Here is a 137,125-nt window from a genome sequence, read left to right on the forward strand (position 1 = left end):
GGAAGTGTTAAGCCTTCTAGTTCCGTGGAGGTGCTGTCTGGAGGAGAGTCAAGTCACCGAGCTTATTTGCCTGCATTTCAGCAGCTGCTGCTGTGGCCTGCTGAGACCATTTCCTCCTGTGTGTTTATGACCAGGGTCACCTGGAAATGCCCTCCAAAAGTACAGTCCTGATCTCTTTTGGATTTAGGGTCAAATTAAAGCAGAATGGTGAAGTTATTTTAAATGCATTTCACTGATCCTTGCAACAAGATCTCAGAATATGGTTTGGTTTGGGGCAGCCTTAGATCCTGGTGGAGCTTTACTGACAGCTTTGCTGCAGCTTCCTGTTTTCCTCCGACTATCCTATGGGGTTGGAAATCACTCCTGCAGTTGACACACGATGATAGTGAATCGTAGCAGCAAAGTTTGAAGCAGCTAAGCGACGGGTCTTTCACCAGCGAACGTCCGAGATAGCAGCTATTCCCGGCAGTAGCTTTAGTCAGTAAGCTGCTGCTGATCCTTTCCTCACAGTCGGGGGCAAAGGTTCCTCTCTTTTCACCGGCTTGTGCGCTGATATATTATCTTATATTCACAAATTTAGAATTTAAAACAAAGGTAATTTGTGTCTTATTTATCTAAGCCAAGTCGCTAATATAGAAACTGATCGCTAATGTTTTGTCTTTATGTATTTCTAAGGGTCAATGAATGAATAAAACAGTAGCTTTATTCTATTACAGAGCCACTAGTCGACCAGGAGAGTTATCCCACCCCCATTATTTCTAAATGGCAGAGGCTACACTGACGGTAGGTTCCTTATGTAACACATTTTTGTGGTGTTACGCAGCCCTTTATATAGCAGTTGCGGCACAAATACCAAACCGGTGCTTCGGTAAACCTCCCTGCAGGCATCACCTCAAGTGGCCCTGTAGTTTTGGGTTAAAAATAATGTCTAAAAGCTGGGCACTTTTTTCTTCCGTCCCCCATGGCAGCATGCACGCCCTAACCTATTCAAAGCCATATTTAAATAAAACTTTTGTTAGCAGTGAGCAGTCGGAGGCACAGGAGTGAAAGTGCCCACTCCATTCACGGCCTTCCTGGTTAATAGGATAAGGACAGGAGCAGGTGAGAAGCGCTATGAGAGGGCTTCCGTTAATCCTGGTGGGCTGAAACAGAAAGTGATATATCAACCTGACCAAGGCGTTTCACCTGTGTTCTTAATGCATTTCACTTCTCAGATTTCGCTAAATGATCAGGTGGCAGCACCAGGTGTGGTGAGGAAAATCATCAACATTTTTTATTATTTTGTTGACGGCTTCATGCTGTGCAGGTTCAGTGTTGACAATACAGGGATTTACACGACGCCCGTATGTGAACATGCTGATGAGTTCCGCAGACTCACCGACACAGATTGATGACAAAGGTAGAAAGACAGAGTCGTTTCCTGTCAGCAAGGTGAACGAAGAACGACCAAATGATGTGAGTTTTTGGCGAAAAAGGCTTTTCGACACCCTGAATATCTGCTGCAATCTGAATTAAAAAATTCGTTGTTGTTCCGTTTTGTTGAAGAAAATCGAACAAAAATTTTCTCACAGTTCTGTTTTCAACAGTCTTTGTCAAAGTCAACATATAACAGAGAATATGCGCAAAACTGAACAAAAACGAAGTAATCCATCACGTCATCATCAAATTGACATTTAGTTGTCGTGACATTGTCACACAGTAAAATGCATGGAGTGTCTGAAAACATGTTTTCCCACGACTGTATTGGGGTCTATCGACCCGATGATGACAAGTGTAATATTTATATTCACTTGATGGAAAAATTGTTCAGGTTTTGGGCAATTTATATGAACAAATACCTGGAAAATCCAAATAGGAACCAGAGCACTGACAATCTTGACCTGTTTTGATAGTTTTTCATGAACAGACTTGGGTAGCATAAGTAGCTAGGAGGATTCTTTTGAGTTTTGAGGTTGTGCATATTGACATATTTGTCATGGCTGTCGGTGGGATCAGAGCCAGTTGCTAAAATGTTGCAGGCTGACAGAAGACTTGGGATATCGAGAGTAGATTTAACAAGGTTTATTAACAATTACGCAAGAATATAAAAGACGAACAGGAACGCTGAACCAAGAGCACTGACACCAGAACATGGAACGGGAAATACACTCCAGAGCTGGGGAAAAACCTGAAACAGAAAAGAGGTGAATTATAATCTTAACTTACGGGGACAACACAAACGCACTAGGAAATGAACAGGACGAAGTGCTCTGTGGTGGAATTAAACACACACAGGAGGAATAACTATGACGAGAGGGAAAACGAAGGGTGAGTTAAACAAAGAACAAACAAAAACAAAAAAGCAGAATACGGAGCGAAGAGAACCAACTAAGGAGGCGGCAGAAAGAAGATCAAGCAAGCGCGGAATTTAGAAATATATAACAGGAGAACGAGAGAACAGAGGGTCGAGAGGGAGTTTACCGTGAGGACGTGAAGCAACCATCTGGCAGCACAGACTGGAACCCAGGTGTAGAAATCAGTGGAGTCAGATCAGCGGAATGGGATCCAGCTGCGCTGCTGAGAAGCTGAAAAGAGAGAAGGAATAGGAAGCAAGAACCAGGAACACAGGAAATAACAAAATAGAAGCACAAGAGAAACGAAACATGACAATATTGCCAAATACTGTTATTGATCATAACAGCAACACGGCTTCAACCAAAAATTCATACTGGTGCTTCTTCAGTTGAAAACATTTTTATCTTAACTCTGCTGTCTTCATGTTAGGTAACTCAGTGAACTAACAAAGGCAAAGACAAAGCAGCCTGCTCCACTATTGAGGAGAAACTATTCCCGAATCATCGGTGGAATCATTTGATCATTTGCTACACAGGGAGAGAAAAGTGGGGAGAATGATTTTGGTGAGGTCAGACACGGGGTTGAAGAGAGGAAGAGTGAGCTGGGAGGGGAGAATAAGGAACGAGGGAGGAGCCCTAGATCAGCAGCCTCAAACCTTGCCACACCACCGCGGCTCCTGAACCAGACTCACGGAGGATTTTCCTGTGGGACTAATCACAGAGGATCTGTTATTTGATGTCCATCTTCTGGAGAGTTTTCTAAAGAACTGAGGCACATGATTGCTGTTTGGATCAGCTCATCTTAAACTGGAGATTTCCAAGTGTGGTGAGTTTATCTTTTCCACGGATGCATGTATATGTGTGTGATGCTCTGGGTGTCAGGGTGTTGAAGTGACTGTCATATCGCTGTGCATCATGCAGGTCGGTTTAAAACTGAAATGGTTTTAATTTAAAAAAGAAAAGGACCGAGGATAGAAAAGAAAGAGACATTGGTGTTTGCATTTAAACCAAAGTTTCACTTGTCTTTTCCATTTGTCTGAAAACAATTGAATCACATTTGCTGCGGAACCTCATGATTTCTGTTTAACCTTTCGATTTGATGCTGCAGCATCAGTGTGCAGGGTCTCAGGCTAATCTAAGTATATCTTCTCAGGGATTAAATAGCCTCCTAATGAGCTTTCGCTAATTCAGAGATCTCACCATAGGTTCTCAGCACAAAGTCAAGGGGCCACTTCAGCAGAGTCAGACCATTTATAGCTCATTTAGGCAGCAAGAGGAAATCAATTCAGCCACAGTAAATAACACATTTCAAAGAAGGCTTGTGCAACCTTTACTCACGTTGCAGGGGAAAAAGAAGGATAAAAAAAAAAATCATCAGCGGCAAAAGTAAATAATGAATGTCAAATTTTAAAGAAAGCTGGTGCAACCTTTACTCACGTTGCAGGGGAAAAAATGACACTAAATCACACAAGGAGGATTAAAAAAATGTAGTCGCCTAAAATACACTGAAACTGTACATGAGGCCACACTTTTACGGCTCATTGGATGCGATATAATAATTAGAAATAACTCATTCATGACCCTTGACACACTTTATTTATGTATTAGTTTGTGATGCTTAGTGAGTTTCTGTTTAGTCACTCGACATCCATTTGATTTTAAAGCATGATTTTTTTATTTGTCATCTCTATGAGTGAATGTGAATGCAATGCTGTTACTTAAAATAATGTCAACAAATAATCGAGGACAAAATGTTTTTGCTTCAATATCGTCTGATAAAGAGTCACATGTTAATGCTGCTTTTTCATTTAATTTCAGGGTGTAATATGGGGAAACCTTTTAATGGACTTGATCCTGGAATCAGACTTTTGGGCCTCTATAGTGTTTAGACTGGGGAGCAGCATGCAAACAAAGCGGTGAACCCCTGTGGCCTGTCAAGCCCCCCCCTCTACCCCCCTTCAGCCTAAAAGCACCACCGACACAGGATTCTGCTGGAATCTGTTCTCTATGCCTGAGAGCTAGCGCCATGGATTTCCTGTTCTCCAACCGAAGTCACCGCAACATGGCTTCCGCCACCTCCACCCCTCCTCTTGGCCTTCACAACAGCTGCAACAGGCACCGCTTCCAGTGTGCCAGGAAAAAGCTGCGTCCGGGACGGATCCTCGGCTTCATCATCAGCCTGGTGGCGGTCTGCGTAGTCTGTACATGGAGTGCCTTGTCTCTTGTGTCCACCATGGTGGACAGGGAGTCTGCGGTGGAGGGCTCGGCAGAAGCAGCAGTGCCACAGAGAACTCTTTTGCATCACCACAACGTCTCAGGTGCTGAGGAAAACCCAAAGGCGGCCAAGCAAATTCACGAGATCGAGATGAACCACGGAGACTATCCGACAGACTACTTCAGTGTGGAGGAGAGGCGTCAGGGCTACGTGCTCCTGCATATGTTCGGCATGTTGTACATGTTCATAGCCTTAGCCATCGTCTGTGATGAGTTCTTTGTCCCTGCACTCACCGTCATCACAGAGAAGCTGGAGATCTCTGATGACGTGGCAGGAGCCACCTTCATGGCAGCAGGTGGCTCTGCCCCGGAGCTCTTCACCTCTGTCATCGGAGTCTTCATCTCCCACAGCAACGTGGGCATCGGTACCATTGTAGGCTCAGCTGTCTTCAACATCCTGTTTGTGATCGGGATGTGCGCACTGTTCTCCAAAGAGGTGCTGAACCTCACCTGGTGGCCTCTGTTTAGAGACGTCTCCTTCTACATCGTGGGCTTGCTCATGCTCATCTACTTCTTCCTGGATAATCAAATCACGACTGCAGAGAGTCTTGGTCTGCTGATGTGCTACACGTGCTACGTCACCTTCATGAAGTTCAACGCTAAGGTGGAGTTACTCATCAAAAGCAGGCTGGGAGGCAACCGAGTGGACGACCTGGAGAAGGCCCCAAAGGTATAACATGCACAAACCAGTATCATCCGTCCATCCTGTCTCAAGTGTCTGTCCGTCCTTCATCTCTGTCCTGTGTTCTCGTATTTGTGTGGATTCATGTTCTGCAAAGCAAAGACAGATGACCTTTGTAGCACGCAACCAAGGCCACAGTGGAGAATCTAGTGTTGCACAGCAACAACCAAACAGGCTACAAAGCTTGCACCAAACCTGGAGCCATGTCTGGACCACATGAGTCAAACACAGGCCCAGGGGCCCTCTCTGGCCCCCAGAGTGATTTTATGTGGCCCACATCAAAGCGCGCTACAAACGTATCATTTTCTAAGCATGTTGACATCATAACCTACAAAGATATGCGTTCAAGACCAACTTGCAAGTACAGAATCTGAATATAAAGAATTAATCACTTAGAAAAAACTTTAAAAAATAATGCAGGTAAAAGGGGGATTTATTGAAGCAGATTAATGTTTGTGGCAATGGAGGATGAGTTTTGAAGCTACAGTGTTAGCGTTAAAATTAGCCTTCAGTAATTACAATGGACACAGATAATGGATTGTATTGAAACAAATTGTTTCCCAACAATGAATGCCATTTACAGATCACTCCATAACTGTTGATCTTGTTCGGGCCCCAACTTGATCAGTGTGGGCCCTTGTGTGATCTAGTTCAACACCCCTGGTTTGGAGAAAAGCTATTGTTGTTGTACAAAAATAACAAAAGCGTTCCTACTTTAAATGGTGTATACCCTCCAACCAGGCCATTCTACTTGGTTATATTAAGGCAACGGTGTCAAACACAATCACTCAAGGGCCAAAATGTAAAACTAAGAATTGTGCGAGTCTCTGTATGATTGTTCACACTCTCTGTGTATGACCTTTCTTTACTTAAACACTTCACAGGTAGGGGTCATTCATCTTGTAGGGCCTTGTCCTGTCATGTTTTGGCTCCTGTCACTCTTTAAATGTTGCACTACAATGACACAGATTTTGTGAGTGGGCAAGACAGAAAATCTATCCTCCTGCTGCGCTGAAAAAAAAAGAAAACAGCTGGGAAGCCACAGCTGAAACTGTAATTTCACCATGCAAACTGACACAATGATTGTCTCACAGTCAAATGGAGACACGCTCCAGTTGCTAGGGAGCAACCTGATTAGAAGAGAACCACTTCAAAATCATAACAAGCTTTAAGTCCTGATTGAGCTTGCGATGGTCAACCAATTCACGAATGATGCGATGAGGATTTATTAATAAACGGTGAGACTGGGTGGAGTCCAAGCGCGACGTCCTAGAAACACCTAACAATGAACTGTATTGAAAATGTTTGGACTGAAATCTTCCTGAGGTCTGCACTTGGTGTATAAGTTAGGTTTTGAGAAACACAGCCCAGTTATATATCATTTTGTTAAGATGTTTCCTCTTTATTTCTCATATTTCATGACAACAATATCAAGTCATCGCGATGGCGTGTTTGCTACAGAAGCAGAATCAGCTGCTTGGCAATGGCGACAGAAACAGCCAAAACTTTCTAAACCAGTGTTTCAGAGACCTAGAACTTTTTTTTACCCAACGTTTGGCTCTTCTGAGCACATGTTAGATAACCATTAAACCCTGACGTCAAGTCAGAATACTGGGAAAAACCAAACCTTTGATGTCACTGAGTCTGTTCACATATTAATGTTGACAATGGCAATGCAAATATTGGACAGTAGCTACTTGGTGAGGCTCCAAACACTGTTTATGACTGACATGAAAGATCACAGCGCTCTATTTTGGTTCTTGATATTTTCTCCTGATTCTTTTGTAACTCATCACATCTCCGTGTTACGAAGCCATAGTCAGCAGTGTCCGATCTCCAGGCTTCCACAGGCTCCGTCTGACATGCGTTGCCCTTCAGGAAGTCAGCTGTGCCTTAGGCCGCCACACCTCAGTGCAAAAACGGCTTTGCCCTTTTTGTTGTCGGGCACTTGATGTCCAGCTTCCTTGTCCTCATGTGTCAGTAGCGGTTAAATAATCCGTTAGGTTAATTCTTCGCAATCTTGTTAGGATGGCTAAAATTAGTCGCACACTCCCGGGGGAGCGGGAATCAGAAGATGACGGAGAGCAATGACCACGAGCTGAAGCCATTCTTTTGATTAGTTTCTTCTTCATATGGACATATTTCAAGTGTTTTTTGGGTGTTTTTATTTAAAATATTCTCCGGTGTTGGAGTGAGAGATGCAACTTTCCAGTGCTTGACACCAATCCTCCCTGATCCCCCAGGCAACTTCTTACCTGGAGTGACGGCAGCAAGCCTGCAGCACAGCTTCCTTTCCTCTGCTTATTCAATTCAAATAAAAAAAACATTTGTCACATTTACATCATCACCTTCTCAGGTGAATAAGCATTTTATCTGATCACACATTGCACCAGTTGGCAGACAAGTAGAGCAGTTTTGAGCCAACCATTTCATCGCTGATCATTTTCCACACAATTCCATGTTTTCTGCAACAGTTTTCCTCCACGGTGACCTCTTACCGGTCGCTGCAACACTTCACACGCAGACTCAAAAATTAGCCTGCCAAAAGTAGAACGCTGGGATTGCTAATCCCAGCTAAATCCCAAGACTGCTGCAGTGAGGTGCGCACTGGTGCAGAGAGAAGATGCTCTGTGACTGTTATAGCCAGGAAATTGTGCAATGAAACAAATAAATATGTCACACCAATGTGGGGAAAAAAGAAAATACTGTGCAGAAAATCATGTGTTGGACATAAATACAGGTAAATGTTAATGGTAATCTAGATAGCATGGCATTGGATTGGTTCTATTATATGTATTTTTTAAATGCACAGTACCAGTGAAATTCATGATGTAGTACTCCAGAATCACCATATTCTAAGCTCCAGAAAGTTTCATCTATCAAAAGCTACATGTCTCCCCATGGTTTATAGCTGCCTCAGTTGCAGTTTTAAGGAACAAAGTTATCGCCCAGTCAGCATTTTGTTTTTTTTTTATTTGTAACAGTATTCTCAATGGTCATACTCCCACTGCAAGGACTTATAGAAGACTTGTGGGCCCCCTATGAAATATATCTGATGAGTTGTACTGTATAGTTGCACCTCCAGTGTGTGGAAATGATGGGTAAAATTATTGATAGCTGCATTGCATTTTTTTATGTTAATGGATACGCTTGACAAAATGCAAAAGCCCAGTCCACCTTTTTGTCTTGCAGAACTTGGAAATGTGTCTGGTAGTAGCATAACTGTATAATAGAGTGAGGCTCTAGAGAAAGCCTTTTTCAGATAGGGAAGGTAAAGGAGTCTACAGTCTTGAAATGGTGCCACAGCCTTATTTTATTTTAAAAAAAATCAGTAACTTACAACCTGCACTGCAGGAGTTGGAGGAAATGCAACTTAACAATTTGTAATAAATGTAATATGTAAATGTAATAAATACATTTATTTGCATGAATCCAAATTCAAAACTCCATTGATGAAAAAAATAAATAAATAAAGAGAGACTGTATTTCCAAAAAAGGCTAAGATACTTGCTACATCATGTTGTATTATTATTCATAATCAACGCATCATCTGTTTGATTTCCAAGAGAAATACACATTTTCACTGGAGCCGGAAAAACCCTATCAAACAATGAAAATTGACAAAATTGACTTAAAACAATGTGGAAGAGTTTGAGACTTCTGTCTCTAAATGGTGGTGTGATGTGTTGTGGGTTCTGTGACTGAAGATCTTGACTGTTATAAAACATAAATTTGATGTCAAACTTATAGGGAATATTGCTAAATAATCATTCATTATGTTGTAGGAACCCCCTAGTTTAGTCTTTAGTTATCATACCACAAGATACTGTTGATGAAAAGTCAAGTCAATGGCACCATTACATTCCCTCTGAGCTGTACATGCTTGGCCAACCTCACACAGAATGCACTTCAGATCTTAGAACAACATGCTCCAGCAAGCTATCGGACCGGACACCTGCTTGAATTTTTCAATATATGACGGGAAATAAGAGGAAGACACAAAGCCTGTTAGCTGGTTTGAGCTGTCATGACAACGGCAGGTGTCTTGTCACAGTTAAGCTAAAAAGATTAACTTCTCAACTCTGAGGGTTTCTTTCATAACAAGATGTCCGCAGCGAAGCAACCCTCAGGCGGTGTTTGATGTCAGCTACCCTCACCTTCTGTTCCCAAAAGAAGACTTTCATAACCGTTGATGTTTCAATAAATCATTCTTATTCATGCTTTTTTTTTATCCAACAGATGAACTCACCTGGAGATGAAAACAAACTAATGGTGGGTTCAGTTCTGACTGAATTTCTATACCTTGACAGTAAATATGTTGCTGATGTCAGACGTAAACATCCGTGTGCACTTTCCCAGGCCAAACCGAGGCTGCAGAGAGAAGGCAGCTGTGCCTCTCTACACAACTCCCTGATGAGGAACAGCATCTTTCAGCTCATGATTCACACACTGGACCCGCTGAGCGGTGAAGGTAGGATGCCGAAAATAATGAAGAATTTTCCTGTCATGTGGTTTCAAGTGAGCTTCAGACGATGTGGCAATGGATGATTTCTGGTGAAGGATGTTAAAGTTAAAGTCAAGCAAAGTTTTAAAAGCAGGAATACATGAAGCTATTTGTTTCTCCTCATGCTACAGGGCAGTTTAAAGAGAAGGCATCCATCCTGCACAAAATGGCAAAGAAGAAGTGTAAGGAAGATGCTATCACCGCCAACGGTGTTGGTAAGATTCTGAAAAATACAAGTTATAAAACAAAGTATCAGCATTTATTTCTGGACAGGTGTGAGTTAATTTACTGATGCATTACTGATTTTTTTTTTTATCTTTATTTAATTATTTTGTGAAATGATCTCATCATGACTTTGACTTGACAGTTTTTTGAGGTGTCATATCTAAGAGTGGCTATATTCCCATAAGGATTGAGCAGATAACTGTAGAAAGATTTCATCAACGCAAGATACAAATTGTTATTATTGTTATTATTTTTAGTTATAGTTAGCTCGTAAATTGGTAAATAGCTGGTAAATAATTTCAGTTATTCATAGCCTCTTGCACTTTTTCATCTCGAAGGTTCAGAAGTGTTTTGTTTTCATTTCTTCAGCGGACAAAAAGATCCCCAACAGTTCCAATGTCGCTGTCGAAGTCACCCCTCCCATGAACGGCATCATCGAAGGGGACGAGGTGAGTGAACTCCCGAGTGGAAGATGAGTCATTTAAAATGACAAGTCATTCCTTGCTCATGACTGTAAGACCAATTCATGACTTGGCATTGACTGGGGTCTCGGGTGGGAGAAGGAGGATATTGGATCAGAGATGTTGAAAGAGATCTTCACTCTGGAGATCAGTAAACCTAAAACTTTATTCCAGATCTGAAAACAGGAGAGCAGTGTGATGTCTTTTGTCACAATAGAAAAAAAAAACCCCGGAAGTCCTTTTGTTTCGCATCGTCGTAGCTAAACACCAGCGAAATGGTTTTTGACGTCCTACTCTGCGTGTGTTGTTGACTGGGCCTCTGATTTCTGGCATCGAGAGAATGTCTGGTGAAGTCTCATGTGACTTTGTCTCAGATGGGTATGGAGGACGAGGAGGAGGAGGGCGAGGACCAGCCTCTTAGTCTGGCGTGGCCTGACACTACCAGGAAACAGATCACCTACCTTGTCATCCTCCCCATCATTCTTCCTCTATGGATCACTCTGCCGGACGTCAGGAGAGAGGTACCATCTGAGAAGCTCGGATACATCACCAGGATGAAGCACAGGCATCTAAATATTTGTTCATTTTTCAGACCTCAGAACGGTTCTTCCCGATCACTTTCCTTGGCTCCATCAGCTGGATCGCTTTCTTCTCCTACCTGATGGTGTGGTGGGCTCACCAGGTATCTAAAGATGGAGAACTACCCTGAGATGAGGCCATTTTTGTTGACATAGAAATCTACTTGCACTTCATGTGAACACACTTGGAACCTGAAAGTAAACAAGGCCTAGGCCTTCTCTACATGTATTAACTGGATTGTAAATAATCTGACATTTGAAATGAATTGAGTCGTCACCAAGTTACTGGTTGTGCAATTTGACTCTGCTTGGATCTGCTCCTGCTGCCAGTTCCCATCAGCAGGCAATAGTCAGGGTGTTAAATATGTGACTACAGAAGCTAATCCAAGTTAATCTGCTAATCTGATCCACTGCCAAGACACTCGTAATACTCTATTTCAGTGCTGGACATGCAGCCATGAAGCATGCACCAGTGAATACAAGACTCCCAGCAGGGTTCATTGTTCTCACATGTTGTTCAGCTCTTTATTGTGTAGCCCAGTCACGTGTAAGCATTAGCACTGCTAGCTTGTGCTAACAGCATTCATAAAGAAAACGGGTGAACCAAACAGTACTAGTTAAAAACTTTTTTTCCTTTTTGGTGGTTGGGGAGTCTCCAAGATCCAGTGATTCATCCAAAATTCTTCTCAGGTTGGAGAAACCTTCTGGATCACAGAGGAGATCATGGGCCTGACTATCCTGGCAGCTGGAACCTCCATCCCCGACTTGATCACCAGTGTGATTGTAGCACGAAAAGGCCTCGGTGACATGGCAGTGTCCAGCTCTGTGGGCTCCAACATCTTTGATATCACTGTGGGGTACGTTTGTTCACACACACGCACAGGTTTAGCTCAAATTGAGCCTTAAATCTTACGGTACGGCAAAAGGGCCCCACAGAATTGGTCCTCATTAGAACAGATATGCTTAAACTCACACACACATGCTCACGTATGGTCTCTTTCCCTAACTCCAGCTTGCCGTTCCCCTGGCTCCTCTACAACATCATCAATGACTTCAAGTCGGTAGAGGTGAGCAGCAACGGCCTTTTCTGCGCCATCGTGCTCCTCTTCCTCATGCTGCTCTTCGTCATCATATCCATCGGAGCCTGCAAGTGGAGAATGAGCAAGTTTCTGGGCTTTTCGATGTTCCTGCTCTACTTTGTTTTCCTCATCGTCAGCGTCATGCTGGAGGACAAAATAATCATCTGCCCTGTCTCCATATGAGGCAGATTGTTTTTGAAGGTGGGGAAATACTCCTCCAGCATTTTTCACTGCCCTTCCAAAGACAGTCTTTGACTTGTCACTTTCTCAAGTAGCAGATAAACTGAAATCTACCAACCACATATAATGGAAACACACATTCAGGTTGGATGCAGAACTGCTGATTTCAGTGGACCATTGTGTTTCAATTCTGGCCTTTTGCCACCACTTTTTTTCTTCTTTCTTCTTAAACCATGTGACTCCACAGAGAAGGCCCGTTGAACAGACCCGTTGAGGACAAAGCAGAAGAGATTGTGTGGTGTCACAGAAGCATCTCATCCATGTAAGCAGTCCATTTGTGTGGCAGGGACTTTTGTGTTTTTCTCATGTGTCATGGGACCTGACGCTTGTTGATGATAAACATTTCGGTGTTAGAGATTAGATTTATGGACTTGAACTGTGTCCATATCACTACTTGTATGTGTGTCATTCCAAGATTTGGGTTGTAAATGTGAACCCATCACTGACCTTATATGGAGGCGGTCCCCTGAAAAGCTGCTCAGTTGGTTTCAGGTAGAAGACTGGTGTGCATGAGACCCCGATCATCATGAGCTACCTGAGTGAGGAACAGGCTTTTGGCTAGGGGGGCGTCTGGGCGTCTGCAAAACGTGAAAAAATGGATGCCCAATTCACAACCGTATTTTAGCAGCCAGATGTCGCCATAATCTGGCAGCCAAGCTACGGTCAAGAATCGGGCGTCCATTTCTTCATGTTTTGCAGACGCCCAGGCGCCCCCTAGCTAAATGCCTGGCGAGGAGCACCCCCCCGAATTGGGACATGGACACTTCTAGGATGGTATTATGATGTTGTGTGCTTATTATAAATAGTAGTTTGCACACAATCAATGCTAATTTCCATTTGAATGCCCAAACTATGTGGCTGACTTTGCAGATCCAAGGTCAGGTCTTGATGTATGAATGGAGGATTCCACAAACAAAATTGGTTCTCGGGAAAGAACGAAGCTAGACAAGCATTTTGTGAACCAGATCATCTGTACTGTATACCTGCATAGTGTCTGCTCCCATGTTTGACCAGGACTGCCCCAGTTCAGCATTCAGTATCGGAAGCAAATGTGTTGTAAGGATGTTCAATTCTCAAAGGAACAAAGAGATTAAAACCCCAACATGTTTTGCTCCTGTTCAACTTGCAGTTTCAGCTGGTGAGAAAGTAGAGCCCCGCTGTAGTTTCCCAGCTCCTGATAGCATTAGTGCAGGCTTATGTTTGCATTTGGGATCTTTAGATCACGGTGATAAAGAAGACATGAATGCTCATATGAAAGTGAATTGATGGTACAGTACTATTACCCCCCCTTTCCCACTGATGTACACATCTTGCTCTCCCATTCACTGAGGAGTCCATTTCAATGATATACGAGATTTTTATTTTTGTTTTTTTCTTTGTACATTGTTGTTGTTCCATCAGTGCTCGTAATGTTTTATCATGATGGAGAAATGATCAATAAAGACACTGTAGATTCCTCTATCACATCTTCTTCCTCTGCTTTTTTCTACTCTACTCTGATGTACTTTTCAGCCGGTGAAATCAGGTGCAAAGTGACATGGCTCTGGTCATTGTGCTGCCTTGTTAGATTGTGGTCACCAACTTGAATAAATGCTTATTGCAATGTGCTGATGAATGCAAGACTGTTGTGCTGCGATGTGATGTTGACAGGAGTTTTCGGGGCTGAAGCAAGGACTGACATGTTTTGAGGCGGATGGTCATAATGTTATGATTGAAATGGTCACTGTCATGTGAAGGCGCTCTGCAAATGTTTTGTTTCTGTATATTCCCTGAATATCTATGAAGCATCAGGTTTTCACGCATTATCATATTTTAAGAAATCCTGACTCAGCAATATTATTTTGCTGTTCTTCTTGGCCACAATCTGTTCCAGAAGGCCGTTCGAGAAGCGAATTGTTTGAAATCTGAATCGATTTTTCCCATTACAATGAATGGAAAAAGAAACAATGCGTTCCAAGCCTTAAAATAGTCTTTTGTAGGAGTGAATGGAGAGTGTCTGCTGCAGGTGCGCTGTTCCTCTATGTGTGTGGCCGCTGCATGTGGGAGGGGTTGCTGAGTGAGTGACGTCTCTCCAGAAGTGAAGAGGTGCCCGGTGCGTGTCCAGCTCTGAATGTGCGCTTCTGTGCAGTTTGGCTGTGACACAGTCATAAACCAAGTAACGCTCTGTCCCAGACTCGCCTCATCCCTGTCCCAGCTCCAGCCCACAACAGGACATCAAACCCTGGAGTGAGCGCTCCAGCCTCGGAGGTGTGGAGAGCGAGCACCTCCCCTGTGACACTCTACCACGGTCCAGTGTGGAGACAGGAAAGGTTTTACACCTCAATATGAAGAAAAAACAGTCAGTAAATGTAGCTAACGGGACACGTCTGCATACAGAGGCTGCGTTATACACAATAACAGAGCGCGTCGTGGGTCAGCTGATCGGTCCACGCACGTTATGTTTTTTCCAGCTTTTTTTGGGGGCATTCGAATTCTGGATTTTTGTTCGAAATCCGAAGCAAAAAAAATCTCTAAATTTTTGTTTGAACCCCGATTTGTTTGAAAACCAAGGTACCACTGTATACTGTAAAAAAAAAAATCTGTTAATTTTTGCTGGGTTTGGTCTGACGTGGCAGGTGGGTTGACTGCATGTCTCACCCAGAACAACTTCATAAAAAGCCATACTTCCCAGGGTGCATTGCTCAGAAGATCTGCAGTGTCATCGGTCAGATTTGTTGTGCTTGAGTGTGACACAAGCCTCTTATAGCATCAGGACTGGACGGCTGCCACCACTGGTGTGATGCAACAGGGATTCACAGGACACTGAAGACATCTGAATGGAAGGACACGCTCACCTGTGTTTGGATCTACTGTCCAACTCCAGCAAAAGTCTTTGGACAGGTCGTTCTAAATAACTTTCAGGCAAAATGATGAAAGACTGAACAAAAACAAAACACAGCACAGCAATAAATGATCCAAATAAAATATATACTTCTTATCTCCACCTCAGTGAAATAAATGCATTGCATTTACCTCTAGAATTAATGCTTTACCTCCTATTTTAAAGAACTCATGATTCGCCATGACCGGACTCGTGTAGTGCTCTTCCTAACCACCAGGAGTGATAAAGATACGTGTGGCAACGAACGAAGAAGAGCTTCCGGAAACACTCAGCTGTCACTTGTGTAACGACAACAACACAAGACGCGTTGGAGGTTGTCGCTGCACGATGGGCCCGCTAGAGTCAGACACGGCTGATCCTGGTGCACCAGAGCCTGAGGAGAACCCCAAGCCCGAGCTCTCTGCCGCCATGCGGGCTAAAATCGAAAGAAACCGACAGCAGGCGTTGATGCTCCGCCAAGCCCGGCTCGCGAGTCGCCCTCTGTCCGCCCTGCAGGGCGCCACCACTGCAAAAATATCCAAGACCATTGATTCTGGAGCCGGGTTCTTCATTGACGAGGAGGACGGTGACGAAGAGCAGCAGACCAAACCGGTGGTGCACCAGCCGGGTACGTGTGGAGAGAGACGCACGTACTCCTGTCGTCACTCCTCCAGTTGTTGATGTCGAGTCCTGTGTGTTTCACAGCTCCGGTCATAGAGCCAGACTACCTGGTGTGTGATGACTGTCAGAAACCTTTCATGGACTCCTACCTAAGTAACAGCTTTGACCTCTCTGTTTGTGACAAGTGCAGGTAATACAGAAATGTAGAAGGGAAAGCAGATCTAGCAGATGTGGGTCGCAAACATGATTTGCCAAACTACATTAGTTTGTGTTTCTCTCTCAACCTCTCTCTTTCGATTTTCTTGAACTACTTGGAAAGTGTCGATCTACATGCTTTTTCCTGTTGATCTCCAGAGACAATGTTGAAAAACACAAGCTGATCTCCCGAACTGAAGCCAAACAGAGTTACCTTCTGAAGGACTGCGACCTGGACAAGAGGGAACCTCCCCTCAGGTTCATACTGAGGAAAAACCCACACAACTCTCGGTGGGGGGACATGAAGCTCTATCTCAAACTGCAGGTAGTTGCTGAATGCATAAACTAAGTAGCTTGTTTTCTGTATGTTTCAAATTAGACTGCCACTTGATAAAGGGATGTGTATTAACTATTGTATTCCAGGTGGAGAAGAGGAGCATGGAGGTTTGGGGTTCGGAGGAAGCTCTGGAGGAAGCCAAGGAGACGAGAGAGGAGAACAGAGAAGTGCAGAAGCAAAAACGCTTCAATAAGAAAGTTAAAGGTTTGTTCCCTTTTTAATGTCCAATTGGTTAACAATCATTTCTAGAGCTGAATGTATTACTCAAGTAACTGTTGTGTGGCTTTGTGTCATTGTATGGAAGGCAAAACATGTGAAGTAAATCAACTCATATGAAGCATGTTTATTGTTCTAAAATCCTAATCCCATATTTGACAGCAGTGGATGAGACTGTTTTAGTAACACATTTGATGTGATGTTTATTGGGTCCAAGTGACAATATCAATCATAACTTGAGAATTTTTCATTCACAGATTATGTACTTATTTTGCTCTCGATGTGAGAACCTGTCACCTGTTCTGCAGTTTCCTTAGAACAATGTTTCATATTTTTTTAGTTGTCCGAATAATTGATGGAATACTCGACTACTAAAATAATCCATTACTGCAGTCCTAACTGTAGCTACTTTTGTGCTCCACATGCGTTTGTCAGAGTTACGCAAGACCGTGAGGAGCAGTCTGTGGACAAAAAACACCAGCGCTCACCAACATCAATACGGAGCAGAGGAAGTGGTGGACCCAGATGAGGACCTGTACAAGAAAACCTGCAGCACCTGTGGACATGAACTCACTTATGAGAAGATGTAGATGCCTGCCTCCAGTTTTTCCCCCCCACACTGACCAGAAACAAATGCAGTTTGTATTTATCAAACATGCTGCAGTGGAGAGCAGCAAAGATCCTTGTCCTCCACAGAACTGCCTTCAACTTTATGGACCGGAATGATGTGTATGAAATCCTTGTACATGTAACTGACTAGATTCTACACTTGTGTAATGAGATCAGACCAATCTCATCCAAAGCAATAAGTATTACGGGACCATATCAGACGATTCTCCTTGCATCAGGAAATGATCTTGTCCAAAGTCAGAACTCAGGGCTGTTTTTCATATTGCATTGTCATATGTACTGTTGCTCACCAGCAGCTGGATAATATAAAATAGATCATGTTTAAATAAAAGCTTTTTGTCACATTAGCGCTTAACCACTTCCTTCCAGTCATGTTATCCAGAAAATAAGATTCTAAAACCCTGAAACCGTTTCCTGTGTGAAGCAGGTTGTGCCATTCCTAACCAGTTAAGGTACAGTACAAGTGAGGCGTGCTATGAAACTTCTGTGATGCTGCCATTGGCAGGGAGTAGTTACTTCAGTTTGTGAAACTTGTTAGGAACCATTCCCTTTGAAACTATGGGCTAATTGAAATTAAAATTTCATAGTTCAGTTGCACTTCATTTACATGAGTCAAAATGCAGCTTGAGTGTCCAGTCTGATGCTTGACAGCTTTGCTAAACTCCATCTGAATCTTAGCCAGTTAAATTAAGAACCAAAAGTACATTACAAGTCAGGTTACCCCACATGTCTGAAAAGAGAATATTCATAATTGTGAAAAATTATTTATTGTTGAAATTTATTTTGAAAAACATGTTAAAATTGAAACGTTTGATTCTGAGGAGTCTTGAACACAAAGGCATCTTTAGTCGCTTCGACCTCAAGACAGTCGGCATTGTCCTGCAACAAAGTTGGAAGATTGAAATGCCAATAAGCGACTGGTTCGCTTCTCATATTACTCACATCACTGAAATATTTTTCAATGAGGTTGTGTGCTGCCTGGTACACCAGCTCATTGTCATGGTTCTGAAGCAACTCGATGCGATCCAGTCCTCCGAGCTCTTCAACAAGCAGGCTCAGTTTTTCGATCTCGCCCAGCTTCTCTGCCGCCTGGAGGGAAAAGGCAGCGATAAATAAACGCCCCATTAAAGTTCAATGTTGGAATCTCACCAGGAACATGTTATTGATGGCATCCAGGATCACCAGGATGACCTTGGCATCCTTCACCTGCAGCAGGTTGATTATAGCCTCCAGGGCACCAGACTGGACCAACTGCACCACCTGCTCAACAGTGCCACCGCTGGTGAAGTTCGTCACTGCCCACACTGCTTCCCTCTGAGTCTTGAAATCTCCCTGCAGACACGCATGAGATGTTCACTCAGAGTACACATTTAACCATGATCACTTTGAACTGAAGCTTGTAGCTACATTTCTCAGCAGTTCCACCAGCGGGGGGAGCAGGCCACACGTGATGAGCTGCTGGATCTGTTTACATGGACCAGCAGCGATGTTGGACAGAGCCCAGGCTGCTTCCTTCTGGACGGTGGCCTTTTTGTGCCTCATCAGCTGCGGAAGAATGTTGAGGACGCCCGCGTCGATGGCTGTTTGGGTCTGCAGGTCAGAGCCACTTACGATGTTTCCGATAGAACGCAGAGCTGGAGTCTGAGGGCCGATTTAGAGACCGGTTAAAACTACACTCTTGCTTACTTTATTGTTCTTAGATCAACTTTCACACATGGTTTGCTTCCCTGGCTGCACATCGCTCACTCTGCAGAACCAGTCACTGACAATAGTTTAAATAAAAAAATCCTTCAGAGCGGATGTTACCGTGACACTGAGCTCCTTGTGGGTCATGAGCTCCACCAGTCGAGGAACTATCCCAGTCCTGACCACAATCTCGATGCGGTCATTATCCCCATCAGTGAGGTAGGAGATGGCCCAGCAGGCGTCAGACAGGACATGCTTGTCAGTCAAGTGAAGCAGCTGGATCAATGATGGAAGCAGCTGAAGGGTAAAGCCAAACTCATTAGTCTATAATCTTTGAAAGCACAGCTGAAGTGACGCTCCTTAATTCACCTGCTGGACTGCGGACAGTGGAGGGAATGGGTTCTTGTACCTGCACAGGTTGGACAACGTCCACGTCAGGTTCCTCAGATAACCAATCTAAAAGGGAGAAAAAAAAAAACCAAATCATTCAATCTTAAGAGCCTAACCTTCGCTTCATTGATGGAAAATTGTTTTGAGGTTAGATTTAAATCAGGTGTCTGACTTTACGTTAAACACTCAGACCTGTAGCCAAACTCACCGGTGTCTCTGGGGAGATTCGGGCCAATAAAGCCGGGATGACGTTACAGTCGATCAGGACGTCTCTGTACACTGGACCATCACCTGTCAGGGAATGACAAACATTTGTGTGTGTGTGTGTGTGGAGTCGCCGCTAACAGCCATAGCAACGGTAGATGCCTCACCTGCAATATTCCCAAGAGCCCAAACAGCCTGCTCACTGATGTGCAGCCGAGGAGAGGACAGCAAAGCGATGAAGCTAGGAACCGCCCCATGCTCCACCACCTGCACATGACAAAGTCAACTTGGATTCTCCCCGACAGGAAGAAAGCAGCCCCACCTGCTGCGTGTGCCAGGATGCTCCTGAGGCGACGTTGGTCAGAGCCCATGCCGCTTCGAACTGAAGCGTGGGCTCATCGTCCATGCCCAGGAAGAGGACGAAGCGGGACAGAAGACCAGCATCAATGATCTCCTTCAGTGGAGGGTTGCGCTCGTGCGAAAGCAACTTTCTGCAGAGACAAGAGCTCAGGACTTTAGCAAAACTGAAATACTGCTGCAATTCAAGTGTTATCTTCAATTGTTTGATTTACAAGTAAACTAAATCCAGCATCTATAAAGGTCAATAGAAGAAACATTTATAACAGTTTGGAGGCTTTACTAAAATGTGGAACACAGACCAAGAACTCCATGTACATTTTGGTTATTCTAGTCATTTAATGTGAACGCATTGTTCATATTAAAATGTTACTAATCCAACTATTACAAAACCATTCAGCAAAGCTTCGTTTTTCCTTTTGTATTTGGTTGTTGGTGGTTAACGGTTCTGAAATAAAGCATCCCCGAGTCCTGTTAGACGTGGCGTTTAAGTGTGTCCAGATTATTGTGCAAAAACTTTCAAAAAAGGTCTACAAATTGAAAGGTGAGCTGATGTCACCTTGCAGCTTGACATCCTCTGGTCTGCGCTTCCCTGTCGTCGCTGTTGACGTTTTCAATAATGTCATCGATGGAGATGGAGGCGACCTGAAGAGCAGCAGGGGGTCACTAGATGTTCTTCACGGACTGTCCGTGAACTCACCACGTCGTCGGGGACGAACTCTGGAGACAGAGCTTCCTCATCCGGGAACGAAGACAACTTTATATTCCTCCTTTTCAGAAAGTTTTCATCCTTGTGGGCTTTACGCAGCTCCACGCACTCGGAGATTCTCTTGTCGCGAAGTTTCTGTGAACGAATGAGCAGAGGTGACGTTAGTGCTGCCAAAATGGCGGCGTTACCTTGAAGATGTTGCCTGTATTACAGCCGGGTCTTTGCCTTTATTTTTGAACTTAGAGAGTCGTTCGCCGGTGATGTTCCTGGTGGGCATGATGGCGGTGGACTGGACCGTCGGGGGACGAGCCGAGGAAGCATGGCGGGTTTTAACTGGTGCTGCAGGTGAGTCTGATGAGCTGTGATTGACGTCAGCTGCTTCCGGTGCAGCTGGAATTTCTTTGTTTTAATTATGATGCTCTTGTTCTGAACAACACCGGACCTGCAATATGGCCCGAAACCGCTACATGCCCAACACAAAAATGGAAAAATATGAAAAATATTTATAAAGAAACAACGTGAAAGGGCCATTAAAAGCTTTTTTGAATGTCACATTGGCTCTTAACCATTTCCTTCCAGTCAAATGAAAGTCATTTTTCTAGTACAAAACAGCGACTCTAAAATCCTGAAACTTCCCTGTGTGAAGCAGGTTGTGCCATTCCTAACCAGTTTAAAGGTACAGTACAAGTGAGGCGTGCTATGAAACTTCTGTGATGCAGTTGGCAGGGAGTGGTTACTTCAGTTTGAAACCATTTCCTTTTGAAACTATGGGCTAATTGAAATTAAAATTTCATAAGTTGTTGCACTTCATATGATAAAAAAGTGTGAATCATTTTAGCCAGTTAAATGAGGAACTAAAAGTAAACCATTACAAGTCAGGAGCTGCACGTCTGAAGAGAGATAATATCCACATTGTGAAAATGTATTTTTTTTTATTGTTGAAAAACAAGATGTTAAAATTGAAACGTTTGATTCTCAGGAGTCCCGAACACAAAGGCGTCTTTAGTCGCTTCAACCTCGAGACAGTCGTCATTGTCCTGCAACAAAGTTGGAAGATTAAAATGCCAATAAGCGACTGGCTCGCTTTTCATATCGCTCACATCACTGAAATATTTCTCAATGACGTTGAGCGCTGCCTGGTACACCAGCTCATTGTCATGGTTCTGAAGCAACTCTATTCGATCCAGTCCCCCGAGCTTTTCAACAAGCAGCCTCAGTTTTTCGATCTCGCCCAGCTTCTCTGCCGCCTGGAGGGAAAAGGCAGCGATAAATACAAATGCCCCATTCAACTTCAGTGTTCGAATCTCACCAGGAACATGTTGTTGATGGCATCCAGGATCACCAGGATGACCTTGGCATCCTTCACCTGCAGCAGGTTGATTAGAGCCTCCAGGGCTTGACATCCTTTGGTCTGCGCTTCCTTGTCGCCGCTGTTGACGTTTTCAATAATGTCGTCGATGGAGATGGAGGCGACCTGAAGAACAGCGGGGGATCAACAGATGTTCTTCACAGACTGTCTGTTTACTCACTATGTCATCAGAGATGAATTCTGGGTCTTTTCCTTTATTCTTAAACTCAGGCAGTTCTTCGCTGGTGATGTTCTCATTGGGCATGATGGCGTTGGACTGGACTGTCGGGGGACGAGCCGAGGAAGCATGGCGGGTTTTAACTGGTGCTGCAGGTGAGTCTGATGAGCTGTGATTGATGTCAGCTGCTTCCGGTGCATCTGGAATTTCTTTGTTTTAATAATGATGCTAATGTTCTGGATGACGCCGGACCTGCAATTTGGTCCGAAACCACTACATGCCCAACACAAAATGGAAAAATATGTATGATAAACAAACAAAGTGACATCTTCAACAAAATGCATACATATAAAAAGGGCCATTGCGTTGTGTCCCATTATATAAACCAGAGCCTAACAATATCAGGAGTGGATGAAAAGAATCCCGTAGTCTGCACTCCTGACCCCACCACCACTTGCTGAGAGTGGCAGGCTTATGCCTCTTTAATTTGGTTGCTGCCCCCACAACCACAAGTGATATGTCAAAGGGAAAAACTGTATGGATGAACAATACTTCATATCCTTGATGTACAACAGTATTTTCTCTGGTCCCTGCCTGTGACATATTGATTTTTATTCTATACAGTTCTATACAGAAACTACTGATCATTCAATGTTTTTGTCTGGAAACATATTTCTGTCCTTGCAGCTACATAATAACAATCTTCAAACGTCTGCGAATTTTACTCACTTCGTCTCAGTCGTGGAGCATCACAGTCAGTAGAGGGCAGCATAACAAAGCCCTTGTACTTACCTCATATTACAGTCGCTTACCCTAAGCTGGATAGCATCCAGCTGCATGGCACTTAAAACTCATCTTATGATGAATATATTTGATATCCCCATCTGTAGAAAGTTATGCTTTCTAATATGCAGGGAAACAAGATCTTTTAAGTCCCTGGCTGGATCTCAGATGAAAAGGAGTGAAAGAGGTTTGGCAATAGGAAAAGGAAATCATTGAAAGGTGACAGTGATGAAGGCTTCTTTTCCTCTCCACCAGCCAGGAAGGGCGGAACAATAGTGGCTGAAGTAGACGTTTCCCCTCAAGCAGAATAAGATCTCACTGTATCAGCCCGTTCATTTCAATCTAACTACTTCACTTACAGTAATAAACATAGTGATATGATCATGACTGATCCCTGAAAGCATTGTTTTAAATACTATAGGCCTAGTATCTCTTCATCCACAAGTGTAATAATGGTCAGTGAATAATTATCATTGCAATGACCGAATGACCATAAAGCATCAAAATGTCCATCAAAATGGTAAGGCAGTTTTGTGTGTCTGATCTAATCCTATCTCTCCAGTTGAGTTGGCTTGAGTGCAGAAGCTCACTTTTAGATTTGACCTTTGACCCAAGTGAGGATGTGATTGCCTGTAAGGAGTTAAAACGTCTATAATATCTGTAAAGGTTCTTTGTTAAATCCTCAAATCAATGTTGAAAAGGTCCTGTGCTCGATGCTGTAATGTTATCATCAGAGGACCAGTTGGTGGTGAGAAAGTGACTTCTTGGTGATGCACTTTAGGAGTGTGTGTGAGGTCATTTTAAAAGTGGATCTTGCGCGTTTGTTATGATGCTGAACAAGGAGCAAGGCCTGCCATCATAGAAGATAGATGAGTTTTGAGTTGTCGCTTAAGAGCAGCAATTTATCACCCAAATGGTCAAACGATGGATGCAGTGATTTTGGAAATGAGTTTATTTTATTTTGACGTTTATTTCTATCTCCTCTAATACGTTGTAATTACATTTGACATTTGTATGGCTGACACTTCCCCACATGACACAGCTTTGGCTCCCATACATTACATACAGCGCAGTCAACATCTCATTCTACAGTCCACCAAGACTGAAATGGACTCCAGAACAGTTATGATAATTTCTCCCCCTTACAACCTTTTTTTCACATACTCCCGCTTTTGCTTATTTTTCCAAACAGTGAAATTACTATTTCCTTTAATATAACTTTGTAAGTTTATCATGCATCATGCAGAGAAAGGGCCAATATGTTTCTAACAAAAGGATAGCAAAATTTGCTCTACAAACTTTCTTTCTATGAAGCTCCATTCATCCATCCATCCTTCTGTTCGTCCATCCGTCCATTAAGCCATTCTCACCAGCCCATTGGAAATGAAGCCCCAGCCTCAGTGAGAAGGCCCTGACTTTCCTGCATCTAGAAACCTCCTATAGCTAACCTAAGGTGTCCTCAGTCTAACTTCCAAGATCATTTGGACAAGAGACCCAGACCACCAGCTGGATCTTTTCACCCTATAAGGGAATGTCTTTAGTTCATTGAGGCACTTGCATCCACCTGTAGTCTCCTGCAAACATTTGTGGCCACTGTGATGTGGGGTATGTTTTAAGGTGGTGATCTCAAACTCTGTCCTCCTCTCATTGGTGATGCTGTACCCGGAGAAGGATGTCAGTCCTGTCCTGGAGTGGATGTTCTTCTGAGTGAGAACTGCTGTCTCAGATTTGACTGACCATGAAATTGCTTGGGTTTAGTTCAGAATATAAAGGTCATGAAGCAGACAACCGAATGAGATCATAGACACATAATGACGGATGAGTTGCTTTAGCTGTTGACTTTGGTGTTCCCTGTATCCTCTGCCATAATGGGTCTGCTAGGAAAAGCTATCTTGAAACATGATTTCTTGAATCATTTTAAATGATTTGACTGTTTAGGGTGGGAAAACCTGAGGAGCAGAGACAGTGGGACTGCAGCTTTCTCATGCCCTCTTGCTACTTCATGAAGTCACCCCTTAGGTCAGGATGTTCTTCACAGGGGAGGGATCTTTTACAAATACATGTCCAGAAAAAACAGGCGGATGATGTTTCTCTCTATAAACAGGCTGACTGGTTCAAAGACGCACACAGCCTCTTAAAGCAAAGCTATTACCTGCTGACACGCTGCTGGTGCTTCGGTCCCCCTGATCATCCTGCTGCCTTTTTGACCTGGAAGTCCTTATGGCTCCTCCGAGACACGCTGAAGGGGGTGTGGTGTGTCTCACCCGCAATGATGTCTTTGACTTGCTGGTAGTCCAAACAATGATTGGAGGAAACTGCAGGTTCAAAGCTGTTTACACAGATGAAGTCGCACAGGCTGCAAAGATCACACACACTCAAAACTCTCTCGCTTTCCTGGATCTTTTTCGGTCCACTGTCCTCGTGTTCATGCTCAAAAATATTGATAGGATCAAGCCTCTTGCCTTCAACTGACCATTGTTATGCTTTGATACTCACATGACCGCAGACTGGGGTTCAAATCCACAGGGTGATGCACTATACGTGTGAGGGAGGTGAGACATGATGGTGTACTGCAGGAGGGATTCAAGATGAGGACACTTCATCAGGGATCAGTCACCATGGATGATGATGTTTGCTGATGGTATGGTGATTTGTAGTGAGAGTGATAAGGAGATTGGAGGAAGCTGGAGAGGATGGAAAGTGAGAAGAAAGTAAAAGAAGAAGAGGAAGACACCTGAAGAGTGAGTGTGGTGAAGACATGAAGAGGATAGGGAGGGTGGTCAAGGTTGATCCAGATGGAGGAGACTCACTAGTTGTGATGGGAAACTAGTTGTGACTGAGGTTGAAATATCTCTTCAAATGTAGGAGGCTGATACAGTCGTAAATCCAAACTATAATTCTGCTTTCTGAGCTGCAAATGATAGACAATCTGAGAGTCATCACTTCTTCATTTTAATGGACACCACCCTTGCACATCACCAGGCAGTCATGGATGTGTGTTTTGTTGCATTTGTCTCTTTTAACTAATTTATATTTGTCATTTAAACTCCATCTCTTCCCATCCTCCCTGGTTCCCAGATCAACTTGAGGTGTCTATAGGAAATCATTAGTATAGATTGTGCTGCAGCGCTGCGTCAATACACGTACACACTCAGGCGCCCACACACACACACACACACACTGCTGCGGCAGAAAATGGTTGAGTATCATGTCAGGTGAGTCCCAAAGCATTACATCACTGCCCACATTTGCTTGAACACTTAGGACACACAGGTGGCACCTGTTTAGTTTGGGACAAGAGGTGTGCGTTGTTGTTGTAGCTAAGCTATTTTTAAAAACCAAAACAGGACAGGAGGCATGGTGGAATGTGAGTTAATGTGACAAATATGGAGGATGAAAGAGAGGGAGGGGGCTTTTTAGTAGAATTGAATCTTATCATTGAAACACTTATGTACAGTTTCAGCCTGTCCTATGAATATTTCATGTTTGACAACAGAGAGCTAATTTATTGTGCTGTTAAACCTCCCAAACTGGGTGTGTGACATTTGCACATGGTCACTGGAGATTTTGCGTGCATCAAATAGATCATCTGTTTCTGCCGACAAAGCATATAGAGTGGAGAAGCAACAACAAACTCAACAGCAGGAAGATTCAGACACTGTATTGTGATACCCTCTGATAAGTCAACTGAGAAAAGTGTAAGGCCAAGTTCCAATCCAAAGCAGTACGGACGTTCTCCTAGTGTTTACATTTGATCCTCAAGTGGTGCATTTTTTGTTTCTCTAATGCAGCTCACCACTTGATGTTTAATTTCAGATTTAATCGTAGCGTAGTTAGTTTCCATGCGCAGCCTCCAGCTGTAAGCTGTCCCCTATATAAAAAAAGCCTTTGGTCTCAAGGAAAACAGTGCATTAGCGGTTAATGTTAGCATCAAGATGTGAGCCAACAGGGCTACCCAGAGTACCCCATTAAAACTCACACAAAAGTAAAAGAATTCCCAGAGAGTACAGGAGCAGACGCGCCAACAGGACACGATTGTGTGTTCGGGCACTGCTGTGATGGTTACTGCTGTTTGTGACTGCAGTAAAAGGCAATGAACCAGTCTTGACTCTCATCAAGACAAAAATGTGAGACCTGTTTTAATTGATCCAGATGTGAGCTCTTAAAGTCTCTTCAGTGGCACGTTGGTGATATGCAGTAAAACCTGAACTAGTAAGAAGACGCTCCTCGAGCTGCCTTCAGGAGGTCGGGCAGTGGCGTGCAAATCAATGATTCAAAGGACCTGAATCTCTGATAGCGATCAGCAATGTTGACTTGTAGACACTGAGAAGCATTATCTGCCCATCAGCCGTCTCGATGAAAGAGAGGAGAGATGGTCTACCAAGAAGGGGGGCTGTGGTGTGAAGTGGAAAACTTCAAACAAGTTCACACAGATATGAGAGAACCCCCAGAGTTTGCGGTGGTCTCCAAAAATAGAGGAGGCCGTGGCTCAAAAACCATGAGGAAACTTCAGTCGACAGTCGTGAGCTTCATTCTTGAGAAAATAAGGTGCTTTTGGGGTGCTGGGGTGGGGTTGTTGTGGAGGTTTGAGTCAGATATCAGGTGTTTCTGGACCGAGAGGCCCCTCGCACGGGCATCCTATTCACCTGCTGCCGGAGTATGGACAATAGCCGGGCCTCTACTGGGCCATGGACGGGCCAGGTAATACTAGAAGGTCTTAATGGCTACAAGATGAAGGGAAGATGGTTGGAAGATTACAACATGGGAAAACTGGGTTTAAAAAAAGGCCTTTTTGATGATCTGAGCAGCCGCTGTTTTCCCACACAGCTATTTAGAGCTTAACATGAATTCTTGGCCACACCATGTAGAAAAAAAGAAAACAAGGGTGACCGTGATACTTCAAAAATACGTGATGGAGCTGCAGACATGAAGCTCATGTTCTCAGGAGAATGTTGTGCTCAAAGATGTTCTGATAGTAAACAGAAAATAAAATGTATTATATTAATTATATAGATAATTAATTGTTTATACATTCCCGCCCAATAACATTTAATACGTTTTTTGTTGATACCTTTTTGTTGATGGTGAAGGTGGTGGACAGCTGTGTCCGATAATAACGTAGTGCCAGAGATGATTTTTGCATTTTTGGAACATTCGGCTGCAAACACATACCAACTACAGATGTCTGGATCTAAACAGTAATTACCATACCTGAGTGACATACAGTGTGTGTGTGTGTGTGTTGTGTGAGTGCGTGTCGTGTGTGCGCACGAGTGCAATATGACACTATTCTTGTCTGCAATCCAAAACAAAACATGGAACATGGACAAGACACTGCTAGTCTGGTGAGACTCGCCATGTAATTTGGGTTGAAATAACACAATCTTAACACAAATCAAAAGGGACTAAAACGTTTTCATGATGATGACACTTCTGATTATATTCTTTAAAACTTGGTGTTGCATGGTTGTAGTCAGCCGGTCTTCACCAGTATTGTAGTAGTGGTATTATACCTAGATTCACGTATTCATTGTTCTCATCCGTGCAACTGTTGCAGAAATGATGCTGTAGCGGCTTTTTGCACCGTTTTGCACAGAACTGTGTGTCAGTCTGGACAAATCCCAGCCGCATCTGTGCCAGTGACATTGATCGCCATTTTTCTCATAGCATCTCAGACAAGTATAATTCAAGCCAAGCAAATATTCCAGCAGTTTTTCTGTGTTTGTCTGTTCCTGTGACCTTCTGACACTGACCGTGTGCATGACATGTACAGGTGATTCGATTCTATATGGATTCCATTCGACTTCAGCTAGGGAAGCGCTTTAGCGTTGTTCAATGTCAAGGCCATCCAACCCAGGGAGGGAAAACAGAAGCGGGGCATTGGGATAGTGAAGGTGGGATGGAAAAAGTATAGACATCAAAGAGCAGTAGAAGAGAGAAACAGCTGGTCAGTCGCTGTGTGTGTGTGTGCGTGTGCTTGTGTGTGTTCATGTGTGTTTGTGTGTGTCCATAAACAGACCTTCAAAGGGGAACCTAGATGTGCCAACCCACCTGACTTTAAGCTTCAGGATGCAACGCGCACACACACTTGGACACACAGTGTAGAAGCGAGCCCCACCTGCGCAGGGCCCTGCATGTGTGTGTAAGCGTGTGTTCCATGTCGGCAATTAAAGCACACACAAGTCACACTCAGATAAATCACCGGTTCTCCGGGTGCTCCGTGGATAATCATGTCCCAACATGTTTGGGCTTAGAAGAGCACAGCTGGGCAAGATCGGCCCAGTGTCAGGCTCTCTGTGAACAAGCACCAGCAGGCTCATCCGCACAGAAAGACAATATTTGAAAACCTTTTTAGCTGGACATCAGTATGCCATTTGTTGAGGAATGGACTTAATGTTCATTTTTTAATGGTATCATTTAAAACCACATCATTATTTCTTAGCTCTCTAGTGGCAAATTTCAAATTCTTTACTTCTGAAGGGATTTATACAAATCCCGGCAGGGTTGGTAGAGAATAGAAAGAAGAATTAAATGGTTTGTGTTCATGTTTCGGAAAGATAATATAGCACACTCTTCTTTATTACATCTATACTTCTACAGTCTACAGACAGAAACTGTCCAGAAATTCAACTGCACTTGACAAAGCATTTTTAATATGTCAGTGATAAATCCACATGATGCACAGCTGTGACGTATATCAAAACTGATCTTACCTGGTAAAGTGACCAGATTCTCCTTTATGAATGCATGTCTTGCATCCTCATCCGAACATTAGGAATACAGGATGTATCTTGTGTGTTATACGAGGATGAAATTTAAAACACAACATTGTGGGTTTAGAGGCAGACCATAATTTTGGTTTCTGTGGTTTTACTCGCTCCTCTCATCGCACTTGAGATGTCAGACGTAATGTGGAATCTGTTGAATTAACCGTGCTGTTTCCACCGTCTCACATAGACAAGACAGCAATTGTGAATGAGGATTTTCTTTGAGCATTCTTTGAGTCGATCCTTTCTCTAAGAAAATGATACGTCGTTGTGTGTGTACACATGTACTCATGTTGCTGAGATATTAAGAGTTATCAAAGCTGATACGGTGGTGGTACGGTGTGGTAAATAGGTTTTTGCACGCACCCTCATGCACACGTGCATGTTTATAGCTGTCATCTGTATGATGTTTCATGAAGGTCCGTGAAGGTTGGAATTTTTGGGGGAATTGAACTTCTGTTTCTTGTAGTGCTATATGTTGGAAATGTATTAGCTGTTCAACCTCATAGCATTGACAGCTATGCAAGGCTTTCATTCTGAGGGCCTTCCACCAGAGGTCACCTTTATGAACAGATTTAACTAATCTAAACTAAGTTTAGATTAAATTAGGCACAACATAAACTTGGTTGCTAGGTGACAGTTCATGTTCTGTATTCACTGTTTACTAGAAACATGCCGTCATGCTAGTTCATTCTAACTGGTGTGGTTTTGACTATGTTGTTCTGAATGTAAAGAAGAGTTTGTTCCACATGTGTAACACAGAAATTGCTCTGTGTCCAACTGATATAGTTTGAGTCTCGCATAATAATCTTCAATATCTCTTAAGTCACATGGTTTTGTTTATTTGCCTTTTATTTTTGACTTCCAATTTCATTTCAAAAGTGAGGCGAGTATATTTACACATTTATGGAGCCCCACATCATACTGTAACTTTTAAGTCAAGCAGAGATACTGTATTTGATAGTGATAGGTACCGATGTTATCATAAGACCTCACATTTTTGCCCACTTATTTTCACAATATTTTATTATTCCATAAGAGCTAGAGGGTATTAACTAATATTTTATCTGATTGTTTATAACTGAAATTGATAATTTCAAAACCTGTATTGTCTAACAAGAAATAAGTTTATTGTTTTTTGCATTGAACATTTCTGAGTTGTAATGCATACAGAAAAAAAAAATATATATATCAATTCTAAATGTGATATTTCATTGAAATAGTCTTCCTTTTATATGATTGTTTCAGTTTTTCAAGTCAAAACAACATCTGTATACGGGTTTCTGGAATGTCAATCTCCCTTTGATGATTTTCTGAGGGTTTCCCCTATGAGTCACACTCACGCCACCCAGACTCAAATTTATTTTCTTCTTTATTTTTCAGTGTCCTCAGCCCTTCACCTAGACTTGACGACTGAACACACAAATACAAACTTCAAATCCAGGATGGAATAGATAGAATTACCAATCATCATATGAAATCAGTGATCTATTTTCATTTTTAGATGATGAAGATACACAATCGCACAAACTCTTGGAGCAACATATAATCTTGAACTGTTTGCAAGGAAGCATTCTAATTTCTCAGCCTGTTAAACAGCAATAAGTTGCTATCTGAAGCATCTCTGCCCCAAAACCCTGTGCTTGGATTAAGAAAAAATGTGATATGATCACCACATACCTCATAATTGTCATATTAAAATAGTCAATACAAATTGTGGACCACTCCAGAGTCACTTTTATTATATTTTCTGACATTTCTGAGAGTTTTCTTGCTGGGAGAATATAGTCTTATAATGATGCTGACTGCGACTCATAACACAAGAAACTATTGCAGTATTGAATTTGATCTGCTACATGCTCCTGCAGACTGAAAAAGGAAGACTTGGCTGCCCGGATTTGGCCCAAGAGCCTTGAGTGTGATGCTTTATATATGCTGAATGAATGACTTTAAATTAAAGTGCAATTAAAAAAATATTAAACCAGTTCATGGTGTTCAACAAAATAGAGTTGTGATGATCTAGTTCACAGTGTGAGCTGCTGAATTAAAGCTAGTAGAGATTAATGAAACTGCGGAGCCAATCAATTCAACAGCACTCAAGTTTGCATTCAGAGGTCCCCACCTCTTTCTTTTGCTTGTCTCCTACCATTGACGCCTCTTGACACACATTTGTCATGTCAAGATCTCGCAGAGAATTCCTCTTGAATATTCAATACAAATCTATGGCCTCCTGATCCCATGACACGTCCCTAAAATCCACTCTCTCCTTTTGTCCATGTTGTGTTTCATCATCCACAATTTGTCCTTGGCGCAGTGCAGAGTCACCCGTGTACCGGCCGTTTATGATGACTCTACAGTCCCTGTGATCTAAGCCAAGACTCGCACAATGTGGCAAACCGCCCCAAGGAATACACAAACGCTGTTTTATTGATTTGTTAATCTAGTAGGGTGGAGAAGTGCAAGACTCATTTATTTAAAATCATTGCCCCTTACAAATAGAGGTTAGCATTATTTGGGGATAAGGGGGGGGTGCCAAAGTGAAGGTAGCAGGCCTGTCCCATTCTCTGTCCCTTCCTGTCTCATGCTCATTCACTACACACATTGCAGAGAAAAGCGTTTTGCAGAGGAAGTCTTTGCAGCAATCGATGGAGCTTGGCGAGTGATCTATCGACAGCATGGGAGTGTGTGAGAGATGAGTTCAATATACTTCAATTTGGCCCCACTTGCTTTAATTACGTCCACCCCACGAGTGTGTGTGCCATGGAAGTGCTTTTAGTTTTTACTGTGCTTGTGTATATGTCTGTCCAAGTGTGTGAAACCTGCAGTTCAGCTGGATAATAAAGAATATAGTTTAATAACAAATTAGTAGTCTGCGGAGTATTTCGAGGATTAGTGAGCCAAAAGATCATCTGTTAGAGGATGTGTCAAATCATTTCATGTGGCTTGTAACAGCTTTAGATACCTGTAATTGTCTGAAAGAGACCCACGTGGTTTACTGAGAAAAATATCGGATGGATGGACTCAACGGCGCTGTAGAACTTAGTATGGAGGAGAACCACCTTCATGTCCATGAATCTGTGCTTGGCTCAAGAAATATATTGGGACTGCGACACTGTTGGATAAATGGTGATGGAGACTGAGAACATCTGAGGAAAACACTTATAGTATGAGGCAAGATCGTTCTCCCACAAAGACAATCTGTACTGCTGCCGGTTATCGCTACTACATTCAACAGTATACAAGGTCCTACACAAGAACCTGCGATTGTATACCAACAAAACACAGATCTTGTGCGTTTGTTCCATTTTTCTTCAACAAGACACAAACTACTGCAAATGTTTACCTCGACTTTTTGACTGAATTTGCAGCGCCACAACTGCATGACCTTCGAACAACCATTCCTCGTGTTTCCTAGTGGGTCTTCTGGGTGGAGTTTGCATGTTCTCCCTGTGTCTGTGTGGGTTTTCTCTGGGTACTCCGGTTTCCTCCCACATTCCAAAGACATGCTCACTAGGTTAAATGAACATGCTAAAATTGGCCCTTGTTGCGTGTGTGTGTCCATAGATGGACTGGTGACCTGTTCAGGGTGTATTCCTGCCTCTTGCCCAATGACTATATGAGGCTCCAGCTTTCCCCGCAACCCTGAACAGGAACAGAACATGCATTTTGTGTATTTTGTGCTGTTACTTTACTCATTTTCTCATTTAATAATGTCCGCAAGTGTTTTAGATGGAAACCATCCTTAATCCGCTATTACGTCGGCGAACAGTGTGTAGACTTTGTCAAACCATTAATTGCTACACAGCCGTGTCAATTACGGTCTGCATGTGTTTATGTGACTAAGACTGCCAACTAATCATCTTTAAAGTGCTGCTAAATAACTTCAGGTACTTAAGGATCGTAATGTCAGCATTGCCATACAGTTTATTTTCTCGACAGAGGACCTGTAATTTTGCCAAGTTGGCGCTTTAAAAACTGTAGCTATTATCATGCTATTAGAGAGAAACTGCTCCATTTTATGCTGCGAATGATTTGCAGTTTTAGGCTTTGTCGATATGAGCTGAGGACAGTGGTTAGTTGGGTATTTGACATGGCATCTGTAGTGCTGCTCTCTACTCAACATGACGGCTTCGGGATAGCTGGTGATAACAGGTTTGGGAACATGTGCTGCAGCCTAAATCTTTCAGGCACAGATACTCAGTGGAAGCTCTTTAAAAGAAGGCTCACACAGCGTGTCCAGATTTTGTAATAAAATGCAACATTCCAGTGAGCTAGACACGTCTTTATACCGTATCTTTCTTCCTAGAGTTTATAGACATATACATTGAGTCGTCTTCATATCGTATCTAATGATCTTTATTTCAGGAGTGTCTCCTGAAGGAATCGGTGTTGGACCATAGCCTTGGCTCACATTCCTTTGTCCTTATTAGCTAAATTGCTGCTTTTGCATTTGGCAAGCCACTTAGATATATTCATCTGGTTTATTCAATTTAGTTCAAACCTGAAATATATTTCTGATCGAACTGATTACATTTGACTTGGCCCCAGTTCAAAGCACTCACTACGCAAAAGTAAGAACTTATTTTTTATGATTTCAATCTCACACTGATCAGTGCACATTTTGTGAATGCTTCTAACAAAAGTCTGGATGTCAGTGTTGAAACTGAAGGGATTTACTGAACCTCATGTTTTAACCCAACACATGCTTCATCTAGCAAAAGTGTGTTGTTAAAACGCTTAATAGAGGCCTCTCCCATCTAATATCACTGTGTCATCTAGAGAGCATCCCTCTGGTGTCACTCTGGATTAATAGATGAGTGCACCTGTGTGAAATTCTATCAAGATGACCTCAGTAACAAAGGATGTGATGCAGAATTGTACATGTTTTGGATCACAGAAAAAGTACCCGAGGAAAGGTTTGTGCATGGATTTTGAGGTCATTTGTTTGTCTAATGTTTGATAGGTGATGTTGTGGAAGGACGTATTATTTTGTCTGAGTGCACCACAGCTGAGTCACAAGCAGCACCATTAATCTCAGGCACAGAGAGGAGATGACAGACGCAGTACGCATGATGTTGCAGGTGTGTGTTTTGACGAGTGCAGGAAGAAACACTTCTGTGGACCCTGTATGTACCTGCAAGGATCTCTGTGACATCTGCCCCCGCAGAAAACAACACTCACACAGAAAGAGCTGAAATTCAATTTCATCTCAGTGCAAAATACGCTCATTTGTAATGTTGGACTCTTAATGGACGATTACAACTCCTGCAAAAATATACAACCAGTGGTTGGAAAACCCCGTGGTGAACAGACAGAGAGTGAAGAGGAAACGTTTTACGCACAGACTCACACAAGCCTTCACACATCAGTCAAACATGCCTCTAGTCAGGAGAGCCCCTGGCTCACCTTCACACAGATTCAGAGATCACACACACACACCCGCACTCACACACACTCGGAGGAGCGAGGGAGAAGTTGTGCTGACATGAATCTATGTAGTTACTCTGCCTCTCATAAACATGCCCCCCTCTCAGCCCCCCACCACGCACACTTCAAAGGGAGATTGTAACATGACAGGATGGTAACAGTACGAACCCACATACATCTTTTCTTTTGGTAATTCCTGTTCTCAGAAACCCACCTGTTTAAAAAAAAAAACTTTCATGTCATAGCTCCCTCTAGCTCCTTTGGCCCATTTCGTTTCACTCACACACACACTCCCTATCTGACTAGGTATGCTGGTACTCAGTCCTTCTCTCATCACTCTGTAGACCCCTATGAGAGGATCAAACCCACACAGAAGCAGAGACAATGTAGCTGTGATGCTCAGATGCAACAATCTGGGATCTAATCTGGATCATGTGCCTGAGATTTCCTGCATATATATATATGCTTTATTAAAAGACATGTTTGACTGAATGGTGCAACAGTCATATATTGATTTTCCCTTTGCTTCTTCGAGAATTGTATATACTTCATGAAGCCTAGCAGAAAATTCCCCAACTGTGTTTGGTTTTATTTATTAGTTGAAGGTGCGCTCGCTGAGAGACTTGGTGGAAATGACTGTTGCGTTAGTGGCTTCCTGTTTAACCAAGCTTCTAAGTGTGATGTGTTGGTGTGAGTCTCCTCCATACTGTCTGGTCTGTGTGGCAGTTTTTTTTAAAGGATTTGAATTTTCGGGGTGTCATGAGTCAGTTCTTTGGGGGTTTCGGAGATGAAGATCAGCAGCTCCAAGTTTCAGTCCATTGTTATAGAGGAGCCTGCAGTGTTCAGTTGTGCCATTGGTCATAACTATGTAGCCTATATGACGTTGTACTATCTATCAGTAACCTTTTACTTCAGATGATAGAGGATAGCAGAACAGATTTTACAGTTTGGGTGTAAGAAAATATCGACACACTCAAATATCGCAATACTTGAACCTACTTTATTCTACAGTGCACTTGAACTGTTCACAAAAGTTTAATTAATCTGCTGATCTCTCTTTAATATTGCTCTTCTTTGTATGTACAGTCTGATGTGCTGTGTCATATTGGCCTAGTGAAGTTTTGCTTGTGTGTGGGATGATAGTGTCAAGGAGCCGAAAGAACCTGATCAGATTTAACATGAGGAAAGACTAAGTCCCTCCAAGGTCCCTGGCTGTGTGTAATTCTGATACTGCATGAATGGAAATTAGGGTTTCCCCAGTCGTTACCATGAAAGTGAGGTAACTGAGATCAGGTCATTTATTGCCTTCTCACCTGCGTTGTATCGGATTCTGGTTGAAACAAGGGTTACAAATAGGCTGTGTGAAGAATGTAGCCAAATGTGTGACAGACAAAACTACATGCGATTCATTTTGTTTTCAAACTCGCCTTGTTAATATGTCAGTGATGAGACATTTCATGTATTCAGAGTATGAAGGGCAAATGTAAGCTGAAGCTATCGTTTAGATTTGGGGTCTACTCCTTTTCAAATTACTATACAGGTGTACAACTTTTAGTTTCACTGGGCACATTGCCATTAGAATGCATCATGTGTAAATGTACCCAAACCCATCACTCATTCATGTAAGAACGCTATTTAAGAACACTCATTTGAAACTCTGTCTTGGTTTGACTGGCATCGAATTGGCGTCAGGTGTCATCGGCTTGCGATGACTAACCTGGACGGGGTCAGATGAAGGAAGAACAAAAGGTGTGAATGAGCAGGTTCAGCTGAGTGCATTCACCTGTTGAATTCTAGTCTATCATCGCGTTAAAGGCAGATGACTTCATCTGTCTTTTGTCCTCCTTTCAATGCTAACCACCACTTCTGTATCCAGTTTGAGTTTTGATTCCTGACTGAAATGATCAGGAATGTCGACAGTATAGTTTGTGAAATGGTATGTAGAGTTTAAATCCTACCTGCCCTACCTGTTTGAAGTACGTGCATTTTGATACATGCTGCATGTCTTCTTTCTGGGCACAGTACTAAACATTCAAATCGATGTGTGATCCACTTCCTGTTTAGTGTGATAACATCTAGCAACTTTGGATTCGGAACATTGAACTAGTTTGGGGATAACCCTCGCCCCAAACATTGAACTAGTGTTTTTTGAAAGTTGATTAACCACTTCAAAGGCAGAAATTCTGAATTATACATTTTAACCTCAGGTCTCTTCCTGTAAGTCAATCTGAAAAACAGCACACGAAAAAAAAATGCAGGAACACTTAAATGACTTGTGTCTTTTTTATTTCCCCATACTTGTAAAAATATATTCTCAAATAAATAAATATATGAAATAAATATAGTGTTTTTCCTAAGAAACAAAATATAAATAAGAATAAAATCTGCTGACATGATTGTAAAGGTGTCTCTATCTTTCCCATGCTGGTTGACTTTAACTAGTCAAAAACAACAAATTCCTTCACCGGAATGACTATCCAAAAGAACAGACATGATATTCCATCGCAGAAGAAGTAGTTTCGATAAGTAGTCTTATCTGTGATTCTTCTTTCTTCCCTCATGCACATTCTGTGAGCAGCATCCGACTACGAAGCAACAGAAGTCCATTTTAATCAGTAGAGTCTCCATTGGATCTCCCAAAGCAAACATGGCTCCTTTCCAGTGCATAAAACTACCTTTTTTGTAAACCTGTTACATTACAAAAGTGATGATGTATCTGTGGAAAGGTTTTACTTAGCAGCCACATTTAATGACAAAACTAACCTGCCACAGTAGGACAAGCTACACCTGCAAATCTCTGATATCAGTGTCACACATGTGCCTGCAGAAACATGCAGTTAGGACCAGCAGAAGGTCGGATTTAGTAATGGTCACATCTTCATATATGATCCTCTGCATAGGCCATTGAGGGGACATGGGTCACCTTGTCCATCATATCTTCCAATTGTGCTTTTCTGTCCCACTTCCCGACTGCTTCGGAGGAGGTCACTGTCCTTCCTTCCATTGTTGGGGGAGTGCTGATATGGTGGTGTTCGCCATGATCTCTATTTGCCCCCACCTTCGATCTGTCTTACAGAAGGTTGGGATGAGGTGCACTTGGGTCACCTCTCAGCCAAGAGAGGTTTTAAGACTTGGTGTTCAGCTTTGGCCCAGTACATCCCTGTATAGTTCTGGTACTCTGTCCGGATCCACGGGCCTTGGTAGGAAGTGAGTGAACCTTTGATGCCTCCTTGACCTTGTCCCATCGCGGGATGTCCCATCTTTGTTTAAAGCAACAAAGTAAAAGGCACCTTTTTCTCCGTGTCGGTAGATGTTGGACGAGTAAGTGTTGTACCAGTTTTCTTCAAACTGCTCCCGGAAGACGCATTCTGCAGAGAGCTTCTCCTGCAGGAACAAAGAGAGATGAGTTGTTACGAAAATATGCGACAGCTGGCTGACGTTCACTGTGACTTATCGTGTACTCACCGATCCATACAGCTCTCCCTTGCTGTTCATGGCGAGGTAAAGACCACTGTCCACTCCTCTGATGCTCACAAGACCCACAGCCAGACTGATGAACTCCAAAATACCTGCACACACAATACAGAAACACAATGAGACTTTCAGCATACAAAAATGTGATGAATGACCAGCTGGTTTTGGTTTAAATAGTTGTGGTATTAAACATGACTGTATATAGGAAATGTTATTTTAGCTGACTAACTGTACATTTAAGTCAAATTAAGTGTTCATTTTCTGAGCAATGAAATCATCAGAGTCATAGTGGTGTGTTTTTTGAATGGTTAACAGTTCATGCTAAAATGATGACATTTGAACATCTGAAAAATGTCTATTCCTGATGGAGAGATATGACTGGTCTCCTTATTCTGCAGCAGACATTCCTCCAAATGATCCAATGTGTGAGCAGTACACACAATTTTACTGGCATAGACAGCTTTTTATTATATTGTTCAAGCTTCTACTTTTTTGGATTGTCATAATAATGTTAGAAAATTAGATTAACAAAAAATAATGTAGCTGGTTGTAATGTAATTTTAACTATAAATCAGTCACCGTTTCTTTGTAGTGTATACATAATTTCGTTTTTTAAAGTGGTTATGATAAGCATGAGAGCTCACAAAACCCCCTAAATAAAAGATGAGCTGAATGAATGGGCGCCTACACAGACGTAGTAAGTGAGGTGGAATAATGATCAGATCAAATACCGAATCTGCTGTGGTCCTTCCTGGTCCCCTGCACGGTGCCATCGGGGCGGATCTCCAGGTGGAAGCCGGTTCTGCAGTAGAGCTGCCGCCGCCTGAGAATCCCCTTCAGGTGGCTCAGGTCCGCTAAGCTCCGGGACAGTCGCTCCGCGGACACCAGGTGCTCCTGCGTCTGTCCCCCCATCATCAGCCCGCTCACCGAGTTGTAGTCCATCGCTCCGGCCGGGGTGAGAACGAAATGAGAGCCGACGGGTGCCGAGGCTCCGGCGGCGGCACCAAAGCTGTCCAGAAACCCGTTAAAGCTCCCAACCTCCGCCGCTGCCCCCATCACAGACACGACTCCCGGTCTGCAGCACGATCCAAGTGATGGGGCTGTGGAAAGCTCCTCGCACAGAAGGTCCGTCAAGCGGAGCGGAAGGAAAAGTTGCACGTGTAGACGCAGGGATCCCCGGTGCGTTTTGGCGCAGTCTCCAGCGCCGTTAATTAGTTAGTCCGCTAGTGAACGTCCCGCCTTATCTTGATGGGTGCAAACGTCTTAGTGCACAAACCAGTGTCCCTTCTCCTCCTCTCCTCTGCTAGCTATTTATTAGTCTCTCATCCCCGTGTTAGCGCTCTCTCTCTCTCTCCTCCTCACCTCGGGATACTCCCCTTTGCTCCAGTGCACTTCAGGGTTTTCCTCTCTCTCTTTCCTCCTCCTCATCACCTCCTCACTTCACTCCTCTCTTCAATTGCTGCGGCAGCAGCGTGTGCTGCACCAGGACGGTGCGCATTGGTTAAATGCTCCAGATCAAGACCGCAACTTTCATTTTTATGCAAATGAGGGCCATCTCCTTCACCTTTAAGGTGCTATCTGCGCCCCCCCTTTGAAGGGTGGCTCTTTCACCCCCTCCTCAAATCTCCCCTTGCCCATGTTTGATCTTCAGTGGATTATTAATCAATTACAAACCATTAATAACTAACCACTCACACTGCTGATGGACACACTGAAACCTTCTGAGATGATTGAAGATTACAGTTGCAGTTGGAGCAAACACATAGCATCCAATGTACAGTCCTACATTATCTCCATGAATTCCTATTTACATTGAATCCTCCTCTTTTTATAGATAAACCAAGCACTCAGTTGAGCATCTTGTGTAAAAGGGAGTAGTATATTTCAACTCATAATAATTATATTGGATTTTTTTTATTTCAGTCATCTGACAACTATTCTTAAATGATACATTGCACTTTGGTCAATATTTCTTTTTACTGTATACAGAGATTGCAAAAGAAGTGAAGAACAGTTGTTTTCATATTCTTAAATGTTTGCCGAATAATTACACTTGTTGATGTGTTACTGAAATATAATCACATCACCACCTATGCAGTAATCAGAAACAATGTTCTGCACAACACAAATGTACTTCAACCTCAGAAACTTAAGTAGGACCTGGGGATGTGCTTCCTATTTATGTGTGGCAGATTTTTTTTGTATTTTATTTTATTTTATTTTTATTTGAGGTTTTGACGTATGAAGCTCGATTTCGGGGTGAGGTGCAGGGAACTCAGCGAGAGAAGGGCAAAATGTATTTCTAAAAAAGCAATATGACAATAATAGGCTAGACAACAAAGCATAGAAAGCTATTAACCTGATAAAACAAAGATAACCGTCTTAACCGTGGACGACATTTGTCTGATTTGCAAGACGACGAAACCACGGCAAAATGCTTCTTGAGGTAATATAGTCCAGTAATGAAACCATAAACTTTGTGTAAAGAAAATTGAGGAGTAAAACATCATCCAACCCACCGATCTGAAAACCTGATGATCATATTTTGCTGTGCACATACTAGCTTGAGTGCTGTGCTCATGAGCCGTGAATGCGATCTCTGCAGTTTGAGTCAGCAGTGTGAAAGGAGCACGCAGGGAAAAGAGAGTGTGTGCCAAACAGCATGAAAGTGGAATTGCCATTACCCTAATCACTTTATAACCCAACGCCCACTATTTCGAAATGACTCAGGTGCAGTAGAGAGCAGAGGAAAACCCCCATTTGCGTAATTTTCTCACTCGGTTGTTGATTTATTGCACCCGTTTTATGTAACGTTAACATAAACTTGGATACACGCTTCCACACACACACACACACACCTGTGCAAACGACATCACTTGACTGTCAATCCGTGCACTGATCTTTCCACGCTGCTTTGAACAGCGCAGGGGCCTATATATATCCTTAATTGTGGTCTTAAAGGACGAATCAAAGAGACAGTAGCTTCAAAGCACATTGCCCTTGTAAGGGGATAAGTTTGGGATATACCTGTTTGAACTGCTGGCTTAGAAAATACCCCGATACTTGACACTTGGACGACTTCAGAAACAAATCAGCAGCTGTTGGTCCTTTACGCAGGTGACTCCAGGTCCTGATAAATTATTTTCAGGACAATTTGCTGACATAAATATTCTCTGAAGATCAGTCAGTTTGATAAGACTAATCTCTCCAAAAGTGATAAATCATTTGGAATGTCTGAAAATAAGAGAATTATGTTCTTTCATGAACTTGTGACCGGTACTAATATGACTTTATTTATTTATTTTTTGTTATAGTTTGATTTTCTTATCTGAGAAGTTATACTCAAACAACTGTCTATCAGATGGACTTAAACAATCTTCGTACATGGAAGTCCACAAGTTCAAAGCAAATGGCAAGAAATTGATTTGATAATGCTGATTTATGTAGCATGTAATAATGTCTTCTTCTGCTAGTGAAAGCAGATACCAAACAATTCACCTTTAAAACTATACTGCTTCCTGTCAAACTACCTGGTTTTGTGAGGAACAGGAAATGACATCACACCGTGACTCTCTCTTGTGACTATACATGAAATAGGGGAAGGTTTTATCTGTGTTAATCATTGTAGTATTTCAGCATGTTCAGATTGATCTTAGCTGGTACAGAGAGAAGTTTCTATTTTGTGTGTGTAAAAATCTATAAGCAGCTTTTCTATCTGTATTTGGAGCCACTTTATAAAAGCAATAGTGATGTATGCTAATTCATGGGAAATGTCAGTTAGTGGTGATCTATCTGATGACTGCAATGGTTTGTCAACACTTAGCACATAACATCCCCACTGACATCCAGCCTGCATCGTTTCTGTCGACAGGCTTTCCCCTCTGAACGGAGACCAAGTCTCAACCTATATGACATTGATTTTGGCAGCTATACAGACGCAGGCGTGCACACACATACACACACACGCCACAGCACACGCAGCTGCCTCCTCCCCTGGGAGTCCCATTGATAAATGACTTGAAGCTGCAGATGTGTGCGTTTGTGTGTGGTCACTAAGCAGGTTGTTTTGTTCTCATGTTGGTATTTCTTGAAGGGAAGTAGGATGCTGGGGGTTTGAATTGTACACTCAGTGTGTGGAAGGAGTAAGGAGGCATATGTCTGAGGCATGCTCCTATACGCAGGATTCATCACTGTTTATGACCAAGAAAGGAACTTTTTCAAAGGGTAAAATAGTCATACAAATCTGATCATCAAATCCAGATGAAATAAAATCTATATACCTGACCACGTGATGCCTTTCCTAACACTTCTAGTGTAAACTCATCACACATTATTTTTCAGCTATAGCAGTTACTGCTTTGTGTATGACATGGGTGAAGCCAACCATGTCGCCACCGTGACAGAGGAGGAGGTGGAGGAAGCCCCCAGGGTAATGCCCTTCCCCTCCCCATTGCACCCTGCAACCACCCACACAAACACACACACAAAGAAATTACTAATCGAATGCCTGGATAATGGAATAACTGAAAAAGTAGCCTAGAGCTTATTATTTCATGTTGTCAGTAAACAACATGAAATAATAACTTTCTTTCAGGAAAGAACTCCAGGGGGTCTGAAAATCCACTAGGGCTATTTTACCGAAAGCCGAAAAAAAGACATGATGACATCGATCATCATGTGCTTCTTCTTCTATCGAATTGCAAATATGATACCGGCAATTAATATGATCTTTATTTCAGATATCAAAGATTTCCTTACAAAGGTGACTGTTTTCATTGATGACATTATGCAGGGGTGATGGGGCAATGATCTTTGTTTCATGTGTGAACAGGTGAGAGGCTGAAGTGTGTGGCTTTATTCTCTCTCCATCAAAGTCAGCCAAAAAGCCCCATCAGGTGAACATCAGCTCCACCAGCAAAGACTTAAATGGAGAGTTTAGCTTTGATATTTGTTTGATACCTGCCCTCCACCTTCTGCTTTGTTCCTAAAATCTGATCGCCCATTGGCTTTCAAATCTTGATGAATTGTACATTTGTCTTGTTTTGAAGTTATGAATGAATGAATGAAATATCCCTTAAAGAGATTAGATTATTTATTATAATCTCATATTACTAGCATTTTGTGTTCAAAGAAATGTAATTGTATTAGTGTGTTGATTTTAATATTAATATGTCTTATTTAATTATTTGGCAAGATATTGTCAAGGATTTTGTTATTATTCAACATTATCGATAGTTTTCCATGACCAATAATAATAATAATAATAATAATAATAATAATAATAATAATAATAATAATAATTGTAGTAGTATATATCCTTCAATTCAATTTAATTTTGGCTTGAACTAAGCCTTTAGACTTGACTTAGCCTCTTTTTAGACTTGACCTAGCCTCTTGACTTAGCCTAGTTTTTGTCTCATGCAGAGGTAAATGAGGTTCAGGCTTGTAAATTGGCATATTTTCCAGGCATTTCCAATCGTTATCCAGAGGTCAGGAACAAAGATTGCTCCTTCACAGATTGGCATAAGGATGACAGACGTCTCTGTGTAAGAGATAGAATAATAAAACAATTCAGCCTTTGCACATGCAACAGAATAGGTGAAACGTGGCATGGTAACAAATCTAATGATTAGTTGCTCCCGTTCCACATTTTTAAATGTATTGTATTTTATGGGTACTTTCATAGTTGTATTTTCGTGAGGTTTTTTTTAATGTCCATATGAAGGTAATGCTTGTCGTAGCCAACGTTTATCTCAAATCTCGCGAGGACTCGCGATACTTGTCCTCTGTCCACAAAGTTAGTAATCACAGCAGCACAGCGGCGTCACCACCAACAGCAGCAATGGCCGCGCTCCGGAGAGTGGCAGCGCTGGCAGCCAAAATCCATCTCCTCCCTGCGACTAGAAACGCTGTCCAGGCGCTCCCTGGAAGAAGGGCACGGAAGTGCTTGGCTGTGGGGATGTGTTTGGCTGCCGGAGGCGTCATGGCTTTTTACCACTACGATGCACCGAGCCATAGACGCAGGAGGGTGATGATGATGGGGGAGCGCATCAGCAGCTTGCTACCGTCCATAGCGACGGTTGAAGCCAAAGAGAAGGTGAGCCAGCAAAAATAATGGAAACACAGAAGATGTGAAGCCGACCGTATCTACAAGTTCTCACATTGTCACGGTGAAAGTGCAACCTCGAAACCTGTACGTTTGCTCTTGTTTGCATGGATTAATGTCCGGTTTGACGACCGACTAGGCGTGTACATTTTTCTTCATTCGTGGCTTGCTGAAATATTTTCCTCTGGTGGAGAGAGCGTGTCACTCATGCCCTGCACACCCAGTGGAAACAGTTGCCTCACTGTATTTCAGCCTGCTGATGAACGACAGGCGCTTTCCGGCCTCACTGGTGCTGAAACCTCAGACTGACACCGTCCGTCATTCTGCTTTTAAGTCCCAAATCACTTCTTTATGCCTGCGAAATTGCTGCCCGGCCTTTGCTTGTGGAATGGATGCTTGACCCACTTAAGTTATGGCCTCAATGGAAATGGAACTTTTTAAGCGAAGCTAATGTAAAACTTTAGATATAAACCTTTTTCAAGCAAAAGCAATACGTTGACATTTTGACAAACAATCAAAAACAATTTAAATTGCCGGAAAAGTCAATGTGTGTGACACTCCAGGTGTCTTTAATACTACAAAATCTAGCACTTTTTTGTTTTGTTGTCACTGAAATTATGCAAACTTCAATATGCATTTTTGTCTGGGCGTTATATGATAATGTCATTGATGTCCGTGCAATATTTAAATAGTTAAACCATCAAGTCCTGTCAACTAGACTGCATCATTTTCATCAAAGTTTTGCTTGTTCCCACAGTTCAAACAGTTTTCAGTTTGTGTTTCCCCCTTATTCCCAGGGAAAAAAGATTCATGTATCAAGTAATGTGCAGTGATTTTTATTGTAGCGATGGATGGTTGTGCGCACAAGCGTCCAAGAAAAGCAAATATATAAAAGCTGTTTTAGACTTTTATGAGCCCATTTTGTACAAAAAAAATGTTTTTTCAGTGTTTCAGTATGAATGCAAAAGATTAAATGAAATTGTGTACACGTTAGTGTTTGATCCAGTTTTCTGGGGTTACACAGGGGTGTGGTCTCTGTGAGGAGCGCAAGAAATAACAAAAGATTATTTTGTGCGCCGCATCATTGAAGATTTGTAAAGAGGACTACTAGAATACTAGGATCTAAAAAGTAAAACCCACTGCAATAATTAAGAGACAAAGTAAGATGAAGAGGAGAAATGGGCCAGGAAAGCTCATTGTGTGGACTCTAAAAAAAAGACATCTGTACTTTTATTTTCAGTCATACCATATATTTCCCCTGTGATATGTACATGTGGTAGTTAACTCAGGTTAACTTGGTTCATTCGTGAGTGAGGAAGCCACAAGTGTCAGACTTTCTTCTGAAAGTGTGATTGTTCTGCATCAGAGGTTCAGCCTCCTTGTTTTATATATAGATGTCATTACAGAAGTGCATGAGTTGGAGACAGAGAAGTGCAGCTCCTAAGTACTGCTGATGTTTTGGAGTTTGGGTAGTGTTGAGGGATTTAAAACCCAAATAACGGTTATGTGGAAATTCCAAGGCTCCATGCCAAATGATCTGAAAATAGATAAGGGAGTAAACTGTGTTTGCTGTTGCACCCACGGATGAGTGCTGAATTTGTGCAATACTGTGTAATGTTAAATTTGCCCTCTAATATCTTGTCAAAAATGTAATAAATATTGTAATGAATATTGTTCCTTCAACAGAATTCAAACCATGCAGCTTATCTAAATGCGTTTATAGTCTTTCCAACCAACCCATACTGTTTATTTTTCAGGCACGAGCATTTGACTTTGAGGATGGAGATGTTTACATGTCGTCCCATGAGCATCGCTTCCGTATGTTCAGCTCTGTGGAGTATGATGGACAGCTGTACATGACTCCACAAAACTTCATTGAGTCTGTCACCATGAGTGAACCCAGAAGTAAGTGCAGCTGATAAAATGTTTTAAGTGGCAGATGCCAGTGTTACAGATTGGGCACTTGGGCGAGAGGCAGTAGACACCCTGAACACGTTTCCAACCTGTGGCAGAACATATACAGCATAAACATTTTTTACAACAACATTTACACACATAAGATATAGAGTCGACAATTGGCATGTGTTTGTTTTTGGACTGTTGGTGGTAACTCACACAACAACAGGGAGAAAACTCCACACAAAAAGGAAACAGGCTCACTCTAAGCTGTGAGTCGCTTCAAGCTGGAGTCAAACCAGTGACCTTCTTGCTGTGAGGCTGCAGCAAGAGCTGCTACGCCATGAGCTGTAAATCATAGTACACCACTAGCACTACTTTTAATAAAGACAATATCAAGAAAAGATTATTAAAAGGTTGGCAATAGATGCCTAAAAAATGAAGATAAATCTTCCACTTCCTCTTTTGTTCAGAGATTCCATTTCTCACATTCAATGCTTCAGTTACATTCACAAACAGTGAGATTAATCCGATTTCTGGAAGGAAAAACAATTACATTTTGTCAAATGTTCTCACTGCAGATTTTTGCTGAGTTTTTAATTTATAGTGCAGCATTGTTATTGTTAATAACCTCTGACTTTAGTCATGGATGAAGTGCGACCAGTCGTCCTCAAAGCTGATGGTACGGCTATTGTTTAGACTGAGGTTCATGTTAGTCAGACTCACATAAACGCTCCTCAAACTATCTACATTCCATGGGTCTGAAGATTGACTTGTATAAAAGGACCCAGTCAACGTTCTAGAAACGGGATTCCAATGAAACAAATCTGTTGTTTCATCAGGATTCTGTTGCGTGCAAAGTGTGCACCTGTACTGTGTTTACATCTCTGCTGACACACGATACAGCAGCACGTAACCTCTCTGCAGCCGACTGCCTCTAATGCCCCCTTTGAAGTTGAATTAGGTGAACTTTGTTGTATAAAACAGAACAAAAGTTGTATGTGCTTTTATGGGGACATTCCATGTACTACAAAGACAAGCACGCTGCACTTTAGACAGTACAAATGGTTCTGTGATGATGACAGTGTATACACAGCCAGTGTCTGTGCGTGATGAGACTGTACTAAACACATTAAGAGACATCTCTAGATCATACAGATGCTATCTATCTGAGCCCACCCAAACACTCCTCTACTCTTACCCTTCTTTTTCTCTCTTCTTTGGCCCTCTCACTGGCAGACAAGCGGCCATGGAGGTCCTTGACCAAACAGGTGAGACCAAGTCCAATGTTTTTTTTTCCTCTTTAAGTTGTTGCTCATAGTTAACAAAAGTTGAGATGGATACCACATCTACACTTTCAACCTGAAGTGATGCCTTTATTTCTACTCAATAAACTAAAGTTCTGTGTACCTGTTTATATAATAAAGCACGAGTTTGAGTTAACATTAAGTCTCTTCTAAGACCGTTTTTCAGTTTCTCTCTTGGCGCTTTTGTAGGAGCTGGAGAAGATTCTGTCAGACACACCACCAGTATGGAGGGGTTCATCCAAACTGTTTCGCAACCTGAGAGAACAAGGTAGACACCAACACATGCACGTACCAAATTAAATGCGTAATTCAATCCAATTAATTAAATGTGTTAATTCTCAGAAAATCAGCTCGATAAAAGTGCCTAAAATATTTTTTTTACAAGAAACTATCAGTGACAATATTTATACGAAAGACAATGGTTCCGTTTTTTATTTATTATTTTCAAGACTCGCCTGTTTGTATAGATTAAAACCCCTCTGCATATGTCGCTGTCAAGCTAGCTTTGAACTACAGCACCATTTTCAACTAAAAAGGGTGTTGATCCAGTCATAGTTGACAGCGTTGGTGGAACTTTCGTGAGAAACAGTTCCTTAGGTGTCACATATTGACGCCTGTTAAATTGACTTTTTCATGTAATGTTAACACCAAAGTTTGCCTTTCATGTTGCATGTTGACACATTGACCTTTTCAGTTCACTGAAATGCTCACCATCCCTCAGCATTTTGATTCAAGGAGGATGGTTGAGCGATCATTGGCTGTCATTGTTGTTGCGTGGTGTATACAAACAAGTACCTTGACTCAGTGCAGAAAGTATGGCACCATGATTCAAATCTCACAAGATCACGAAGTACCATGTATGCCAGGAGACATTGTTTGAGGGTGCCAGTTTCGAACCTGGAGGAGCACCACCCCAAGTCTTTACCCAAACTGCTACTTTTTTTCTAGAGGGCTAGTGGCAAAATCAGCTATTTGAATTTCCCCGGTGTCAATGACCAGTTGTATCCATCTGTAATTGGTCACAGACACTGGTACACTCTGTACTATGTTCAAGTAGAAATGAGCATTGTAACTAAATGGATGAGTGAAAGATGTTAATCCGCTTCTGATATCCATTTTATAGTTTGCCTACTACTGTATCACTGAAATGCAAGCATGTGTGCATTAGTGTGTGACACTCCAGGTGTCTCTAATCCGGGTCTGGAACCATGTTGTCCTTCCTACAGCCATGCAACCTGCTGAACCTGCTGAACTAAAAATAAACCTCACCTCTCTGTATTGTTCTGTGAGAGTACAACTCAAATAATTACATGAGCAGCGTTGAGAAAATGGACGAGTGATTGTTGCTTAGTCCAGATATAGTGGCAGGTTCAGCTACTGCATTATCGACAATCGATGCCCGATCCCTGGTGGTTCACTGTAGCTGTTCCTTTGAGCAAAACGGTTCACTCATCCATTTAGTTACCTGACCTGACTGTATAATAAAAATGAAGTACCAACAGAGTGCAGGATTTGTTTAATTCATTCATTCCAGCCTACTGAAAGCATTTGTTTCTGGGGATTGTAACATGGGAATCACACAGCCTGGTGGTGAGTCCCTGTGGTGCAAATGAAGAATACTTGCACTCACTCAAAATCGGCCTCACAATGTAACAAATTGGGTTGAAATATATCTAATCCGGTGTGGAGTCCGTCCTCAGTTCCCCTGCCATGAAAACAGAAGTGTGATTCTTCCCGCATGTGTGCCTTTTGTGTTTGTAGAGTATCACCTTCCCTACTCACCAGACTTGAGGTAAAAATGAAAAGCTACTGAAAAGAGGGCAGCTTTTTACATGCTGTGCATTTCAGAATTAAAGTGTCAATAATTGTGTGGTTTGCTAAATTGTGCAATAAATATAAATAAAAAAATATAATGGACAAATAAGTGGTATACAAGGTAGAAATAATGATTGATTAGTTATTCAAAACCGCGAAGACTTATGGTTTACATTTCACGCGGTTCTAAGTAAAATGGTTGTCTGTCAAATGTTTTGAGGTCAAATTAGATGGTTCATTGGTTAAAATGGTTCCCAAGAATCTGATCATGGAGAATTCTCGCTCCAAACCAACTCTTTTCAAACGCAAGGAAATACAAGCCTCATTCAGATATTCGCTGGTGTCATGTTTACCTTCACACACTCACATTTCCACACAAGCTGGAAACCAGTCTGCCGTAACACTCAAGCGAGTCACCCTGAACTATCTAAGCGATCAGACAGAAAGCGAAAAAGATTCCTAAATGGGCCTGAGGCAAGAAAGGATCACCTCCTAAAACATTTTTCACATGCTTATCCAAACACAGACACACACAAAAGCATGAGCACACACAGACACCTATCAGCCTTACTTTGGACACTTAGGGTGCAGAGAAACGGTGTGTGGCCAAACGGCTGTTGGCAGCTCAGCTTGAGGAGACACATTTTAAGATGCTATCTTCTTGAAAGGAAGGATTATGTGTGTTGCTATGAGCACTGGTGTGTGTGTGCATGTGTGTGCTTCTCTCTGGAGGCCCATGCTCTTTGAACATCTGTAAACACAGTGTGTGTATGTTGGATGTGACCTTCTCTTTAACTCTGTGTTACCAGGCATCATCTCATACACAGAGTACCTGTTCCTGCTCTGCATCCTGACCAGTGAGTCCAGTCTTTCACTTACACACGTTTGATTTCCCTATTGTGGGATGAATAAAGGACTATCTTATCCTCTCTTACTTCCTGTAGTGAGCTTTATTGTTCCCTTAATAGAAAATTAAATATGGCTTAAGACATTTGTGAGCAAAACTGTGTGTTTGATCTTGATTTATAATATACCCAATTTGTGTTCTGTTCATCTTTTTGTGTCCTGGGCTATTTTTGGACTAATGACCTTACACACAGATACACACTCACTGGCTCCATGTCCTCTCCTCTGTGCTACACAGAACCCCATGCTGGCTTCAAGATTGCTTTCAATATGTTTGATGCGGACGGTAACCAGATGGTGGACAAGAGGGAGTTCTTAGTGGTAAGTTGTGAATGTGGAAAAAAGCATGCAGTTCATCCACACAAATCCTTCTATGAATTTGGTGTTCAAGTTTGCGCATATTCATACTGAAAAATCAAATCACGTTGTGAGCTTTGTTGGCGAGTATGGTTTCACTCAAAATCAGCATTTTATTTTTTATATATAGATTTTGTTTTTGATTTCATTTTACCTTGTTTGTGTTTGTTAGTAATACAGAAGTGAATTTCGTTTTTTTTTTCTTTTTTTTTAATTCTAATGATAATCAGGATGTACCCTGGAAGTCCTTTCTAATTTGCAAATAAAATTACATTTGACACTAGTATTTGTTGGACCTAGGTGCCTGAATTGAAGTAAAACTTCATCATGAAATTGACGTAGAGTGTTAAAAATATATATTTTAATGGACACTACGTTGTTTATGAAATGCTCTCGTAATTTCCGATGTGTCCTATAACATTATTTATTACTTGTATATTATGTGTATATAATTCATATATTTATATATTAACTTTTATATTTATCATTTAAAATATTAAAACGGTCACCCCATCAACTTTGGGTGTATTCTTGTTCCAGCTTCAGGAGATTTTCAGGAAGAAAAATGAGAAGAAGGGGAGAAAAGGTGACGCTGAGAAATCTGCACAGTTGGTAAGGAAGAGGATAACAAGCTGTGCTTCTGTGTGTGTGTGTGTGTATGTGTGTGTGTGAGCAAGAGAGGGGTGAAGTACATTGTGACAGTTCATCAGAATAACACAGCAACAGCTGAAAGGTTATCAAGCTTTAACTGCAGTAATTATTTCCATGTAAATGTGTAAAATATTATTACACGTGGACTATTTTCCTTTTTGGACACATACAGGGCATTTTAATACATCCAGAGCCAGTAGTGTGTGTATCTCAATGATGTACGTCAAAGTGTTCTCTTTTTTTACCTGGTCATGTGGATGTATTTAAAATGACACATCATCATTCAAATGTATTCTAACAAATGATCCCTAAACCGTACCAGTATGCATGCTGCATTTTTTGAATCGGGTGACTACATATCTGAACATTTACAATGAATTACATGTCATTTTTGGAGAAACTGTTATCCAGATCTTCATTTTCAATGCTTCTAATTTTACCTGTTTCACTTTAGTTTACTCACCAAAGATGTTAAAGTGTTTGTTACGAGTAACTTGCGAACTTCAAACACGCATCTTTGAATGGATGGTACCCAATTGGCAGTGAATTGTTTCATATTCTCAAAATAACTACACTGTACTCGAGGAACCTTTGATGCACATTGACATCTTAAAATGTGACTTTGAAGCAGCTGATGTCAGCTGAAAAGAAATTCAGGCATCAAGGTGTAAAACTGGTGATGCAGGAATTAAATGATACAGCAGTGTTATTTATTAATATTTGCACCGAGTCATTGTGACTCACACTCTGATTTTGTGTGGTCACAATTGCATTGAAAATGACATCCAACTACAGAGTGTATCTGCAGCCTCTAGCCTTGCACCCACTAACATGTCTTCTACCTTCTTATTCCCCTCTCTGTCACTGCATGCTCTTCCTTGCTCTGTCTCTTGCTCATGTCTTTCTCTGTTAGAGTATGCAGCTGTATGGATATCAGGTTGCTCCCATAAACAGCGTATGTATCCAAAACTGTCACCCCTCTGTTTTTTCGTGCTTGTAGTGGCAGAAGGCTGATTGGATTTTTTTTTAATGTGCGAGAAGAGATTTTTTTAGAGATTTAGTAGCTTTTTTCAGGTATTAAAAGTTTAACTTATTAAACAATAGATTTGTACTTAATAAAACATATGTAGACACAAACATTATGGAGAAATATTGACTTACTTCTTATTTCATACAGGCTTTAGATAATTGAAATGTTTAATGTCCAGCTTTTGCATCTCTGGTGATCCCTGGTCTCCAATTTTGTGCCTGATGGCTCGTCCTCTCAGATCGATGCTGAGATGGATGGCAGAAAGGGATGGCGGCTCAAGTCAGGGAGTCCATCTGCCAGCCTGGCTGAGTGATTGATTGGTGGAGGATTGAGGACAGCGGGCTGAATAGATGGAAGGCTGGCAGAAGAGGAGCCATAGATTTAAGGGGTCACTCGAGATGAACTCTTTTAAAAGAGAGTGATGTGATTTAAAATGACTTAAGTCACTACAGTTTGAAGCTATTGACTATTTTGTTGGCGGGGGTAGGGTAGAGGGGTCATTAGAGGACACATGATTTCTACGCCTAAAGTCAGCGCTGGCTTAGAAATTGTGAAGTTAATAGAAGCGGGGATGATGTGTAAAGATGACTTTGAAATACCAAAAATAATTGAGATCGCTAATATTCAGTCCATGCATATGTTTATTATAGCTTTATCCTATATAACTTATTTATCCTTCAGTTATATACTTCTACTTCACACCAGGTGACTGTTCCATTTTTAAAGCATCAAGTGAAGTGATTCAGTAGTTCATTTTAGCCAGACCATTTCCTCCTGGCGCACACGTGTCCACCTTTTTTGTCAGAGATGAGATGAATAGGAGCTTTGACACAGTGAAGCAGGGCAGGTCATGATAAAATGGCTGCTCCCCTCCCTTGTCAGACGGTGCTAGTGGGTCGTCAGGAGCCCTAAATGTAGTTGAACATGATTAAAAAAATGTTTTTTTGATTATTTAATTATTTTTAAATTATGCAGTACGGTCAAGATACCGGATTTCCCATCCATATTCAGAGATAAACCTCCCTTTTTATACCAGAATTTGGAATCTCATCTTTATGTTTACTTCCTGTATTTATGTTTTCTAAATCCTGCAGTTTTGTTATGATTAATTATAACTATTTCACAAGCAACGGCAGAGTGATTGTTGAGCAGTGCAAGCGCACTGACCCCTGACCTGCTTGACCGCTTCTACAGGTGCTTAAAAAAGACAGTCAGGAGTTTGTGGCACGGAGTTACTGGGACGTTCTGAGGCGAGGCGCCAGCCAGGTTCTGTTTTCTGACCTGGCCGAGGTACACAGATCATTTCTACTTCTCCATTTGTCATGCTTTTCTGTTTCCCATCATCTGTTTCCTGCATCCCAGCTCTATTTTTAAGTCAGGCAATATTAATGTTGCTGTTAGTTTTACAGAGGATTTGATACTCTAACGCTCTCGCTGACTGTCGCTGACTGACATGAACTCTGTTGTAATGGCAACTTTAGAATTCTGCTATATACCTGCCATAAAAGTCAACTAAACAGCAGTTTCAGAATCAAACCCGTCTCCTTAAGGTACAGTAGAGACGCAATTAGTCATTGTCAGTGTGCTCATAAATATATTATAAAAATCCTTTAGAATCAGAAGAATCCATTTCCCATCTATTATTTATAATCATATTTATTTCCAATAGTAACCATGTTAATGTATGTGCTTCTGAAGATGCAGTATGACATGCATTGCTCAGTCCCAGTAGTTAGGTGCTCCTCATTTTGTCTTTTACTTAAGGTTGTGTTTTCTCCCGCAAACATCTTATGCGTCTTTACAGAAGTTATTTTTCCAAGGAGGTGATAGTGTGATTTTGCTCATGGTTGTTCTTCAAAGAACAATCTTTATTGCTTAAAAACATTATTATCCGTGGCAGTCATCATTTTAAAATATATATTTTTATCTTATGTATTTCACCTTTTCTGTTTTGGTCATGTGTGCTTTGGTCTGTGTTATTGTGCCTGTGTTGTGTCGTAGCTTTTGTGTCAGATAATGCTGAGTTGAAGCTGAATTGATTGAGAACAACTCCAGTCACATTAAAAGACAACACCCAAACTATACGTCCCGAAATATTACCAGGGGTTGTTTGTAATGATTAATACCAGGTAAGGCAGACGAGAAGACTAATGACAAGCTGCTGGCTGTGGTGGCAGCGGAAACTGAGCTGCAGGTAATGACAGTGGGAGGTAATGGGCCTGACCTTTTATTTACACGCTGGGGCCTTTTGATCTGGTGGGATGTCCGAGTCACAAGAGATTAATGAAATGAAGTAGTTAGACGTGATCAAGTCAGGAATCAGCCGGATGAACGTGTTTGAAGAGTTATGTCTATTTAAATAAACGCCAGTGAAAATGAGATGGCGCTCTAGTGTGAGACAACATGTGTAAAGAAAGGGAAGTGTTAGAACCCTTAATGACTAAAGAAAGGCGGGAGAGGTCTGGAGTAGGTGACATGGGTGAGGGGAAAACAAATGTCAGGCTACAAAGTGGGAGGGAACAAAAGAGGTTCGGGAAGCACATTAAGGCATGAAAGGAGTAGCGGCTCGTATTTAAAGAAATATGTGTTTACTCAACAGATTAGTCACCATGTTACCTCTCTGCTTTTGTCTGGTGAGGAGGGTCTGACTGACAGGCAGGGGAGGGGGGAGGAGGGCGAGCGCATGAATGAAAGGGTTCATCACCTCTGTGTTTGTCTGGTGAAGGAGGTAATGACGGACAGTGCTAGGAGAAACAGGTTCGCGACACAGGTAGATGAAAGAGGAAATAATACGTGAGCGAAGGGGAGATTAACACCAAAGACAGTTTTAGGAAATAAAGGGATCTTCTCCTCATCTGGGGAGGCTTGATTGAGTGACCGTGGCGTTATTTGACTGCCAATAATCTCTGCTTCCATTAGTCACCGATGGGGAGGCCAGGCAAGACGTTTAGTGTTACATCAGTAATTACTGTTTTTGCCATCAGTGTCATGATCAAAGTCTGAAAAAGCTCCAGAAGACTCCACCAGGTGTCAAGTCATACCCTGTGGGCACGGTCACCGTCATGCCATCATCGCCGTGATGAGCTCACTCTGGTGCTTCCACACTTCCAGGAATGATCAGCGTGTTACCATTAGCTATCAGGTCTGCTCCAGGTTAGGCAGACTCTCATTGGGAACTATCGCTGTGCTGATCTGTTTCCTCGGTTTCACCGAAGACAGGGACACAGTAACAAAACAACAATGAATAGAATATGTATTTCTGAAAAAAAAAAAATAGAAGTGCATTCTTTACAGGTAAATACCTAAACATGCAGCAGCAGGTTCAAGAAGCAGTAGTGGTTCGAGTTGCACCTTTATCAAAAATATGGACAGCGTTATTGAATTTGTTTCACAGGTGCAATGGGCTCTAGAACGCGTTACAGAGTTAATGCCTACTCATGTATTCTCAAAGCTTCATCTCCCTATGACCGCAGCTTTCCTTCACTCATGCACTTGTTTTGAGATGGAAGCAAAATACATAAAAAAATATTACTTACCTTGTGTGACATTGTCTTCTCTACTGGCATTGGATTTTAGGATTTTACCCTGGAGGTAGCAGCCTCAGTAGCATTTTGATGACAGCATTGATGATGGACATGGCATAAATGTTTCCTTTTCAAAGGCTCCAAGGAAACGAGATTCCCCCAATCTCATCTCTGCATTTACTAGCATGGCTGTGGACTGGGCAGGATTGGGGGTCGCCTGGGTCGGGCATGGCAGCGCGTATTGGGGGCCTTAGGGTTCTCTGACTGCCTGTTAGTTCAGGGTCTCAGGGATTGCTTGGCTGATCTTGTCACCTTTTTCTGAACCAATAACTGAAGCATGCATGCCATGACTGTCCAAAATCTATCAACTGAGGATCCGGACTTGAGTGGGGTTTCAAAATGTGTCCTACGGCGGGTTTTTGTGATGGATTAGAAAGATTATAGCATAGGCATTGAGTTAAATATATTCACATGAGGATGTAATTTAGTCATGACACACAGGAAAGGCAATTAAAACATTTTAACCAAGACATATCCTTCCAGAGGAAACTCTCACTCTTATTTGCTGACAGAAAAAGGTGGAATCGGCTCAGATTCTCTGCATTGGTCATGCGGGTTTTGTCCAGCACTGCTGTTTTCGATGTTCTTTTTAGGTGTTTAGTCTGGTATGGCACTGCTAGAAATACGCATGTGACATCTTGGCCATTGGCTTTCAGACCAAGCTTTTCAACGTCTTACCCTTTCTTTCTTACCGACTGTATTTATCTCCTCAACTTCTCCCTCCTTCGTCCGCACTTGTCACTTGGTTCAATGTTCACTGCTGGATGGGAAAGCTTTAATTTCTCATTGTATTCCTCTGCTATAGCATCAGCTCTCATCAGTCTGGAAGGTTTGGATTCTAGTAGTGATGGGTCTTTGAGCTTTCATGACACACATTGAAGGGCTGATGAGGTTTCATGAAACAGTGTTCTGATTTTTAGAGGCCACCAGACGGCACTGTCTGCTGTAAAATGTTTGGACTTACTGACACACATTGTGACACTGAAACACATTATTTCTTAACCAAGAGTGCCACCTAGTGCCCTCAGAAAATCAGGACACTGTTTCATCAGCCCTGCAATACTGTTTCATGATACCTCATCGACTCATCACTAGTTTCTAGTATGTTTAGTTTATAATGACTAATAACTGGCTAATAACAACTTTTTCAAGCGAATGATGGTCACTCCCATCTTCTACTGGGGAGGAATCTTTAAGGTTTTCTGTGTTTAAACCCAAATCAATCTGAATGTACAAAGGGGTCTGTAACAAAAAATCTGCTTTATTTAAGTGTTCTGTCTACCTTCTGGATTGATGTGAGGATGTGACAGCTGCTGAGTGTTGAATGTCTGAGTCGCTGGTCACTCGTGTGTTCTGCACATGTTGCACCTGCTTCCGGCTTGCTCGGCTCAGCAGTTGTGTGTTCGAATGATGATGGAACAGTCTACCTCCTGGCTTCTTCTCCAAACAAAACATGGCGTCTGATGTTATTTTATGTCTTTGAGCTGAATTCATGTTCTCGTCTGACTATCCCTTAGCGAGCAGATGAAAGTATAACCATTGACACCACTCTGTTGGTCCATTTCTTTGGCAAGAAGGGGAAGGCAGAGCTGACCTTTGATGACTTTTACAGGTAACAGTAAGTGAGGGTCTGTTTGTCGAAGGAATATTATTAATGGCTAATATTTCTGTTTTATGGTGGTCAGGTTTATGGACAACCTTCAGACAGAGGTGCTGGAAATTGAGTTCCTCACCTACTCTAAAGGCATGACCACCATCAGTGAGGAGGATTTTGCCAAAATCCTGCTGCGCTTTACCAATGTGGAAAACATCAGTGCCTACCTGGAGAATGTCCGTCAGTCCATACCTGATGAAAAGGTAAGGTGTCCTTTTCATGCTAACTGTAAAACTTCTTTTGACCATCTGTTGAGTGTTTTCTCTGAGTGGGAGTTAAGGCTTTTAAACAAATATATGTTTTGAGTCAGTCAGTTCTATCTGTACAATCTTTTAAAAAAAAGCAGCTTCACAACGACCAGTATTGGTACCTCAGTCCTGTAAGTCATGCTCAACATTACAACACTATTAAAAGCTGAGTTAACTTGCGATTAATGGCAAATTAATGTTATATTTAGTATCTGTTCTAAATGGAGCTTAAAGGAAGAGGTTATCAACACGAGTGGTCAATAATCCTTTCCTTGTGCAAATATTTGTTTAATACAGCGAACCAGCATAACAGATACTGTCAAGAACATTCTTTAGAATTACCTCAGAGGCCCTGAAAAGGCTCAAAAACACACTAAAAGCAAACATTGTAAGGAATATTGGCCACTCTTGTGTTGATAAAAATCTTCCTTGAAGTTACATTCAACACAACAACAGAGTTGTGATTAATCATGAGTTGCTTTAGTGTGAATCACTGAGATTCAACTTTTTTTTTATCGACTGACAGCCTTATACAATGCTTCATTCATATTTACCATAGCCTCTCTCTTTCTCCTTATTACATGGTGTATTTTGCAACATTTCATTCCTTTTTCATCATTTTGTAAAATTATATGCACATAGCAAAATCATATTTTCCTCAAACGTCTGTATTGTTCAGAATTGTCTTAAGCGAGTTTTATTTTATATCTGCAACATTTGAATGTTTTAACTTGTGTTTTCCCTCTTATTGGATTCTCTTCATACATTTTTTTACTGTGGTGTGATGGCCCACACCATAGCACATTATTGACAATGTTTTCCATCACACTCCAAAAAAGGTGGTTTATATAATGTATTTTCTGATATGATTCATTGTGGAAATGCTTTGCTTCTCCTTGCATAAAACATCTTACAAAAAGTGGTGGAAAACTTAAAATTGTCCACTGCTGTGACAAATAAATCAAAATAAAAAAGTGCTTTTTCCCTCCTCCTTTATATTTGAGCTTTCTCCTTCTAGCCATGAGTAGGCTCCTGTAATTTCCCACGACTGTGCCTGAGGCTGTTGTCCCTCATCATACTTCACTGCTCTGCTGCTTCACTCCACCCCCACTCCCCTCAACACACACAAACACATACATATAGCTACAAGCATGCTCAGCGCAGCTCCCTTACATGATTGCATCCTGCTGTGATGGTCAAAGCGCTCATGTTTGTGGTCAATCTCATTGACATAGTAATGTGTTGCTGTTTGCTGTTTCAGGGAATCACATTTGATGAGTTCAGGTCATTCTTCCAGTTTCTCAACAACCTGGAGGACTTTGCTATTGCCATGCAGATGTACAATTTTGCTTCTCGATCCATTGGACAAGGTGAGCGAAGAGGCCGACACGAGACGTATGCTGAAGGTGAACTGCTCCAATTTCTTCTCTAGATGAGTTTGCCAGGGCTGTTTACGTGGCGACGGGTCTGAAGTTAACACGGCACCTGGTCAACACCATCTTCAAGATTTTTGACGTCGATCACGACGACCAGCTTTCCTATAAAGAGTTTATCGGCATAATGAAGGACCGGCTGCACAGGGGGGCCAGGGTGAGAGGAATTAATAATATTTTTTTTTAAATGTTGATTATCAAGACTGCTCTTAGGGGAGAGCACTGAATGTGAGGACGCTAAATTATTCCCACAATAGGAAGTGACACATGAAAGGGGGGTTTATTGATCCCCATCAAAGCAATTTACCTCCCTCAGTGTGGGGATCAGAGGTCAAGGTCTCTAACAGACACATAGGCTTGGTGCTGAGCTTGAGCTTTTGTCTGACAAATATGACCTGATAAGTTTAAATTTGGGAAATAATTTATAGCAGGGGTGGGCTATTAAATTTCCTAATGTGTCACATTGTATACTGCGACAGTTGTGTGGCGCCATCAAACCAAAAGACAGAAGGATGGTGGGAAAAACACGAGGAAAATAAGATAACATCTAATTACACAATGGCAGTATTTGCAACATGCTTTTTGATTACATATGGTGACCACCCTCAGGTAAAATATAATCAGGCTTAACAGAATACTCATACATATTTTATAATGACTAATAACTGGCTAATATGCTGCTTATACAGGCTTGAATAAGTTGTTTATGTATGGCATCATTTATGGCATATACTGTATTTTTTATTTTATATATATTTCTATACATTTAAGCACTATCAAAATACATCATAAATATTTGGGAAATAATTTGAAGTGTACATGTAAGTATAAGATATAACAGCACTTTATTATGAGGTTATATTTTCAATTTTAGCTTTTCGATTAGTATCTTTTGTAGTTTTGTTTTGAGGGCCTCCACTGGGCTACATAAATACAGGCAATGGGCTTGCATGTGACCCTGGGCCACACTCTGCCCACCTCTGCTTTATAGCAAGTATAAAAATACATATACATTTAAATTCCAAATACATTCAATGGTAGCTGTAAAGCGCTCTATGTGCTTTTTGTGATCTATTCTATAGTGTTATTGAAACTCGATAACATCGTGGCGTGACACCCCTCTAGTGGTTATTCGTAGTCGTCGAAAATGCATGTCAGTGTTAAAGAAGTTTTAGATGAATGACGGAATATAGACTGCTTTGATGCTTTAGCCTTCATAGCCTTGGCTTATTAACAAATCCTTCTCTTTTTTTCCTCCCCACCCTCTTCCATTTTTTGCCTTGTATCTTCTAACATATAACCCAACGCTGCAAACCTACATCTTCTCCTTTGTTGCCCGTGATTTTCCACGATTCTGCTTCCCTTCTCACATGTGCTTCCCCCCTGTTTCTTCCTGCATTATTTTACACCACCTTCAAAACTCACAGGGTTATAAGGCTGTGGAGCGCGCCACCTCCTTTAGATCCTGCTTGAAGAGGGAGCTGGCAAGCAGATGAGTAACAACATAATTATGCCACCATCATTTCATTTTAAATTGAACTATCTTTCAATGATTGTGTTGATTTCCTGTGTGTTTAAATATCTTCATGATATCAGTGCTTGACTGTGACATGCGACTCGGTTCACCTGGTCACCGCCAAATGACTGGGCATTTTAAAAAGCGATGAAATAGTGTGGTGTCTGCTGCACAGTAAAGCAAGTGTGCACTTTTGAGCCACCATGGGTTCAGTAGCTGTTGAAAGAGGAGCTCGGAAGAGACATTGGCTGAACAAGAGTGTCATCTAATGCCTATGTGGTTCATGGTTATAGTCCTGTGCATGGTGTCTGAGAAGCGCGATGACATGAGCTGACTATGACAGCGCCTCTCTTTTCATTTCTTTACTAGGTGAAAGGTCCGCATCAGTCTTCCTTTTCCAAATGTGTTCGTAGCAAGGCCAGGAAGCAAGTGCACCAGCTCTGGCGGAGGATGGCGGAATCGTCGTAGGAAGGAACCAACAGACAGATTTGGAATCTCATCCTGAGACTTTTCTGGGCTCCTCTGCTTGAGTTCATAGTCTATGCATGTTGGGATAGTCTATAGGTCAATTTCCTTATATTTGTCTTTTCTCTATGGTCACTGATGTAAACACTGACCCACCCAAACTGAAGGAGCACAAATCTTGCTTATGTCAATATCTGAAATCACGCAACGGTCTCATGAATTTGCACTGTTTATGAACCTCAGCCTTATTTCTCTTTTTATTTACCTCTGTTATAATATTTGCACTGGCTCTCGAAATGTTCTCTCATGTAATCATTTTTATTGAAGAGATGTATAATTCTATTTTCAAGTCAATAGCAAAGTGTATTTTATCAGGACTTGAATCAAAGGAGGAAACCTGATTTTATTTTCCAATATATTTACTTGAATATATGCTTTCCTTTTATTTAGTTTTGGGGTCACCAAGATTAACGTTTTTGTAGACCCAGGGAATGCTCTGTACACAATAAAAAAAATCCACTTGCTGCCATTTAATTAATGTTTATGCATGAAGAAATATAAATAAACACACTTGGGCGCTGGTAACTGCGTGATCATTTGAGCATGCGCAATGACCAACTTGCGTAACAAAGTGCATCGACGAGGATAGTTTAGGAGTGTATTTTTTGCTTTGTTCGCGAGTAAAAGGTAAGAACAACATCCTTTGTTTTACTTATCAATCCAGCTTTTCGTAGTTCCGCGTATTTGTGAAGTGTGGAAGTAAGTGCTACCGAGAGAATAGCGTCGTCATTTTAATATTGACAGCGAATTTAAGGGTTATAAGTTTGCATTCTTTAAGATATTATTTAAGCATCAAGTTCAAGTCTGTAAAACTATATGAGTTGGTTGAAGTCATGAGACCGAATTTATGTTTAAGAACGAGGAAGGTCAGTGCGACTATAGTTAAGCTAGCTAGTGACTCGGAACGCGAGTCGTGCTTTATTGTGTATTTTAATTAACAATGGTGAATAGTAGGGGTTACTTAGGCGCCCTGTTTTGTTTTTATTTTACTTATTTTCACATTTAGCGTCTCCAAACAAAAAGTAAAGAAACGGCTCGTCAAGTTCCACCCATGACGTTGTCGGACATTTTGTGGTAAATACATGGCGTGACGAGAGTTTTAGTTGCTCTCCTTGTGTTTGCTACAAAAAGTGTTGTGAACGATGGCATGTAGTGATTTATGATAAATTAATTTTCAAACATATAAGATGGTGTTCATTTAGCCCAAATTATGACATAAATGTGTTCGACATGTTTTCGTTTTAACAACAAAATGCTTCCATCTGCTGTCCGACAAGGTGAAGTGCTAGTTTGCCGGAAGGCGTGACATGAAATAAACTGACATTCGGGGCTGAAACTGAAACATTAATTCTGAAGAGGCTACTGATGTATCAGTTGCGTCATTAATATTTAAGCAATTGTAATAACAAATAATGATAATAAATACCTAATAACATAACAATTCAAATTTTATAGCGATGCGAATAGGTAAATTAATTAAACAAAGGCGTTGTATAAACATATCATTAATTTATCCGTGGTCGTGGTAGTTGTATTTAAAAATGAGTACTGTTTGAAAACTGCTTTTTATCCGGGATACTAGGAAGGCGGAACCTTTCTCTGCTAGGGGGAAGATAATAAATGACGTACAGGCATCAGACACGTTTGCCTCTACTGAGATATCTGCTGTTAAAACTTTAGGCTGATCATTGCTTCTAAAACAATAGCTCTACCTGACAATGTTTCATTGTTCTGTGGCTGACTGTAAATGTAATTTTGTGTCTCTATTTTCTGGTTTTAATTAATTCACAGCGGTGGATTCGCAATGCATTGTGGGGCGCGGATTTCTTTTAAAATGCTCGTTTTTCTCCTTGTATGTACGTTATGGCAGCTATCTGGTCCGTTTTAACATTTTGGACCTGAGCGCGACAGAAATGATCCAAATATGGGTTTTGCTCAACCATCAGTGTAGTAGCTTTGTAGGAGGACGGGGTCTGCAGCTCGCCCTGATCCAAGTTAAGACTATACTTTCAGGGATCATTTCTATAGTATCTAACTGGAGAAATGTGTTTCTAAAGTGTTTGGTCTCGCTAACCATGATGAAGAGTCGTGATACTCCTTCCTGAGCGGGAAGCGGACAACAGATAATGATTCAGTTCATACGTCTGTTGTCATTGATGACCGTTCCTTACTTCCTCGTGGAGTAATGAGGGTTGGGGTATGATCAGAGTGGTTATCGGTTATTGTGTAAAGTAATTGTACCATCTTTGTGTTGTTCTCGTAAAGCAATAATTAAGCGTCGTAGGTGTCTGAATTACTTTAAATTCCCGTCCTAAACACGGTGTGTGTTTACTGTAAAATATGCTACGTATTCCATTGCTCGACTAATGTGCATGTCACCGATTTCATGAACCATCGGTGTAAGAGGAGGATGAGGTCGGCTGCTGACCGTGTTGAAAGTGAGGAGGGACCAAAGATGAGTCATAGTGACGAGTATGCTAAGCAGAATGCAAACCACCAGGAAGTCTTAAGTACTGAAGTGCTGGGTGCAGAGTGGCTAGCTTTTCCATTCATGGTTTTGCACGTGTTGCGACTTCATGTCCTCTCTAGAACCACCAAGTGGCCATTAATTGTACTACAGGCAGCACAAATAAGGTTACATGCCAAGCCATCGCAGGGAACACACGCCGGTTGTCAAACTGAATTTTGCGTGGTGCTGGAAGATTAGAAAACAATGCGTGACTATGATTTTATCAATGAATATGGCAACAAATAAGTCACAAAAACTACAAAATCACAAGTTTGCAACTAAGTTTATTTCAAAATAACATAGGACAGTGGAAGTAAAACTTCCATCATTCCATGTTGTTCCACAATTACTTACTATGATTTTCTGAGACAATATTGTTCAAAGACAACTTTGCAAACTCCCAGAACACTGAGGTCTGCACCCACAGCAGCAGGAGAACTGGAGTCATTGAACAGCACAGCAGTCTGGGACTCGCCATGTGTCTGGGTTTTTGATAACTCGTGGTTTGGCCTTTATTAGACAGATAAATGTCTGATTTTATTGACAGACATATTTACTTAAATGAACCATGCTGCGCTCTACAGTAACTGTTTTGACTGCCGCGATCTTGCAGCTGCGCAGCTGTCTGCATGAAGAGAGCAGCGAGGAGGAAGGATGCTGATTTTTACTAAGTTGTTGACTTGATTCCCAGACAATTCATTGGTCATTTTTGACGTCTGGATCTTGCATCCCTGCTAAAAATTGCTCATTTGTCAGTAATCTCTGTCACTGTGTTCAACGTGTGTGAGAGCGGCGTGGATAAATCAAGAGGCTCCGTATTCTGCAGTGTGTACGCTGGAGTATGATCAGAGTGATGAATGAGTTGCGTCATTAATCTTTAAGCAATTGTAATAACAAATAATAATAAAAACATAATTCAAATGTTATAGTGATGTGTATAGATAAATTAATTAAACGAACTTGTTGTATAAACATATAATTAATTTATCCGTGGTCATGGTAGTTGTATTTAAAGATGAGTACTGGTGAAAACTGCTTTTTATCCGGGACATGCGGGAGGCCGAACCTTTCTCTGCTAGGGGGAAGATAATAAATGACGTACAGGCATCAAGACACGTTTCCCTCTACGAAGATATCTGCTGTTAAAACTTTTGGTTGATCATTGGTTCTAAAACAATAGCTCTACCTGACAATGTTTCGTTGTTTTGTGGCTGACTGTAAATGTAATTTTGTGACTGTATTTTTTAGTTTTAATTAATATACAGCAGTGGATTCGCAATGCATTGTGGGGCGCGGATTTATTTAAAAATACACATTTTTCTCCTTGTATGTACGTTATGGCAGCTATCTGGTCCGTTTTAACATTTTGGACCTGAGCGCGACAGAAATGATCCAAATATGGGTTTTGCTCAACCATCAGTGTAGTAGCTTTGTAGGAGGATGGGGTCTGCAGCTCGCCCTGATCCAAGTTAAGACTATACTTTCAGGGATCATTTCTATAGTTTCTAACTGGAGAAATGTGTTTCTAAAGTGTTTGGTCTCGCTAACCATGATGAAGAGTTGTGATACTCCTTCCTGAGCGGGAAGCAGACAATAGGTAATGATTCAGTTCATATGTCTGTTGTCATTGATGACCGTTCCTTACTTCCTTGCGGAGTAATGAGGGTTGGAGTATGATCAGAGTGGTTATCAAATGTGATGTAAAGTAATTGTGACATTTGTCAAGTGTCACTTTTCTCAGTTAGCTGACTCATGCTGTAGTGGTATTGGGGGATTAGAGTGATTTGTCTTCTAAAGAACCATGCAGCAAAGCATTGTGGGCGTCCAGTACTGATTTAAATTCTCGTCTTATACACGATGTGTTTGCTGTGAAACATGCCAATGTTCCATTGCTGGTCTAATGTGCATGTGACCGAACCCACTGAAAGATATTTCCATGAACCATCAGTGTAACAGGATGGGGGTCGGCTGCTGACCATGTTGAAGTGAGGAGGGACCAAAGATGAGTCATAGTGACTAGTATGCAAAGCAGAATGCAAACCACTAGGAAGTCTTCAGTACTGAAGTGCTGGGTGCAGAGTGGCTAGCTTTTCCATTCATGGTTTGACACGAGTTGAGTCAGGGTGGGAATCGGACTCAGGCCTTTTGAGACATAAGCCGCTGTGTGTAATTCCACAACTGTCCTCCAGTACTCCCCTTGCTGCCGCTGAGGAGGTGTTGGTTTTCACAAGTTGAGAAAGTGGGAGTGGGGATGGGTAGCATGAAGAGTGCCGGTGCTTCAGACAGACATCACGCCCTAGTGACAGCAGCAGCTGAATCCAGATCAGACTTTAAAATCGAGTCCACACATGAAATTCTAATGAATATTTCAGAATAATTAAATCCAAATATTAGTGGAAAATCTGTTTTCAAACTTGTTATGGTGCAAATTTCACCTCATTATTCCTCCCAGTGATCATTTCCAGGATGAAATAAGATACCTGTAGGCTGGCTCCTTAAAACTGAATACACATATAAACAAGCCACATGAGTCAGTCTTCTGAATTGCTATTTGGATCCCCGAGATCTGGCTCCCTCCAAAGAGCCATAAATACATCACTACTGAGGAGTGTCTTGATACTCACTCAAAAATGAACATATTTTGATTACAATTTGATGTGTCCACAATTATGGTTTATTGTTGCCTCAAAATAACTATTGAATCATGGTAATTAATTGACGTCATTGACTCACATTTACCATAACAAAGATACTAGACTAGATACTAGATAGGCTTGAAGAAGATTCTAATGTATTATTGCAGATAATAAATGGAATTTTGGTGTTTAGAGTCAATATTCAACAATGGATTTGCAATGCATTGTGGGAATCCACAATCTGAAGCATTGTGGATTCATCCATACACATTTGTTTTCTTGTCGTATATTGTGTAAACTCCCAGGTAAACGTTAACATTTCAGATGTCCGTGTGACAAAAACAATCAAAAATAGGTTTTGATCAACCATCAGTGTAATAGCTTGGTTGGGGGGTGGGGTCTGGAGCTCATGCTATGTAATGCTAAGACTATACTTTCAGGGATCATTTCTATAGTTTCTAACTGGAGAAATGTGTTTCTAAAGTGTTTGGTCTCGCTAAGCATGATGAAGAGTTGCGATGCTCCTTCCTGAGCAGGAAGTGGACGACAGATAATGATTCAGTTCATATGTCTGTAGTCATTGAGGACTGTTCTTCACTCCCTTGTGGGGTAAAGAGGGTTGGAGTATGATCAGAGTGGTTAATGCTATGTGTATGACAAGATGATTTAGTTCTTTGCTGTAGTCATTGGTTTAGAAACAAGATGGTTGTTCTAATAACTCTTTGCTGTAGTCATTGTTTTAGGAGACGTTCTGAACTTCATTGTTGTGAGAGTTTTCCCCCATAGTGACTGTTTTATCACGATTACATGAAGTGCTGATATTACCATAGTGCCAAGTGGTTTTCCTTCGCACACTGCATGTGACAAATATGTATTAACTTCAATGAACCTAGTCTTCTCAGGGCTTCTCTTTCTTTCCTGTTCTCGTGATCTCCAGCAGAGCAGGGATCATGTCTGAGCGAGCAGCACAGACAGGGGTGCACTTGCATTAACTCTTTAAGGAAACTTATTATACAGTACAATAGTTACATATACACTACAAGCTTCAACAAACACATCGGTCGCACCCCCTTGGTATTGATACTATCAATATCTACCCCCATTTCAGATGACTGAGAACTTGTGACAGGTGAGACTTTGTGTGGGGGGCTTGTAGCGATGTTGTGAACGGGCTACGGACAAGTGCTTTAATGTTGATAAAATACCTGCTATTTCCTGCGTCTCCAAACCAAACATGATGCCAGGTCTCATTACTGTACTATAGAGCTTTGGTTTTACTCTGCGATGCTTTAACCTTAACATTAACCATCAGTGTAACAGTTAGGTAGGAGAATGAGGTCTGGAGCTCTCCCTGCCTGAAGTTAAGACTATACTTTCAGGGATCATTTCTATAGTTCTTGACTGGAGAAATGTGTTTCTAAAGTGTTTGGTCTCGCTAACCATGATGAAGAGTTGTGATGTTCCTTCCTGAGTGTGAAGTGGACAGAGAATCATGACTCACTTCATATGTTCTCTGTCATTGATGACTGTTCTGTACTTCCATGTGGAGTACTGAGGGAAGGAGCTTGATCTGAGTGGTTGTTCAATCATCTTTAATGGTAATGTTTTTAAATATTTCTATCATTGGTTGTCTTTGCATTAAAGCACCCCTCTCCAAACATAATGCATGCTCACATTACTGTACTATTAAGATTACTTTTCACTCTGCAATAGGGATTCTCCGATCAGGGCCGATCACCGATACAGATCACATGGATTAACAATGGATTTGTTATCAAAATTAGACCTGTGTACATGATGTGAAAAAAATGAGCTTTGAATCATTTTAATTCATACACTTTTTTATATACCTCTTCAAGGTGGCAAAAATAGAAAAACCTTCCTGAGTGCAGCAATTATTCTGTGAAAAGGACAACTGAAAAACAGGTGAATCTCTGGAGACTGTGCTATGTCCGTGAAATATTTACATACTGTAGCGGGACTCCGAGACAGAGAGCACTGCATTTATGAAAGTTTCCACTCCGGATGTTTCCAAAAGTTTCAGATTCAGGTGGCTGACGAACGCTACACCTGACTCGGCGACAGATCCGGTCGTTTCTGTTTCAGTCTCCGCGTAATCACCACCTGAGAAAGGCTGGTCAACTAGCTTGATGAAATTAACAATTATTACTGATCATTCTGAATGTCACGCTTGCACCCGCGGGTGTTGCTAACTGTCAGCTGCGCTAACAGCCTGCTGCTGAGGAACCAGCGGTCTCACTTTCATGAGCCCAGAAAACTCTCCGTGCTCTGTGCTGATGCTTCAAATGGTGTGTTTAATTTGAAGGCAGTTCCCTGCACAGCATTTTCACGTGCATGTGCTGCAGGATGCAAACTTTACATGACAAATTAAAAGAATCTTTACAGCAGACATGCTGCAACTTGGTGAGCAGCGGGTAGGAAGGAGCGGATGCGTCACAACCAGCGGGGCTTCATCAGAGCACCGGCTGTCACACGTGATCAGTTGTTGTGATCGGCATTCACCGATCATGCTGTAATCGGCCGATCATGTTCGGTGACCGATCGATCGGAGCATCCCTACTCTGCCACGCTTCTCTCACAGATCACCCATGACAATTCACTCCACTCATTCCAACGTGCCTGTGCTCTACACTTTGCCTCTTTTAATCCCTCCATTACTTTCAACAGTAACATAAACAGGTGTATTCTGTCTTGCTTCTACTGAGCTTCATTCCACTTGTCACCTGCTTGTACCTCCAACTCATCTTTACTCTCTCCCCAAATCTCTATTCTTTCACCTTCACCTTCTTCTACCGCTTATCCGGGGTCGGGTCGCGGAGGCAGCATTCGGAGCAGGGAAGCCCAAACTTCCCGGTCCGCACAAACCTCCAGCTCATCCCGGGGGATCCCGAGGAGTTCCCAGGCCAGACCGGAGACATAATCTCTCCAGCGAGTCCTGGGTCTTCCCCGGGGTCTCTTCCCGGTAGGACATGCCCGGAACACCTCCCCAGGGAGGCGTCCAGGGGGCATCCGGATCAGATGCCCGAGCCACCTCAACTTGTTCCTCTGGATGTGGAGGAGCCCTCACTCGAGAACAAGACCCCGAGATACTTAAACTCCACCACTTGGGGCAAGAACTCTCCACCGACCTGGAGAGAGCAAATCACCTTATTCCGGTCGAGAACCATGGCCTCAGACTTGGAGGTGCTGATCCTCATCCCGGCCGCTTCTCACTCGGCTGCAAACCGCCCCAGCGCATGCTGAAGGTCCCGGTTCGATGAGGCCAGCAGAACAACATCATCCGCAAATAGCAGAGATGAAATTCTGTGGTTCCCGAACCGGATCCCCTCCGACCCCCGGCTACGTCTAGAAATTCTGTCCATAAAAGTGATGAACAGAACCGGTGACAAAGGGCAATCTCTATTCCATCTTGGTCAAGTTTAATGATCTATTTCAATGTTTTGTGATTCATCATGAACAGCCAAGATGATTGATGTACAAATGGCTTGTTCAATGCCCATGTGATCGAACCTACTGAAACGTATGTTTTCATTAACCATCAGTGTAATAGTTTGGTGGGAGGATGTGGTCTGGAGCTCACCCTCCCTGAAGTTAAGACTATACTTTCAGGGATCATTTCTATAGTTCTTGACTGGAGAAATGTGTTTCTAAAGTGTTTGGTCTCGCTAACCACGATGAAGAGTTGTGATGTTCCTTCCTGAGTGTGAAGTGGACAGAGAATCATGATTCAGTTCATATGTTCTCTGTCATTGATGACTGTTCTGTACTTCCATGTGGAGTACTGAGGGAAGGAACATGGTCTGAGTGGTTCCTCAGTCTTGTAATGTGTGGAAAGTTGATATTAGGATTTAACTGTTTCTAACACTGGACACTTTCTTTGTGTCACAGTTACTGACTCCAAACCAAACGCCATGGCAGGTGAGTGTGAAGTGGACAGAGAATAATGATTCTGTTCATATGTTCTCTGTCATTGATGGCTGTTCTTTACTTTCCTTTGGAGTAAAGAGACTAGGAACGTGCTATGAGTGGTTATTCAAGTTCTTGAACAGTAGATCTACGTCATACGTGCTCTGCCCTCTGATGGGCTTCGCTATTGGCTACATAATCTCAAACTACATCAATATCAAACGACCTGTCCCGCTTAACTCCCATCGCCAGGAATGCCATGTTTATTCCATTTACAACTGGATCCACTTTTGACCAGTGGGCCAACATGGGCATCAAATCAATACTTGATAGGTATTGTGATGGAATGTTTGGTCCTTTGAACAAATATGAACAAAATTTTAAATGAGTGTGAGATATTTACAGATGAGAAGTTTTACTGCCTCTGACTCTGCATGTTTCTGTCCTGTCCACCACCTCCCTCCTTGATTCGGTCCTTGGGTGTAACACACCCATTAAACAAACCATAATAAGAATATATCGCTTACCAAATGTTCATAACCCCACAACACTTGATCATGTGACACAGAAGAGGGAGACATTGGGCGACACATATCTGAAAATGTCTGGCAAAGAGCTATAAAAAGAATCTATTCATCACCTATTTGCCTGTGTGGTCATTCAATTTAGGATTGTACATTGCCTACATTGGTTCAAATATAAGCTAACAAAAATTAGCAGTAATTTTAATTCAGCGTGCGATAGATGCCACCAGTTTCCTGCCACTCTGTTCCACATGTTTTACTCATGTTCAAAGCTCACTGTATTCTGGGACTCAGTGACTGGGACTCACAATTAACGCGATGCATTTCCCAGCACTACATAAGTAGCTAGTACTTTCCCAGCTGAGGTGGTATCATTGGGTGCTGTTTGAATGTCAGGCTTGGTAGAAGATCATTAATGACCAAGGCGAGGAAAGTGTAGCCTGACACTGAATGCCACTGTTGACAGTTTGACTATTACAGAAAAAAAGAAAACAGAATTAACTAATGTTCTTTTAAGAACTTGAACAACCACTCAGAGCATGTTCCTTGTCTCTTTACTCCACTCTCTTTATAAGAGAGCAAGGCAGGTTGGAACAAGTGGAGACAACTGTCATGGGTGATCTGTGAGAGAAGAGTAGCAGTAAGAAAACTCTATAGTAGTGATGTGTTCGCTGTGTCGACCCTTCGGTGCGTGTACCGAGTAATCTGGCAGCGAGTATATGAACAGCGCACCGAGAAATGTTCAAATGACGCATCTGATGACGTAGCTGAAGACGGTTGAAGCCTCGAACAGACCGTACCACGTGACCGGTTCAGGAAGTGGATCGAGCAGTTTAATTCCCGATTTAAGCGGCACAAAGCGCAATGGAGGTCCCCCGTTTTGTCACGTTTTGTGAGCATTTGGGACCGTTTTGTGAGCAGCTGTGTGTCGATTATCGATTACTGTTGTCATGGAGCCATCGAGAGAGAGAAAGTTTTCCCCGGTTTGGGAACACTTCAATCTCATCTCTGCCAACAAGGTAAGTACGATGTATTACAGATAAAATCGGATGTGCAAAAACATTAACGCTGATGTTTTCTTTATAAGGTGAAGTGCAGGTTGTGTTCGAAAGAGCTCAGATACAACAACAACACTTCATCTATGTTGAGGCACTATTGGGCCCTGCATGAGACGAAGGAGACCGGTTCTGAGCAGCCCAGCATCGGTGAACGAAATAAAAATAGTCTTTAATCATTGGAATTGCTTTTAACAATGATAACTTCAATAGCGTTGGTGGGAGTATTGGGATGAGTTGGCGCAGCGGTAAATGCGACTGCGTTAAAGTGCGGAAGTTAAGGTTTCGAGTCCCGTTCGAGGCGTTTGTGATTAAATGTTATTTGTTTTTCCCACACCATAGTGAGTCAGTGGTGTTGTTAAAATCTGATCATTTGTTTTCTAAATCAGTGCATTTTTGTGTTGTCAGATGATAGGAGTGGTGTGGACGATGCTTTGGTTGACATGGTCATCCTTGACTCTCAGCCCTTCTCCTTTGTGGAGGACAAGGGGTTCAAGAAGCTTGTTGCTGCTTTGAACCCTGGCTATGTCCTTCCTACCAGACAGGTACGAAGCTGTGGTCATGGGAAGAAAAGGTCATATTTGGTGTTTAAAACTGTGTTTTCATGTGCTTAGGCTTTGAAAGCCATGGTGGAGAAGCGGTATGAGGAGCTCAAAGAGAAGGCCAAAGTGTTGGTGTCAACTGCTTCAGCAGTTAGTCTCACATCAGACATGTGGACGTCCATCAACACGAATGCCTATCTTGCTGTGACTGGGCATTTCATTGACACTAGCACAACGTTGCAAACGGTTGTGCTGGGAGTCGTTCATTTTCCACAGTCCCATACAGCGGAAAATTTGGCCCAGGTGAAGTCCAGGCTCATGTTGGAGTGGGGCATCACCGACAGAGTCACTTGTTTAGTGACTGATGGCGCACCAAATATGGGGGCCTGCAGCCGGCACCTTCAATTGCGTCACACAAATTGTGTGGCGCATACATTGAACCTCTTTATTAAAAAGGCTATTGAGCAAAATCCTGTGCTGTCCAAAATCCACATTGATGCAAGGAGGCTAGTGGGATATTTTAAGAGTAGCACAACTGCGAAGGTGAGATCCTTCATTTCACCACAGTGTTACTGATTGTATTTTGCTATAATCACACATTCATGACAAATCTTACAGGAGCGGCTGAGCCAAATGCAAGTTCACATGGGCCAAACAACCCTGAAACTTGTGCAGGAAGTCGACACTCGGTGGAACAGCACCTTCCATATGCTCCAGCGGCTCCATGATATGAAGGAGCCCGTTGCAGCAGCATTGGCAGGCCTGAGGACCGAGATAGCGCCACTCACAATGGAGCAACTCTGAAAGTCCTGGCTCCCTTCAATGACGCTACTGTGGAGCTGTCTGAGGAGAAGAGGGTGTCAGGATCGAAGGTGATTCCTCTTCTTTCCATGTTATGCCATTCCCTAGAGGAAGAGGAGATTGGCATTCTTCAAATGCTGGAGTCCAGAGACATGGCAGAGACTCTGAGGCGCCAATTAAAAGAAAAACTGAACATCATACAAACCACGAGTGTGCACTCACTGCCGACGCTGCTAGATCCCCGATTTAAAAAAAATCGGCTTTCATTCTCCCAGCAGAGCAGAGGGGGCAGAAAAGAGACTTGTGGCAGAGTGTGCTGCAATTGTAAGGGCCACAACACCTACCTCCTATGCTGCCTCCTCCTCTTCCACCTCCTCTTCCCCCTGCTCCAGCTCCCCATCATCCCCAACCATACCAGAGGCTCCTCACTCTACAAGTAAAGGTATAGATGACATTTTTAATATTGTGCTTACTTGTTCTATTTTACTTATGATGCTTGTTTGTCTCTCTAGGCAGCAAACTGTGGCAGCGGTTTGACAAGAATGCCAGTCAAACACGCTCCAGCTGCACGGCAGACTCCGTTGTGGAGGTGAAAATGTACCTCGCAGAGCCTAACATTCATAGACATGATGATCCCCTCCGCTATTGGGGGGACAAACAAATGATGTACCCACACTTGTACATATTGGCAAAAAAATACCTCTGTACCCCCACCTCATCTGTCCCATGTGAAAGGGTTTTTTCAAAGGCGGGGGAAATTCTGTCCAAGAAAAGAAATAGACTAAGTCCAAAAACAGTTGAAAAAATTCTATTTTTGAATAAAAATAATTAATATTCCATTTTGCCTTGTGTGTGTGTACATCTTATCCATGTCTTCTCAAACACTATGTTTTATATTGTTGATGACAATCCTACTGGAAGTTTTGGGCAACACAAGCTCATGCTTGCAGAATCTTATATTTAATGTCCACTTGGTGGTGCCAGAGCGCATATGAACCTTCTTGAAGAGTCGACTCATGAGTCGAACCAATTCTTCTGAATGCCTCAGTGCTTCAAAAAGCTTCATCTCACCATCACTACTCTATAGTACAGAACTGAAACCTGCCATGGGGTTTGGTTTGGAGATAGTAAAACAGAAAGCAAAACAAATTAGATCATAATATTGATTTTCATCAAGTCTCAAGAACCACTCAGACCATGTTCCTTCCCTCAGTACTCTACATAAAAGTACAGAACAGTCATCAATGACAGAGAACATATGAAGTGAGTCATGATTCTCTGTCCACTTCACGCTCAGGAAGGAACATCACAACTCTTCATCGTGGTTAGCGAGACCAAACACTTTAGAAACACATTTCTCCAGTCAAGAACTATAGAAATGATCCCTGAAAGTATAGTCTTAACTTCAGGCAGGCAGAGCTCCAGACCTCATCCTCCTACCTAACTGTTACACTGATGGTGGATTTGGTTCGATCACATGGGCATTGAACCAGCCATCTGTCCATCAATCATCAGCAGGTGAGAAGTGGAATGAAGCTCAGCAGAAGCAATGCAGGATACACCTGTTTATGTTACTGTTGAAAGTAATGGAGGGATTAAATGCGGCAAAGAGGAGAGCACAGGCACGTTGGAATGAGTGGAGACAACTGTCATGGGTGACAGAAGCATAGCAGAGTGAAAAGAAAGCTCAATAGTACAGTAATGAGACCATACGTTATGTTTGGTTTGGAGACTGGTGCTCTGTAGCAAAGAGAACCAGTGCTCTATAAGCTGATAGTGAGACAAGCAATGATATGTTTTAGATAGGAGATGACACAAAAACAACAAGCAACATTGTTATTTAACAAGACTCAAAAACCACTCAGACCATGTTCCTTCCCTCTGTACTCCACATGGAAGTACAGAACAGTCATCAATGACAGAGAACATATGAAGTGAGTCATGACTCTCTGTCCACTTCACACTCAGGAAGGAACATCACAACTCTTCATCGTGGTTAGCGAGACCGAACAGTTTAGAAACACATTTCTTCAGTCAAGAACTATAGAAATGATCCCTGAAAGTATAGTCTTAACTTCAGGCAGGCAGAGCTCCAGACCTCATCCTCCTACCAAACTATTACACTGATGGTGGATTTGGTTTGATCACATGGGCATTGAACCAGCCATCTGTCTATCAATCATCCTGGCTGTTCATGATGGAGGACAAAACTTTGAAATAGATCAATTAACTTGACCAAGATGGAATAGAGATTGGGAAAGAGAGTAAAGATGAGTTGGAGGTACAAGTAGGTGAGAAGTGGAATGCAGCTCACTAGAAGCAAGAGAGAACTACATCTGTTTATGTCACTGTTGAAAGTAATGGAGGGATTAAAAGAGGCAAAGTGGAGAGCACAGGCAGGTTGGAATGAGTGGAGACAACTGACATGGGTGATCTGAGAGAGAAGCGCAGCAGAGTGAAAAGAAATCTCAATAGTACAGTAATGAGAGCATGCGTTATGTTTGGCTTGGAGACTGGTGCTTTGACACAAAGAGAACCAGTGCCAGAAAAAAGTCGATATATCATAATAGTACCATTTAACATAATTGAACAACAACTCAGACCATGTTCCTTCCCTCAGTACTCCACATAGAAGTACAGAACAGTCATCAATGACAGAGAACATATGAAGTGAGTCATGACTCTCTGTCCACTTCACACTCAGGAAGGAACATCACAACTCTTCATCGTGGTTAGCGAGACCAAACACTTTAGAAACACATTTCTCCAGTCAAGAACTATAGAAATGATCCCTGAAAGTATAGTCTTAACTTCAGGCAGGGTGAGCTCCAGACCACATCCTCCTACCAAACTATTACACTGATGGTGGATTTGGTTTGATCACATGGACATTGAACCAGCCATCTGTCTATCAATCATCTTGGCTGTTCATGATGGAGCACTTACAAACATCCACCACTTCGTCCTGTTCAGGGTTGTGCTGCAGCCTAACCCAGCAGTCATTGGGCGAGAGGCAGGAAAGCACCCTGGACAGGTCGCCAGTCCATCACACACCATTCACACACACACACATTGAACTAGATAATTTAACTTGACCAAGATGGAATAGAATTGAAATGAAATGGAATGGAAAGAAGCTCAGTCTAAGCAAACCGGAATACACATGTTTATGTTATTGTTGAAAGTAATGGAGGGATTAAAAGAGGCAAAGTGGAGAGCACAGGCAGGTTGGAATGAGTGGAGAAAACTGTATGGGTGATCTGTGAGAGAAGTGTAGCAGAGTGAAAAGAAAGCTCAATAGTACAGTAATGAGAGCGGACATCAGGTTTGGTTTGGTGACACGAGCTCTGATGCAGAGACAAGCAGTGCTAGAAGTAGTTCAATTAAATGGATCTTAATATTCTCATTTAGCATCATTGAACAGCCACTCTGATCAAGTTCCTTCCCTCATTACTCACGACCTGGCCGATTGACTGGTGCAGCCCAAGTGGTGACCGTGTCTGAACACATACTGAAGAGATGGTTTTGATAGTAGTCCATCAATCTGTCCAGTGTCCCGCATTATGTAAGCCACCATGTGTGGGCCATCAGGGCCTTCAAGGCTTTCTCTGCTGGCCTGAGCATAATCATGAGAAAACGTCCCCTACACTCTCTCACAGTATTCTCTTCATGCCATATCATCCTTTCTCTGGTGTTGTCTTTATGTTTCAGTTTTTACCAGGGGTCCTCCGATCATGATCAGCCGATATCAGTCTGATCGCTACATGCCTTTCTCTGCCAATCACCAGCTGCAGCCCGTCAGCTGAGTAGCGCCCCTCCCGCTGCGCTCAATCACAACAAACATGTCTGCCGTCTGGCATTATTTCACCATCCGTCAGAGTGATGTAAAGTTTGTAACCTGCAACGTGAAAGGTTTCAATACTACAGAATTATGGTGAGTTTTTAAAGCGTCTTGGATGGATTGACAATGAATTTGTGATCAAAATGATGAGACCTTCTGTGTACATGATGTGAAAACATAAATGAGGCATCGTACAGCGTTTTGACACTTGACATATTGTGCTGATACTGTGGCATTGAATACTGACACCTGAGATTGAAAATCCCTGCAGGCAACCTACTGGACAGACAGATGACCTACTGTATACAATCGCCTTTGCATTCATATTGAATGATTCCATATCTTTAAAAAATGTATCATGTTGTGAAAAATGTGGAAATACCGTGAATGAGGATGCTTGCGGATTTTCTGTTTTTCCAAATTTCTATTAGAAAAAAAATGGTTCCCAATAGTTTTTAGATTTTCTTTATATATGTCTTTTGTGTTTCTTGAAAAAGAGAATGTGAACTAAGAGGTACCTAGAAATGAATTAGAAATAGAATGGAACAAGACAAGCTGAAAATCTCAGTGTAAAGATTGGAATAAATACATAATTCTCTGACAGGAGATCAAAAGACAACTTGCATTTCCCCCTGGAGCTGCTCCATAATCCACAAAGACATTCACAAGGAACCGTGAGGATAGATTGTATCAGCAGTTACATCCTGTTGACAGATGCACTTCCTTATAAATCATCAACTTGTCACAGTTTGGCACATTTTTGCTGAGTTGACACAGTCACCGATGCTGAGATTGCTCTGGGAGCTCTGCACGTGCACCTGTGCATCACTGTTGCGGGACCCATCACTACAATAGAGCTTTCTTTTCACTCTGCTGCGCTTCTCTCACACATCACCCAAGACAGTTGTCTCCACTCATTCCAACCTGCCTGTGCTCTCCACTTTGCCTCTTTTAATCCCTCCATTACTTTCAACAGTGACATAAACAGATGTAGTTCTCTCTTGCTTCTACTGAGCTTCATTCCACTTCTCACCTACTTGTGCCTCCAACTCATCTTTACTCTCTCTCCCAATCTCTATTCCATCTTGGTCAAATTAATTGATCTATTTCAAAGTTTTGTCCTCCATCATGAACAGCCAGGATGATTGATGGACAGATGGCTGGTTCAATGTCCATGTGATCAAACCAAATCCACCATCAGTGTAATAGATTGGTAGGAGGATGAGGTCTGGAGCTCTCCCTGCCTGAAGTTAAGACTATACTTTCAGGGATCATTTCTATAGTTCTTGACTGGACAAATGTGTTTCTAAAGTGTTTGGTCTCGCTAACCACGATGAAGAGTTGTGATGTTCCTTCCTGAGTGTGAAGTGGACAGAGAATCATGACTCACTTCATATGTTCTCTGTCATTGATGACTGTTCTGTACTTCCATGTGGAGTACTGAGGGAAGGAGCATGATCTGAGTGGTTTTTGAGTTTTGTTAAATAACAATGTTGTTTTTGTGTCATGTTCTATCTAAAACATATCATTGCTTGTCTCACTACCAGCTTATAGAGCACTGGTTCTCTTTGTGTCACAGCACCAGTCTCCAAGCCAAACATAGTGCATCGTCTCATTACTGTATTATTGAGCTTTCTTTTCACTCTGCTAGGCTTCTCTCACAGATCACCCAAGACAGTTGTCTCCAATCATTCCAACCTGCCTGTGATCTCCTCTTTGCCTCTTTTAATCCCTCCATTACTTTCAACAGTAACATAAACAGGTGTATCCTGCATTGCTTCTGCTGAGCTTCATTCCACTTCTCACCTGCTGATGATTGATAGACAGATGGCTGGTTCAATGCCCATGTGATCAAACCAAATCCACCATCAGTGTAATAGTTTGGTAGGAGGATGAGGTCTGGAGCTCTGCCAGCCTGAAGTTAAGACTATACTTTCAGGGATCATTTCTATAGTTCTTGACTGGAGAAATGTGTTTCTAAAGTGTTTGGTCTCACTAACCACGATGAAGAGTTGTGATGTTCCTTCATGAGTGTGAAGTGGACAGAGACTCATGACTCACTACATATGTTCTCTGTCATTGATGACTGTTCTGTACTTCTATGTAGAGTACTGAGGGAAGGAACATGGTCTGAGTGGTTCCTCAGTCTTGTAATATGTGGAAAGTCAATATTAGGGTTTAACTATTTCTAACACTGGACACTTTCTTTGTGTCACAGTTACTGACTCCAAACCAAACGCCATGGCAGGTGAGTGTGAAGTGGACAGAGAATAATGATTCTGTTCATATGTTCTCTGTCATTGATGACTGTTCTTTACTTTCCTTTGGAGTAAAGAGACAAGGAACGTGCTATGAGTGGTTATTCAAGTTCTTGAACAGTAGATCTACGTCATACGTGCTCTGCCCTCTGATGGGCTTCGCTATTGGCTACCTATCTGACATTCTGGGACTCGGCAGACCGTGTAATGACGGGAGTGACTCTCCGATGCGTCCCGCGTTATGTACACGTGTTCACGAACGCGTCTCTGACAGGTGGGGGGTATGGACCTGTGCAGTGTGGGGGGTGCCTGGACGGGACCCCCGCGTCACAACACACTTTTAGTTTTTCTTTATTTACCTTACGCTTCTCACATTAACTTACATTTCTTCTTTTCTGTCCAGGAAAAAGATATGACATAAGCACATGGCCCGTACATGTCACAGGGCTTCAGTGACCACCATGGACTCCAGTCAGCAGTCCTGGCCAGGGGTTGGCCAACTGCACAGGCCAAGACAGCAATGCAGCACTGCAGAGGACCATTCCTGTATATTGGACTGCGATTGAGAAGGTGGCGAACAGGAACTGTGCACAGGTATCTTTAACACCTACTGATATATCATATCAACTAGTTTCATGTCACATGACCAACATGATGATTCACTGTTCTATTCACTGACAATTTCAAATCTGACCGTGACTGTTTCTGATTTTCAGTCTTTCAGTCTTTAGTGCTGCTGAGGCAGAGTCCGCAATGCGACCCAAATCTGCTCCATGACATTCAACGGCCTCCTTAAAAGTTTAAATGCTGTCAAACGATCAATCAAACGACCTGTCCCGCTTAACTCCCATCGCCAGGAATGCCATGTTTATTCCATTTACAACTGGATCCACTTTTGACCAGTGGGCCAACATGGGCATCAAATCAATACTTGATAGGTATTGTGATGGAATGTTTGGTCCTTTGAACAAATATGAACAAAATTTTAAATGAGTGTGAGATATTTACAGATGAGAAGTTTTACTGCCTCTGACTCTGCATGTTTCTGTCCTGTCCACCACCTCCCTCCTTGATTCGGTCCTTGGGTGTAACACACCCATTAAACAAACCATAATAAGAATATATCGCTTACCAAATGTTCATAACCCCACAACACTTGATCATGTGACACAGAAGAGGGAGACATTGGGCGACACATATCTGAAAATGTCTGGCAAAGAGCTATAAAAAGAATCTATTCATCACCTATTTGCCTGTGTGGTCATTCAATTTAGGATTGTACATTGCCTACATTGGTTCAAATATAAGCTAACAAAAATTAGCAGTAATTTTAATTCAGCGTGCGATAGATGCCACCAGTTTCCTGCCACTCTGTTCCACATGTTTTACTCATGTTCAAAGCTCACTGTATTCTGGGACTCAGTGACTGGGACTCACAATTAACGCGATGCATTTCCCAGCACTACATAAGTAGCTAGTACTTTCCCAGCTGAGGTGGTATCATTGGGTGCTGTTTGAATGTCAGGCTTGGTAGAAGATCATTAATGACCAAGGCGAGGAAAGTGTAGCCTGACACTGAATGCCACTGTTGACAGTTTGACTATTACAGAAAAAAAGAAAACAGAATTAACTAATGTTCTTTTAAGAACTTGAACAACCACTCAGAGCATGTTCCTTGTCTCTTTACTCCACTCTCTTTATAAGAGAGCAAGGCAGGTTGGAACAAGTGGAGACAACTGTCATGGGTGATCTGTGAGAGAAGAGTAGCAGTAAGAAAACTCTATAGTAGTGATGTGTTCGCTGTGTTGACCCTTCGGTGCGTGTACCGAGTAATCTGGCAGTGAGTATATGAACAGCGCACCGAGAAATGTTCAAATGACGTATCTGATGACGTAGCTGAAGACGGTCGAAGCCTCGAACAGACCGTACCACGTGACCGGTTCAGGAAGTGGATCGAGCAGTTCAATTCCCGATTTAAGCGGCACAAAGCGCAATGGAGGTCCCCCGTTTTGTCACGTTTTGTGAGCATTTGGGACCGTTTTGTGAGCAGCTGTGTGTCGATTATCGATTACTGTTGTCATGGAGCCATCGAGAGAGAGAAAGTTTCCCCGGTTTGGGAACACTTCAATCTCATCTCTGCCAACAAGGTAAGTACAATGTATTACAGATGAAATCGGATGTGCAAAAACATTAACGCTGATGTTTTCTTTATAAGGTGAAGTGCAGGTTGTGTTCGAAAGAGCTCAGATACAACAACAACACTTCATCTATGTTGAGGCACTATTGGGCCCTGCATGAGACGAAGGAGACCGGTCCTGAGCAGCCCAGCATCGGTGAACGAAATAAAAATAGTCTTTAATCGTTGGAATTGCTTTTAACAATGATAACTTCAATAGCGTTGGTGGGAGTATCGGGATGAGTTGGCGCAGTGGTAAATGCGACTGCGTTAAAGTGCGGAAGTTAAGGTTTCGAGTCCCGTTCGAGGCGTTTGTGATTAAGTGTTATTTGTTTTTCCCACACCATAGTGAGTCAGTGGTGTTGTTAAAATCTGATCGTTTGTTTTCTAAATCAGTGCATTTTTGTGTTGTCAGATGATAGGAGTGGTGTGGACGATGCTTTGGTTGACATGGTCATCCTTGACTCTCAGCCCTTCTCCTTTGTGGAGGACAAGGGGTTCAAGAAGCTTGTTGCTGCTTTGAACCCTGGCTATGTTCTTCCTACCAGACAGGTACGAAGCTGTGGTCATGGGAAGAAAAGGTCATATTTGGTGTTTAAAACTGTGTTTTCATGTGCTTAGGCTTTGAAAGCCATGGTGGAGAAGCGGTATGAGGAGCTCAAAGAGAAGGCCAAAGTGTTGGTGTCAACTGCTTCAGCAGTTAGTCTCACATCAGACATGTGGACGTCCATCAACACGGATGCCTGTCTGGCTGTGACTGGGCATTTCATTGACACTAGCACAACGTTGCAAACGGTTGTGCTGGGAGTCGTTCATTTTCCGCAGTCCCATACAGCGGAAAATTTGGCCCAGGTGAAGTCCAGGCTCATGTTGGAGTGGGGCATCACCGACAGAGTCACTTGTTTAGTGACTGATGGCGCACCAAATATGGGGGCCTGCAGCCGGCACCTTCAATTGCGTAACACAAATTGTGTGGCGCATACATTGAACCTCTTTATTAAAAAGGCTATTGAGCAAAATCCTGTGCTGTCCAAAATCCGCATTGATGCAAGGAGGCTAGTGGGATATTTTAAGAGCAGCACAACTGCGAAGGTGAGATCCTTCATTTCACCACAGTGTTACTGATTGTATTTTGCTATAATCACACATTCATGACAAATCTTACAGGAGCGGCTGAGCCAAATGCAAGTTCACATGGGCCAAACAACCCTGAAACTTGTGCAAGAGGTCGACACTCGGTGGAACAGCACCTTCCATATGCTCCAGCGGCTCCATGATATGAAGGAGCCCGTTGGAGCAGCATTGGCAGGCCTGAGGACCGAGATAGCGCCACTCACAATGGAGCAACTCTGAAAGTCCTGGCTCCCTTCAATGACGCTACTGTGGAGCTGTCTGAGGAGAAGAGGGTGTCAGGATCGAAGGTGATTCCCCTTCTTTCCATGTTATGCCATTCCCTAGAGGAAGAGGAGATTGGCATTCTTCAAATGCTGGAGTCCAGAGACATGGCAGAGACTCTGAGGCACCAATTAAAAGACAGACTTAACATCATACAAACCATGAGTGTGCACTCACTGCCGACGCTGCTAGATCCCCGATTTAAAAAAATCGGCTTTCATTCTCCCAGCAGAGCAGAGGGGGCAGAAAAGAGACTTGTGGCAGAGTGTGCTGCAATTGTAAGGGCCACAACACCTACCTCCTCTGCTGCCTCCTCCTCTTCCACCTCCTCTTCCCCCTGCTCCAGCTCCCCATCATCCCCAACCATACCAGAGGCTCCTCACTCTACAAGTAAAGGTATAGATTACATTTTTAATATTGTGCTTACTTGTTGTATTTTACTTATGATGCTTGTTTGTCTCTCTAGGCAGCAAACTGTGGCAGTGGTTTGACAAGAATGCCAGTCAAACACGCTCCAGCTGCACGGCAGACTCCATTGTGGAGGTGAAAATGTACCTCGCAGAGCCTAACATTCGTAGACATGATGATCCCCTCCGCTATTGGGGGGACAAACAAATGATATACCCACACTTGTACACTTTGGCAAAAAAATACCTGTGTACCCCCACCTCATCTGTCCCATGTGAAAGGGTTTTTTCAAAGGCGGGGGAAATTCTGTCCAAGAAAAGAAATAGACTAAGTCCAAAAACAGTTGAAAAAATTCTATTTTTGAATAAAAATAATTAATATTCCATTTTGCCTTGTGTGTGTGTACATCTTATCCATGTCTTCTCAAACACTATGTTTTATATTGTTGATGACAATCCTACTGGAAGTTTTGGGCAACACAAGCTCATGCTTGCAGAATCTTATATTTAATGTCCACTTGGTGGTGCCAGAGCGCATATGAACCTTCTTGAAGAGTCGACTCATGAGTCGAACCAATTCTTCTGAATGCCTCAGTGCTTCAAAAAGCTTCATCTCACCATCACTACTCTATAGTACAGAACTGAAACCTGCCATGGGGTTTCGTTTGGAGATATTAAAACAGAGAGCAAAACAAATTAGATCATAATATTGATTTTCATCAAGTCTCAAGAACCACTCAGACCATGTTCCTTCCCTCAGTACTCTACATAAAAGTACAGAACAATCATCAATGACAGAGAACATATGAAGTGAATCATGACTCTCTGTCCACTTCACAAGCAGGAAGGAACATCACAACTCTTCATCATGGTTAGCGAGACCAAACACTTTAAAAACACATTTCTCCAGTCAAGAACTATAGAAATGATCCCTGAAAGTATAGTCTTAACTTCAGGCAGGCAGAGCTCCAGACCTCATCCTCCTACCAAACTATTACACTGATGGTGGATTTGGTTCGATCACAAGGGCATTGAATCAGCCATCTGTCTCAATCAATCATCAGCAGGTGAGAAGTGGAATGAAGCTCAGCAGAAGCAATGCAGAATACACCTGTTTATGTTACTGTTGAAAGTAATGGAGGGATTAAAAGAGGCAAAGTGGAGATCACAGGCAGGTTGGAATGAGTGGAGACAACTGTCTTCGGTGATCTGAGAGAGAAGCGCAGCAGAGTGAAAAGAAAGCTCGACAGTGCAGCAATGAGAGCTGACATCATGTTTGGTTTGGAGTCGTGGTGTGTCCGCTGTGTCGACCCTTCGGTGCATGTACTGAGTAACCTGGCAGCGAGTATATGAACAGTGCACCGAGAAATGCTCCAATGACGTAGCTGAAGACGGTAAAAAACAGTTGAAAAAAATCTATTTTTGAATAAAAATAATTGGCATTAAATTTTGCTGTGTGTGTGTGTACATCTTATCCATGTCTTCTCAAACACCATTATGGCATTTACCCCCCTCTATGTCTTACATGGTTGATGACAAACCAACTGAAAGCTTTGGGCAGATGAATTACATGCTCCCTTCAGGGAGAGTCCACTCATGAGTCGTACCAATCCCTCTAAATGCCTCAGTGCATCCAGAAGCTTTATCGCACCATCATTACTTTGGAGACACGAGCTCTGACAAAAGAGACAAGCTGTGCTTGAAGTAGTTCATCACATTTCAATTTAACACAACTGAAGAACCACTCTGAACATGTTCCTTCCCTCAGTACTTCACATGAAAGTACTGAACAGTCATCAATGACAGAGAACATATGAAGTGAGTCATGATTCTCTGTCCACTTCACACTCAGGAAGGAACATCACAACTCTTCATCGTGGTTAGCGAGACCAAACACTTTAGAAACACATTTCTCCAGTCAAGAACTATAGAAATGATCCCTGAAAGTATAGTCTTAACTTCAGGCAGGCAGAGCTCCAGACCTCATCCTCCTACCTAACTGTTACACTGATGGTTAATGAAAACATACGTTTCAGTAGGTTCGATCACATGGGCATTGAACAAGCCATTTGTACATCAATCATCTTGGCTGTTCATGATGAACAAAACTTTGAAACAGATAACAATTTAACTTGATTTGATTGGGAGAGAGAGAGTAAAGATGAGTTGGAGGTACAAGCAGGTGACAAGTGGAATGAAGCTCAGTAGAAGCAAAACTGAATACACCTGTTTATGTCACTGTTGAAAGTAATGGAGGGATTAAAAGAGGCAAAGAGGAGATCACAGGCAGGTTGGAATGATTGGAGAGAATTGTCATGTGTGACCTGTGAGAGAAGAGTTGCAGAGTGAAAAGAAAGGTCTATAGCACAGTAAGAAACCCTGCATTATGTTTGGTTTGGAGACTGGTGCTCTGTAGCGAAAACAATCGTTTGCAGAAAACCCCTGCACAATGTTACCATTTAATTAATAAAGCTCTAAAGGGTTTCCCTAATTTTGTCCAACTCCTGTATATTTTTACTGTTACCATTTAACATCAATGAATAACCACTCAGACCATGTTCCTTCCATCAGTACTCTACATAAAAGTACAGAACAGTCATCAATGACAGAGAACATATGAAGTGAGTCATGACTCTCTGTCCACTTCACACTCAGGAAGGAACATCACAACTCTTCATCGTGGTTAGCGAGACCAAACACTTTAGAAACACATTTCTCCAGTCAAGAACTATAGAAATGATCCCTGAAAGTATAGTCTTAACTTCAGGCAGGCAGAGCTCCAGACCTCATCCTCCTACCAATCTATTACACTGATGGTGGATTTGGTTTGATCACATGGACATTGAACCAGCCATCTGTCTATCAATCATCCTGGCTGTTCATGATGGAGGACAAAACTTTGAAATAGATCAATTAACTTGACCAAGATGGAATAGAGATTTGGGGAGAGAGTAAAGATGAGTTGGAGGTACAAGCAGGTGACAAGTGGAATGAAGCTCAGTAGAAGCAAAACTGAATACACCTGTTTATGTCACTGTTGAAAGTAATGGAGGGATTAAATGTGGCAAAGATGAGATCACAGGCAGGTTGGAATGAGTGGAGTGAATTGTCATGGGTGATCTGTGAGAGAAGAGTTGCAGAGTGAAAAGAAAGCTCTATTGTAGTGATGGGTCCCGCAACAGCACCAAGAACAGTCATCAATGAAAGAGAACATATGAACTGAATCATGATTCTCTGTCCACTTCACACTCAGGAAGGAACATCACAACTCTTCATCATGGTTAGCGAGACCAAACACTTGAGAAACACATTTCTCCAGTCAAGAACTATAGAAATGATCCCTGAAAGTATAGTGTTAAGTGCGACATGGGAGAGGACATAACCTCATCTCTGAGTCGCTTGGCTTCACTCACAGTGAAGAAGAAGAAATACAAACCACCTGGTGGTGATTTAAAAGCTTTGAGCAAGATGAAATGGCTTCAGTAAAAGCCAAAAAATGAAAACTAGAAATGTAAGCATGCCTTGCAGCATACTTCACAAAATGCCTACTGTGTGTGGACTAGGGTGGCACCGAGTCTTTGGCTGATACCCACTGCCGAGATTTTTTAAACTCCCCACAGGCCGATCACAATTTTTGATGATTGCAAGCATTCGTGCTAGCGATTGCCATATTTTGCTGTCGAAAATAGCAGCCAATGTACAGATGAGCAAAAGGGTCCGTAAGATGGCTTGTCGTGTGATCAGGAAGTAAACGTCCCCTGTTTTAATCGCGTCGTCAGCTAACTAATTTTAGAACCCTTTTGAGAAGATGGTTAAAAAAAAAAGACGGAGAGTATCGTACTTCACAGCAGGAATGGCCAGAGGAATTTGCCTTTGTGGAGAGAGCAGGTTCTGCTCTGTGTCTTAATATGCCATGATAAAAGTGCTTCTATGAAATGGTCAGATATAAAATGGCACTTTGACACATGCCATACTACATTTGCATCCAAGTATCCTGCGAGGAAGAGCAGAAAGACATCATGTCAAGAGCTACTATCAAGAGTGAAAGCTAGTCAGCAGCAACTCCATGTTTCGACCCAACGAGTTGACGGGAATTTGGTTAGGTTTGCTGGCACTTCAGCAACATCCTGATGACTTTTTGGATAAAGACAAGATAATGAAACCATTATGGTGTCAAATCTACAGAGAAGAACATAAATGCTGCACCGCTTTTTTTCTCTTGCTTTGGATGAGTCAACAGATGTAAGCCTTTTTTTTTTTTTTTTTTTTGATGGAACAGAGATTGGGAAAGACAGTAAAGATGAGATGGTGGTCCAAGCAGGTGAGAAGTGGAATGCAGACGCAAGTCAGAATACACCTGTTTATGTTACTGTCCACAGTAATGGAGGGATAAAAAAAAAGAGGTGAAGATGAGAGCACAGACAGGTTGAAACGAGTGGAGACAACATGTGTCATGAGTGATCTGAGAGAGAAGCCTAGCAGAGTGAAAAAGAAAGCTCTGTTGTACAGGAATGAGACCTGGCATCATGTTTGGTTTGGAGACACAAGCTCTGATGCAGAGACAAGCAGTGCTAGAAATAATTAAATAAATATTATAGATATTCTCATTTGACAAGATTCAACAACAACTCTGATCGTGTTCCTTCTCTTGATACGCAGCAAAAAAGTAAGAAACAGTCATGAATAACAGAAAATGGAGTAGAAATAAGAGTAGTTGTGAAACTAAAACTGTACAATATAGTAAACAGAAAAGTTACGGTATTTGGTTTAGACAGACCAGCTGACTAGGCAAACAATTAACAAAACTGAGGAACCACTCAGACCATGCTCCTTCCCTCAGTACTCCACAAGGCAGTACAGAACAGTCATCAATGACAGAGAACATATGAAGTGAGTCATGATTCTCTGTCCACTTCACACTCAGGAAGGAACATCACAACTCTTCATCGTGGTTAGCGAGACCAAACACTTTAGAAACACATTTCTCCAGTCAAGAACTATAGAAATGATCCCTGAAAGTATAGTCTTAACTTCAGGCAGAGAGAGCTCCAGACCTCATCCTCCTACCAATCTATTGCACTGATGGTTAATGAAAACATACGTTTCAGTTACTTAGATCACATGGGCATTGAACAAGCAATCTGTCAGTCCATCAATCATCTCTCTTCATAAAGAAGTATGAAACATTGAAATGTACACTGACCAAGATGCAATAATGATCTGTACTGAAAGAAAAGAGAAAAACAAACAAACAAAAGCACAATGCACAACTGCAAAACAGACAACAAACAGAAACATTTACCCACTGTTCAGGAAAGACAAAAGCAGGAATAAGGAGAGATCTGTTAATGAGATCTGTTCTTCCATCTGCTCCTTTTCAATTTTTCTACAAAGGCTGGCGTTGGAAAAAGTAATGGAGGAATCTAATGAACTACAGAAGAGACTGACGGAGGTTGGAACAAGTGGAAACATCATGTCATGGGTGATCTGTGAGACAAGACCAACAGAGTGAAAGGAAAGCTCTATAGTACAGTAATGAGACCTGGCATCATGTCTGGCTTGGAGACAAGCTCTGACACAGAGACAAGCAGTGCTGGAAAAATGGAACAAAATAAACAGGTGTATTCAGTTTTGCTTCTACTGAGCTTCATTCCACTTGTCACCTGCTTGTACCTCCAACTCATCTTTACTCTCTCCCCAAATCTCTATTCCATCTTGGTCAAGTTAATTGATCTATTTCTAAGTTTTGTCCTCCATCATGAACAGCCAGGATGATTGATGGACAGATGGCTGGTTCAATGCCCATGTGATCAAACCAAATTCACCATCAGTGTAATAGTTTGGTAGGAGGATGAGGTCTGGAGCTCACCCTGCCTGAAGTTAAGACTATACTTTCAGGGATCATTTCTATAGTTCTTGACTGGAGAAATGTGTTTCTAAAGTGTTTGGTCTCGCTAACCACAATGAAGAGTTGTGATGTTCCTTCCTGAGTGTGAAGTGGACAGAGAGTCATGACTCACTTCATATGTTCTCTGTCATTGATGACTGTTCTGTACTTTTATGTAGAGTACTGATGGAAGGAACATGGTCTGAGTGGTTATTCATTGATGTTAAATGGTAACAGTAAAAATATATGGGAGTTGGACGAAATAAGGGAAACTCCTTAGAGCTTTATTAATTAAATGGTAACATTGTGCAGGGGTTTTCTGCAAAAGATTGTTTTTGCTACAGAGCACCAGTCTCCAAACCAAACATAATGCAGGGTTTCTTACTGTGCTATAGACCTTTCTTTTCACTCTGCAACTCTTCTCTCACAGGTCACACATGACAATTCTCTCCAATCATTCCAACCTGTCTGTGCTCTCCTCTTCACCCATTTTTATCCCTCCATTACTTTCAACAGTGACATAAACAGGTGTATTCAGTTTTGCTTTGACTGAGCTTCATTCCACTTCTCACCTGCTTGTACCTCCAACTCATCTTTACTCTCTCTCCCAATCAAATCAAGTTAAATTGTTATCTGTTTCAAAGTTTTGTTCATCATGAGCAGCCAAGATGATTGATGTACAAATGGCTTGTTCAATGCCCATGTGATCGAACCTACTGAAACGTATGTTTTCATTAACCATCAGTGTAATAGATTGGTAGGAGGATGAGGTCTGGAGCTCTCACTGCCTGAAGTTAAGACTATACTTTCAGGGATCATTTCTATAGTTCTTGACTGGAGAAATGTGTTTCTAAAGTGTTTGGTCTCGCTAACCACGATGAAGAGTTGTGATGTTCCTTCCTGAGTGTGAAGTGGACAGAGAATCATGACTCACTTCATATGTTCTCTGTCATTGATGACTGTTCTGTACTTCCATGTGGAGTACTGAGGGATGGAACATGGTCTGAGTGGTTCTTCAGTTGTGTTAAATGGTACTATTATGATATATCAACTTTTTTCTGGCACTGGTTCTCTTTGTGTCAGAGCACCAGTCTCCAAGCCAAACATAACGCATGGTCTCATTACTGTACTATTGAGATTTCTTTTCACTCTGCTACACTTCTCTCACAGATCACCCATGACAGTTGTCTCCACTCATTCCAACCTGCCTGTGCTCTCCTCTTTGCCTCTTTTAATCCCTCCATTACTTTCAACAGTGACATAAACAGATGTAGTTCTCTCTTGCTTCTAGTGAGCTGCATTCCACTTCTCACCTACTTGTACCTCCAACTCATCTTTGCTCTCTCTCCCAATCTCTATTCCATCTTGGTCAAGTTAATTGATCTATTTCAAAGTTTTGTCCTCCATTATGAACAGCCAAGATGATTGATGGGCAGATGGCTGGTTCAATGCCCATGTGATCAAACCAAATCCACCATCAGTGTAACAGTTAGGTAGGAGGATGAGGTCTGGAGCTCTGCCTGCCTGAAGTTAAGACTATACTTTCAGGGATCATTTCTATAGTTCTTGACTGGAGAAATGTGTTTCTAAAGTGTTTGGTCTCGCTAACCACGATGAAGAGCTGTGATGTTCCTTCCTGAGTGTGAAGTGGACAGAGACTCATGACTCACTTCATATGTTCTCTGTCATTGATGACTGTTCAGTACTTCCATGTAGAGTACTGAGGGAAGGAGCATGATCTGAGTGGTTCTTGAGTCTTGATGAAAATCAATATTATGATCTGATTTGTTTTGCTTTCTCTTTTAATATCTCCAAACCAAACCCCATGGTAGGTTTCAGTTCTGTACTATAGAGTAGTGATGGTGAGATGAAGCTTTTTGAAGCACTGAGGCATTCAGAAGAATTGGTTCGACTCATGAGTCGACTCTTCAAGAAGGTTCATATGCGCTCTGGCACCACCAAGTGGACATTAAATATAAGATTCTGCAAGCATGAGCTTGTGTTGCCCAAAACTTCCAGTAGGATTGTCATCAACAATATAAAACAGTGTTTGAGAAGACATGGATAAGATGTACACACACACAAGGCAAAATGGAATATTAATTATTTTTATTCAAAAATAGAATTTTTTCAACTGTTTTTGGACTTAGTCTATTTCTTTTCTTGGACAGAATTTCCCCCGCCTTTGAAAAAACCCTTTCACATGGGACAGATGAGGTGGGGGTACACAGGTATTTTTTTGCCAAAGTGTACAAGTGTGGGTATATCATTTGTTTGTCCCCCCAATAGCGGAGGGGATCATCATGTCTACGAATGTTAGGCTCTGCGAGGTACATTTTCACCTCCACAATGGAGTCTGCCGTGCAGCTGGAGCGTGTTTGACTGGCATTCTTGTCAAACCGCTGCCACAGTTTGCTGCCTAGAGAGACAAACAAGCATCATAAGTAAAATAGAACAAGTAAGCACAATATTAAAAATGTAATCTATACCTTTACTTGTAGAGTGAGGAGCCTCTGGTATGGTTGGGGATGATGGGGAGCTGGAGCAGGGGGAAGAGGAGGAGGCAGCAGAGGAGGTCGGTGTTGTGGCCCTTACAATTGCAGCACACTCTGCTCTGCTGGGAGAATGAAAGCCGATTTTTTAAAATCGGGGATCTAGCAGCGTCGGCAGTGAGTGCACACTCATGGTTTGTAAGATGTTCAGTTTTTCTTTTAATTGGCGCCTCAGAGTCTCTGCCATGTCTCTGGACTCCAGCATTTGAAGAATGCCAATCTCCTCTTCCTCTAGGGAATGGCATAACATGGAAAGAAGAGGAATCACCTTCGATCCTGACACTCTCTTCTCCTCAGACAGCTCCACAGTAGCGTCATTGAAGGGAGCCAGGACTTTCAGAGTCTCCCCGATGACATTGTGTTGCTCCATTGTGAGTGGCGCTATCTCGGTCCTCAGGCCAGCCAATGCTGCTCCAACGGGCTCCTTCATATCATGGAGCCGCTGGAGCATATGGAAGGTGCTGTTCCACCGCGTGTCGACCTCCTGCACAAGTTTCAGGGTTGTTTGGCCCATGTGAACTTGCATTTGGCTGAGCCGCTCCTGTAAGATTTGTCATGAATGTGTGATTATAGCAAAATACAATCAGTAACACTGTGGTGAAATGAAGGATCTCACCTTCGCAGTTGTGCTACTCTTAAAATATCCCACTAGCCTCCTTGCATCAATGCGGATTTTGGACAGCACAGGATTTTGCTCAATAGCCTTTTTAATAAAGAGGTTCAATGTATGCGCCACACAATTTGTGTTACGCAATTGAAGGTGCCGGCTGCAGGCCCCCATATTTGGTGCGCCATCGGTCACTAAACAAGTGACTCTGTCGGTGATGCCCCACTCCAACATGAGCCTGGACTTCACCTGGGCCAAATTTTCCGCTGTATGGGACTGCGGAAAATGAACGACTCCCAGCACAACCGTTTGCAACGTTGTCCTCGTGTCAATGAAATGCCCAGTCACAGCAAGATAGGCATCCGTGTTGATGGACGTCCACATGTCTGATGAATAGAATACAGTGAGCTTTGAACATGAGTAAAACATGTGGAACAGAGTGGCAGGAAACTGGTGGCATCTATCGCGCGCTGAATTAAAATTACTGCTAATTTTTGTTAGCTTATATTTGAACCAATGTAGGCAATGTACAATCCTAAATTGAATGACCACACAGGCAAATAGATGATGAATAGATTCTTTTTATAGCTCTTTGCCAGACATCTTCAGATATGTGTCGCCCAATGTCTCCCTCTTCTGTGTCACATGATCAAGTGTTGTGGGGTTATGAACATTTGGTAAGCGATATATTCTTATTATGGTTTGTTTAATGGGTGTGTTACACCCAAGGACCGAATCAAGGAGGGAGGTGGTGGACAGGACAGAAACATGCAGAGTCAGAGGCAGTAAAACTTCTCATCTGTAAATATCTCACACTCATTTAAAATTTTGTTCATATTTGTTCAAAGGACCAAACATTCCATCACAATACCGATCAAGTATTGATTTGATGCCCATGTTGGCCCACTGGTCAAAAGTGGATCCAGTTGTAAATGGAATAAACATGGCATTCCCGGCGATGGGACTTAAGCGTCGTTTGATATTGATTGTGATAAAGGCAGCATTTAAACTTTTAAGGAGGCCGTTGAATGTCATGGGGCAGATTTGGGTCGCATTGCGGACTCTGCCTCAGCAGCACTAAAGACTGAAAGACTGAAAATCAGAAACAGTCACGGTCAGATTTCAAATTGTCAGTGAATAGAACAGTGAATCATCATGTTGGTCATGTGACATCAAACTAGTTGACATGATATATCAGTAGGTGTTAAAGATACCTGTGCACAGTTCCTGTTCGCCACCTTCTCAATCGCAGTCCAATATACAGGTATGGTCCTCAGTGCTGCATTGCTGTCTTGGCCTGTGCAGTTGGCCAACACCTGGCCACGGACTGCTGACTGGAGTCCATGGTGGTCAGTGAAGCCCTGTGACATGTACGGGCCATGTGCTTATGTCATATCTTTTTCCTGGACAGAAAAGAAGAAATGTAAGTTAATGTGAGAAGCGTAAGGTAAATAAAGAAAAACTAAAAGTGTGTTGTGACGTGGGGGTCCCGTCCAGGCACCCCCCACACTGCACAGGTCCATACCCCCAACCTGTCAGAGACGCGTTCGTGAACACGTGTACATAACGCGGGATGCATCGGAGAGTCACTCCCGTCATTACACGGTCTGCCGAGTCCCAGAATGTCAGATAGGTAGCCAATAGCGAAGCCCATCAGAGGGCAGAGCACGTATGACGTAGATCTACTGTTCTACTCAGAGCACGTTCCTTGTCTCTTTACTCCAAAGGAAAGTAAAGAACAGCCATCAATGACAGAACATATGAACAGAATCATTATTCTCTGTCCACATCACACTCACCTGCCATGGTGTTTGGTTTGGAGTCAGTAACTGTGACACAAAGAAAGTGTCCAGTGTTAGAAACAGTTAAATCCTAATATCGACTTTCCACACATTACAAGACTGAGGAACCACTCAGACCATGTTCCTTCCCTCAGTACTCTACATAGAAGTACAGAACAGTCATCAATGACAGAGAACATATGAAGTGAGTCATGATTCTCTGTCCACTTCACACTCAGGAAGGAACATCACAACTCTTCATCGTGGTTAGCGAGACCAAACACTTTAGAAACACATTTCTCCAGTCAACAACTATAGAAATGATCCCTGAAAGTATAGTCTTAACTTCAGGCAGGGAGAGCTCCAGACCTCATCCTCCTACCTAACTGTTACACTGATGGTTAATGAAAACATACGTTTCAGTAGGTTCGATCACATGGGCATTGAACAAGCCATTTGTACATCAATCATCTTGGCTGTTCATGATGAACAAAACTTTGAAACAGATAACAATTTAACTTGACCAAGATGGACATAGATTGGGAGAGAGAGTAAAGATGAGTTGGAGGTACAAGCAGGTGAGAAGTGGAATGAAGCTCAGTCGAAGCAAAACTGAATACACCCGTTTATGTCACTGTTGAAAGTAATGGAGGGATAAAAACGGGTGAAGAGGAGAGCACAGACAGGTTGGAATGATTGGAGAGAATTGTCATGTGTGACCTGTGAGAGAAGAGTTGCAGAGTGAAAAGAAAGGTCTATAGCACAGTAAGAAACCCTGCATTATGTTTGGTTTGGAGACTGGTGCTCTGTAGCAAAAACAATCCTTTGCAGAAAACCCCCGCCCAATTTTACCATTTAGTTAATAAAGCTCTAAGGGGTTTCCCTTATTCTGCCCAACTTCTGTATATGTTTACTGTTACCATTTAACGTCAATGAACAACCACTCAGACCATGTTCCTTCCCTCAGTACTTCACAAGGAAGTACAGAACAGTCATCAATGACAGAGAATATATGAAGTGAGTCATGATTCTCTGTCCACTTCACACTCAGGAAGGAACATCACAACTCTTCATTGTGGTTAGCGAGACCAAACACTTTAGAAACACATTTCTCCAGTCAAGAACTATAGAAATGATCCCTGAAAGTATAGTCTTAACTTCAGGCAGGCAGAGCTCCAGACCTCATCCTCCTACCAAACTATTACACTGATGGTGGATTTGGTTTGATCACATGGGCATTGAACCAGCCATCTGTCCATCAATCATCAGCAGGTGAGAAGTGGAATGAAGCTCAGCAGAAGCAATGCAGGATACACCCGTTTATGTTACTGTTGAAAGTAATGGAGGGATTAAATGCAGCAAAGAGGAGAGCACAGACAGGTTGGAATGATTGGAGTGAATTGTCATGGGTGATCTGTGAGAGAAGCGTAGCAGAGTGAAAAGAAAGCTCAATAGTACAGTAATGAGACCATGCATTATGTTTGGCTTGGAGACTGGTGCTCTGACACAAAGAGAACCAGTGCTCTATAAGCTGGTAGTGAGACAAGCAATGATATGTTCTAGATAGGAGATGACACAAAAACAACATTGTTATTTAACAAAACTCAAAAACCACTCAGACCATGTTCCTTCCCTCAGTACTCCACAAGGCAGTACAGAACAGTCATCAACGACAGAGAACATATGAAGTGAGTCATGATTCTCTGTCCACTTCACACTCAGGAAGGAACATCACAACTCTTCATCGTGGTTAGCGACACCAAACACATTTCTCCAGTCAAGAACTATAGAAATGATCCCTGAAAGTAGGCAGGCAGAGCTCCAGACCTCATCCTCCTACCAAACTGTTACACTGATGGTGGATTTGGTTTGATCACATGGACATTGAACCAGCCATCTGTCTGTCAATCATCCTGGCTGTTCATGATGAAGGACAAAACTTTGAAATAGATCAATTAACTTGACCAAGATGGAATAGAGATTGGGAGAGAGAGTAAAGATGAGTTGGAGGTACAAGTAGGTGAGAAGTGGAATGCAGCTCACTAGAAGCAAGAGAGAACTACATCTGTTTATGTCACTGTTGAAAGTAATGGAGGGATTAAAAGAGGCAAAGTGGAGATCACAGGCAGGTTGGAATGAGTGGAGACAACTGTCTTGGGTGATGTGTGAGAGAAGCACAGCAGAGTGAAAAGAAAGCTCTATTGTAGTGATGGGTCCCACAACAGTGATGCACAGGTGCACGTGCAGAGCTCCCAGAGCAATCTCAGCATCGGTGACTGTGTCAACTCAGCAAAAATGTGCCGAACTGTGACAAGTTGATGATTTATAAGGAAGTGCATCTGTCAACAGGATGTAACTGCTGATACAATCTATCCTCACGGTTCCTTGTGAATGTCTTTGTGGATTATGGAGCAGCTCCAGGGGGAAATGCAAGTTGTCTTTTGATCTCCTGTCAGAGAATTATGTATTTATTCCAATCTTTACACTGAGATTTTCAGCTTGTCTTGTTCCATTCTATTTCTAATTCATTTCTAGGTACCTCTTAGTTCACATTCTCTTTTTCAAGAAACACAAAAGACATATATATAGAAAATCAAAAAACTATTGGAAACCATTTTTTTCTAATAGAAATTTGGAAAAACAGAAAATCCGCAAGCATCCTCATTCACGGTATTTCCACATTTTTCACAACATGATACATTTTTTAAAGATATGGAATAATACAATATGAATGCAAAGGCTATTGTATACAGTAGGTCATCTGTCTGTCCAGTAGGTTGCCTGCAGGGATTTTCAATCTCAGGTGTCAGTATTCAATGCCACAGTATCAGCACAATATGTCAAGTGTCAAAACGCTGTACGATGCCTCATTTATGTTTTCACATCATGTACACAGAAGGTCTCATCATTTTGATCACAAATTCATTGTCAATCCATCCAAGACGCTTTAAAAACTCACCATAATTCTGTAGTATTGAAACCTTTCACGTTGCAGGTTACAAACTTTACATCACTCTGACGGATGGTGAAATAATGCCAGACGGCAGACATGTTTGTTGTGATTGAGCGCAGCGGGAGGGGCGCTACTCAGCTGACGGGCTGCAGCTGGTGATTGGCAGAAAAAGGCATGTAGCGATCAGACTGATATCGGCTGATCATGATCGGAGGACCCCTGGTAAAAACTGAAACATAAAGACAACACCAGAGAAAGGATGATATGGCATGAAGAGAATACTGTGAGAGAGTGTAGGGGAAGTTCCCTGACGGCCCACACATGGTGGCTTACATGATGCGGGACACTGGACAGATTGATGGACTACTATCAAAACCATCTCTTCAGTATGTGTTCAGACACGGTCACCACTTGGGCTGCACCAGTCAATCGGCCAGGTCGTGAGTAATGAGGGAAGGAACTTGATCAGAGTGGCTGTTCAATGATGCTAAATGAGAATATTAAGATCAATTTAATTGAACTATTTCTAGCACTGCTTGTCTCTGCACCAGAGCTCGTGTCACCAAACCAAACATGATGTCACCTCTCATTACTGTACTATAGAGCTTTCTTTTCACTCTGCTACGCTTCTCTCTCAGATCACCCAAGACAGTTGTCTCCACTCATTCCAATGTGCCTGTGCTCTCCACTTTGCCTCTTTTAATCCCTCCATTACTTTCAACAATAACATAAACATGTGTATTCCGGTTTGCATAGACTGAGCTTCTTTCCATTCCATTTCATTTCAATTGTATTCCATCTTGGTCAAGTTAAATTATCTAGTTCAATGTTATATGCTTCATGATTCTCTAAAATTGGCCCTTGGTGTGCACGTGTGTGTGTGTGAACGGTGTGTGATGGACTGGTGACCTGTCCAGGGTGCATTCCTGCCTCTCGCCCAATGACTGCTGGGTTAGGCTGCAGCACAACCCTGAACAGGACGAAGTGGTGGATGTATGTTAGTGCTCCATCATGAACAGCCAAGATGATTGATGGGCAGATGGCTGGTTCAATGTCCATGTGACCGAATCCAAATCCACCATCAGTGTAATAGTTTGGTAGGAGGATGAGGTCTGGAGCTCACCCTGCCTGAAGTTAAGAGTATACTTTCAGGGATCATTTCTATAGTTCTTGACTGGAGAAATGTGTTTTTAAAGTGTTTGGTCTCGCTAACCACGATGAAGAGTTGTGATGTTCCTTCCTGAGTGTGAAGTGGACAGAGAATCATGACTCACTTCATATGTTCTCTGTCATTGATGACTGTTCAGTACTTCTATGTGGAGTACTGAGGGAAGGAACATGGTCTGAGTGGTTCTTCAGTTGTGTTAAATTGAAATCTTATGAACTACTTCAAGCACAGCTTGTCTCTTTGTCAGAGCTCGTATCTCCAAACTAGTGATGGTGAGATAAAGCTTCTGGAAGCACTGAGGCATTTAGAGGGATTGGTTTGACTCATGTGTCCACTCTCCCTGAAGGGAGCCATGTAATTCATCTGCCCAAAGCTTTCAGTTGGATTGTCATCAACAATGTAAGACATAGATGGGGGTAAATGCCATAATGGTGTTTGAGAAGACATGGATAAAATGTTCACACACACAGCAAAATTTAATGTGATTTTTTAAACTGTTTTTTACCGTCTTCAGCTACGTTGTCAGCTACGTCATTGGAGCATTTCTCTGTGCACTGTTCATATACTTGCTGCCAGGTTACTCAGTACATGCACCGAAGGGTCGACACAGCGGACACACCACTACTCGAAACCAAACATGATGTCAGCTCTCATTGCTGCACTGTCGAGCTTTCTTTTCACTCTGCTGCGCTTCTCTCTCAGATCACCGAAGACAGTTGTCTCCACTCATTCCAACCTGCCTGTGCTCTCCTCTTTGCCTCTTTTAATCCCTCCATTACTTTCAACAGTAACATAAACAGGTGTATTCTGCATTGCTTCTGCTGAGCTTCATTCCACTTCTCTCCTGCTGATGATTGATATGCAGACGGCTAATTCAATGTCCATGTGATCGAACCAAATCCACCATCAGTGTAATAGTTTGGTAGGAGGATGAGGTCTGGAGCTCTCCCTGCCTGAAGTTAAGACTATACTTTCAGGGATCATTTCTATAGTTGTTGACTGGAGAAATGTGTTTCTAAAGTGTTTGGTCTCGCTAACCACGATGAAGAGTTGTGATGTTCCTTCCTGAGTGTGAAGTGGACAGAGAATCATGATTCACTTCATATGTTCTCTGTCATTGATGACTGTTCTGTACTTTCTTGTGGAGTACTGAGGGAAGGAACATGGTCTGAGTGGTTCCTGAGTTTTGTAATCTGTAAATAGTCAATATTATAATCAAACTTGTTTAACTGTTTCTGACAGTGATCACTTGATGTCTTTTTCAGTTACTAACTCCAACCCAAACACCATGGCAGGTTTCACTTCTGTACTGTACAGTTTTCTTACTGTTACTATTCTCTCACAAATCACCCATCACAGTTGTCTCCACTTGTTCCAACCTGCCTTGCTCTCTTTATTCCTCATACATTTCCTCCATTACTTTTTTTCCCCCAAATCTTGAAACATTGAAATGAGATGGAAGAGCAGCTCCCCCTATTTTGGACCCATGTTCCTGCTTTTTCCTTTTTCTTCTTGCTCAGTGAATGTGTGTTTGATGGAAAATCTCTGGTTAAATGGCGCCATATTTGCTCATGTTAAGTTGAACTTTGAGCCGAGCAGGAATGTCTCTGGCTTGTTCACACCTACATTAGTTCTTTGTTGCATGTTGTGATCTTTCTCCTTGGTAGTAAAGTGATTCTTATTCTCATCTTATCTCATCTTCACATGATTCTTATTCTCATCATCACGTTTATTCTCATCTTCATGTTTAAAGTAGAATATTATGATCTATTTTGTTCCATTTTTCCAGCACTGCTTGTCTCTGTGTCAGAGCTTGTCTCCAAGCCAGACATGATGCCAGGTCTCATTACTGTACTATAGAGCTTTCCTTTCACTCTGTTGGTCTTGTCTCACAGATCAGCCATGACATGATGTTTCCACTTGTTCCAACCTCCGTCAGTCTCTTCTGTAGTTCATTAGATTCCTCCATTACTTTTTCCAACGCCAGCCTTTGTAGAAAAATTGAAAAGGAGCAGATGGAAGAACAGATCTCATTAACAGATCTCTCCTTATTCCTGCTTTTGTCTTTCCTGAACAGTGGGTAAATGTTTCTGTTTTGCAGTTGTGCATTGTGCTTTGGTTCTACTGTGCTTTATTCCTCTTCTCTCCAGCCTGTACCTCCAATTTGTTTTTCTCTTTTCTTTCAGTACAGATCATTATTGCATCTTGGTCAGTGTACATTTCAATGTTTCATACTTCTTTATGAAGAGAGATGATTGATGTACAAATGGCTTGTTCAATGCCCATGTGATCTGAGTAACTGAAACGTCTGTTTTCATTAACCATCAGTGTAACAGTTAGGTAGGAGGATGAGGTCTGGAGCTCACCCTGCCTGAAGTTAAGACTATACTTTCAGGGATCATTTCTATAGTTCTTGACTGGAGAAATGTGTTTCTAAAGTGTTTGGTCTCGCTAACCACGATGAAGAGTTGTGATGTTCCTTCCTGAGTGTGAAGTGGACAGAGAATCATGACTCACTTCATATGTTCTCTGTCATTGATGACTGTTCTGTACTTCCATGTGGAGTACTGAGGGAAGGAGCATGATCTGAGTGGTTGTTCATTGATGTTAAATGGTAACAGTAAAAATATACAGAAGTTGGGCAGAATAATGGAAATCCCTTAGAGCTTTATTAATTAAATGGTAAAATTGTGCGGGGGTTTTCTGCAAAGGGTTGTTTTTTCTACAGAGCACCAGTCTCCAAACCAAACATAATGCAGGGTTTCTTACTGTGCTATTGAGCTTTCTTTTCACTCTGCAACTCTTCTCTCACAGATCACCCATGACAATTCTCTCCAATCATTCCAACCTGCCTGTGATCTCCTCTTTGCCACATTTAATCCCTCCATTACTTTCAACAGTGACATAAACAGGTGTATTCAGTTTTGCTTCTACTGAGCTTCATTCCACTTCTTACCTTCTCGTTCCTCCAACTCATCTTCACTCTCTCTCCCAATCTATGTCCATCTTGGTCAAGTTAAATTGTTATCTGTTTCAAAGTTTTGTTCATCATGAACAGCCAAGATGATTGATGTACAAATGGCTTGTTCAATGCCCATGTGATCGAACCTACTGAAACCTATGTTTTCATCAACCATCAGTGTAATAGTTTGGTAGGAGGATGAGGTCTGGAGCTCTCCCTGCCTGAAGTTAAGACTATACTTTCAGGGATCATTTCTATAGTTGTTGACTGGAGAAATGTGTTTCTAAAGTGATTGGTCTCACTAACCACGATGAAGAGTTGTGATGTTCCTTCCTGAGTGTGAAGTGGACAGAGAATCATGACTCACTTCACATGTTCTCTGTCATTGATGACTGTTCTGTACTTTTATGTTGAGTACTGAGGGAAGGAACATGATCTGAGTGGTTCTTAAGACTCGTTAAATAACAATGTTGCTTGTTGTTTTTGTGTCATCTATCTAAAACATATAATTGCTTGTCTCACTACCAGCTTATAGAGCACTGGTTCTCTTTGTGTCAGAGCACCAGTCTCCAAACCAAACATGATGTCACCTCTCATTACTGTGCTATAGACCTTTCTTTTCACTCTGCTACGCTTCTCTCTCAGATCACCCATGACAATTCACTCCAATCATTCCAACCTGTCTGCACTCTCATCTTCACCCCTTTTCACCCCTCCATTACTTTCAACAGTGACATAAACAGGTGTATTCAGTTTTGCTTCTACTGAGCTTCATTCCACTTCTCACCTGCTTGTACCTCCAACTCATCTTTACTCTCTCTCCCAATCTCTATTCCATCTTGGCCAAGTTAATTGATCTATTTCAAAGTTTTGTCCTCCATTATGAACAGTCAAGATAACTGATAGACAGCTGGCTGGTTCGATGCCCATGTGATCAAACCAAATCCACCATCAGTGTAACAGTTAGGTAGAAGGATGAGGTCTGGAGCTCACCCTGCCTGAAGTTAAGACTATACTTTCAGGGATCATTTCTATAGTTCTTGACTGGAGAAATGTGTTTCTAAAGTGTTTGGTCTCGCTAACCACGATGAAGAGTTGTGATGTTCCTTCCTGAGTGTGAAGTGGACAGAGAGTCATGACTCACTTCGTATGTTCTCTGTCATTGATGACTGTTCTGTACTTCCATGTGAAGTATTGAGAGAAGGTGCACGGTCTGAGTGGTTGTCTTTGAAAAGTGAACATATGAGATAATGAAGTTAGTGGCATTGCAGCACATAGACTGCTATGCAGTTGGAGGGTCATAGTGTGTGTTTTTCTGCACAGCATGGCAGCCTCAACAACTAGATCTGGAGTAATGCTACTTCCTCTCTTTCAGTTCAGACAAGATTTGTGAAATGTGTTTCTAAATATTCCATTATAATGCTCTCCATTGATGAAGACAGCTCTTCACTTCTTTCTACACTGATGAGGGAAGGAACATCAAGTGATTGTGTAAAAGCAGGAGACAGCACATAGACCAAGACTGGAACTGAACTGGGAAATAAAAAAGCCACCAGCTGGGGGCGTGACTGTTATGCTGTTTTGGTGGGGGGGTTTTTTCTTAGCTTTCTTTGAATAAAATGATCATCATGTTAAAAAAAATTGTTTTGTCAGTGAATGTTTTGTAAACATCTTTAAATACTACGTATGAGTTTTTATCTGTGTGAACACTGCTGTTTAGACCTGCAGTAGCACAAGTATGTCTTCAATGTCCACCTGCGTCAATCTTCTTTTACCTGCTACTGTTTCTGGCAGTCTTCATCCAACATGTTCACTGCCTCTCCTGTAGATAGACAGGGATTTGGGGTGTAGCACCATCATACAATACAATGAAATGCTTTCATTTTCCATTTTTCTTACATATTCTGTCCGGATTGATTTGAATTCATTCTTGAGCAGGTGGGTAACAACAACAAAAACACTCTTCTGAAACTTGAGAGTGAACGAGTGAAGCTACATGGCCGTGAGATGGAGTGCCTTCTTCACTTACATTCACATAAAACTATATAGGTGTATATAAATAGATGCTATTAATAATGTCTGTTTGTAGCACTGGCTTCCCTCAAGCAATGATCATTGTAATAGATGGTTCCTTCCTGAGCAATGTTCTTGACTGTAGAGCGTACACTGCTGCACATTAGTATTCGGGACAGAAGACCAGACCACCATCAACGTGACATAAGAGGTAGCGGCAAATTATGATTTTAATGGTTCAATTTAACGTCAATGCGTTATATTTGTGATAAAGAAATCAAAGTCAGTGACTTTTAGATGGCAGCATCTTTTAATCGAACAAGCACAGTGTTTGGCTGAATTTTTGGAGTGCAAAATATGTATTAAACTAACAGTATGTTAATGTTTAAAGCAGAAGACATGGTAAATGACATGGTAATTTATTAAATTACTGTTGTGATTTTTTTTAAATATAGTATTTCTAAAAATGTATTTTATGAATGTTATAGCACTGATATTTAAATTGTACTCCAGATGAAAAATTGAAATTGACACTGATATGCAAATACGGTGTTATGGAACGGAACATAGACAGGAAGTGACGTATTACGTTCGCCGTGACGTCGTCACGCAGTTAAGTTGCTAAAGCTGCTGCTTACTCGGAATGTCTCTTGTCATGCTCCGGTTGGAACGTTGTTTTGACGAAGTCAGGGCGAAATATGATGGTTTAAATTGACCCGTTAAATTCTGATATGACATCAGACTTTGTAACGTAAACACGTCGGCGCTTGTGAAGAAACCACGATTCGCGAGGCAGTTGCTGACCAAGAGTTAGCATAACAAATCAGAAGCTAGTTTGCGTTTCGTTGTCACAGTCTCTTGGAATTTGATCTCCTCGTCTAAGCGTTAGACTTTGACGCTAGGTCTAGTCTTGGACTAGGTTCGAGGAGGATGAACTGGCTTTTCTCCCATTCTAAAGGTTCAGGACCTTTGCCTCCCCTAAACAGCCTCCAGCAACAAAGACAGCGCCAGATCGACTCCTTGAAAGATGCCCACCCCAGGTAAGAGGCAGGTTTTCATGCTCCACTGTAGCTTCTGTCTTCATCGTCGCCGCGAAACAAACGCGTCTGGTGGCCATATTCGTGTTTTATCCCAGGTGGTTTGAACGCGCAGACGGCCGCCTGACTAGGGCAGAAAACGCATTCTTCGGTCTACAACCGTCAATAATGGAGGCGATCGAACTACTCATGAACCTTTTTGGCTGATGTGATTCTAGTCAAACCGTGAATGTACAAAGGTCTGCGCTGCCACTTTCGTTCGCGGCACTAGTATCGAAGCCAACAGGTCCCGTCTGTGTCTGCGGGAGAGCCGTCCCAAAATAGAACGCTCGTAATCCGCGCGAAGGACTGCTGAATGGAACCGGTCAGTCGGTTGTGAACGCGAACCTCAACTGAACAGTTTTGGATCAAGGCCGGTGTGAATGAACCCATCTGCCCACAATTCCGCTTATCGCATCCCACTCGTTTGTTGTATTGTCATTTTAACAAAACAGGAGGCTACAGTTGCGTAATCGACTTATATTCCGTGAAACTCCAAAATGTCAGCAACAGGTGTCACGTTGGTTTCATCCTTTTCCTGTAATGAAATTCTATATTAGCACGTTGTGCTTCTGTCAAAGCAAGTTTTGTTATTAATAAAGTCAACTAAATTCAAATTAATGTGTATCACTCGTGGGGGGTTGGTTCTGATCAATCATGTGAACCACTCTCTTGACCTGTGACACTTCTTGATGCAGCAGACAGAATCTCTGAACTGACTACCAACAGTAGTAACTGATAGGATTCACCTTGTGATCCAGCATCTGTATGTCATGCCAACAGCTAGGGTGTTCAAGTCTACATTTTTAAACTATAGTTCCATGATGCCTGAACCAGCTTTTCATGTTGAGCATTCTGTGGCTAATACTGCAGAAGGTTGATGATCACATTGATCATTAAGGCTGTAATACGATTTAAATATTGGTCTGTTTCCTTCAGTCTTGCAGAAATCCAGAAAGATGTTGAGTACAGGATTCCCTTCACCATCAACAACTCGACCTTGACCGTCAACGTGTAAGCTTCTGATACCAGTGTCACACTTTTTAGTTATCTTACTGAAGTGTGAAAGATGTCTTTCTTAAATGGGAAGTTGTTGTCATTGTTAAAGTGGAACTCTAAACACATCTATTCTGAAGCCTGTAAGTTCATTTATAAGTAAAAACTGTGCTGTGCTATGATGATATGTTGATTCACCAATGTTATTGTTGAATTTTTGGCTGTGTTTGCTTTGCACCTAGACTGCTGCCTCCACAGTTCCCACAAGAGAAGCCCACAGTCAGTGTCTACCCTCCTGTCGGTCACCATTTGGTGGACAGCAATAATGGCACAATCATTACCAGCCCTCTAATCACCAACGTATGTTCTTCTTTCATCTGCTCAGAATAATTCAGACCGTGTGATATTGTGAATATAATAAGGTGAACCTTAATAATTCAATATATATGTTTAGAATGACTTTTAAAATAATACTTCAAGTAATGTAGTAAACAGTCAGTGAATAGCTCAATTAAAATGAGACTATAGAGCGCACCAGAATATTGGCCGCAGCCACTAAATTTAACAAGGAAAATAGATCTTGTTCATACATGAGCCGCAGTGGTCTATAAGCCTCAGGTGCAGTGGTGCTGTCTGTTCCATAGAAAGGTCAGTGGTGCAGCCGTCTTAAAAATGCTTTTCAAAACTAGTTTTAAAAACCGTCTCTGGGAAATGACCTGAACTTGAATGATGAACTCCTCACATCTTTTATTTACATAACAGCGCTCAAAATGAGCTGTTTTCACCCATGCGAAACCACAGCCGGTCTCAGCGGCTGCTTCTTGATTCCAGACCTCCAGGAGATTGGCTCTGTTGCTGGGGCTGCGGAGACACGGGCGAAAACAGCGCATTTTGAGTGCTTTATGGGTAAATAAACAGCCTCGTATTTCACCGGTTTCATCACCTCCGATTTCACCTGATTTCAGCCTGTAAAAATCCATGTTTTAGCTGCGCCGTTGTATAAGCAGCAGGGTTCAGACCGTGAGAAAAAAGTAGCAGCTTATAGTCCGGAAATTACGTAGTTATTTGTGAAAATTATCTGATGTATTGAAGAGTGGTTTGCCTTGTCCTACAAGTGTTGGTATTTAATTTTACTGTGTTGCTTTATAGTTTGGGATGCACTCAGATCTTGGGAAAGTGATTCAGAGCCTGTTGGATGAATTCTGGAAGAGTCCTCCTGCATTAATGTCATCTGGTCCCTCGGGCTTTCCGTAGTAAGTTCACCCTTTTTTTTTTAGTTTGCATTGCAATTTTGTGTCTTTTCCCTGCACATGAATTTTTAAGGCAGCTGCCCCATGCATGTTTCAACCACATTAAGTACTGGTCTATTATTTATCCGTTTAAGCATGTGACTTGTGTCTGTGTGGACATAGAAAGGAATGTGGAACACCAACTCACACATGGTGCTGCTGAGTCAGATAGAGTGACACAAGTGTGACAGGACAAATGGATTTAAAACAAACATTTGGTGACAAAGCAGTAATAGAAAATCTGAGAAACAAGTCAGAAATGGTGCAAAGGGAAAGTCAGTAAACATTTAGATGCAATGTCAGTGTCACAATTTCTCCTATGTTTCTGAATTGGCATACAAAAACAATCCTCACTGCCAGAGAGTTGCCACATTACGTGTATATATAAATAGTGTCTGTTGAACGGGGCGGAGCAGCCATTGAAAAATATAAGCTGCTTATGAGTTTGTTTTCTACTTAATCAGATCCTGTCTGTCCAACTATAGCACTCAGGGAGGTAACGCTGTGTGTTTCTTCATGATAGCATGTACAAGCCACCAGGCATCCCACCCTATCCTACTCAGGGTTTCCACTATGCTCCTCGCCATGTCGGCCCAAGTCAGACGCCTCCACCTGCTCCTCCACACCCTGCGGCGGACGGGGTTCACGTTCCTCCACGAGCTCCACCTTCTTATGGCCTCATGACTGACCTAGCCCTTCCTACTGGAGACACACAGGTACGAGTGCTCGCAACCAACCGCAATGTTCATTTCACCACAATCTAAAGTGACAATTTTCTTTCAGCTTGGATTAAACGGACACATATACAAGATGCCTGAAATTCCTGAATCGTTTCCTGACCTCTGTGAATTAAAGTATGTCATTTTTGTGCTAAATTCATGTTTTTTGTATCTAATATTCCTCTTTGTGTGTATATGATCACAGTCTCAGTCAGTTGTCGGAGATGTCGGAGAATGAGGGCGTTCTCCTGGAGTTCTTTGTCACTTTACCACAACTCAAACAAATAACCAACGACAAAGAAGAGTTGCTCACGAATATTGTGTCTCTGGCAAGTGAGTCATGATTTGGATTAGGGAGCGGCAATTTTCTGGTTTCTTTCGCTGACTGTGTTTCTCTGTTGTTTTTTTTAAGAGAATAACCTACAGATGGAGCCTCAGCTTGAAGGAAAGCGACAGGAAATGCTCTACAAGGTTGATGCTCATTGACTGCCATGTGAAACCTCTGTATCTGCTGACCTTTTTGCCCTTTCTCCTGACAGTATGAGCAGCTCACACAGATGAAGTCAACTTTTGAGTCCAAGATGCAAAGACAGCATGAGCTCAGTGAGGTAGAAAGATGATCTCCACCTGATCACTGTTTTGATGCCTGTACACTCTGTATTTTCATCATAATGTTGCCTTTTTTTTAACTTTCCCTAAAAGAGCTGCAGCCTCAGCACCTTGCAGGCTCGACTAAAGGTTGCCGCTCACCAGGCGGAGGAGGAGTCAGAGGAAACAGCGGAAAACTTCCTAGAAGGCCGCACTGACATTGACGAGTTCCTGACCAGCTTCATGGACAAAAGAACGGTGAGGAGCAGGAGAGAAATGAAGGTTAAAAATGGCATGGATCAGCTCACTCACTCTGTTTCTCTTGTCATTTTGCAGCTCTGCCACAGCAGAAGAGCTAAAGAAGAGAAGTTGCAACAGTCTATCAACGCATACGAGCAGTTTTCCAGCAGCCACTAGAGGAAAAAAGGCTGCTGAAGATGGTAAATGCCCATTTGCTTTTACTGAATTCAAACCCGGAAACCATTCAGATGGACACTTCTTGTTTTGTGGGCGAAATTTTTTACATTACGCAATAGTTAATGTGCCATTAAAAATAATGCAGAAATGAAAGTAAACATAGTCACAGCTGACTCATTGGAATGTTTAGCTGCTACTTCAGAGATGAGGTAAGATCTGCCAGAAATGTGTTCTTAAAAACGCCCCACCCTGCTTATTTCAGTGGTTTTGTCTTTAGAAGTGAGACCACAATATCCACTATAAGCAGTTTTATACTTTCACTGTGCAACCCATGATTTACACTCCAAGTTGAGCAAGATTTCAGCATTGTAAACATGCACATTTGATGGAACATAAATGCTGGATAGGAGCCCTTTCGCTATCATCTTGAAGTACATAACATTACAGTTCATTTGTTCCTCTTTCTTAACCTGCAGAGGCTCAGTTTGAGAGGCAAGCAAACTATGTTTGTTCTGCACGGCCCGTTGTCATCTGACCTCATGTCACTGTACTTGTTTTTCCTAAGTGCAACAAGCGATTGAAATCAGTAGAAGAGTGAAGTAGGGATGGCTGTGTCAAAAGGTACACAAACAAAGTGCAAAGGTCATCCGTACGCTTCTCAACAGCACATCTTCAGCAACAGGCCTGTTATTATGTGATAGTACACAGTTGTGGACAAGTTTCACATTAGTTTTCTACAACAAAAAAACCTTGGATAATGCCTATTATTAGTGTGCTAGCAAGAAGTGGGTGTAGTGACAGTATTAATGTTCATCATAACATTCGACATTCTGATAAAGGTATGTTTACATCAAATGCGATTTTGTGATTTTCTCGCGACTTGTATCGGAGTGGTCTTTTGTTTTCTGACTACACAAGCGACTTCCACCCGACTTTCAAATCGCAACAAGAAATCTGAAGTCTATGACGGGTCAACATGGCCCATCGAAATCGTGGCCCCTACTCTACTGTGGAAGTAAAACCAAAGAAAATGCACTGTTTGCTAGGTGTGTATCGAAGAGCTATCGCCTCTGTGTTACACAATAGTGGCTATTGTCAGCTTCTTGTTCACTGCTTCTCTTCCTCTCTGTGTACATCACCGTAGAGTCTGGACTCTGATTGTGGAACTTCACATTTTTTCCCCCCTGCAAACACACTGAGGCTGCAACTCTTGTCGTCCCAAACGTGCTGCGTCTCTCTCTCTCTCCCATATTGTGTGAAAGTTTGCCAGTCACCTGTAGACTACATTACATGGGTTGCCTTTGATGCATACATCGTGTTTGGTGTGAACGTACCTGAAATGCTGAGTTACCTATTGTAACTTCAGTTCTATGAATACGTGCGATGCCCTCTAACAGGCTATTGGTTACCTCCACCTCCTGAAGTTGACAACTGTGCATGTCCCCAGTCTGGTATTGAATACTGCAGTTTTCTCTGTGGTGATGTGTTGGTCTGTGTGCTGGTTATGACATAATAATTTTGCCTGTTTTAGGTTTGATGCTTGCACCTCCTTCTTAAGGATGGATACGAGGAAGAAAAGCACACCAGGGCAACAAGGGGCACTTTGTAAACAAAGAACACTGAAAAACGATTGATGCTGACTCTGAGACTCTGGAGGAGGAGATGTGGCCGATGCGCCTTGGAGCTGCGCCACGACAACTAGGATCCATTGCATCAGTATTGTCTATTGCACATGCTGTTGGTTTCTTGGCAACGATTTGCTTGCTGTTTGCATAGTGTTTTGAAAGTACACTTGAAATGGAGCAGCCATGCTAGAACAGTATTCACACCTTCACTTTCTTTGGGGAAATACCCACATTTATTTTATCAGATTTACATTTTGCATTGCAATTGGACGTGTACATTCAGATGTCAAGTAAAGGTAACCTTTTGTTCACCTGTGAAGGTTGTAGTGCGGCTTCAGTTCATTCAGAAAATCATGCGAAAAGCAGAGGAGCCCAGTTTTGACTGGTATATTTGTATTTAAACCAGCATTCAGGCTTTTTCATTTCCAACTTTTTTTTGTCTGTCTTAGATAACTAGTACAAACATCTCACTAGTGCTGAGACGGGGGCGTCATCATCATGTCGATCATGAATCGTGAATATTGCTATGCTTCTTTTCTTTAAAGGATACAGTCCATGTCTAAGTTACTTTGTTAGTACAACCCATTTGTTTTGCTGGTGAAATATTGAATTTCTTTTGCTTGGATTTCATTCAAGGTATTGACGTGCTGTCACAGTCACATGATCATGACAGAGCTCCAACCCGGCACTCTTTGATCTTCTGTTGGTGTTGATCAAAGGCAAAAGTGAATTGGTTTGAGTTGAACTACTGTAATTAAATAATGTTTATAATGGGGTTTATTGTACTCAAAGATGCCCAAACTCTGTATTATATGTTATTATTTAATTTGTTTAGAGTAATAAAGGATTTACAATACATTGGCTTCTTCTATGTTCAAATGTCATTCTCTGGTTTATGTGTTTTCTCAGGTATGAGCTGCAGTTTGGTGGATCAGAAGGTATTTAACTCATGACCGAAGTTTGTTCGACCTAGTTTCAGCAACTGTATGCAAAATAATATTAAAAACACAGATCCTTTTTAAAAAAAGTATTATCGCAACAATACATTCTTCTTCGCTGGCATATTAGTATTGCTTGTATTGATAATGGTGCTTGATTTAATTTAGAACTGGCTTTGTATTTACCAGTTATTTGCTTTATAGTTATAACTTTCATGCAAATAAAGGGCAGTTGGGGACCTGGTGGAGAGAGTCTCAGGATTCAGCAGTTCTCTGCAATACATTTAAACAAGGAAAGAGGCAGATATGTGAAATAATAAATTCAGAATTGCTCATTCATGTGGAGCCAGATAAGTACCAGTAATAGTTGGCATCATTTTTGAGGAAAGAACAAAAAAAAAAAAGTCAATTAAATTATAAAATTATATATTGGTTAGATATAATAATTAAAAGTATTTCTTATTTGCACATATATTTTTCAAAATCAAATATTACACTTAAAATCGTGTTAGTTCTCAGTAAGTGAAAGATGCAATGGGATACTATGAATTTATTAGTAGTATTTTCTTTGATGACTTCAGTCGTTAAGCTCAACGGCCGCTAGGTGGCGGCACAGCGAATCACACATTCAGTAAATCCAACGAAGAAATGTTGACGTCCGGCGGGATGTTGAGAAGGAGCGCGCAGGCGTAGTGTTTACATTGCGCGTTATCGAAAGATTTGTCAATGGTAAGAAATGTATTGAAGACCTAAGTGATGTTTTATGTTTACGCTGAAATGCCGCTTCTCCGCTTTTATTCCCGTGACATGTCGATGAACTATAGTTGTGTGTTAAACCTTTCCTGCCTCCTCACCGGACCGTGGTCGGGCGTCACAGGGGAGGTGTTCCGTCACCTCCAAGGCTGGAGCGCGCACTCCAGGGTTTAATGTCCTTTTCGTCGGCTGGAGCTGGGACATGGATGAGTCGAGTCTTTGGTAGAGCGTTCTTTTAGTTTATTTCGTCGCAGTTCGAAGTTGACAAGTACCGGGCACTTCTACACGTTTTCTTCCCCAGAGAGACGTCAATCTCCCGGCAGCCCCTCCCACACGCAGCGGCCACACCACACATACACGAACAGCGGCAGACACTCCACACTCACTCCTACAACATGTGTTTTTGTGTGCCACTGCTTGAAGTTGTCACAGTCAGGTGGACGGACATGGCAGCGCAGATGACCGACAGCCACCGCAGGTTCCTACAAACCCTGATGGCTAACGGAATTGTGAGTGAAAGACAGGCGAGGACTTTGCATCGGTTCTGTTGCGAGACGCACAACGGTAGGGTTCAGCCCCATCACCTCTATCCCAACGGAATCTTGCTTGAAATCGCTGTAACGTCGCCTGTTTTCTTCTCCAAGCGCCTTATGACCCAGAAAACCTGGACAACTTCGTCAGTGCCATCAACGCAAAACTGCAACCCTTGTCTATGCAGATCAGGAAAGGCCTCTCGGAAGAGAAGGGCGATCAGCACTATGCTCTGGTAATATCGACGCGCCTCAGATTTAGAGCAACAGCATATCAATACGTTTTCACTGAACTCAGGTGAACATGACGGAGAACGATGTGACCAAGTTGTCATCTGATTATGCGGAAAATGAGCTGGAGCTGTTCAAGAAAATTGTGAGTACAAGTTAAATAAAGTCCCGTCTGAAAGTTATGATAGACCCCATTTTTATCTCCATTAAGGATTATTTTTGACCTTTTTTTTTGTTTTTCTTGTTTGTTCTTTCAAGTTTTATTTTCAGCTAACAGTGTAAAGACATTACTAAATCATGTTCCGAGTTCTACCCTCCTGAGCCGTCCGCGTTTTATATTTTTCTCTTTTTTTGTCCTGCGCTAATCTCTTTAACTACTCCTGTCCTTCAAAAACAATCCATATTAAATTTAAAAATTACTTGATTTGTCAGATACACAATGTACAGTCGTACCTCGGTTTTCAAACAAATCGGAGTTCGAACAAAAATTTCGAGATTTTTTTGCTTCGGATTTCGAACGAAAAGCCAGAACTCGAACGCCAGAAAAAACATCACGTGCGCGGACCGATCAGCTGACCCACGACGCGCTCTGTTATTGTATATAACGCAGCCTCTGTATGCAGACGTGTCCAGTTAGCTACATTTACTGACTGTTTTTTCTTCATATTGAGGTGTAAAACCTTTCCTGTCTCCACACTGGACCGTGGTAGAGTGTCACAGGGGAGGTGCTCGCTCTCCACACCTCCGAGGCTGGAGTGCTCACTCCAGGGTTTGATGTCCTGTTGTGGGCTGGAGCTGGGACAGGGATGAGGCGAGTCTGGGACAGAGCGTTACTTGGTTTATGACTTTGTCACAGCCAAACTGCACAGAAGCGCACATTCAGAGCTGGACACGCACCGGGCACCTCTTCCCTTCTGGAGAGACGTCACTCACTCGGCAACCCCTCCCACATGCAGCGGCCACACACATAGAGGAACAGCGCACCTGCAGCAGACACTCTACATTCACTCCTACAAAAGTCTATTTTAAGGCTTGGAACGCATGATTTCTTTTTCCATTCATTGTAATGGGAAAAATCGATTCAGATTTCGAACAATTCGCTTCTCAAACGGCCGCCTGGAACAGATTGTGGTCGAGAACCGAGGTACCACTGTACTTTTCACATTTCAAAGTTTGAGAAAGGTACATTTCAGTTTCTTTCCTGCATCACATCTACTAAACAGGAGGATTAAACCCTTCAAACTTGATTGTTTATGCCACTAAAATAAGATGTTCTCGCCCCATGACGACATTTCCTTATTATAATTGTGTTTAATCCTCTTTGAATACTCCTTTTTAAATCAAATACAAATGTAAGAGTTCATCCTGAGTAGTTGAATTGTTATTCTATTATTTTGTCGCTGTTGGCTCGGTGAAAGGCTCCAACTGAAATCCATGACTGTATATATTTTCTTTCTGACCCTCCTCCCCTGCGATGAACCTGCTGTAACTGCAGAAGAAAGCATGACTGAAGTGTCCTGGTGTCTCTCAGATGGACCTGATTGTGGGCTCTGACTGTGGCACTGCCACCTCCATCGACATCCTGAACAGCACAGACACCCTCACCACGAAGAAACTGAAGAAGATTGAGGCGGAGCAGCTGCTGAACAGACTGGTGCAGGACCAGTGGCTCTGCGAGGTAAAAACAAGTCTGCTATCGCCATTGAGTTTTACCCTTCTATTTCAGTTGTAAGTCATTTATGAAAGTAACATCAGCTAATGTACAGATGGTTCTCCTGTTTGTATGTGAAGACAGGTCCATGTCTGTGGGTTCTAAACTTGAAATGTTTAAATTAGTGGTGGGACTTTAACAAGTTTATTACGATTAACGATTAACTAATTACAACAAAAAATCTGTTCAAATATTTTAATCGCTTTTAATCATTTTTATTTAATTTCATTGAACAGTCTGCTCTCCAGACAACAGGGAACCTTTGTAAGTGCAGGAGTTCCTGGTCCTCTGATCCCACTGATGCACAAGACACGTGGCAGCTGGGATGATAACAACAACAACAAACATGGAGGAATCCCTGAACAAAAGCAAACAAAAGCAGAGAGTTTGCTTTTGTTCAGGGAGGTTTTTCACTACACAATGGCCAGGGTTTCCACTACTCTGAATGTACTTGAAATTCTTATACAGATATTTTCAAGACATTAATAGAGCTTATGTTTAAATAAGGTGATATAAAAATTGTGCTACTGTCAAACTGATGCAAAATAAACAATATTGTGTTGTTTAAATGTATGTATGGCTCCATCATTTGATTCAGTCAGATACCAAATTCATTCAAAGTGAAAAATGAGCCTCAACTGAAATGGCCTTTCCAACCAATATTTAGTATTTAGTCGTGTTATGGTGGTGGTATCATGATGTATGTCACTTGCTGGGGAGCAGCTAGTGTTTCTGTCAGGAGCAAAGAGAAACCTCTACTGCGGTGCTTGTTGCTAATGTTGGTCACAATTATTCAACTGTTTTATCAGACATAAATATGATGTTTTCCTTATTCAATTTTTCACATTTTTTTTACTTTCCAATAATCCAAAGGAAAGACAACTGTCAATAGAAGTTCAAAATAATAATATGTTTACGTTGGATTTGACATGCTGATCAATTGAGTTCTCTTATTTTCTGTTGCTGTAGAAACAAGGGGTCTATTCCTTGTCCACCAGATGCATCCTAGAGATGGAGTCCTACATCCGTGCAATGTACCAGGACCAGCTCAAGCTGTGTCACATCTGTCACAACGTAGCTTTCCAGGTAAGAGCTGAGGTCAAGTGAAGCTGAATCCATCCACTAACTGACATCTGTTCAGTGCCAAGTATGTGAGAATCCCACGTGCTCCATCCGAATACACAACCCCTGTGCCACCAGATACTTCAAGGACAGGAAGGAGCCACAGTGTCCGGCCTGCAACGACGCGTGGTGCCACAAAATACCCGGTAGAGTTCAGGTTTTTATATAAGTTGAGTGGCCGTCTGTAACCTCTGGAGTTTGTTGACTGGATGTGTGTTCTGTTCTCAGCAGACATCAGAGGACGTCAGTCTCGGAACACGAGATGAAGTACATTCTCTAACTGTGTCTTTTTTTAAAACTATGTTGTTCATCTGAATAAAACATGTTTTTAAATCTGGAGCATGTCATTAAATGATGAGGTGGTGAAGAACTTCTGGTGGAGGTGGGTTGTGACTTCAGACTGAAAGGACGTGTGTTGACTTATAACCTCATGAAAGTCTTATTCCTATTACCACACGCGAACATATTTCAGTCTGTGGGTTATATGTTTGTTGTCATTCATTTTCACTTCATTGACCTTCTTATTTGTTCATATTCCGAATAAAAAAAATACATCTCTAACGTAGCAGTTGTTATGACATTAGTTAGACACTAGAGGCCACTGTTTGTCAAGGTTTGTGGTGCGCTCCTGCACATGTTAACGGTGACCTCCAGTCGTTGTCAGTTATCGATGCCTTATTGCTTTGATCGATTTTAAATGTGTTCGTGCATAACAGTACAGGTCATGTCAGGATGTTATCACTGGCCATATATTAGTCCAGAACTTAAAGGGTCAAATCTGCTGAGCCAGAACCGAAACAAGAAGTTCATGAGCAGAATCAATTTTCTTTTTTTAAAGCAATGTACTGCTCCTGTATTTCCTCTTTGGAAACAGCCATGAAGTGATACATTTGCAATGTCCTGCTTCATAAGGGAGACTTTAATGTGCGGTAAACCCTGGGAATATTCAATAAATGGAAAGACGCCGCTTTACAGAGGCATGTTAGAGGAGCCAGTATAAACCTTCTGGCTTGGCAGGTGATCCTGACGCCTCCCTCACATTGATGCTTTCACCTCACAAACTCCTTTAAGTACATGAGGCGTTCACATCAGTGGAGCATGAATATGTTACGTGTGCGTCAAGAAACATTGATCAGTGATTTTTGTTCAACATGACTAGGGCTGGGATCGAAACATGTTGCTTCCAATGAGTTAACAAAAAAAAAATTAAATAAAAAGTAGTTGACAAATATATGAATGGCATTTAAAGCTTCATTCACATGGGACAATGTTCACTTTTCACTTTATACAATTTATACAACTTTACACAAATGCACTCAGAGAGCCTCCGAAGTTGTTTCATTCCGTTCCCAACACTACGACAAAGTATCTTTCAACAAATAAAAATAAAAAAAAGTCCTGCATCCGAATGCCAAAAAATTTCATCCAAACCAATCCATAACTGTTCAAGTTATTTTGAACGCACAGACAAACCAGTGCCGTCGAGAGCATAACCTCCTTACAAGTGTTAAGTGTCCACAATGGAAATTTGATGTTAGTTTTTTTTTTAAATCAAGTCCCACCTCTCTGTCTGTGAACAAGCCTTATGCAGCTCAGATTAACTCCCATACTGGGCAACAAAATGATCCCAAACATGATGAGAAGGAATTTACAACATGTTTGATCACAAATAAGTTTGTTTTATTTCTTCTTTCTACAATAGATTGGGACCCGTTTATCACTAATGTTCACTTGTCTGTGTGTTGAAACGTCTGTGTGACGCAGGCCAGGCTGCCCTCAGAAGTGGAGGCTTCTCACTCTCAAAGTGAAAAGGGCGGCGACGCTTTTTGTCATGTCACGTGCCTCTAGTTCTGAAGTCAGTATGAAATGAATTCAACGAAAATGGCTATTCAGGCTTGACTCAAAGGCCATTCATTTTAGCTTTGATAAAAACAGGAGTCAGTTTGAGGAATAGAAATGAAAGTGTTTGTTGTTTTTGTGTGAGTGTGTGTTCAGTGAAGACAGTCAACCTTGATGTGTAAATATATCCAGCGCATACCAGCGCCCCCCAGTGTTCCATCCACTCACTTCAGCTGTAAAATCCTGTAAAATCTCAATATCAAAAATCAATATCAATATTGTTTCGGGTGATCAGGATTTTTCTGCAGCACAGATCAGCATCATCCTCTTTAGTGACCCTCACCAGTGGGCCCAGACGCTGTCTCTCTCTCTCCCGCTCTGACAAGAAAAACCCCGGCGGGGCGACTGTCTGCCTCTCACACTGGGAGGACGACACCTCTGTCTCCTCACCGGAGGAGTGGGGCCGGGCCTCGCTTTTGATGTGAGTCCCCTGCAAAGCAAAGGTCAAAATAATAAATGTAGGCGCAATTGAAGTGTTCGCAGGGGGGCGTGGAGCCGATCCTCGGATGAGTGATCCCGTAAAGCGGGAATGAATTCATACAGTCCAGCGTGGCTGAAAGGGGGAAACAGCGGGGCGCTTCTTTGCTTGGACCGACTGTAATGAAGCTTCTGGTCTCCAGGTTCATCTTCACACGCAAACATCTCGTCCATCACTCGCAGGCTGAAAACACACACACGCACATCTGAAGATTCCTGAGGTCACTGAACTAGGTCAAAGGCAAGTGAGCAACACCTCGTTTAGTGACCTCTGACCCCGTGCGAATCTAAACCCGCGAGTGTCCAAAGCGCTCTGCCCCACCTCGGATCAGGTTTCAGCTCAAAACACTCTGGAGCTGTCAGCGGTGCGGGTTGCAGTAGGCACTCTGAGTTCCTCTCACAGTCTGAAAAAAATGTACGGAAGTGATGAGTGACCGAAAAGTAGTTGGCTGTGCCCCATGATGGACTGATGAACCACATGTAGTATCAGAATCAGAAACAGCGTCTGGTTATGTTACTTTTCAAGCAAGAGATGAAACAAAAATACTCCTTAAACCTCTGTCCTTTATCCTCTGACAATCACTGAGACTCTTCCTCATTTCTAACTTATAATTTGGGGGTTATGACTATTATTATGACTTTGTACATATTGTATATTTGTTTTACAACATATAAAAGTTATGATTCATAAATTCTGATTCCATACAGCTTTGCCATTATGTTCTTTTTAAATTTATATTTTACATTTTGTGTGGTTTTATGGTGTGTAACTACCTGTTCGAGACATTTTAAACGCGTATGCTTCAAAGTTAGTTTGCGGTAGTAATTTAAAAATAAAAAACTTTGTCAAAGAGTGAGTTGACGCGCAAAAATACGCGTCGGGAATTATAAAAACACCACATAACCTGCTTCTGTGGCTCTCACTCCGTAAACACCCTCCAACCAACAATGATGTTCTCTCTGTGCCTGCGGATAGAAAAGGACTCGCCTTGATCCGCATATAATGGCAATGTTCCGGTGCGCTCAGTGGTTCCGGGCGGAACTACATGCGCAGTCCTGCTGTGAATCACTCGTCACCACGGCAACCGGCTTCTCTCCGCATCATCCTCGCCGAGCTCTGAACGCCTCCTGCCTTCTCCAGGAGAAGAGCCACCTCGGGTAAGTCCCTATGTTTTGAAGGTTTTTCTATAAAACCGTCGGAAGGTTGGGGTGTTATGTTCGTGTGAGAAGCAGAAGTAGCGCGCCACTGCGGCGGCTGCTGCCGACAGATTGATCCACTTCACTGCTGACGCAGGTGATCGATGACGCGCAGGCAAAATGGAAGTAAAGATGCGGGCCACATGTCCTTCGACAGGTTTTTAATGTACACATCTCTGGTCAGTAGGAGTCGATCCAGCGTACCTTTGAAAATGTCAATTGAAATTCTTAAAAAATGACCTGTTAATGTAGTGAGAAACTCTTTCTCTCATCTCCACGCGCAACAAAACATTTCAATAATATAGTTTTTTTGCTGGTGAGGGCTCCTGTCAAACGAGTCCTGGTTTGTGATTCCTCTGTGTGTGGATGGGTTTCACTCTTCCCACCGTGTGTAGTGACGTACAGACTGAGTCAGACCGCACTAGAGGAGCTAGATGACATAAGAACACTGACACTCACATTTATTCACATTTATTCACATTTATTTGGTTCCATTAAAAATTCTGTTTAATGTTTAAAATGAGTTGAATCATAGTTGAATGAGTTCATAACTATAACATTGGCCTTGGAATGAATTTGAAGTCCAGGTTTTGGGTTTATTTTCAAGGATGATCAACCTTCATGTGTTAAAAAATGAATCTGATTTTATCTGAGTTGGATGAGAAATATGACCTACACACTAATGTGATGTCAGTGAAAACAGTTTTCTAGGACAAAATGCCTCCAGTACTTTTTAAAGGACAAACAGGAATGATCATGGCTTTACAACATTATTCTCACGGGAGTTTTAAGAGACAAACTTGGAAAAGCTTTCTTATCACGTTCAGTGAATATATGCAACTGGAAGTTATTTTCAATAAAACTAGAGTTGATTTCGACTAACTTCCCTCACAATTTTGAGTAATAATGGATGTTTAAAAAAAAAAACAAAAAACGTAAGGTTGAATATTGCCAGATCCAGATATTATTATACATCATGATACTACCACTGTATGACCCAAGAATCTCAAGTGGGTTTTTGTTAGTGATGGGCCTTGGTTTTTTGACGCAGCCCTGAAGGGTCGATGAGTTTCATGAAACAGTGCCCTAATTTTCAGAGGCCACCAGGTGGCACTGTCTGCTCTAAGATGAGCGCCATCTAGTGGCACTCTTGGTTTAGGACTCTGTTTCATCAACCCTGCAACATTGTTTCGTGGTACCTCATCGACCCATCAGTAGCTCTTGTCAATAGTCAGAAAATGTACCACAGCAGAGCATAAAAGCGCCACCCTGTGTTCCCTCTGGTCACTGCAGTGCTACATGCTTAGGAAAGCCTTAAAAGGGGCATCATTTCATGGCACTACTGAGCTCTTTGACTTCCTTCATACAGCCAGTTTTATGCTGAACCTTGGTGTTGGTGCCTCATCACACAGGTTCTAGAGAATGAGCTTGTCATATGGTTCTTACACTGTGACAAAATAGCAAAGTAGCGACTCAATAGGACGAGGTCTAGGTCTAGGTTGAGCGATGAAGAAAGATCTCAATAGATAACTTGGTTCTAGAGAAAAGTGTGGAGACTTTGTAAACTTTTGCTTTGACACTGACCTGCCTCACCTTGCGTCCCAGACTCTGACAGCCATGGTGAAGTTAGGAACCAGTCTGTCTGACAAGCTTCAGAAAGAGTCGTCGCTGGACGACGGCTTTGATAACATCCCGCTCATCACACCGCTGGAGGTCAACCAGCTCCAGCACAGCTTCCCAGAGAAGGCCAGTCGTACCTTCTAAGCATTTTCTAACTGGCACGATGCCAGATGTCGCCGTGCTGACTGTGCTGTTTTGGTCGTAGGTGATTGTCAAGACGGCCATCAAGCACTCCCTTCAGCAGAGGAGCAAGTTTGGTGTCCCCACCGTGAGGAAGATGAAGAGAAGCTGCGAAGTTTCAGAGCGAGCTAAGGTACACAGACTGGACTGGATACAGAACACGCTACTTGTTTGTTCCAATGAAAACACTTTAGTTCTTTACTTATTTTGAAAAACAACATCCGCCTCATTGGTCTTGGTCTCATACCATGTGATCTCGACACGGTCCCAACTGGAGAAGGCTTCTGTCCACATTATCACTTGGTTCTTTTTCTCGACACCCTGAGAGTCACTTTTTGTTTTTGTTTTTATAAGCCATTACTGTTGTTGACATCATGTGTCGGTGCGTCCAGATTTCAGGTCTCATCTTCATCATGCTGGCTTCCCTCACCAGCCTCGTCCTCCTGCTCATGTTCCAAACCCTGTGGTACCACCAGCTCACCTGCCCTGCCGGTTTCGTCCTCAAGGTAGAAAATATGTTTATTTCTCTATCCTTGTGAGGACCTCTCGTGACATAACCCTTTCCCCAGCCTCTCACCCTACACCTGACCATCCAAAACACGTGGCTTCACTTAACCAGGACTCTGAACCAAACTGAAAACTATTTATCATGACCCAGTTACTTGAAATTGAGGCTTGGATTTGGGGAGTGTTTTGTCAAGAATTGGTCTCCACAAGGCAGGTAGACACACTGTCAAATGAGATGCCTTCACAAAGGTGAAGTTCTGTCTGGTGTGACCAAGGAATATCTCCTTTATCTCTGTGGAGCTTATCAGCATTACTGTTTCTAATGACACCTGCGAGGTGCGGAGCAAGCGAGGCTGCGAGTTGAACAACAAAAGAGTGGAAGCAAGGGCAAGTGGGAGAGAGAGTCCTGCTCTGGCGAGCGGCGAGAACACGCCGCCGTGAATCGGAGGGGTCTTTAATTAGGCCTGAGCGTGACTAAAGTGTGATTAAAGGTTTAACGTGAGGGGGGGAGACGAGGGAAGGAGGCAGGGAGAAGGGCAGCTTTGAAGTTCTGGCCAGTTTTTACTGCTCATGCCTTGTTGGAGACATGAAGATGGTGTTCATCTAACGCTCAGGCTGGGAAACCTGAACCTGAAAAAATACCACTTTATCTTTGTTTTTACTGTGGCGGCTAAGTGAGACTTGAATTTCCTTTCAACAGCAATAACAAATACTAATATAATGGAATATAAATCATATTTGAACAATGTGGATCACAAATGAATCTTTTTTGTCAATCGCATATAAATTCCATGGGCCATTTGGAAATAATGTGTTGTTTGCCCAATAACAAATACATGAATTCATTGTGTTCTAAACTCACTTGCAACCTATTTTCAATGTTTCGGTGTGATTTTTTTCAGCATAAAAATGTGAATTTTTGAAGAATGTGAATTAACAAAAAACCTGCTAGGGCTCTGCCGCCATCTTGATTCAACACACTGTCCTGCCTAAGTGTATTTATCGTGAAAATTATTTCACGATTTGCTTGCCATTCAACCGCCATCTTCAACATGTCACTATTTAACTTTATTTCCTGGTTTCCATGAGCAGCAGAGCCACTGCATCCCGGTGAATCTGGAGCTGTTGCCCAACGGTGAGCAGCAGGAGCCAGGTTTTCACACCACCACTGGACTGTACACAGCACTCAGCAACCTCAACAAGGTCAAGAAAAGTGGGCCCCAACTGACATCGCCATGGTTACCAGTCATCGGCTCTCTGAAGGAGGCCGGCAAAGAGGCTGCATCCAAGCCACTGGAGAGAGAGGAGTGAAGAGGGTGATGAAGACGATGCTGGAGTATAGTTTGTGTTCAGTCTCCCTCCTCTGGAATGTGCGAGTTAGATCACAGGATACTTACAAACAGCCCTATAATTTATTTAAAAAATATATTTTAAAACTGTTATGAGATATTTTTCAAAAAAGAAAATTCACTTTGATTCGAATTTGGAACTTTTTTTTTATCCACAAATTAGCTGGGATCAGGTCGCAGGGGCAGCAGCTGAATCTAAGATACCCAGACCGACTCCTTTTCAAGCTCTTCTTGTCTTGTCTTTTTAGTTTCAAAAATTGGCACCTTTTTTGCAGACATTTTTTGCTGCATTACTCCTGATACAAATTTACAACAAATTTAATGTAAAGAGAAATATTAATAATAAGAACAAAAAAATGCTTAGAGGGATGAAACCGAACATGAGGGGAGGCATATGTTGTATATATTGTACACATCATACAGCATTTGTAATATATCCTTCACATCTCAAAACACGGAATTAATCTCTTACGCTGGAGTGTAAGAAACCTTTTCTTAATACACACGCCGCAAACACACACACACACACGTTGGTATTTCTATCTGTGTGAGGACCACTGACATAACCCTTTCCCCAGCCTCGCTCCCTTAACTTAACCATCCAAAACAAATGGCTGACTTAAACCAAGACTCTGAACCAGACTGAAACCCAATCAGAATGACCCAGTTATCCTCATGACTTCATCCTCAAATTCAGGCTTAATCTTGTGGGGTCCAGCTAAATGGTCCCCACACACACACACACACATATTTTGGCTGCAACTCTGCAACATGTTGCATGTGCAGCAACATATTTCACTATGAAACTTTGTGTGTGTGTGTGTGTGTCACCGGCTCTTGTGGTTAGAGCAGGAATGTTATTAAACGCTACAGAATGTTTCAGACTTTTATAGTTTCACTGAGTCATGACTAAACTCTCACCATCTGGGGGCTGCATGTGTGTAGAAGCTGCCGGATGTGTGTCGCTAACTTAAACACTCATATGCATTTGCACGCGAGCCAGAGTGTCTTTTCGTTGTTCTGGTTCCTGCATCAAAGATGGGAGCTACGGTGCGTGCCATCATTTCTTTCTCACTTCTTAGCTGCCATGTTTCAGTGACGTCGAAATACATTTGATTTGTGGTAGATACTGTATCTGTGGCTTTGTCTTTTGAAGGTCACCGTCATCAGAATTGAAATGGTGCACTTTAATGGAGGTCAAATATATGATCAGACTTTGGATGAGAGGGAGACGCAAGGGTTAGGGTCTAACTTAATTTATCTTGAAGAAAAAAATACTTGAAATCATTCAGTGACTGTAAGTTTTGTATGAAATGTAAAGTGTTATAAACAAGGAAGGAAGGATGGAGGAGCTGCGAATGTGCACTTTCTAGAGTCAATAAACTGTTTGGGTTACTCTTTCAAATGACTCTTCATTTTAAAATGAACCAGCAGGAAACTATTGTTGTTTTGTCCACACACACACAGACGTTTGGAACTGAACCCATCGCAGAAATGAGTACCAAATATCTGCATCAGTCACATCTGCTGTGATGTCACTCCTCTAGACCTGCTACGTTTTGTCTTTTAAAAAAAAACATGCATTGTCCTGCAAGTCAAAAGTGAAAAACATATTCTGTCGCACACGTGAGAGTGTCAACCAAGATGGTGACCCTTTCAGATGTGTTCCTCAAACCACAAAGGAAACAATGTTCTTCTGTAGAGTTATAAAAATGACCTTATTTGTTGCAAATGATCTACAAAAATGGTTCTGGACTCACATATTGGTATCAATACCAATTGCTCCTCCCACAGTCCAAAACCATGCTGTGTCAATGTGTCCAATGATGGACAGGCACTTGACATTTTTTCATGACGTGTGTGAAGTTGTGTGGCACCTGTGTCTGCAGGGCATGTGCAGAGCCTGTTGGCTTGAGTCTGTGTTGCGCAGCTGAAGCCTTGTCTGTGGGCGAGATGCTGCTGGCTCACGATATGGGACTAAACTGTGTGCTAAAAATATTTATTAGCACATTAACTAATCCCACACTTGGTCAGGACGGCGCATGTTATGCCAAAAGAGCTTAAAGTGAAAGCCACGGGAAAAATCATATAAAATCACTGAGTACTCATGTAAAGGCTGCTTTATGGCATCAATGGAGCCGAACAATAAAAAAAAAAACAGGTTGGCTTTTTCATGTGACCGGAGAGTTTGGAGTTCCCCTGGTGAGAACGACAAAAATCCCAAAATAAAATAACCCCTCAACCCCTTTGAGCGCTTTCTGTGGTTTATCACAACATGAATATCATGAGATGGTGGAACATCCATTTGCTGACTCACCAAACATTTTCCCCCTTTCCTTGCAGTGGATTCCACATTTTCAGAATAAGACACAAAAAAATGACAGCATTTTAGTAAAATCAGTTCTTCTCTACCTTCAATATCCTGATGTCCCTTTATTTTTATTGCAGCAGCTGTCACTCGTCACCTGCCACCAGACTGTGTGGAAAACAATAAAAAAATAAATAAAAGAAAATAAATAACTAATAAAATAACAATAGAACTAACTTTAAACTGAAGTTGAAACAAATCCTGAAAACTTTATATTAGCATTTTTGACTTGTAGCTAGCAGTGACCCAGGTACGGTTCTGCTTCCTTCAGTCACTGCTTTCATGGATAAAAAACAAACACAATAAATATGTTTCAAGTCTGTTGAAGCCAGTCTAGTACTGCAGAACATTACATGGCATAAACCTGAGGCGGCTGTTAGCTTAGCAACCTCCCTTCAAACTCACACAACATACAATGAAACGTCTAATTTTACATTTCTCAGAGATGTCGTGCTACATCTTCAGATCGCATTTTACAGCCAACAAGGGTGTTATTGAGCTTCATGAAGGAGTGACAATATTGATGCCGAAGCGACAGGAACGGTGGTCCGCCACATGAATCCAAAAACCAGGAAGTGACGCGCGCATTAGTCAGCCTGAGTAGTTGCATGTGGCTAGCTGCATTAGCTAGAATGTTATTTCCTGTAAACGTCATGTTTAAAGGGTGAAATTAATCTGCTGCATCTTGTAGACAATAGAAGAGAAACATTTCGGGGTGAGTAGTTACTATTTTTGCAACTGCGTATACATGACAAAATAGCATGACAGCGTTGACAGCGTCTATTTGGAATTTCGATTGTTTAATGAATGTTGAATGAAAACTCACCCTCAGACTAAGAGTACGCAAAAAGGTCTATAGAAGTTTGTCATTTTTAATACTTTGACATTTTAAATTTCCTTCCCACTCAAATAGAGCAGTTAGCGCTTCTCTCTCCTGGAGATGTTTGAAAAGATGAGTCTGGTTGAGAAGTCAACATGGGAGCCAGCCAGTCCTGGGAAGGGGAGGTTGGAGGGGGGAGAGTGGAGTCTGAGGCAGGCGAGGTGGTAAAGGAGGAGGAGGAGGAGGAGGAGGGTGAGTGACCCCTGTGTCTGTGTGTGTTGTTGTGTGTCTCAGTGGGTTTCCTCTGCCCTGGCGCCAGCTGGAAATGCCTCCACTAAGCAGAGTCACTACACACATCATCCTCCATTCAGCCTCCTTTGATGAGAGTAACACTACACGGCCAGCGCCGCGCAGATCCTATCAAGAGCGGGAGGCCGGGAAGCTGATCATAACTTATCCAGTTTGGGGGACCGGCTGTCATCCTCCTTCACTGCCTGCCGAGCAAATAAAAGGGCCACAATTGAGAGGATTTTATAATTGGAGTAATGTTACAGTGTGGAAGCATCAGGAGGTGCGCTGCCACCTAGAGGTCATCTCCCTGAGACACAGAGAGGAATGTGGCGGCCGCCTCCCTCCTCTAGATGCTGCTGGTTGAACACTCTTCACTTAGACCTGCAGCCGGTGTTTATGTTTATGTTGAGCCATGTCGGAACACAAACCAAATCTCATGAAGACTGAGATGCTATAAACGTAAAACTTATTCAACCTTCCTGCTTCCACAAGTGCTGTTTCTCATTACACTGTTTAGATGTTTGCTTGTCTTTGGGGACTTTCCTATCTAGTACTGGCATCCATAGTGACTCACACAATGCATCATGGGGCACATGACACTGCGCCCTGGAGGAACAACTCCAGAGATGGTTTTGGTTAGGAGGGAACGAAGGGTGCTGCTGCTGCCTGAGTGCTTCCCAACACCACAGGCCACCAATTCACCAATACATGCTGTGCAGAATCAAAAGTTTATGACAACAATAAACTCCAAAACAAACATGCCGACTGTGGAAGCAGTCTTGATAATACACTTCTTGAACTTCCTCTTCTTTTCCTTTCGGTTTCTCCCTTCAGGGGGCGCCACAGCGGATCATCCTCCTCCATCTCTCCCTGTCCTCTGCTTCCTCTTCTCTCAAACCTACAAACCTCATGTCCTCCTTCACCACCTCCATAAACCTCCTCTTTGGCCTTCCTCTCCACCTTCTGCCTGGCAGTTCCAACCTCAACATCTTCCTACCAACGTACGGTCTCTCTCTCCTCTGTACATGTCCAAACCATCTCCATCTAACCTCTCTGACTTTGTCTCCTAAACACCTGACCACATGTGCTGTCCCTCTGATCTACTGCTTCCTGATCCTATCCATCCTGCTCACTCCCAGAGAGAAGCTCAGCATCTTCATCTCTGCTACCTCCAGCTCTGCCTCCTGTCTTTTCCTCTGTTTCCAAACCATACAACATTGCTGGCCTCATCACGCTTTTCTACACTTTCCCTTTTATCCTTGCCGACACCCTTTTGTCACACATCACACCTGACACTTTTCTCCAATGATTCCATCCTGCCTGCACCCGCTTCTTCACCTCTTTCTCACACTCTCCATCGCCCTGGACAGTTGAGCCTAAATACTTCAAATCCTCTACCTTTTTTATCTAATACACTGCTTGAACAAAAGTTGAAAACAGAGGCAGCGTTGTGGGACGGTCGGTGAGGACTTGCAAGATATTGTGACTGGAGGATGGAGGATTTCTTTCTTCTTCCTGTCCCGTTAGAGCTACGTATAAGGAAGTAACAGCAACACTGCCCCCCCATGGTTTCCGGTGGTACTGCTCCGTTTTGCAAATGGTTACGCCGCCATTTCCCCCAGTTCGGTTACCAGAGAAAACCAAGTGGTCATTCAAGCACAGATTATGCCGGTTAATAGGCACTGTCTAAGCTGGCGTTTAGCTCTCAAGCTAACTCACAATTGAAAGTAGAATTGGGGACGTAACTGTATTGTGAAACAGGTATTTGTGACTGCAGCTGGATGATATTGAGGGAAAGGGATGTCTTTCATAAAGATCCCGGTTCAAGTTTTGTGATCCCAAGTCAGTTCTTCTTACCAAACACTGACTCTATAGCGGATGGTGTCGGAATGAAGTGCAGTTTGATGTTGTTGTTCTCGTGATTCGTCCTGTTTCAGAACATTTGTATCCCCGCCAGAACCAGAAGCCCCTCTGCTGGAACCTGTGTTCAGCACCTCTGAGGTAAATACAATGTTTCTCTCACGCAGTAAAACACCTTTTTACGGAGTCCCTAAGGGGATGTGACAAAAAAAAAAAAAAAGAAGTTTTGCAAGATCTCGCAAAAGTATTGCGAGACGTTGGAATACTTTTGCGAGATCTCGCAATACTATTTTAAAGTGACATTGTAACTACTTCTGGATCAAACAAACATCAAAGCGAGTCAGCATCCATGGGAAAGTTTCACTGAATTTTACTTGGAATTGGACTAAAATATGAAGACATACAGTCCGTGCTTCGTCCCAAGCATGGTTTTGGTCATCCTCCATGAATCCTCTACTTCTCGTAGAATCAATACATTTGTTGCAAAAGTATTGTAGAGTGCTGGTAGTAGACAAAAAGAAAGATATCTCACAAAACTTCTCTCTTCTTTTTTTTGGTCATGTCCCCGTCGGGGCTCCGTAGTTTTTGGACGATCAACATGTTTTGAGAAAAGCTCCAAGGTCTTCATTTGACGCACGGATCACTCGCCTGTATTTATTTGTCATCAATTCAATACATGTTCTTATTTTTGAAAAGTAGCCCAACCAATGTGCAACTGCAAGTCTGCACTCTCCCATTTTGGGATTCACTATTCTTCTCCAGATGAATCTTCAACACAGCTAAGTTTTTAGCATGTAGCTAAAAATCTAGCATTAGACCTCTCGAGTGAAGACAAATGTATGTACTGCGGATGGGAGACATAAATGATGAAACACAGTGGTAGGGAGCGTAACGGGGAATTTCGTAGCTTAGCTCCACTAGCAACTGACGTTAGCTAACACGTTAACAAAACCTGGACTATGTACCTTTAAAGAGTGCATCCTCATGATGCCCATGTGAAAGACTCCACAGCCACAAAACCTGTCACTGGTAAACAATACAAGAGCGGCCCAAAGCTGCAGCCCAGACATGGCGTGAGAAAACAGAACAACCGGCTCGGCTTTGCTTGGATTACGCCGTCTTTGTTCTGGCCATTACGGCCTTGATATACAGCCATTACTCAGACCAAATCATTTTACGATATCCTGCAATTAAACTTTAAACTAATAGGTTAATGAGACAAATGGAAGTCGTTTCTTTATTGCCGACGGTGCTGACACACACACACGCGCACACACACACACGCGGAAACAGACTGGTTTGATTTAATCTGCGGTCCCCTTCTGTCGGAGACGGAGCGGCCCAGAGTGGCGTGAACTCCGTTCGCCTCTCTGACTGTCTCTGCGAAGCATCAACTTGAAAACATCTAAATGAAGTGTAATCTGTGTTTTGCTTTGGCAATTATCGGCCTGGCAGAACCACATGGCAAATGGGGATGAATGAGCCCGGGCTGCGCCCAGTTGAGAGGCAGGTCACCACGGCGGCTATTGCTGACGGAGTGAATCCATGACGACCAAGGTACATGATGCAGCAAAACCAGTTTTGGAGTGATGGAAGATTGTACTAATTCAGTCACAAGACCGAGCACTTTCACGTACCCTGGACTTGAGCACTATGGTCTCAGAATTATGATGAACTTTCACATGGATGTCAAACGGCCTGCAGTCATTCTTGCTCATCGCAAAAACTGAGATGTCCAGTTTATTTTGGAAGTGTATTTAATACATCCAGATGCTTTTCATGACACTGTTCTGAAAAGATTTTGTTGTTGTCACATTTGTGAAAAGCTACCTTTTCTGGTCTGGTGGATCCGGACCTGCTTAGAGTATGTAAACAGCGATGACATATGGATAGGTGCGCGCACGATTGGCAGAGTACAGCCTTGCTAAGTGATGAGGCAACCTACAGAATCCCTTTCTTTCAAGGATCCCAGACCTCAGTAACATCAATGAGTGTTCTACCGTATCTTGTCTGCGTTGAATTGTCCCCAAAGCTTCTGCTTCTCTGATCCTACTTGAGATGAGAGAATTCATTTACAGGTTTCCTGTTGAGAATTGTTATTGATCACCATGAATATTTTGGCAGGGCCTGAATCTTTTAAATATTTATTAACGTGAAATGAAAAACAAAAATTTCAACGCAGCTAAATAATATCACATTTATATATATTTAACTATGCATATAAAATATTGTTATTTATATATAGAATATATTTATATTTATTATTTAAATATATTTATTATATGTTATAAGATATTTCACGATGGAAGACACTTAAATTTTGAGGGAACGACCTGACTTAAACTTTTATTTTACTGTAATGTAATGACAAAAACATGATTGATGGGATTTACCATACAAGCAGTAAGAAACTATTTTCATGAAAAAAATAGAAAGATGAATAGAAGCCATAATATTAGTTGAGAAGAAAAAAAGTTTTAATTCCACATACTGCATTTTTGGAGCTGTGGACGTTTAATCTATGAGTGAGGCCCTTGAGTGAGGCCCCAGTAAGACGCAGTGACTCATGTCTTGTCTTGGGGAAGTCAATATTGGTTGTGCCATCTTTTATGGATCGACCCTTTCATCTGTGATGACATCATTATATTGCCCGGATTTATATTGTATTCACTATTAGTTATTTGTGGTTAGTGGTAGGGCCACAGGAAGGATCAGAATGTGTGGTATGCAGCCTTCAGAAATGGGTTTTAAAGCCAGGAGTCGGCACATGGTAGAGAAACCACTGTGTGCAACAAGTCCGGTCCGACCACCAGAAGTTACTCAGAAGCACTGTGGCGTAAAGAATCTGCAACTGTCACGATGGTCGTCTGAAGCGTGTCCCCACAGCCAAATATAACACGTGCTTATTGCCAGACGTGATTTATAGACGCTTGTGAATCCTCACCCAAGTGAGTGGAGAAGTGGAAGCTTGACTGTACTGAGACACGATTGTCAACAAGCAGTGGAGGCCGAGCAACAGGTCCCGCCTCCTCTCCTCGAGGGGAGCACCAGAATAAATTGGATAAACTGTCAGTCGTCTCAACGCCGTGATTTATGCGGAGGCAGAAAAGCATTATGAGAAAACATTTTCCAAGTGCAACAGCTTGCAGCAATTTACATTATACTGGGGAAAACCGCTGAAACAAATATTTGACTAGCCTCCATAATGAAATGGATATATTTATCCACATTTGAATGAAATGAAGGCCTCTGTCGCTGCAGAAGAGCGCTCCGTGTTCCCGCAGCAAACATTTTTCTCATGCTACCGGGGCATGGAACCAGAGTTATTGGAGCCATCATACTCCCTGCGGGGCGGACAGATATAAAGATCATCCACGCGTCATGTTTCGCTCAGGAGGGCGCACAAACTTGCCTTACTCTTCTCCAGTTTCCTCTAACACCTACTGGCTCACAGCGAGCGGAAGATAGTCAACAGTCGGTGATATCCCTCACACTCGTCTGCCTTAGCAGCACCACTTTAAAGTCCGAAAAAGACTCATGAAATCTCACAGCTGATAAAAATGTAAAACCCATATCTATATAAGGTAAGATGAGATAAGATAAGATTCCTTTATCTGTCAAATGAAGTGATGAAATATTTCATATTTACAGCAGCTAAAGGAGAACACAGCAGAAGAGAAAAATAAATAGCAAAGCAGCCACTTTCAAAATGCAAATATATATATATATATGCCGTTGCTCTCCATAGATTTATTTTGTACAAGTGTGACAGCAGCAGGAAGGAAGGACATATGCTGCCTCACCTTCACACACTTGAGGTGGATCATCCTGTCACTACTGGAGCGCTATAGTACAGTGAGTGTGGGTTGGTGTGGGAGGTTAGCCTGGCTGTCATCCCCCTCTTCTCCCCCGCCTCCCCCACAGGCTCCAGAGGGCAGCCCAGGACAGACCTGCCGTCTTTAGTTTAGAAAGTTTGTTCTTCTTATACAATCTTATATAGTAGCTTATACAGCCATCTATACTGCTGCGGTTTGAGAAGCAACCGAAATGTGAGCAGTAAACAGATTTAAAAAAAAATGAACACAATGAAAAACAAAGGCATTTTTATATTTATTTATTTTGTTTCTGTTTGCTGGTGATTTATGATATGATTAGTTTGTTCATATTCTCATTACATTATTATATTTTTTATTTGCATTTATTTTTTGTTATTATTAACTTTTATTTATTAATTTATTTATAATCTCACTATTGGTAGGTACAAAAGGCATCAAGTATCTCCCTGCGTATCAATATTGAGTTTGAAATTTTAGTATCATCAACTTATAAATCCTAATAACACATGCAGTGATACCAAAACCCATCACAACTTGAGCATTATACAATACATTGTTCCTGCAACAAAAGAACAGCCATCAAAAATCATTTGGCATTGTTCAAGAGTCTATTTGGCATACGCAGGTTATAATAGAGCCACAGCAACCATTTATGGCGGTGACACCCTTCACCTCACCTCATGTTAAAATGTGAAAACATGACACTCATCTGCAGTTTCCAAAAATCCCCTGTCAGGTCTGCGTCAATCAATCCAGAGCATGAAAACTGCTGACAAGACCTGCATCTTAAACGTCACGTATTGGTGTTTTGAAGTGGAATGTTTTCTTACATGTGCTTTTCTAAAACTGAACATATCTTCTGATCTCTTGGAAAAACAAGAAGACGATCTGCTGAACTTGGACGTGTCATGCAGAGGTTGAGAATGTGTGTGTGTGTGCGCTTGTGTGTGCGTGTCTGTGTGTGTGTGTGTGTGCCTGTGTGTGTGTGTTTGTGTGTGCTTGTGTGTGTGTGTGTTTGTGTGTGCTTGTGTGTGTGTGTGTGCCTGTGTGTGCGTGTGCTGTTTAATTTGCCACATCTGACTGAAGTGACATGGTTGTTTGCACATTTCCCAAATGTTTTGCCTAGACACTGACCTCTGTGGTGCTCTGTGTATTTTCATGTTGTTGCGTGTAAACTCCTCAACAAACGCAGTTGCAATGTTGGGTTGGTGACCAGAGTCTGTTCTGCTCATGACGAACAGCAGGTGACATCACAGCTATTTATTTCCTGGCAACAACAACAACAAGACACAGATCAGGCAGAAAATAGATAAGAGAATAAGGGAGATGGATCATTTGTACGACACGTCCTCGTATTATATTTACTGAACTGACCAAATGGTAACAATAAATAACCTAATGTATTGCTGTTATGTGACACCTATATTTTTACTTAAATAGAATAAATGCGTTTTAATAGAATAAATACATAAAATTAAAATAAAGATGAATTAATGCCTTTAATGAGTCCATAATTTTAAATGAACCACTCGTAGTTCAAAGTCAGTCTGTACACATTTTGCTCACACTTTAGATCACGGAAGTATATTACCATAAATAAACGACTTATTTGTATGTGTATCAGCAGCATCATATATAACAACTTATAACTAGTGGTGGGATTCGATTAAAAAAAATCTAGTTAGTTAAAGAATTTGTGATTAATGTGTGATTTGTGAATTTGGTATATTACTGAATCAAATGATGGACCCACACATACATTTAAACAACAAAATATTGTTTATTTTGCATCAGTTTGACAATAGCACAATAAATCACGATGGTGTCTATATTCAAGTTTTTATATCACCTTATTTAAACTAAAGCTCTTTTAATGTCTTGAAAATATTTGGATAAGAATTTCAATGTTATAAGAATTATATTCAGAGTAGTGGAAACCCTGGCCATTGTGTAGTGAAAAACCTCCCTGAACAAAAGCAAACAGATGCTTTTGTTTGCTTTTGTTCAGGGATTCCTCCATGTTTGTTGTTGTTGTTATCATCCTAGCTGCCACGTGTCTTGTGCATCAGTGGGATCAGTGGAGCAGGAACTCCTGCACTTAGAAAGGTTCCCTGTGGTCTGGAGAGCAAACTGTTCAATTAAATAAAGTAAAAATAAAATACAATATTTTTGGTTGTTGTGATCGATTAATCGTAATAATATCGTAAATAATCACCAGATGTGTTGAGGATGAGCCGTAGATGAACCAAACCTCTCTCACACGACGCTCCTGAGCAGGATGTGAGCCGCCGTCGAACAAGTCAGTGAGAAAATATTTTAACAACTTGCAAATGGCGCATTATTTACAGTGAGGTTTGGTCTTAACTGGCGTGAGGCAGTGCATACAGCAAATTCTTCGACATCTAAATTAGAGGGGGGCCCTGAGTGTTGCGCCTTCCAATACATGTGTGTAGCCCCTGTGGTCTCCGAGAAGCCACCCCTCACCTCCCCCCTTCCAATGTGCGTCTTCCCTAATCAGTGCCAAATGTAGATCCTTGGCCCGTGCAGGGAGGGGCAGAGGAAGGAAGTGCTTGTATTCAATGAGAGCCTTCCATTCTTATTTTTTACTGCCGCATCCCACCACATAAACTGCGACTCTCACAGCTCCCCACGCTTTCATGTGTGGCAGCCAGCGCTTGGTGGGAAGAGCGGGCCAATTGCTTCTAGTTAAGAGGTATTTGTTTGGAGCTGCAGGGCGGCGCATTCTTCACGCACATGGCACTTTTTCCCCTTGTGGGAGCAGCTCGAGTGACGTGACAGCGTCACTTCTACATGAGCTCTTTCAATGCCACGTCCCTCTGGTTCCACGGCCGCCTGGCATGTGCTAGCCATTATTAATTACTGTTTTGTTTGCATGTAATGGCGACAGGATCTAGGTCCAGTAAAACTGCTGGCTCGCTCACCCACACGGCCGTAATTACATTTTATTACGTGTTTGTTTTTCAATAGGTTTTTAATGTCCCATTGATGTAACGCCTTGGCAGAGAATAGCTGAGATCCATCGTCTTCACTTACAGGGTGGAGGTGTGAGGACCTGCACTGGTACTGACTTTATAGATGTTAAAACTGACTTTATATATTTAACAATTTAATTCTGATTTATTAATTACAACATTATTGCAATAAATTAATGACAACAAAAAAATTATTTCATTTCATTTCATTGAACAGTTTGCTCTCCAGACCACAGGGAACCTTTCTAAGTGCAGGAGTTCCTGGTCCACTGATCCCACTGATGCACAAGACACGTGGCAGCTAGGATGATAACAACAACAACAAACATGGAGGAATCCCTGAACAGAAGCAAACAAAAGCAGAGAGTTTGCTTTTGTTCAGGGAGGTTTTTCACTACACAATGGCCAGGGTTTCCACTACTCTGAATGGACTTGAAATTCTTATAACATTGAAACTGTTATACAAATATTTCCAAGACATTAAAAGAGCTTAAGTTTTTTAGTTTTTTGTCTAACTTGAATATAGACACCATCGTGATTTATTGTGCTACTGTCAAACTGATTAAATGTATGTGTGGGTCATGGGATCATTTCATTCAGTAATATTCTCAAATTCATTCAAATAAAAAAAAATGTGGCTTCTTGTGGCAAATAGTAACAATACTTATTATATTTGTAATAAGTATTTGTAATATTTATTACAAAAAATATTGTAATATTTACACAATATTAATATGGGAATATTTTGAGCTATTTGTGTGAATTTATTGAGCCAGAAATGGAATATTTTACCACTAAACGAGATTATTTGCATTTCATTCTACCGATGAAAATGTTGCTGCTCCAGGACAGGTTTATTTTTCAGTACCCTCATCACACACACATGCATTATTAGTTCCCCGCGTGTGTGACGATGCAAGTACAGTACTACTGTACCACTGGCTGGTGCTGACCAGGCAGAGATCCGTCTGGGTCACAGAGTCAGCCGGCTCCAGAGCTAATGGCCGTGCTGTGTGTGTACAGAGGCACACACTGCTGGTTTTGTTGAGTGGGTTAGTGTGGGTCCATCACCCAGACCCCCCGAGCTCTGCGCTCTGTCCACAATGAGCCGATCTCTGAAACGTGGAGCCGAGCGATGACAGGACGATCGGAGGGGAACAATGCGGTGTAATTTGTGAGGGGCCTTGCAGCGAGAGGAATGATGGGTAATTAAGAAGAAGACACTGAGAGACACGAAGGGGGCTCGGTGACAGGCGGCGGCCTGTGTGTGCCAACAGGCCAACAAACCCCTCTCCTGTCACAGGATGCCCTCCTGCTCTGTTTCACACACACAAATGCACATTCTGCTGCTCCACCAAACACTGCTATCAAAAGAGCCAGTGGAACTGTTCACAGCAAGTATAAAGATCACACTTAGTATTTATCTTTGAGTTACAATTTTCTAACATTATTAGTGTATTTTTTGTGTTTAGGTGCGTTGTGAAATACAATTTCTATGGTATGTGGTACAGAAAATCTCTCACCTCTATATACAGATGAGTGAATGGGAAAAACCTATAGAGACATGACATTTTGATCATCTCTCAGTCCTTCAGTCTTTAGAGCATCGGCAGATTTGGGAGAAAAGGAAAAGATTATATTAGATGACATGGCCTTTATTAGCCTGTTAACAATTTGATATTTGCTGTTTGTTTCATCTTGTGACATTCTCCACCCCAAACTTGCCACAAACGAGACTTTATGTACTTAGACAATCGTGTACTTCAGTACAATAGCTCTGAGAAAACCTAAGCAGTGACTCAGTGAAAAGATACTGATGGATGGATGCGACGAAGTCACCAGGTGAGACATTCAACCTCCTGATATGGTTGAAAAGTAAACAATTCTAGCTGTGAAGATGCACGTAAAAACTCTCGGTCCACTGTGCTTTGTATGGGCTTCTCAATCTCGCATTTGATATGTGTTTTGAACTGTGCACCTGGATCTGTTTTGTACATACTTTCAACAACTTCTTTAACTGATAACTTTGCCTTGTTTCTGACTCAACTCTCCCACAGTAAAAGAACATGTCTTCCAGTCCAGAAGAGGACAAGATTTTTTAGTCCCACAGTGGGGAAATTCAACTGATGATAATAAAAGGTATAAATAAACAA

General features: G+C 42.1%; 12 protein-coding genes, 24 non-coding genes and 4 pseudogenes across 50 annotated transcripts; 25 read left to right on the forward strand and 15 right to left on the reverse strand.

Moving 5' to 3' along the window:
• The first annotated feature begins 3,004 nt into the window (after window positions 1-3,004).
• On the forward strand, window positions 3,005-12,980 carry LOC128755025 (sodium/potassium/calcium exchanger 2-like). The gene is made up of 10 exons (XM_053858165.1): window positions 3,005-3,159; window positions 4,152-5,277; window positions 9,529-9,561; window positions 9,649-9,760; window positions 9,925-10,008; window positions 10,388-10,467; window positions 10,854-11,000; window positions 11,072-11,161; window positions 11,748-11,914; window positions 12,070-12,980. The coding sequence occupies exons 2-10, from the start codon at window positions 4,360-4,362 to the stop codon at window positions 12,317-12,319; spliced, it is 1,881 nt and encodes a 626-aa protein (XP_053714140.1). The 5' UTR covers window positions 3,005-3,159; window positions 4,152-4,359; the 3' UTR covers window positions 12,320-12,980.
• A 2,535-nt stretch (window positions 12,981-15,515) lies between these two features.
• On the forward strand, window positions 15,516-17,569 carry LOC128755029 (DNA repair protein complementing XP-A cells homolog). The gene is made up of 5 exons (XM_053858179.1): window positions 15,516-15,864; window positions 15,942-16,047; window positions 16,212-16,377; window positions 16,476-16,593; window positions 17,041-17,569. The coding sequence occupies exons 1-5, from the start codon at window positions 15,585-15,587 to the stop codon at window positions 17,193-17,195; spliced, it is 825 nt and encodes a 274-aa protein (XP_053714154.1). The 5' UTR covers window positions 15,516-15,584; the 3' UTR covers window positions 17,196-17,569.
• Window positions 17,570-18,005: 436 nt separating this feature from the next.
• On the reverse strand, window positions 18,006-20,914 carry LOC128755027 (importin subunit alpha-5-like). Of its 2 annotated transcripts, none has more exons than XM_053858177.1 (12): window positions 20,793-20,914; window positions 20,576-20,716; window positions 20,432-20,517; window positions 19,838-20,006; window positions 19,683-19,782; window positions 19,520-19,602; window positions 19,291-19,377; window positions 19,042-19,218; window positions 18,643-18,876; window positions 18,385-18,567; window positions 18,178-18,324; window positions 18,006-18,114 (listed from the first exon to the last, which is right to left on the reverse strand). In XM_053858177.1, exons 1-12 carry the CDS (start codon window positions 20,856-20,858, stop codon window positions 18,031-18,033), a joined length of 1,557 nt encoding a protein of 518 aa, XP_053714152.1. In that variant the 5' UTR covers window positions 20,859-20,914; the 3' UTR covers window positions 18,006-18,030. The 2 variants fall into 2 exon arrangements, with proteins under 2 accessions (XP_053714152.1, XP_053714150.1); XM_053858175.1 differs by having other exon boundaries at window positions 20,573-20,716.
• LOC128755026 (calcium uptake protein 3, mitochondrial-like) lies at window positions 20,589-62,121 on the forward strand. 8 transcript variants are annotated; one of them, XM_053858174.1, is made up of 16 exons: window positions 20,589-20,736; window positions 20,825-20,926; window positions 22,161-22,262; window positions 46,422-46,569; window positions 47,800-47,831; window positions 48,057-48,135; window positions 50,492-50,539; window positions 50,827-50,909; window positions 51,486-51,557; window positions 52,510-52,551; window positions 53,821-53,916; window positions 57,728-57,822; window positions 57,896-58,067; window positions 59,374-59,482; window positions 59,545-59,702; window positions 61,431-62,121. In XM_053858174.1, the coding sequence occupies exons 4-16, from the start codon at window positions 46,458-46,460 to the stop codon at window positions 61,527-61,529; spliced, it is 1,197 nt and encodes a 398-aa protein (XP_053714149.1). In that variant the 5' UTR covers window positions 20,589-20,736; window positions 20,825-20,926; window positions 22,161-22,262; window positions 46,422-46,457; the 3' UTR covers window positions 61,530-62,121. The 8 variants fall into 8 exon arrangements, with proteins under 8 accessions (XP_053714149.1, XP_053714145.1, XP_053714142.1 ...); XM_053858168.1 differs by lacking the exons at window positions 20,589-20,736; window positions 20,825-20,926; window positions 22,161-22,262 and adding exons at window positions 44,309-44,655; window positions 60,973-61,037 and having other exon boundaries at window positions 61,428-62,121; XM_053858167.1 differs by lacking the exons at window positions 20,589-20,736; window positions 20,825-20,926; window positions 22,161-22,262 and adding an exon at window positions 44,304-44,655.
• LOC128753342 (importin subunit alpha-5-like) lies at window positions 21,535-22,194 on the reverse strand. The gene is made up of 4 exons (XM_053854950.1): window positions 22,111-22,194; window positions 21,891-22,055; window positions 21,682-21,828; window positions 21,535-21,618 (listed from the first exon to the last, which is right to left on the reverse strand). The coding sequence occupies exons 1-4, from the start codon at window positions 22,192-22,194 to the stop codon at window positions 21,535-21,537; spliced, it is 480 nt and encodes a 159-aa protein (XP_053710925.1).
• LOC128755030 (fibroblast growth factor 20-like) lies at window positions 37,381-41,443 on the reverse strand. The gene is made up of 3 exons (XM_053858180.1): window positions 39,290-41,443; window positions 38,550-38,653; window positions 37,381-38,468 (listed from the first exon to the last, which is right to left on the reverse strand). Exons 1-3 carry the CDS (start codon window positions 39,612-39,614, stop codon window positions 38,223-38,225), a joined length of 675 nt encoding a protein of 224 aa, XP_053714155.1. The 5' UTR covers window positions 39,615-41,443; the 3' UTR covers window positions 37,381-38,222.
• Window positions 62,122-62,223: 102 nt separating the features above from the next.
• LOC128755028 (zinc finger BED domain-containing protein 4-like) lies at window positions 62,224-81,546 on the forward strand. The gene is made up of 7 exons (XM_053858178.1): window positions 62,224-72,201; window positions 72,270-72,387; window positions 72,646-72,782; window positions 72,852-73,322; window positions 73,398-74,022; window positions 74,093-74,169; window positions 80,083-81,546. Exons 1-5 carry the CDS (start codon window positions 72,133-72,135, stop codon window positions 73,581-73,583), a joined length of 981 nt encoding a protein of 326 aa, XP_053714153.1. The 5' UTR covers window positions 62,224-72,132; the 3' UTR covers window positions 73,584-74,022; window positions 74,093-74,169; window positions 80,083-81,546.
• LOC128755132 (small nucleolar RNA U3) lies at window positions 63,584-63,799 on the forward strand. Its single transcript, XR_008414074.1, has one exon. It is a non-coding gene; the product is annotated as a small nucleolar RNA U3 (small nucleolar RNA).
• LOC128755127 (small nucleolar RNA U3) lies at window positions 65,567-65,782 on the forward strand. Its single transcript, XR_008414069.1, has one exon. It is a non-coding gene; the product is annotated as a small nucleolar RNA U3 (small nucleolar RNA).
• LOC128755076 (small nucleolar RNA U3) lies at window positions 67,156-67,371 on the forward strand. Its single transcript, XR_008414021.1, has one exon. It is a non-coding gene; the product is annotated as a small nucleolar RNA U3 (small nucleolar RNA).
• LOC128755124 (small nucleolar RNA U3) lies at window positions 68,095-68,310 on the forward strand. The gene has a single exon (XR_008414066.1). It is a non-coding gene; the product is annotated as a small nucleolar RNA U3 (small nucleolar RNA).
• LOC128755114 (small nucleolar RNA U3) lies at window positions 70,346-70,561 on the forward strand. Its single transcript, XR_008414054.1, has one exon. It is a non-coding gene; the product is annotated as a small nucleolar RNA U3 (small nucleolar RNA).
• LOC128755080 (small nucleolar RNA U3) lies at window positions 70,672-70,760 on the forward strand (annotated as a pseudogene).
• On the reverse strand, window positions 74,766-74,981 carry LOC128755103 (small nucleolar RNA U3). The gene has a single exon (XR_008414043.1). It is a non-coding gene; the product is annotated as a small nucleolar RNA U3 (small nucleolar RNA).
• Window positions 75,437-75,652, reverse strand: LOC128755094 (small nucleolar RNA U3). The gene has a single exon (XR_008414035.1). It is a non-coding gene; the product is annotated as a small nucleolar RNA U3 (small nucleolar RNA).
• LOC128755122 (small nucleolar RNA U3) lies at window positions 76,173-76,388 on the reverse strand. The gene has a single exon (XR_008414064.1). It is a non-coding gene; the product is annotated as a small nucleolar RNA U3 (small nucleolar RNA).
• LOC128755110 (small nucleolar RNA U3) lies at window positions 78,674-78,889 on the forward strand. Its single transcript, XR_008414050.1, has one exon. It is a non-coding gene; the product is annotated as a small nucleolar RNA U3 (small nucleolar RNA).
• LOC128755137 (small nucleolar RNA U3) lies at window positions 79,345-79,560 on the forward strand. Its single transcript, XR_008414079.1, has one exon. It is a non-coding gene; the product is annotated as a small nucleolar RNA U3 (small nucleolar RNA).
• Window positions 79,671-79,759, forward strand: LOC128755079 (small nucleolar RNA U3; annotated as a pseudogene).
• LOC128755031 (zinc finger BED domain-containing protein 4-like) lies at window positions 81,546-84,101 on the forward strand. The gene is made up of 6 exons (XM_053858181.1): window positions 81,546-81,826; window positions 81,895-82,012; window positions 82,271-82,407; window positions 82,477-82,947; window positions 83,023-83,646; window positions 83,717-84,101. Exons 2-5 carry the CDS (start codon window positions 81,949-81,951, stop codon window positions 83,206-83,208), a joined length of 858 nt encoding a protein of 285 aa, XP_053714156.1. The 5' UTR covers window positions 81,546-81,826; window positions 81,895-81,948; the 3' UTR covers window positions 83,209-83,646; window positions 83,717-84,101.
• A 288-nt stretch (window positions 84,102-84,389) lies between these two features.
• On the reverse strand, window positions 84,390-84,605 carry LOC128755133 (small nucleolar RNA U3). The gene has a single exon (XR_008414075.1). It is a non-coding gene; the product is annotated as a small nucleolar RNA U3 (small nucleolar RNA).
• A 792-nt stretch (window positions 84,606-85,397) lies between these two features.
• LOC128755097 (small nucleolar RNA U3) lies at window positions 85,398-85,613 on the reverse strand. The gene has a single exon (XR_008414038.1). It is a non-coding gene; the product is annotated as a small nucleolar RNA U3 (small nucleolar RNA).
• A 587-nt stretch (window positions 85,614-86,200) lies between these two features.
• LOC128755112 (small nucleolar RNA U3) lies at window positions 86,201-86,416 on the reverse strand. The gene has a single exon (XR_008414052.1). It is a non-coding gene; the product is annotated as a small nucleolar RNA U3 (small nucleolar RNA).
• A 395-nt stretch (window positions 86,417-86,811) lies between these two features.
• LOC128755077 (small nucleolar RNA U3) lies at window positions 86,812-87,014 on the reverse strand (annotated as a pseudogene).
• Window positions 87,015-88,469: 1,455 nt separating this feature from the next.
• Window positions 88,470-88,685, reverse strand: LOC128755117 (small nucleolar RNA U3). Its single transcript, XR_008414058.1, has one exon. It is a non-coding gene; the product is annotated as a small nucleolar RNA U3 (small nucleolar RNA).
• Window positions 88,686-89,205: 520 nt separating this feature from the next.
• Window positions 89,206-92,475, reverse strand: LOC128753344 (zinc finger BED domain-containing protein 4-like). Its single transcript, XM_053854951.1, has 4 exons — window positions 92,365-92,475; window positions 92,034-92,158; window positions 91,680-91,963; window positions 89,206-89,250 (listed from the first exon to the last, which is right to left on the reverse strand). The coding sequence occupies exons 1-4, from the start codon at window positions 92,412-92,414 to the stop codon at window positions 89,206-89,208; spliced, it is 504 nt and encodes a 167-aa protein (XP_053710926.1). The 5' UTR covers window positions 92,415-92,475.
• On the forward strand, window positions 89,540-89,755 carry LOC128755123 (small nucleolar RNA U3). The gene has a single exon (XR_008414065.1). It is a non-coding gene; the product is annotated as a small nucleolar RNA U3 (small nucleolar RNA).
• Window positions 90,341-90,556, forward strand: LOC128755115 (small nucleolar RNA U3). The gene has a single exon (XR_008414055.1). It is a non-coding gene; the product is annotated as a small nucleolar RNA U3 (small nucleolar RNA).
• LOC128755120 (small nucleolar RNA U3) lies at window positions 91,077-91,292 on the forward strand. The gene has a single exon (XR_008414061.1). It is a non-coding gene; the product is annotated as a small nucleolar RNA U3 (small nucleolar RNA).
• A 2,136-nt stretch (window positions 92,476-94,611) lies between the features above and the next one.
• LOC128755102 (small nucleolar RNA U3) lies at window positions 94,612-94,827 on the reverse strand. Its single transcript, XR_008414042.1, has one exon. It is a non-coding gene; the product is annotated as a small nucleolar RNA U3 (small nucleolar RNA).
• Window positions 94,828-95,423: 596 nt separating this feature from the next.
• On the reverse strand, window positions 95,424-95,639 carry LOC128755104 (small nucleolar RNA U3). Its single transcript, XR_008414044.1, has one exon. It is a non-coding gene; the product is annotated as a small nucleolar RNA U3 (small nucleolar RNA).
• Window positions 95,640-96,094: 455 nt separating this feature from the next.
• Window positions 96,095-96,297, reverse strand: LOC128755140 (small nucleolar RNA U3; annotated as a pseudogene).
• A 2,276-nt stretch (window positions 96,298-98,573) lies between these two features.
• Window positions 98,574-98,789, forward strand: LOC128755113 (small nucleolar RNA U3). The gene has a single exon (XR_008414053.1). It is a non-coding gene; the product is annotated as a small nucleolar RNA U3 (small nucleolar RNA).
• Window positions 98,790-99,566: 777 nt separating this feature from the next.
• On the forward strand, window positions 99,567-99,782 carry LOC128755136 (small nucleolar RNA U3). The gene has a single exon (XR_008414078.1). It is a non-coding gene; the product is annotated as a small nucleolar RNA U3 (small nucleolar RNA).
• A 1,202-nt stretch (window positions 99,783-100,984) lies between these two features.
• Window positions 100,985-101,200, forward strand: LOC128755095 (small nucleolar RNA U3). Its single transcript, XR_008414036.1, has one exon. It is a non-coding gene; the product is annotated as a small nucleolar RNA U3 (small nucleolar RNA).
• Window positions 101,201-101,796: 596 nt separating this feature from the next.
• LOC128755107 (small nucleolar RNA U3) lies at window positions 101,797-102,012 on the forward strand. The gene has a single exon (XR_008414047.1). It is a non-coding gene; the product is annotated as a small nucleolar RNA U3 (small nucleolar RNA).
• A 561-nt stretch (window positions 102,013-102,573) lies between these two features.
• On the forward strand, window positions 102,574-102,789 carry LOC128755138 (small nucleolar RNA U3). Its single transcript, XR_008414080.1, has one exon. It is a non-coding gene; the product is annotated as a small nucleolar RNA U3 (small nucleolar RNA).
• Window positions 102,790-104,186: 1,397 nt separating this feature from the next.
• LOC128753936 (vacuolar protein sorting-associated protein 37A-like) lies at window positions 104,187-111,132 on the forward strand. Its single transcript, XM_053856172.1, has 12 exons — window positions 104,187-104,620; window positions 105,596-105,670; window positions 105,895-106,012; window positions 106,802-106,905; window positions 107,465-107,657; window positions 107,725-107,795; window positions 107,866-107,993; window positions 108,073-108,131; window positions 108,200-108,268; window positions 108,363-108,506; window positions 108,585-108,688; window positions 110,197-111,132. The coding sequence occupies exons 1-11, from the start codon at window positions 104,511-104,513 to the stop codon at window positions 108,663-108,665; spliced, it is 1,152 nt and encodes a 383-aa protein (XP_053712147.1). The 5' UTR covers window positions 104,187-104,510; the 3' UTR covers window positions 108,666-108,688; window positions 110,197-111,132.
• A 745-nt stretch (window positions 111,133-111,877) lies between these two features.
• Window positions 111,878-115,984, forward strand: LOC128754360 (non-structural maintenance of chromosomes element 1 homolog). 7 transcript variants are annotated; one of them, XM_053856919.1, is made up of 8 exons: window positions 111,878-111,957; window positions 112,405-112,545; window positions 112,626-112,747; window positions 112,810-112,887; window positions 114,274-114,420; window positions 115,423-115,539; window positions 115,595-115,721; window positions 115,804-115,984. In XM_053856919.1, exons 2-8 carry the CDS (start codon window positions 112,428-112,430, stop codon window positions 115,839-115,841), a joined length of 747 nt encoding a protein of 248 aa, XP_053712894.1. In that variant the 5' UTR covers window positions 111,878-111,957; window positions 112,405-112,427; the 3' UTR covers window positions 115,842-115,984. The 7 variants fall into 7 exon arrangements, with proteins under 7 accessions (XP_053712894.1, XP_053712895.1, XP_053712896.1 ...); XM_053856920.1 differs by having other exon boundaries at window positions 111,884-111,957; window positions 112,418-112,545; XM_053856921.1 differs by having other exon boundaries at window positions 111,885-111,957; window positions 112,414-112,545.
• Window positions 115,985-118,992: 3,008 nt separating this feature from the next.
• On the forward strand, window positions 118,993-124,190 carry LOC128754480 (neuronal vesicle trafficking-associated protein 1-like). Its single transcript, XM_053857129.1, has 5 exons — window positions 118,993-119,109; window positions 120,754-120,894; window positions 120,974-121,081; window positions 121,341-121,454; window positions 122,548-124,190. The coding sequence occupies exons 2-5, from the start codon at window positions 120,766-120,768 to the stop codon at window positions 122,764-122,766; spliced, it is 570 nt and encodes a 189-aa protein (XP_053713104.1). The 5' UTR covers window positions 118,993-119,109; window positions 120,754-120,765; the 3' UTR covers window positions 122,767-124,190.
• The last annotated feature ends 12,935 nt before the right edge of the window (window positions 124,191-137,125 follow it).

The sequence above is a fragment of the Synchiropus splendidus genome, chromosome 2 (assembly GCF_027744825.2).
Source record: "Synchiropus splendidus isolate RoL2022-P1 chromosome 2, RoL_Sspl_1.0, whole genome shotgun sequence".
Lineage (NCBI taxonomy): Eukaryota > Metazoa > Chordata > Actinopteri > Syngnathiformes > Callionymidae > Synchiropus > Synchiropus splendidus.

Coding starts and splice junctions, on each gene's coding strand:
- LOC128755025 (XM_053858165.1), top strand. CDS start 4,360: ATGGATTTCCTGTTCTCCAACCGAAGTCACCGCAACATGGCTTCCGCC. Junction 5,278..9,528: donor ACCTGGAGAAGGCCCCAAAG/GTATAACATGCA, acceptor TTTATCCAACAG/ATGAACTCACCTGGAGATGA. Junction 9,761..9,924: donor GGACCCGCTGAGCGGTGAAG/GTAGGATGCCGA, acceptor CTCATGCTACAG/GGCAGTTTAAAGAGAAGGCA.
- LOC128755029 (XM_053858179.1), top strand. CDS start 15,585: ATGGGCCCGCTAGAGTCAGACACGGCTGATCCTGGTGCACCAGAGCCT. Junction 16,378..16,475: donor AGCTCTATCTCAAACTGCAG/GTAGTTGCTGAA, acceptor ATTGTATTCCAG/GTGGAGAAGAGGAGCATGGA. Junction 16,594..17,040: donor CTTCAATAAGAAAGTTAAAG/GTTTGTTCCCTT, acceptor TGCGTTTGTCAG/AGTTACGCAAGACCGTGAGG.
- LOC128755027 (XM_053858175.1), bottom strand. CDS start 20,858: ATGCCCACCAGGAACATCACCGGCGAACGACTCTCTAAGTTCAAAAAT. Junction 19,219..19,290: donor CACTGTCCGCAGTCCAGCAG/GTGAATTAAGGA, acceptor TTTACCCTTCAG/CTGCTTCCATCATTGATCCA. Junction 18,877..19,041: donor ACAAGGAGCTCAGTGTCACG/GTAACATCCGCT, acceptor ATCGGCCCTCAG/ACTCCAGCTCTGCGTTCTAT.
- LOC128753342 (XM_053854950.1), bottom strand. CDS start 22,194: ATGCCCAATGAGAACATCACCAGCGAAGAACTGCCTGAGTTTAAGAAT. Junction 22,056..22,110: donor AATTCATCTCTGATGACATA/GTGAGTAAACAG, acceptor GCTGTTCTTCAG/GTCGCCTCCATCTCCATCGA. Junction 21,829..21,890: donor CCATCAACAACATGTTCCTG/GTGAGATTCGAA, acceptor TTTTCCCTCCAG/GCGGCAGAGAAGCTGGGCGA.
- LOC128755030 (XM_053858180.1), bottom strand. CDS start 39,614: ATGGGGGCAGCGGCGGAGGTTGGGAGCTTTAACGGGTTTCTGGACAGC. Junction 38,654..39,289: donor GAAGGACCACAGCAGATTCG/GTATTTGATCTG, acceptor TTGTGTGTGCAG/GTATTTTGGAGTTCATCAGT. Junction 38,469..38,549: donor AGGGAGAGCTGTATGGATCG/GTGAGTACACGA, acceptor TTGTTCCTGCAG/GAGAAGCTCTCTGCAGAATG.
- LOC128755026 (XM_053858167.1), top strand. CDS start 44,401: ATGGCCGCGCTCCGGAGAGTGGCAGCGCTGGCAGCCAAAATCCATCTC. Junction 50,540..50,826: donor CCTGCTCTGCATCCTGACCA/GTGAGTCCAGTC, acceptor TGTGCTACACAG/AACCCCATGCTGGCTTCAAG. Junction 59,483..59,544: donor TTCTCGATCCATTGGACAAG/GTGAGCGAAGAG, acceptor TTTCTTCTCTAG/ATGAGTTTGCCAGGGCTGTT.
- LOC128755028 (XM_053858178.1), top strand. CDS start 72,133: ATGGAGCCATCGAGAGAGAGAAAGTTTTCCCCGGTTTGGGAACACTTC. Junction 72,783..72,851: donor ATGTCCTTCCTACCAGACAG/GTACGAAGCTGT, acceptor TCATGTGCTTAG/GCTTTGAAAGCCATGGTGGA. Junction 73,323..73,397: donor AGAGTAGCACAACTGCGAAG/GTGAGATCCTTC, acceptor CAAATCTTACAG/GAGCGGCTGAGCCAAATGCA.
- LOC128755031 (XM_053858181.1), top strand. CDS start 81,949: ATGTTGAGGCACTATTGGGCCCTGCATGAGACGAAGGAGACCGGTCCT. Junction 82,013..82,270: donor TCCTGAGCAGCCCAGCATCG/GTGAACGAAATA, acceptor TTGTGTTGTCAG/ATGATAGGAGTGGTGTGGAC. Junction 82,948..83,022: donor AGAGCAGCACAACTGCGAAG/GTGAGATCCTTC, acceptor CAAATCTTACAG/GAGCGGCTGAGCCAAATGCA.
- LOC128753344 (XM_053854951.1), bottom strand. CDS start 92,414: ATGACGCTACTGTGGAGCTGTCTGAGGAGAAGAGAGTGTCAGGATCGA. Junction 91,964..92,033: donor TCCTCACTCTACAAGTAAAG/GTATAGATTACA, acceptor TTGTCTCTCTAG/GCAGCAAACTGTGGCAGCGG. Junction 89,251..91,679: donor ATAGACTAAGTCCAAAAACA/GTTGAAAAAATT, acceptor CCATTTTTCCAG/CACTGCTTGTCTCTGTGTCA.
- LOC128753936 (XM_053856172.1), top strand. CDS start 104,511: ATGAACTGGCTTTTCTCCCATTCTAAAGGTTCAGGACCTTTGCCTCCC. Junction 106,906..107,464: donor GGTCCCTCGGGCTTTCCGTA/GTAAGTTCACCC, acceptor TCTTCATGATAG/CATGTACAAGCCACCAGGCA. Junction 107,796..107,865: donor CCTGACCTCTGTGAATTAAA/GTATGTCATTTT, acceptor ATATGATCACAG/TCTCAGTCAGTTGTCGGAGA.
- LOC128754360 (XM_053856915.1), top strand. CDS start 112,377: ATGTGTTTTTGTGTGCCACTGCTTGAAGTTGTCACAGTCAGGTGGACG. Junction 114,421..115,422: donor AGGACCAGTGGCTCTGCGAG/GTAAAAACAAGT, acceptor CTGTTGCTGTAG/AAACAAGGGGTCTATTCCTT. Junction 115,722..115,803: donor GTGGTGCCACAAAATACCCG/GTAGAGTTCAGG, acceptor TTCTGTTCTCAG/CAGACATCAGAGGACGTCAG.
- LOC128754480 (XM_053857129.1), top strand. CDS start 120,766: ATGGTGAAGTTAGGAACCAGTCTGTCTGACAAGCTTCAGAAAGAGTCG. Junction 120,895..120,973: donor AGCACAGCTTCCCAGAGAAG/GCCAGTCGTACC, acceptor TTTTGGTCGTAG/GTGATTGTCAAGACGGCCAT. Junction 121,082..121,340: donor AAGTTTCAGAGCGAGCTAAG/GTACACAGACTG, acceptor CGGTGCGTCCAG/ATTTCAGGTCTCATCTTCAT.